Source organism: Myotis yumanensis, unplaced genomic scaffold (assembly GCF_028538775.1).
Source record: "Myotis yumanensis isolate MYYU_CA2020_CCGP unplaced genomic scaffold, mMyoYum1.0.hap1 SCAF_2, whole genome shotgun sequence".
NCBI classification, from domain to species: domain Eukaryota; kingdom Metazoa; phylum Chordata; class Mammalia; order Chiroptera; family Vespertilionidae; genus Myotis; species Myotis yumanensis.
Window position 1 is genome coordinate 169570799 of NW_027223753.1, and position 144179 is coordinate 169714977.

The 144179-nt window shown below is 37.2% G+C and overlaps 1 protein-coding gene across 5 annotated transcripts; it reads right to left on the reverse strand.

The window, feature by feature from the left end:
- Window positions 1-2025: 2025 nt before the first annotated feature.
- Window positions 2026-98480, reverse strand: TP63 (tumor protein p63). Of its 5 annotated transcripts, none has more exons than XM_070406583.1 (12): window positions 98289-98480; window positions 79768-80022; window positions 33767-33953; window positions 31372-31487; window positions 30060-30169; window positions 29271-29407; window positions 27330-27412; window positions 24574-24710; window positions 11784-11941; window positions 9495-9639; window positions 8073-8166; window positions 2026-5165 (listed from the first exon to the last, which is right to left on the reverse strand). In XM_070406583.1, exons 1-12 carry the CDS (start codon window positions 98478-98480, stop codon window positions 4869-4871), a joined length of 1911 nt encoding a protein of 636 aa, XP_070262684.1. In that variant the 3' UTR covers window positions 2026-4868. The 5 variants fall into 5 exon arrangements, with proteins under 5 accessions (XP_070262684.1, XP_070262685.1, XP_070262686.1 ...); XM_070406584.1 differs by having other exon boundaries at window positions 29283-29407; window positions 98289-98411; XM_070406585.1 differs by lacking the exon at window positions 8073-8166 and having other exon boundaries at window positions 5056-5165; window positions 98289-98411.
- Window positions 98481-144179: the final 45699 nt, after the last annotated feature.

Consider the following 144179-nt stretch of genomic DNA (forward strand, 5'->3'; position numbering starts at 1 on the left):
TACTTTTGGGTCATACAGTGAAAAAACTGGATAATTATGAATAGTAAATTTCATCACCCTTCTAGGCTTTTTATTGTATCATATTTCTAGGCCAGTTGTCCAATAGAACTATAATGAAAGCTATGTATATAATTTTAAATTTTCTCGTAGTCACATAAAATATAAAAAGAACCAGTTAAAATTAATTTCAATAGATTTAATTTAATCTGTAGTATTATTGAGCATGTAATCAACATGGAATTAATAATGAGCTATTTTACATTCTTTATTTTTATTCTAAGTCTCTGTAATCTCATGTGTATTTTGCATTTACAGCACATCTCAATTTGGAATAGCCACATTTCAGGTGCAGAGAAGTCATGTTTAAATAGTGGCTACCATATTTGACAGCTCAGTATTGGACAATTCCACCATTCTTTCTTTGTCTAAAACTTGAGTTTTTGGCTCATTGGAATTGGTTGATAAGTGATTCCAAGAATGGTAAGAAAAGAAAATATCTCAAGATTTGGAAAAACAAAATCTTGAAACATTCTGCATTTTAGATTTGTATAAGAGTCCACCAGACTTATGATGATTGAATAAATACATTTTGTCCTTTTTAAAGTAGTTTTGGAACTCTTAAAGTAACAATGAGAGAACAGACAAGCTGATTGAAAAATGGACAAAGACCTTAAGAAGCACTTCACTAAAAAAGATATACCAACGAAAAAAATAAGCATATGAAAAGATGCTCCACAATGCTATCAGGGAAATGCAAATTAAAATGATATAACACTATGCATCCATTAGTAGGGCCAAAATCTGGAACACTGACAAAACCAAGGTTGACAAGAATGTGGAGCAACAGGAACTCTCATTCATTACTGGTGAAAGTGCAAAATGGCCCAGCCACTTTGGATGGCAATTTGTTTCTCTCTCTCTCTCTCCCTCTCCCTTCCTCTCTCTGAAATCGATAAAAATATACTTAAAAAAAAACCCAAGACTACAGTTAAAACAGAAGTACCTTAAAAGTATATCAAGGATTATCCACTTCATTGCTTCTTCCCTTTCTTTTCATGGCACCATTGTATCAACCATTTCATTTGGGGGGAATCCATCACCTATATTTTAAGGAATGAGCATTGGAATCTTTTGGTACCCCTAATGTAAGCTGAACCAGCCCTCCCTCTATGAATGTGTATATATACTGAGTGGCCAGATTATTACGACCACCTGATGTTTGTAGGCAAATTAGCTATAATTCGCGCTGAAGTTGCTGGAGGGCCAGACCATTGTAAATAGGGAAGCAGGTTGTTTACCACAACAGTAGAAGTGATTTTTTTCTGAAGATATGGGTAAACAATGCAATTTAACAGCCTTTGAATGTGGGATATATATAATATGGTGGCATTATAATTAGAAAAATGAACTGATATATTTAAATTGTGCATATTATATACTCTGTTAGTCTATCAAGTTATTTATAAATCTAAGATATTAAATCACTTTCATGCCATCTAATTTTAGCTCATAAAAGAGCTTTTTCATTTCTTTAATAAAATAATTAAACCATTTTGATAATATTTTATTGACTAAATCAATGTTTATAACTAAAAGGTGATATTTAACACTAAATTTATAGGAGAATGTGCCCAGAGACCACCATCTGCAATGCTGTTCCCACACACAACCAGAGTAATCTGCATCCCAGCCCCGCAGTACTGAGCTGGGCATCAGGTCACTTCTTAGCACCATGAGAAGGTCACTAAATTAGACATTAGGAGTATCTAATCTCTTTCCAAAGCACACTTATTCTGACCTCAGTCAAAGTATGAAATCTGTGAGGATATTTTTCTGGTCTTTTCTGCTTCATAGATTGGGTAAAATGAGAAAATAATGATTATAATGTTCTGAGATGAGAAGCATCAATATTGAACCTCTTTAATGTTTTCTCATGATATTTTTCTTCCTCAATGATTAAAAATAAGGCCAAAGGATTCACAGACAGACAGATACACACACACATACACACCACCACACACCATCTACACCATTTCTCAATGCATTTTTATTTATTTTTAAATTTTATTGCATGTCTTGGTAAACATTTAGTGGCTTGTAGATTTGCCTCTGGCTCACCAAAAGCCCATGTTACAAAATACCAAAAGACAAGCAAGTGAAGCTTAAAAAAAAAAGTATCACATCTCTAAGAAAGAATCTTTCAAAAACATTAATAAAGTATATAAAACATTTGACATTTACTAATTTTTGTACAATTATAAAAATAATAAAAAAATACAACCCTTAAACATTCAGCATCCCACATACTATATTTCAGAGGAATATCAAGAAAACAAATATTAATGGATTTAATGAAGAAAGCTCAGTTCTCCATTTCTGTTTCTCATCACCTCCAAACAAAAACCTTTCCATTTTCGAGAAGGCCACAAGGCTTATCCCCTGAACTGGAGGAACATTAAGCCCACTCCCATTTGTGAGCCTTTAATATTCTTTTACCCCATTGTCCTTGCTATTCATGCACTCAAAGAGTATAAATTTCCATCAGGATGTGAAGCCAGTAGTTGCACTTAGACTTGGCTATTGCCAAATCCATGAGATACAGTACAGGGATTTCTGAGTCCCCTAGTGCCATCTGAATAGTGCTGAAATAGTTCAGAAGTCCTTACTCAAACACTCAGGATAGTAGAAGAAGCCATGTGTCCTCCTAGCTTTGCCAAGACACAGTTTTTGTTCTTCCCCTTAGTAGGTTTTCAAAGCTGCCTGCTTGTTCCACAAGTTAACAGTGCTTATTATCATTTAAGCACAATGAAACTTTGAAATCAAGGACTCACTCTCTTGAACATACAAAATAAAAATAATAAAAAAAACAACAACTTTCTCTCCCCCCATCTTAATTATGACATTTTTTTTCTTATTGACCTTTTAGTTTTACTAACTGGTATCTCCATGAAAATATAAAAAACAACAATAATAATAATAAAAGGTTTCAACTGTGGTTCTGAAAAACCCACTATCCCCAAAAGAAAAAGAAAATAATTGAAACACAAAATATGTAATTTCATACACAAAACATATATACACTTTTCAGATGAAACACATACATTATATTTTAGAGCCACATTAGCCCTTTTGCACTTTAGAATACAAATGGAAGCTTATGTGCAAGGATAGCCCTTTACCAGAAAGTAAAAGATTTTATAGCTCATTAGCATATACACAAAATATTTGTTTTATAGTTTGAAAAATCACATTTGCTACAAAGTATGTTTCTGAAATATTTAGGGGAATATTGTCATATTTTCCCAAACATTGAAGACAACTCTTTGTTTATGTGGTTCAAGCAACAGCTCCCACAGTAGGCTTATCCCCTGAACTGTGGGGAAATTTTTATGTCTATGCATAGTCCAGGAGAGAGATGGATGGGGAATTGGGTTCTCACAGTTAATTTCCAACAAAGTGAAGCTCTCATTGATCAAAAAAGAGAAATGATATAGTGATTTAACTGATGCCACAGAGAAAAACTAATCTCCTAATTTTGTATTTTTCAAATCACTACTCCTATTTTAAACCTTGAAGAGAGAAAGATAAACAAGCTTCTACATGCAGAATTTTATAGAGTAGGAAGGTCTTTAAAAGAAACATTTACCAAATAATATTATCTGTTTCAAAAGGTATTCCAAGAATTTAAATTCATGGTCCACTGAGGTCTCTTACTAAATAGTGGAGATTCAATATTTCCCATATAATATTTCATTTTCCTGGATATTCTGAAGAGCCATTATGACTTCACTGTAAGAACTAGGTAGATGGCATTCATTTCAATCAATTCAACCTTAATTCTACCAATAGTAGTAAATGTGCAATTGAGTTTGTCAATCTCTAATAAATTTCAGTTTTAAGGCTTCTATAATGGCCACAAATGTTTTACCAATAAACACTAAGAAATCAGATGTCTGGTATTAAATTTGAGGGGATTATTGATATATCCAGATAGATGATACCAGGTGTTTTTTAATTGGCTGCCGTGGACCCTTGAAGAATTTTAGCCATGACCCATATTCCCCATTCCCAACCAAAAGCAAGAGAGCATATTTCCTTCCTCTAGTGATAATATGAAAATGAACTTTTTCTTATAATTGGATTAACCCCAAAGTGAATCACCATCAACTAGTAGGAATGTCAGTAACATAAGATACATCAAAATAGAGAATCATGTACATATGTATATAGTCACACCCACATAATAAGTAATGGCAAGTACAACTGAATCTACCCAAAGGTTTGATGTGGCATTTGTTTAGCATCAAAAGAACTGAAGGGACCTATACATAATTGTCACTCACATGTACCACAAGCTCTAAATAGGTATTAGCATACATGGGATCCCTTGAGAGAAGGGGTATAGATAAGCCATCCAAAACAAGTAAATTAAAAAAGTCATTAAGTGCAACTCAATTCTTTCCTTTAAATTATATTTTAAACGATACTCAATGCCCCCCAATCAAAAATATATACTGTATATTTATATATTTAAATATATAGTCTTAGACTATAAGAGTGAAAATGCTTTATAAAAGTCAATGAGAGAGCTCTACAGCTTAAGAAGACACTCACTGCTTTTTCGCTCACTTCTACTAATTCATGATAACTTTAGTCTTGCAAATAATAGATTTGAAGGCTTAAAGCCAGAATCAGAACCAGACAACTGGTTGGACATTAGGTTAATGTAGCCTTTTACTTCTCCTTCCCTTAAGAAACCACACTGAGAAGAGGAAGGAGGTAGGGATATTCTTTGAAGGTCAAGCAGTAGTGCCTTGTAGGGTGGTGGGCTGATGGGAAGAGTATGGAAAGAGCTCACACAATAATGCTCACTCCCCCTCTTCTTTGATACGCTGTTGCTTGTTGCGACGAGCATCCATGTCAAAGTTGAAGTCATTCCATTCATCTCGGGGTGGGAAGGAGATGGTCTGGCGGAGGGTGAAGCGCACAGCATCAATAACACGCTCACCCCGGGTCTCACTGGAGCCCACACTGACTGTAGAGGTACCACTGGGGGTCCGCAGGAGGTGGGGAGGGGAGGAGAAGTCGTGTAGCTGCCGGTGGTCCAGAATGCCTTTCCAGATTGCATGTCGGAATTGCTCAGGAATTTTTAGACTTGCCAAATCCTGTGCAATAGGAAAGGGAATTAGGGAGAATCAGGTCAAAGAGACAACTGACATTTAATCTGTAACATTTTGTCATTCCCCAGTGCTCCTCTGGTTTAACTGATCTGAATTTATTGATCTCTAAATTGGAAAATAAAATAGCTCTCCCATAACCTTTGGCACTGCATATAACTAAGCACAAATGTACAGTCTTCAGGTGCCATCTCTGCTTGTGGATAACACTTTGCTCATTTTTTTACTGGTCCCAGTTCCTTCATTAATAAAGAGGGGACAATAGTTATATCAGAGGGGGAAAAATGCCAAAACAGAAACATATGGTAAAGTACCTTCCAACTCTCAAATCTACATGGTTCTAGTCACTAAAAGAAGGTATTAATTGAATGACACCACCACTCAAATGAGGATTTGAGAAGACAAGATTACTATCAGTTATTAAAGATTTTCTATGTGCCATCCACTGAACTAATTATTTTATATTCATGATTTCATTTAATCCTCAGATTAGTGGTAGATATTATACACCTATTTTTAGATAGGAAAGCTGAAAGTTAGAGAAGTTGACAAGCCTAAGTTTGCATAACTAAGTGAATGACTTGGGGACTCAGGACAGCCTCTGAGCCCAATAGCCCAATTGCCAAAAGGTCTCTTAGTGCTTAGATAAATTAAAGTATCAAAAGGCAGAGTATGTGCCCATATTCTATGGATGGGAGTAGAAGGCATGACAAATATGGTTGATCTTAACTAAGGTGGTGGCATCTCTTACATTTATCTATAGTCGCTCTTCATTAATTTGTTTCAGTGAGGGCTAATTTTGGAAAATTATATTATTATTTTTAAATTTTTATGGAATGGCAAGTTGAGTAGAAACAGCATTGTTCTTGGAGTTAGAAGACCTTGACAGAGGATCTTTTGTCACTGACTGGCTCTAGACCTTCATCAAGTCACTTATTCTCTACTGGCCCCATTGGTAAAATGGAATACAATTCCTTTTTAGGTAATTGTGGAATAATGTAAATATGGATATGAAATTATTTTGAAAATTATAAACCATACTATATAAGTCTTAACCATGTGTATTATTGTTGTATTATTATTAATCCATTCTTGCATCTTAGAGAGAATACTTATGAAAACTCTCAAATTTAATGGCGTTCCTTTTCCAGGAAGGGATGCAAAATAACTTAAACTGATATTGAAAGACAAGCTGAAAAAGATGTGTTTATTTCCAGTAATGAGATGGAAGAGGCTGAGGTGAGGATGCAGAATTAGATGGCTTCCCAATCTTTCCCAATTTGGGCATTTGCAGTATGGGTACTTCATTTCCTATTCTAGGAGAAGAATATATTATAGAGAAGATGATCCATAAACAGGTAAGTGAACATAATTCTTTATGCTTCTGACACTCCCAATAAGTCCAAAACTCTTTATAAACTAGGCTTCATTAATCTGCATGACTCTCTGGATAGATTTTAACTTACTATAGACAGGTACGAAAGCTGTGGGCCAGACACTGGCACAAGATGTAGTCAATACCAGCAGAGAGAGATGTACTTGTGGGGAACATCTACAGATCCTAATAGGCAAGGGAACATCCTGACACACTCCCCAGTGGGGACAACGAGCAAGTAGAGGTATAACTTTAAAAATATAGGGAAGAGACTTATTCCCTGTTCCACCATGTAGGGCTCCCAAACAGAGCAACTCCATTGTCTTCAGTGGATGGACATCATTGTAGTTATCTAAAATCTGTCAGAACTAACTATGAAAGCTTTCTCTATAGTTTCACCTTCAGGGAGCAGCATCCAGAGCTGATTTATGGGGTGGAGAGGGGTGGGAATAGGGGCAGCACAGCATATACTGTTTACCACAGGGCTGGGCATTCTCATGCTGCAAGGGCATCTCTGGCATCGGTGCTCAAGGAGAGGGGAAAATAAAGTCCCAATTACAGAAGCAGAGGCAGAAGCTGAGGCAGAGAGGATCTTCCACCGCCCAAAGGGACTTCTGGAAGCTGGTAGACAGATAGTAAACCCCAAAAAGAGCAACATGAAAGGCAGCCAGGGCGGAAAATTAGATTGCCTAAACCAGAACAATACAAGCTCCCATGTGAGCAGCAATTCAAGACATGGTGTAGCTTGCTCCAAAATACAAACCAAATAATATAAAAGCCAGAGGAGAGTGATTTTGAACCCAATTGGATTAATTGCGGCCCAGAGAGGCAAAGCGATAACCACAAGTTTGCATTGCTACTAAAAAGCAGAGTTGGTATTTAAACTCATAATAAGTAATCTTTCCCAATAATCATGGATTTCTGAGCCCTATTCTGATAGAATTGAAAATGAATGAACATATGGTTTTCACTGAGAAGAGCAGCTGAATCCCTTTAAGGTCCTACTTTAAGGAGAGGCAAAAAAGGCCAATTCATAGAGTTAAAGACCAGAAGTTTACACCTCAGGGTTCTATTCCTGATTCTGACATCAACTCATCATGGCAAATGACTATATTGTCGTCTCTCCATGTTTTAAAGTGAGAATATTATCATACGCTTTCTGCTATCCTCCCTAGGATCTGATACCAATTAATGAGAACATCCAAAAAGTTCTCGAAATTTAGAAATTATTCATTTCTTGAAGGTGAGAATTAGATCTCTTCTTTCCCACTCTGTACATAGTACCCAATAGACAATTGACTGATCAGACAAGCTGAGGAAGATTGACTGCTAAGCTTCTCATATGTGTAGGCTGTGGTCTAGGAATCTTTTAACATGTTATGGATTCCATCCAAATTGAGGGTTGGAGGGTATGACAAAAACAAATTTTAGAACCAGGGGGATTGTCCTACAAGGTGGTTGTCACCAGAGGGAAGAAATGAAGAAATAAAACTCAAGAGAAAAGTCTAACAGTTACTTACATCCATGGAGTAATGCTCAATCTGATAGATGGTGGTCAGCCCCTGGGTCGTGAAATAGTCCAGACATGATGAACAGCCCAACCTCGCTAAGAAACTGCAGAGGGAGGAGGGAAGAGGAAGGAGGAAACAGAAAAAGAAAGTTCACCCCAACTGCATTGGCAGATAAAGAAAAACCCAACATTTTGCCCTGGGATGCCCTACAGAAGAGACTATGGGTAGATAAAGTGTATGTGGTCCTTGGATTTGAGGGTTGGAGATGATAAGTGAGTTGAATTTTAGGTCTATAAAATTAAAATCATCTGTAAGGATTCCTGCAGAGCAGGAGTTTTCAAATGGTGATTGAATTGTAAGGGGTTCTATACATGTGCCTTAGCAGCCATTGCAGGGGGTGAAAGGAAGGATTCCAGTGGTCAGCTTCTCAGCCCTCTTGCCTCCTGGCTCTTCACTTCAAAAAGAGCATCTCTACTTTAATTGTTTTGTATTTGAGGATTCTGGGAATGGTTCTGAGAATGGAACCTGTCCTTAGGATAGGTTCATGAGACCAAGATAAATTTATAGGCCACTATACTATGAAGCCATTAATGCTTTTTGACTTATGTTTTGGTACTGGTCTCAGACTGATAATGCCACCAGTTTGTCACAACCAGATGCTGGGTGGGATAAGCTATGTATTTGGCCATCCCTCTGAGTGATGCTGTTAGTTTCATAGCACCAATCACAAAGAGCTCAATGCATTATTCCAGCAGCCAAATGAAAGAATTATTCTGCACATGAAGCAGAGGAAGATGATGTGTCCTGGGAGTGAGATTTGGGTGCCTATTCTTGCCATCGTGGGAAACAGATCTGTCAGGCTTCATGCACTTCTCTCGTCATGCTATCTGAATGCCTTTGCCTGGAGTGTTCCCATTTCCCATATAGCAAAGCAGCAGAGGCCATCAGGTTCTTGAAAGTCCCTGTCATTTTTGGTAACATGAAAACTCTTCTATGGGCATGCAACTTCAAAATAATCATCCCGTGGTGGCTGAGAGCTATGAGGCCTAGAGAGCAAGAAAGGGAGCAGGATAGCAAGTGTACAGCCCTGTTGGGAACCCCAGCCCTGGGCACCAATTTGAAGGCCACAACTGACCTTGTAAAAATGGGAGGGAAGAGGTAGGGAGCAAGTGAAGATGGGGGAACAGGCATGATAAATTATATGCCTATAAACTCACATTTTCACTTTCCTCCATGTTGATTAGGGTTATGTTCCTTGATTAAACACTGATGACCACTCCATAGATCAGAGATAATGGTAGCTGAACTTCAACCATGGGGCTGCTTTCTTTCTTTCCAACTGTGCTATTAACTTTGGACAAGTGTCCACCCTCCACCACCCAGAAATGTTTAGGACAGGCTCCCATACTGTGGCACATACTGTGGACTCACCTGACAAGGCTGCAATCTGTGGGGTACGGAGGTGGGGGGGTGCAGTGGGAGGTGGATGGCATGGAGAGTGGGGGAGGGAGGCCCTGGGTGGGGCTGAGTCCATTCATGTCTCCAGCCACTGGCATGTGGGTGCCCATCATAGGAACTGAACAGAAGCAGGAGGAACAGAGAGGGTTACTGCCATCATCACGTACCAGCATCCTAGTGGTCCATCTTGTCTGGTTTAATGTACCTAATTTACCAGGCTTCCTTTTTAGTCATCTCTCTCACTTCATCCCTTCAAGTACTCTACATCTCATCAACCAGTATAGCCACCAAACTAAAGACTAATTACATGCCTCTTGACCTTTGTACAGTCTCTTAGGACAATCTCTTCCCACTTCTTTCTATACTTCCAATGCTCTGTCCAATTACTCATTACTCCCGATGTTAATATTTCCCTTGTTGTATTTGCCTTCATGGGTTATATTTCTGTCTCCTTCACTAGTCTAATCTCCTCAGACATGGAGATTAAACCTATATCTGTCTAGATCCCCACAGATACTAGCATGGCACAGAGCAGATGCACAGTAAACAGGTTAAGTGAGCAAATTAAGAAATCTATGAATGAGAGAACAAATATTTATTTTGGAATAGGAAGATTTGTTGAAATATTTGTAGAAACCATAAACTTAATAAGAAGGAATGCAATTAAAATTCTAGCTTTCTTATGGTCCATTTCAGGATTGTATTCATACACTGATTTTTTTTTTTTTTTTACTAAACCATAAACTGTAAACATTCACTATAAAGAACAGCTTAATAAAATAATATTTATGAAAAAATGTATTCAGGTCAAAAAAAGGAGCAAAACAACATATATGCAAAAGATGAATGTAATTTATTTCTACTTTAGTGAATAGTAGTGGGCCAAAGGGAAAAGACTTGTGCCACTAAGGAGTCATCTAAAGAGCACAGGACTATCATGTATCATCAGTTTCCCCTCTGACTATCCTGATGACAGCAAAGGAAAATTGTGAAGTATAAATAAGAAAAAGTAGGCAAAGTCTGTTACACAAATATGAAGGCCTTATCTTTACTACTCTCTGGTCATCCAAAGAAAAACTTGAGGACTCTAAGATCTCATAAGAAAGAAAAACAAAAAAGTGAATGGGTACTTTTCCTTTGTTGTCAAGGGGTCAGGTTGAGTCTGAGGTTGCATTTATCCCTAGTGAGAGAGCAGCCCCCTTCTAATGTCTTTGGCCTTTGTTGCTATATCAGGCAATCACATCACACATGTCTTCATCTCATTGAATTCTGAGTATGTGCCATCAGACCACTGAGAGTCCCAATTCTACTCTCCTTCATTAAGAAAACCCAGTCTCTTCAAGGAAAAACTGAAAATACAAGTTTAAAAGTGTAGTAAAAATGATGAAGGATTTTGTAAGACAATTTGAGGCACTGTTTTATGAGGGCATTACAGGACATATGTAAAATATTCAGGCTCCTGCATCCCTGAAGATATTATACATCCTTCTGCATTTTTACCATCTTTTTTTTTCTTTCGAGTTTGGGTATCCACTTTGCTAGACTTAGTTCTTATGGATAAGATAATTATATTTACACATAAAACTATAAAGCAATCATCCATTCGAAGGCCCATATTTCACATTGTTTTTTATAGTTATACTTAGCTGCTATAAGGGATCTGTGTGTAAATCAGTAGAAGAGAAATTCCTTTCCTTATGTCAGTCATTAATGATTGTCAATGGAATGGAGTAGACAAGTTGAGGAGGCCAAGATTGCAGGGCACAGAATCATAAAATGTGATATGTGCAGAGTGATGATTTTATGAATGGAAAGCTGAGCATTAGAGCAGAGAAGTGTCCTTTCCATAGTTATATAGCCAATACTACAATAGAGTCCAGATTATAATTTATTTCTCTAGATTTTAAGTCCACCATACCATGCTACTTCCCACATGTTGGATGTATTTTTCTTTGACTATCTCAAAGGATGTAGAAAGTGTCTTCATCCACGTTGACAGAGTAGATTGTCCTTTTCACAGAGATCCTTATCCCTACTAAAGAAATAGCCTTCTTCATCTCGGTACTTTGTAATGAACCACACACCTCAAAAGTGAGAAACTGTTTACCATGAGAAATTCAAGCACTCAACTTGGAACTGTTCTGTCCCACTGAGCCTCTCACTTAGCTTAAGAGCAAGTCTTTCCTGCATCCCAGAGCAGAATCTTCCTCTAAAACTAGCCCTGTGAATTCGTTAGCTGTGGCTTAAGGGAGATGCTCTTACTGTTGGCTCCCATGCCATCTGGAATGGTGGTGGGAGTGAGGGCGTTGCGCTGCTGAGGGTTGATAAGCTGGCTCACAGAAGGCAGCTTGTTCATGCTGTTCATTTTGTTCAGAGGTGGGGAGCTGTTACCGTATGAAGACTGAGACTGCATCGAGGTCCTAGGAACACAAACATTGGAATGATGGTGAGCATGGGGCACTGGAGAGTGGGGATTGGTCATTTCCAACAGGTCTCAGATTAAATCATGGCCTTAAACTGTACAGTTGCAAAATGATTCCTCCAGGATCAATGACAAGACGTTATCTGCATTTCCTTCTGAGAACTTTTCTTAACTAGGGAGGGATTACAATGTTTTCATGAAATCATATTCTTTCTGAATGTGTAGAGTACAAAGTGAAAATCTCCTTTGTGAGAGGGAGAACAATTGCACCCTCCTTTGTTCCTTTATAATTTTCTCTATCCTTTTGCATTCTCTTGCCTGTCAACTAAAACAAGTTTGGAAATCAATAAGGAAAAGGGACTGAGTTAAGACTCAAAGGCTTATGAAAGATATGGCGATGCCAAGCTCAAATGGCAGTGGGGACATTTCATTTGCAGTTTCCTGGGCCATTGGGGATATGCAGAAGATAACTGCACAGCCAATCAAACAAGGCCTTTAGCAGCAGACCCTGCTTCCATGCAGAGGCCTCAACATGGAAACATGCTTTGTCAGCCTAGACGTTCACGGACCATAAAATAACCATTTGGAATGCCAATAGCCTCTGTATGCAGGAGAACCCTGGAGGCCAAACAAATGTTTTATTGACTTTCCATAAGTCTCCTGGGAGACAAAGAAAAAAAAAGTTTTCCATTCAGCGTAACTTCAACTGGGAAATTTACTAGACTTGGTTTGCCATATTGTAATATACTACATTTGATATTACTAACACAACTAGCATTTCTGACTTTTTCTTTGAATATAGAACTAGTGATGTCTACTAGAATCAGGGTAGGATACGAAGTTAAAAAAATGAAAGTTTAAGTCTTCTTCCAGCATATATTAGGAAGCTCTAGGTTCCTATGCAAGCCTCTAAGCATTCCTGCCTTTGTTTCCTCACAGGAAAACAATAGAAATGAAATACAATTCACTTACTACAGGAATTAGATGTTAGAGGTAGGAGAACTAATAAGAGGTGGTTGCATCTTTGAGAAGCTCATGGAATAGTGGATATATGGTGATAATAATCCAACTTACCTTGTAGGGCTGTAGTGAGAACTGGAAAAGATAAGATGAAGAACTTTATAGACCATGTGGTATCAACAGTGAGTAATTATTTGATTATAGGATGAAGATTTGACTTTGAGCATGTTTCTAAACTTTGATGGGAAAAGCTCCTCTTTCAGACTTTTCAACAAAATGTATTATTGTGTTCCTGTTGGTCTCTTCCCTGCTGTAGCCATATTGATATTAGAGGAAAGAGAAGCATGTTTCTTTCAGTTTTATTTGAATATATGCATGTATATGTATATGTGTATACATATACACACAACCATATATAAAAAAAATTTTGAAGGTTCTATAAATAAACCCAGTTTTCAAAAAAACATGGTATAATAATGTTTGAAAACATAATAAAAAGTGGTTCTAGTACTGGAGTGCTACAGTAGGACACTTGGTCTTTGAAGCTACCACACTGCTCTCCATAATTACACAAAACAGGAATGGCTCCTTTCCATAGCACTGAGGAGCCACAGCTAGGGGAATTCAAACAATATGCTATATACACATTTGCATATATATGAATGACAATTATACAATTAACAATTCAGCTCCACATTACCATCACTGCCTTTAAGGTAGGAGAACATTGGTTTTTCCCTATAGCCCTTCTTAAGAACATAGATAGATCCATGTTGTATAAATAGGTGTTTATATAATAAGCTCTTCCAATTGTAAGATACCTCAGGTTACCAAGCTCTCCTTTACCCATTTTCTGAAATATTCTCTGTAGAGGAGGACATGGTATGGGAGGGTAGGAATGGGCAGGGTAGGAATGGATAAATATAAATCTCTAAGAAAAAATGTGCCTAATTATAAATTGTCAAATGATGAGTAGAGAGATCTCCTGGCTCCTAGTCCAAGAGCTTTTTGTTTGTTTGTTTGTTTTCATTCTGTGGCACCTTCCCAGAAATAAGATAGTGGTGTGCAATAAGTTACAGAATCAAGAAATTGGTGAAGTCATAAGAGAAATGTGGGAAACTGAGATAGCACAGGGAGCAAGAGATGTAGTAAAGGACGCCCCCCACCCCCACCCCCAGCTACCATCAAATTGACTCCACCTGGTATAAGAGTCAGCACATTTGGAGATACTTAGGAACATCTGTAAGTCCATATCCAAGTCAGGAAAGCATAGGCAAAGTGGCCAAGAGATGTTTTTCCAGGTGCTTCTTCTAGCTTTGCCCACTACCAATTACCCAACATGCCTGTTTGCTAGACTCCACAGGCAGGTTGGTCCTGTGTGACCTAAAAAGACCTGTAGTTATATCTCCCATTCCCTCAAACCAGTCAAATGTACAATAAGAGCTAATGGAAGCAATACTTGAACATTAATGTCCACCATTAGGAAAATTAAAATATATTTAAAAACTTTGCATTTTCCCTGGAACCTCAGTTACAGTAAATGGCTTCTTCCAAATCCTATTACAATTCTCTTTTCCCTTTGTGGTCTTTGTTTTTGACCATTTTATTAATTCATTTGTTATAAACTGCCTAAACTATTTTTGAGGAAGGTTGGTCAGAAACCATAGGTGAACATCACCTTCTAGATCTGACACAAATTAATTGACTTTATTTTACAAGTCTGTTGAGTCTCATTTTCTTAATCTGTAGAAAAGCTATTATACTCATTTTAGAAGAGTTGCTGTGGAGATTACATTATATATGAGCCCTGGACATTGTACCATAATTTGTAGGTGCTCAAGATACATTGGTCACCTTTACTCATCCCCTCAAGCTCCAAATGTTTAATACTCTAGTGTTTGGTTAAGGAGATAAAGATGTATATGTTTAAGATTTAATAGGAGTAAGTGAAAGGATTCTTAATTGAGCAAATCTAGAAATTAGGGTAAGTGGATGAATGGAAGCAAGGGAGTTTGAAAAGGTCAGAAATTCTGAATACCTCTCTCTTAATGTAGAAGTGAGTATTAAATCCACAAGGCAAAAGGTCAGAGTAATCTGTTTAATATTAAGTTTGTAATTTCTGACATACAAATAATATTCTGATTATCTCTATGTGCTGTGGAAAGCAAATAAGTCTGAATAAATTTGTGGTGAATTTAAAGCCCTTGAAGAACAACCTTTTTAAAAAAATTTTTCTTTACAAATATAATGTCACAACCCTTGAGTAGACAATTTCAAAGATTGATGTGAATCTGAAGAGATTTAAAAAAAAAAGTATTGAAGGATAAAAGGACCTGTGGCATTATGGTTTTCTTACCCCTCCCCAACACGAAATCAAAACAAAACAAAGCAAAAAACCAAACCAAAACAAAACAAAAAACCCAAAAAAGTAATAACATAGCTCTTTCTAGAAAAATAACAAGGTGTAAGCCTCAGGCTGTTTTCTCCAGAGGCATACTAGATTTTTCTAGGAATCCAATATAACAGCAATATAAGAATGCATGTTTCATGTATTTCTATATTTCTAGTTTTGTGGAGAAATCCTGGTAAAGTCAAGTCCCAATTCTTAATTCTAACATCTTGGGCTTCTGTAAACATTGTTAGTAAAATTCAGTATCTCAGAGTGACATTTAGATCATCCAGGATTAGAAAGCACGTTTCCTGATTCCAAGTCTAGTGACTATCTAGTGGTAGAGAGTCAGAATTCTTTGGAAGGCACAAGTTCGTCATCTTCACCACCTTGCGAGAGATGCCTAGAATTCCACCAAAAGATTTTGCCTCAAATCTTCCATTGACAATTAAAAATCAACTTGTTAGTATAATCTGGTGATATCTCAGAATAAACCTATTTCACCAAACCTATTTCTCGAGTACAAATCTGAGAGGGGGTAGAGGTATTGAGAAGTAGAGAAAAATATCCCTGTATGAGGAAGGTCATAGAACGTGAAGACATGAACCATCAGGAAATAATTGTTTCTCCTCTAAATTTTTCCCAGTACTGCTCTGCTTGTAACCTTTCTCTCTATCTAGGTAATCTTCTAAATACAAAGGGTAGCATTTAATCTCTAGACAGATCAACTATAATTGTAAAATATTTTCCATCAGTTCAAATATATACATTTATACAGGTAACTATAAACACATCAAAAACTTACATAAAAATAGAGTGAAAGAAAAAGGCTTCAAAAGAAAAAATAAATGTTAAAGAACTAAACATATTAATTAATCCTTGATGGGATTTGTAAATCAAAATTATTAGATTAAAAACACTTTACAGATGTAACAAGATCATCAGATTTTACTAATATACTTGTATCTCAAACATAAATGTTTTTTCTTATATATTTTTTAACTACTAAATTAATTATTTTTATTTATTTATTTATTTTATTTTTTATTTTTAAATATATTTTATTGATTTTTTACAGAGAGGAAGAGAGAGAGATAGAGAGTTAGAAACATCGATGAGAGAAACATCGACCAGCTGCCTCTTGCACATCTCCCACTGGGGATGTGCCCGCAACCCAGGTACATGCCCTTGACCGGAATCGAACCTGGGACCCTTCAGTCCGCAGGCCAACGCTCTATCCACTGAGCCAAATTGGTTTCGGCAATTATTTTTATTTAGAACAATTGTTTTTGAAGCTTTTAAAATTAAGATTCAAAGATGGGGACATATTGTTATTTCTTTAAAAAAAGCATCAGACAATAGCTTCAACTAAAAGTTCTGAATGAATATTTACTAATGCCTCTGTCACAGAAGTAAAAAATATTTACTAATTTTGGATTTGACTTAAATTGCTTTTAGTAAATTTAGCAACTTAATATGTAACTTGAGGCTTGTTCATAGATGTGAACAGATGATACTGTAGTGCATGATTCTTTATGATGAAATTAAATATGCAGTGCTAAGGTATATCTTCAAGCTAGTGTTGGCATTGCAATTTGTTTTTAGGATTGATAATCTTGATACAGAATATCTTAAATAAAAACAGGAAATATTGACAGTGTAAGCAGAACCAAAGTAACTCTTTTATTATTCTTTTTCTTTAGACTTACACATGGTAGTACTTCAAGCACTTAAATAAAAATATTCTAGTATTTATAAGGAATTTCTTAAAAAGCAAGAGAGACAGAAAAGAAAAAAGAAACTGCAAGGTAAACCAAGATGCAAAAGTTTATTGAAAATTAAAATCACACATCCATAAAGCAACAGCCTCAATAACAAGAAATCTGTTTTGTGGTGACACAGAAGTAAGAGTTGGTGATCTGGTGTGGGGAGATGAGGAAGAATGAAGCTTCCTAAAGTCTTAATACTATTTGTTAAAAATGTTTTTAAACTGGAGAGAAATAGATTCTCTAAACTCTTTGAACTAAAAAAAAAAAAAAAAAAAGGAAGCCATCAGCCCTACCTTTAATTTTTAGGCCAAGAGTGTTGGTTTCAAATGCATCTGCTTGAACATCACATAAACAAAACATAAGGCTCCTGGACAATGGAGTTTGAGCAGTGTCAGCACTACGGGTAATGTTATATAGTAAGGTAGAGGGATAGGAATGCCAATCAAACATAGTAATCATAGTTTTGGTGAGAGCACTTTGAACTCCATTTTGGGCATTAAAGAATGATATATAATTGCCTAGAACAATATTACTGGGGCAGTTTGACCCTCCTCTTAAAATAACAGAATAGGTTTACCTGCCTTGGTGTCTAAACAACAGTTTTGTAGAGCTGAGCCTCCAGGGTTCCCATGAGTAAGGAAGACTATCATAGGTGCTGACATATGGTAGCAAGGGTGGGATTTGACACAGCATTAATGAACTTCCACCTACATATGAGGGGAGGATACTAATAATGCAAGTTCTCAAAAAGAATGAAAGAACATTCCCCACACTGGCTACTTATGGTAATTCTCACCTCACTGCCCAGCAATACACTTTACATCTTAGTTTACTATTTGCAATATTACTGCATGACCAGCATTAAAAAGGCATGAAGGAGTCTCTCAGTCACGTACAAGTTACTTATGCACAGACAATAACAACGTTTTTCTCCTTTTCTTAAAAAGACATCTTAAGTTTGAGACCTGCTCAAAAGCTTCTTTATGAGTTTTAGAAACACAACGGAAGGTAACAGAAAAGGGTTCAATAAACATCTTAATGCCCTTTCCCAACCTGAGCTCCTCCCTCCCAAGAAACAACACAAAAGCTCACAAACACATGTGTTCCTGACTGATCAACGCTAGGTCTAAGGATACAGAATCTGCAGAAAATGTCCTTTCTTGGAAAGTTTTGAGTCCCTTCAAAGATTTTTCTCACTAGTGGCTGTGTGCCTTTGAGCAGTTGTGTCTCTGAGCCAGTGTCTCCAAGTCCTGCTTACAAGGGCTGGATACACACACAAACACAAACAGAAACACAACAAACACACACACTCAAAATACAAAGAGGGGGCTCTAAGGGTACACTGATCGGTTTGGGGGGTTGGAATGTCTAAAGAAGACGTCAGATTGTTTTGGAGTTTCTTTCCGGGGCTCCACAAGCTCATTTCTGAAGCAGGCTGAAAGGAGACTGCAGAGAGGAACCAGAGAAAACAAAAGATGAAAGCTTAGGACTTCATATATTCAAATCAACTGAATACAGAAACACATCCTCCTACGTTCATGATCATAGTATAGATAGAACAGAATGCCTGTAAAGCTCTTTTTTCACCTTCCTCTTACTCACTTTTAAAATTACTCAGAGATGATTTCTCAAGATTTTTATGAAGAAGAAATTAGATAATGTGGTGGTAATTAACCAGAAGGATCTAAATCACCTATAACATTTTTTTTAAATTGCATTTTCTTGGATCCCTTCTGAGACCAGGCTGGACCCAGGCATATATATATTTAACAAACGCCACAAGTGATTCAGGTGAGAACTATTGAGATCAGGGAGGTCAAGGTGCTTAGCACAGTGCTTGGCATATTGGACTTGATTAATTAAAAAAGGGGATTCAGAGACAAAAAATAATCTTTTGAAAAATGTCATCTACCCAATTAAGATACCTCATTACTGTTACCATCTAGCCTAACTATGAAGTATGAAGAAATATGATCTTATCAGTCTGGGGGCTGCGTCATCATGCATTTGTAAAGGACTCTTAATGAGCATTTATTTGTATGTGCCCAGATTGAGATGGATAAATATCTTAATCCTCCAGTCACAAACTTGGCCTATTAATGCACATATCAAATACATGAAAGCAACTTTTGCATAATTAAGAAATCAATTATGCCATAAAGATGCCAGGAACAAATCCCTTTATTTTGCTAAAAATTGTGCAATCCATGGACTGTTTGGAAATTGTTTCCCAACTGGCTTTTAAGTCATATTTGGTTACTCCTTGCAAAGGAATAAAGACATTTTTACTTGGTTAGGTCTAGGATTCAGTAAAGCCATCTCACCAGCAAGAACGGTGATCATCTTGAAAACTATTCCAGAACACCAATGAGTAAGGAAGTAATTTACTGCCAACTAAAGAAGTATAGCTTTGACTACTTGCCTGTACCTTACATTTGGGGCTTCTCATGGAGCAAGGCCTAAATGAGACAACATGCAGAAATCATGTTTTAGCTATGATAAGAGTGAGTGGACCACAGTGGTTCAGACTTTGAGACCTAGAATTGAGATCATTTCTGCAGTAAGATGTGGGAGCTTATAAAAGTGATCTAATAGATCTGAATTTAATTAATCTGAGGTGTTTTTCTTCATTACCAATTCAGAGCTAATGAATCTCTGCTCTGACAACTTCCTAACATAGTGGCAAAGTTCAAAAAGGAAAACTGTGTTAACTGTAAAAAACATGTGCAGTTCTATGACCTACAAGGTTGAAACACATGGAATTACCTATATTCATCTTTTTTTTTTATCTAAAAAACTGGCATTTTCAAACAAATATTCTGGAAATTTGGATGATTTTTAAATCAAACGTAGAAATATGATATTTATCACATTTAGCATTGAGATTTGTATCCTCTACTCTCTCCTACATTGATGATCCTGAAATATTGCTTGCTTCAGCCTCAGGTATGTGAATCTGAGAAAATCAGATTATTAAAGAAAATCAGAGCCAAATGAGCTCTAAGTGATAGGATTTTAAACTGAAACCACAAGGATAAGTTCCAACTGACTGATACAGAGACAGAAAAATGGAAATAAATGCTTGCTTTTGTCTTTTTATTACAACTTTCTTAACTAATGAAGCAGACTAGAACATTGCAGAAAGCTGTATCTTCCAAATATGGTTCTCATCTTAACTTTATTATGATCTGGCCATAAAATCACAGGTATAGTTCATTGGGCCTCAGTTTCCCAAGCTGTGATGTGAAGGTATTAGAAGTATTAGAAGTATGGTCTTGAAGATCATGCTCTACTCTAATATTCTCTGACCTGTATCTAATGAGCTACAATCATAAAGTGATCATAAAAGAAAAGAAAATACTAAGTGCTCCTTATATTTAATACATATTTGTATTAAAATGAGTTCATTCTGCAGAAACTCAAAAATAATTTGCCCTGGGAAATAAAGAGTTAGGCTAAGTAAAATTTTAACAGTGATGTTTGTCTGATATCAGAATGGAAGCCAAGGAGAAAAAACTATGGGAAAAAAATAGTATTGGTTTAAAATATACACACAAAAAGATTGCTATAAATGTCTTAAGTGGTTTCTGTAGAGCAAACCCAAGAGTTAATCTCCTTTGAAAATATAAAGGCAAGGCGTCTAGTTCAAAAATGGGTCCAATTTGTCTTCCCACTAGATTCTGGCATCTATAAACATAAACCCATGTTTATTTCAATGTGAGCAAATCAACCAAAATCATATTTATTTATAAATGGTAAAAACCTACTTATACCTGTAACAATTTGATTCACAAAAACTCAGTGTAAATTTATCCTTCATAAAGCCTATGATCATGAAGGTAATTGGGAAGCAATTTTTGAAAAAGGGAAACCATGCACAAATGAAAATCAAGCAGAGAGAAAACATGTAGTGAGCATCTAATAGAAGTAAATAAATTTAAAATATGTTATTGCCTCCTTATAGGTGTATTTCCTTCCCACTAATTTTTTCTCTACTATAAAGAAAAGCACAAAATTGATTCCTTACCAGGATAAAGTTGGTACTATGTTTTTGGAAAGAAAATCACAGGCTATTGAAGGCATTTCCAAGCTGATTTGTTATTTTTAAATGATTACCAGAGAACTAGATTTCCATTTTTCTTTGTCTAGTTATTCATGCTCTTTCTGGGAGATTTGCATGAAAATAAAAGAGCTGAAAAAAACTCAGCCGAAGAGTACAGCAACTGGAGAATTTATATAAATGCATATCAATCATTGAAAAGCAATATACATATATATACACCTATATATATATGTATCTAATGAGCTACAATCATCAAGTGATCATAAAGGAAAAGAAAATACTAAGTGCTCCTCATATTTAATACATATTTGTATTAAAATGAGCTCATTCTGTAGAAACTCATATATATATTATATATATATTGTATAATGTAACTAAGGAAAAATTAGACCAAATGTCTATATTTTGCAAAGATTTCATTTTGCAGTCTGTTAGATTTTCATGCACAAGTTATAGCTCTTACAAAACTGAGAGATAACAACTCGAATACATGCAATGATACTGTAAATGGACACCCCAGGTAATTATGAGTCTACTTGTTCTCACTACGTATCTGTGGCCACACATGCAAAAAAGTCACTATGTGTCTCTAAAATCTTTTGGGCTTTTAAAATAATACAATTTTAAGATGCCTTTTTTCTTTGATGAAATGGATTGTTTTATGAATTAGGAATTGGAAAATAATTTCCCTTTAGACCAATGCCAGCCAGTCAGACAATAAGCACTGGATAACTGATCATATGAAGGACACCAGACAATGTATTCTCATATACAAACACACATAGCACCTGTCCTCGACTGAACGAGGTAGATCCCCCTGGCTTATTAAGTCTCTAAAACTATTATACCAAACAATTCCCCTTATTGTATGATCTAGAGAAGCTGTTTAAAATTGTTCTGATTTACATGATGCTGAGAATAAATATCCAGAGCTTTCTTAAAATTCAAAAGGTGTTCTGGTTATGAATTTATCACGAAATTGTAAAGCTATGGGAAGGCAGAAACCCCATCTTTCCTGTGTCCATTCTGAATGCTTTCATGCAACAGATCTTCGCTGATAGTTTGCTACATGAATCAAGTCAACTATTCCAGTCTTAGCTGATAATGGGGTTGCATTATTTTGAGTCTGGATGGGTGTGCCTAACCTTTTGGGACAAAAGAAATCTCTGATAAAGGCTGCCATTTTGTTAGATATTGAAATGTTACCTTAAAAATCACTTTAAAATTTCCTAAAACCTTTTAATACCTCTCTATTTCAGAATACACATATTAGCTTCAAAATATTCCTATTAAAACATCCGAGCCTCAAGAAGGAAGAGGCACTCATTTAGAACAAGGCCTGCAAAACACAGTGAATGGGCCAAATCTGGCCCATGAGCAAAGAATGTTTTTTACATTTTTAAAAGGTGGAAAAATTCAAAGAATAAGAATATTTAATGATGTGAAAATTACATGAATTTCAAGTTTCAGTGGCCCTTAAGGAAAGTTTTGTTGTAACAGACTTTCACTTGTTTCCATATTGGCTGCTGTGGTGTCTATACTACAAGGACAGAACTGGGTAGCTGCAGAAGACCATATAGACCAGAGAGGCTATGGTATTTACTATTGGTGCATTATAGAAAAACAAATTGCCAACTCTGAGCTAGATGGTCAGATCTCTTCAACAACACCATTTAATAGGTATCAATTTGGCCTGACAATTCTCTTCCTGTTAACTAGAGAAAAGACCAAAAAGAGAATCGTAGAGCAACTAGGTCAGCATGATATGCTACTGTGTCATTCTGCAGTTATTTTCACTGAGCTAAACATGTCCAGAGTGAACTGGAGGTGATTTGGGAGAGTTTCTTAATACCATGATATGACATGGGGAAGGCTCTTATTCCCTCTAGATTTGTAAAGGATGTTACAGGTCTGTTTCTTTCATCCCTGTTGAATGATTTTATAAGAAATTGCATATATTAACATATATCCTAAAGAATCTATTGGATTGGTGATGGGAATTTTGTCTGCAACTTTGTGTTCTAATTCTCCTTTGGAATACTCTGTGTCCCCAAGAAACCCCGTGATTAGCCTTTCCACTCAGCCTTATTTAAAACCTTGGAATTATGATTTGCAAAACTCTCAAACTACAAGTAAATGGTGAGCTCCTTCCAGGCAAAAAGTTTCTTAAACATTCCAGAGCCTAAATTCCTTTAAAGAAAGAGCACATCTTTCTATTCTTCCACTGCCAACCCCAAGCTTCACAGCCAACAAGGCTTAGAGGATGCCTCCTGACTATGAGAGAAGCAGTCCAACATCATCAACTGCAATTATGTTGATTAAAAAGAATAACAAACCCTTCTGATTATACTTTCCATAGCTATCTCTCTATGATTAGCTAATAATATATCAGAAAAAATATTATATATTGTTCATGTACATTTCTACTGCAGAAGATAATATTTGGCTTTGGCAAGATTATTTTGGCTTCATTTCTTTTTGCCTGAAGAGTAAGAGTCAAATGTTTGAATTACTCAAATGGGCCAAAATGTATATATTTTACATATATATCTACAGAGACTCTGGCAATACTTCCAGTACAGACACAGTATCTTAATTAAGCTAACAAGTAATTATTTTTAACTACAGAGGGCTAAGTATAAGCAAAGTCCTGATTCACCAACTTCCCTTCCTTTTATAAGAGCTGTTCTATTCTTGTTAGTCTTAAAACAATTATCATCATCAAAGATCCAAGAGTCAAGGTAAAAATTTATATATATACACACACACATATATATGTATATATATGTATGTATATGTATGTATATATGGATCCAAAATCTGGCCCAATTTATGCAATAATATATTGCTGGAAGGTAACCTAGAACAAGGATGCTAAAACATGGCAATATGATGTGACTTTGTTCTTCTGCATATAGACATTTTCCCAAGGAACATGCACTGGGTTTCAGAACTCTCCCCAACACAGCACTCAAGGAAGCCACTTATGGTAAAACCTATGTGCTATCCCTACTCTATGATGGTTTTCCCAAATGTGGGTTGTGTGCATCCCAGGAGAGGTACAAGATAACTCACTGGGGTGCAGGAAGATTACATGTTTTTAAATATACACATTATTGCTCAAATATTGTGCATAGTCAAAATTCTTATACTGACAGATGTGTTTGGATAGGGATAGAGAGAAGAGAACTAACTTTGTTAGTATGAGTTTCTTTGTAATTCAATTGAAATAATTTGAATTCAATTTCAGAATATAGGTGGAACTTCTCAAAGGGAAGGTTATGATAAGAAGCATAGAAAATTGCTGAAACTAGTACCCCACACTATCTCATTGAATCCTATCATGTCCTGCTGTCTCACAACCTCATCTTCTGCATCACCCACTGATCATGTTAATGTCATAGTCACTCTAATTAATGCCTTCTAAAATGACACATGGACACACTCACTGTTTTTGAAGTAAATGCTGGTGCTGCTGCTGCTGCTGCTGCCTGTATGTTTCAATCGTGTGCTGGGGAAGGTACTGCATGAGTTCCAGGGATTCCTTGATTTTCAGCAGCATTTCGTATGTCTCACGGCCCCTCACCTAGGTGAACAGGAAGAAGGAGAAAAGGAAAAATGAGGAACTTTAGAACCACCGGGACTGTCAATCCCCATTTTTCATGGAGTTTGTGTTGATTATTTCTCCTACTTGCAAGCATTTATAACATGAAAATCAATATTCCTCAGCACTTAACGGTTAATTGCAGCCATGAGCAGAGCGACAAAAAACTTTAAGTGCCCATGCATGTTCCAGCTGAGTTTGAACAGGCAAGGTTCTGACTCTTGGTTTCAGTGCTCATGCTGTGAACAGCTATCCTTTCTGGGGTCTATTTAGTGCCACATTTTTTTTCCACATTTTTTTTTTGAATTTGCTGTTTTGGTGGTGAATTTGCTGAGTATAGTGCTAAAGTGCTGTCTAGTGTTTCGAGTATAAGAAGGCTGTGATGTGAAAATACAGGTTAGATAAGTTTTGTTTCAGCATGATTATAGTGATATTGGCTTGAAATTCAATGTTAATGAGTCAACAGTATATATTAAATAAGGTATCATTAAACAGAAACATGCAAAAAACAGGGTTACATATTGATCAGTTGCTAAAAGTGCTGTGACCAGAGTCTCACAGAAACCTGACCCTGTATTTCTCCTGGGAGCAATGGTTCCTTCACAACTGAAATTTCATTTGAAAAGCGCTTTTCAAGTGATTCCTATGTCAGCCGCTAAAAACATACTAGGTTTTTTTGGTTTACAGTTCACTGTTGAACAACATGGGTTTGAACTGTGTGAGTCATCTACTTATACAAAGATTATTTTTTCAATAAATATACAGTTAGCCCTCTATATTCCTGGGTTTCATATCCATGGGTTCAACCAACCTCTAATGCAATGGTTCTCAACCTGTGGGTCGCAACCCCTTTGGGGGTCGAACGACCCTTTCACAGGGGTCGCCTAAGACCACCGGAAAACACATATATAATTACATATTGTTTTTGTGATTAATCACTATGCTTTAATTATGTTCAATTTGTAACAATGAAATTGGGGGTCACCACAACATGAGGAACTGTATTAAAGGGTCGCGGCATTAGGAAGGTTGAGAACCACTGCTAATGGAAAGGAGTATTTTTGACCTGTGGTTGGGAAAACCTGGATGTGGAAGGAAGACGCTAGCTATGCATTGCCGTTTTACGTAAGAGAGTTGAGAATCTGTGGATTTTGGTATCCTCAGTTGAGGGGAGAGATGACTGTATTTAGTATATCAGGATAATGTTTAACTTAAAGTTCACAGGTCAGATTGTATATGTATCCTGAGAAACATGACACAGAATCTTAGCTAACTCACTGTCTGATTGTGCTACCAGAAAAAAGTCTATTTCCCTGATGGTCAGGGCCCAAAGAAGGTAGGGAACAGGTATGGCACACCCAAACCTGTTGCGTTGCTTTAGCTTCCAACCCAGGGTGGCAGCTCCCAGTCAAACCTGGCCTTGTTTACCTTTGTTTCATGTCACTTTAGATGGCATCAAGGGCTATACTGGTTACCAAAACTTTGCTGCCAGTCTAGCTGGCAAAGACCTAAGGGAATAAGATTTTAACAAAAGGCAACCATAGACTAAACAGGGCACCTTAGGCATGTTGAGAGGACTAATGGTTACTGGTAGGAATGAACAGTGCTCTTAAGACAGTGATTGGGCTGAGTCTTCTGGCCATTCACAGATAACTGAGGATTCTGTCTTGCTTGGTTTTCTTTTAGTACTCCCTAAAAGAAATCACAGTCGCCAAACCGGTTTGGCTCAGTGGATAGAGCGTCAGCCTGCGGACTGAAAGGTCCAAGGTTCGGTTCTGGTCAAGGGCATGTACCTTGGTTGCGGGCACATCCCCAGTAGGATGTGTGCAGGAGGCAGCTGGTAGATGTTTCTCTCTCATTGATGTTTCTAACTCTCTATCCCTCTCCCTTCCTCTCTGTAAAAAATCAATAAAATACATTTAAAAAAAAATCACAGTCATTTCTCTATGAATGTTGCATGATAGATTTTGTGAACTCCTTCTGATGAAATTTTAGTGCTAAATTGGTTGTCATGCTGTTAGGATAATCTTGTCATCTATATTAATAAAAGGGTAATATACTAATTAGAGTGGAAGTCCTTCTGGACATCATTCTGGATGTCTTTCCGGATGAAGCTGGGGCTGGAGGGAAGCCCAGGTCCTGGGTGCCTGAAGCAGCTGGAATGAAGTCCAAGTCTTGGGTGCTGGTGGGGGGCTGGAGGGAAGCCAGCCCAGGTCCAGGGTGCCAGAGGGAAGCCAGTGCTGGCAGTCAGGGGAAGGAAGGCCTACTCTTGCACGAATTTCATGCATTGGGCCTCTAGTTTTTAAATAATGAAGTACAAATTGATTTTAAATATTTTGGTAAGAAAAATTTTATTAGGAGTGTATCTTTGACTGGGTGAGTAGTAAGTAGAGGAGCCCACAGAATATATTCCAAAACTATGGACAGAAGGGATTATTTCCTGATTTTATATATATATAATTTCTTTGTTTTATCTCACTTGTTCCCATTACCCCTTTCTCATTGTGACAGATAATCAGAATATCTGCACATTATGCAAAAGTATATTCAAAGAAGGTGAAAATGAAGTAATCACGAATACCCAAGGGAGACTAGACTCACTGGTAGGTATAACAGTTCATCATCAGGGGATCTTCGTTTCTTGATGGATGTCATCTGGATGCCATGTGTGTTCTGACGAAAAGCTGATGAAAAAGAAATGCAAGCTTTATCCTGGAAACATTTCTGAAGCAATAATACATTTACTAAACAGACAATAGCACCGGCAACACGTATGAGATTAGAGTTTCTAGTTCTAAGCATCCACTTAATTGTGATGATTGCTTTTACATTAAGTGCAAACCTAATAATAATGAGGCGGGGGTAAGTGAGGCAGAACAAGTGAAAGGCAGGGTTTTGGGAAGCTGGGAAATGGCCTGTGGCTTAAGTCATGCTGCAGGAATCCCTGTCTTACTGGTCTGTGTCTGAATAGCTGTTAAAGAAAGGAAGATAAATTGTTTTTGTGTTTTACTTTTCAGGTCATTGATTTCCAAGGTGGTAAATGCATGTTGTAGAGGTTGTCTTGCCAACGTCTTCAGCCTGTGCGCTCATCCCTCCCATGTTCATACATAATTCACATAACTTCCGACGAGCGCTCTCATTTTCCAGGACCTCAGTTTTCTCTTCAGTAAAATGAGTGAATTAAGCTCATGAATCCCTCTGGTTTCCAAAATTAAAAACTACATTCAGGATTCAGGATATAGAGATGATCCTTCTACCAAAGTTCACATAATGCATTCTTACTGATATTCATTAATTTGTAGGCAATTGAGGTGCTCAGGAAAGAATATAGGAACTAGACCACCAGGCAGACTGAAGAGCAAAATTAAGGTGGAAATAGAATTCTATTTATATTATATTAATATATTTCAAAAAATTATATATAATTTAATATATATATATATATATCCTTTTGAAGAATAATCAGAGAAAGGAAGAGCCTAGCAGGAAGGGCAAATCATACTGCACAGTTAGATGTTGATGGTGACTAGCTGTCATAAAATGCTATGATTCTCCTGTAAAATACAGTGTACTTCCCATTTCTTCTGGACACTAATCAGTAATAAAATTAAAACAGTGTCACATGAAATAACTTACAGTGTGGCATACTTTAAAATACTTGTAGTGTGATAGCAGACTCATGTGAGACGCCTTCTAGAATCAAATCTCACAAGTTAGAGGCACTGTGGATCTGTGGTTTTCACTTTTGGTTAGCTGGAGGGCTAGGCCTCTGTGGGACGTACCTCAGGGGTGGCTGCGAGTAGAGCATGGGGCCCCAGACCACCCCCAGCTTCTGTCCCTTTCACCTAGAGCCCCTCTACTTCCATCTATTTTTCATTGTGGGTTTCATTTATGAAACAGATTTTTCTGCTTAATAAAACAATTGAACCGAATCATTTGCCTCACTCCTGATAAGGTGATGGGAGGCCTCAATTTGAAGACTCAGTAAAAACCAGACCTGTATCTTCTCCAGATGGTGCTTTACAAAGTGTGTTCTGAAATCTCACTGTCCTCATAGACTCATGAGGTTGGCAGATGTATTTTCAGCCCTCATGCTCAGTAACAGAAAGATTGGTAGTCAGAAAGACACCAATAGGCTAAAATACAGATTCTCAAACTTCAGTGAGCATTAGAGTCACCTAGAACTTTTACTAAAAACACAGATTGGTGGGCCTCCCTCCCAGAGTTCCTGATTCAGCACGTCTGGGAACTAAAACCTTGTGTTTCTCCCCAGTTTCCTGATGATGCTGATGTTACTGGTCTGGGAGCCACATTTGGGGATTGCTGGACTAAGGAATCCTAACAGTGACTATTTGTTTTTGTCGAGCTGGAGTGCACACCTCGGATCCATTTGAACACCTCCATCCACTGGCTCTGGGGCCTCCAGTCACTTTTGTCTCTGGAGATCTTTGGTCCTATTATACTGCTTCTCAACTATCATGCCCCGCTCCTCTATCTGCATAGGACTTAACCCTCCTCCATTTGGCCACTACAGCTACTTACGGCGCTTCGTACCATCACCGTTCTTTGTGCTGTCCGAGACCTGCTGCTTTCTGATGCTGTCTTCATCAGCCTTCCTGTCTCTCCCTGGGCAAGCACAGATCCGGGCCTCAAAGCAACGTCGGCCCAGGACTTGCCCACTAGGAATTAGAGAAGAGAGAAGGAAAGGGTCAAAGTGAAAGAATTGTAAAAGTTCCCCAGAGTTCTCCCATTTCCATTGCTGGTCATCACCACTATCACCACCTGCCAGTCATGGCTGTTCGGAGGGTGCACCCCAAAGCACTTGGCAGAACACAAAAGTGCTTACATGCCACCAGTGATATTAGTAAATAACATTCCTTTGTTCTGCAAAGAACCTCCAAGCCATTAGCTGAACAGCTGTATTTAGCTACATATTTTGAAGGAAGCTTGAATTAAGCCCGTGGATGTCTCTGGATAAAATTCCCCGAGGCAGCCCAGACTTACTCAAAGAAATTGTTAAATGCCTCGGGGGCCACATGAAAACAAACACTGTCTAATCAGAAACCATTCCAGCTAAATGTCAAGAATTCAGGTATGAAGCGACTTGCATGCCTTCCCTCTTTCTTCCCCTCTGTGTTTACCCACCCTGCTTTGTCTCCACTTTCTTAGATCTTTTATGTAAGTATTTGCAGCAAGGATTTAAAGCACAAAGGATAAAATCAAGGGTGGTGCTCTGCTGTCCATGCACTAGTAATGATAAAGCAAACACAGTTTCACTTTGCCCTCTGCCCATGGTTTCTGCAGGATGGCAATTCTGCATATGCCACTTACTCTCTGGTTTCCAGAGTAACAATGATTAAAATTGGACGGCGGTTCATCCCTCCAACACAACTGCTGTTACACATGAAATTGTACAAGACTGTCGTGAATTCAGTGCCAACCTAAACACAGGGGAAAAGGAGTCTGTTAACAATAATTTGATCAAATGTTCATGCTCCTCAGCTCTTCCCTCTATTTAAACAACTTCATTTCTGATGAGGTGATGATGCTTTTTTTTCTAGGAATAAAACCCATTGTCGTTCCTCTTTGGCTTGCCTCTTGGTAAGCTGAAAGCTAATGTTTGCAACATTGGACACTACATGAGGGGAGATAGGCCTTAAAAAAATAGTCATCTTTGACCCAATTCATTTGCAAGCTGATACATATCACCTGATTTAAACCGGGTTCATCTCATATATGAATATCACTGCAAAGGGAAAGCTGAAAACATCACCAAGAGTAGCAACTATGATCAGGCATATATTCCCTATGTGGATAAACAGAATAACATAGACTTGAGAAAATATTCCCATAGACAACACTCTGGAGCTTAAAAGGTCCTCAGCATTAATCATCTAGTCCAGTGGTCGGCAAACTCATTAGTCAACAGAGCCAAATATCAACAGTTCAACAATTGAAATTTCTTTTGAGAGCCAAATTTTTTAAACTTCAACTATATAGGTAGGTACATTGTTATTAACTTAATTAGGGTACTCCTAAGGCTTAGGAAGAGCTACACTCAAGGGGCCAAAGAGCTGCATGTGGCTCGCGAGCCGCAGTTTGCCGACCATGGATCTAGTCCAAAGTGCTCATTTATAGATGAGGCAGCTGAAGTCCAGAGAGGAAGAATTACAGTTAAAGGTTCACACAGCAAGCAGCAACCAACACTCTCATCTCCCTCTGCCAGGGTTCTGTGTTTCTAACCTGCCACCTATTCATTCCACCTTCAGCTAAGAGAGCGTTCTCAGGGTCCCCCATGTGCAGTGTAAGAATCCTTGCATCCAGTATTGTGCACAGTCACTGCCACCTCAATTGCCAGTTAAATTCTTTAGATAAGATAAGGTCGTGCTTTAACCCAATAAGCAAATTCAATTATTATGAACCATTAAGATGGAAACATGGGCACAGAGCCATGTTATCAAGCTAATTTAGTACAAATTTATGAGTTTTGAAGGAGGTATAGGAGCAGTGTGTAGAGAACGAAGAAGAGATTAAACAGGTTACATATGTGGTAACAAGGACTAAGATATAAACAGGTGTGCAAAACACCTTCTATCACTGAAGTAAATCAGCTCCCAACTCATCCCAGTCCTTATCTTTTTACCTGGGGTGGCTCATAAGGTACCAGCACACTCTGTCTGCCTGTGATGGGGTCTTCTACATACTGGGCGTGGCTGTTCCCTTCCACTCGAATCAAATGACTAGGAGGGGCAATCTGTCCTGCAGAACAGAGAAAGACAAAATAGTTAGTTCTTCACCCTCAAAGAAAATAAAATGAAACAACACAGACAGGATATTGGTTGCCAAAGAAAGGGTTTAATAGAGAAAATATACATCCTTAAAAAAATGAAAAGATCCTGTTGCCAGATATCTAACACATGAAGGTGTCACAACCTTTATGGTGAAAGGAAGGACTGGAAGACTCAAATGTATTTAAGAGAACAATCCTATGTTTGCAGTGCTTAAGGTTAATAATTCAAGATTTTAGAGAACTCTATGAATACATCTCTGACTAGAGAAGATTTTGCTAGTTTATTGGAAATAGAAGAAAAAGAAACAAGTTAATTTAAAAAATAAGCACTCAGTGAAATGCAACATATAGATCCACACCCGAAATCTATATTCTCCTATTAACCAATGTCCCCCAATACATTTAATTTTTTTAAAAAGCTTGAGAAATAGTATTCAAAAATTGAGCAGAAAAGAAAAAAAAAACACCTAAAAAGGCAACAGATGGCAAGGACATCACTTTCCCTTTGACTATTCTTTTCTCCATCATAAAGTCTCTAATTTTAGACCTTGCTTTGGTCATAAAGATGAGAAACTTACTGGTTTTGTTGTGCTGAAAGAGCCAAGGTTGGAGAATAAGAAAGGGAAAGCAAATTTTTTAAAGAGTGTAGGCAAAGTTTCACAAAATTATGATATTGGACAAGGGCTCCAAAAGAAAGAAGCTGATTGAAAAATTGGGAATCATAAAGGTGTTCTTAACCTTTGATCATGTATTATTGTTCCACAAAAACTGATCTATAATAATAATAAAAGTGTAATATGCTAATTAGACCAGACATCCTTCTGGAAGTCCTTCCAGACGACCTTCCAGATGTCCTTCCAGACGAAGCCAGGGCTGTGAAGAAAACCCTGGTCCTGGATGCCTGCCAGCGGCTGGAAGGAAGCCCGGATCCCGGGTGCCAGAGGGAAGCCGGTGCAGGCAGCCAGGAGAAGAAAGGCCTACTCTTGCACAAATTTCGTGCATGGGGCCTCTAGTGTTTAATAACAATGAAAAGTTAAATGAATCAAGATGCCCTCTGAAACATCATCTATTATTGCAAAAGTAAAAACAACTATTATGTCAAACATTGGGGGAAAAAACAGTTAAGTCATCTTGATGGATCAAGGGCAGTTATAAAAAACTATAATAAAGCTTAGCTATAAGAAATAATCTTTATGGTGTATTGTTAAGTGAAAAGCAAGATGCAAAGGTATGGATGGATAAGGAGGTCATGTTGAAAAGGACTAGAAATCAATGTGTAAAACTTAATTGTATTAAGGTGAGAGGACTTAAACTTTATTTTCTTATCTAAAATTTCTATTCACTCTTTTTCTTTCTCCACCACTTTTTCTGTACCATCTCTTATATTCTCTACATTCACACATTCTAGCTACCAACCAATCTTTTCATTTTAAATACATTTTCTACATAAATTGTCCACCCATCCTGCACCCTCATCACTCTGATGAGTCTAAGTACATTCTTCTATCCTTTCTTTCCACTTTTCTATGTACTTTACTTAGACTCTCTTCACAAAACCTTAGAATATCAAATATCAGGGAACCCTAGGAAACAATGAGCTCTTCTGTAAAGCAATTGTTGGTTTGTGGCTCATATCTTGGGCATAGATACAGATCTTAAAGGTGGCCCCAAGATACCTGCTCCCTGACACCTGGTCTTTCACTCCACTGTCCCCCTCCCCAGCTTGTCTTGCATATTTCTATTTACTTCTCTTGCCCATTTTTTGTCTTCATTCATTTTTCTTTTTTCCTACTTTTGTCTTCTGTTTCTTTATGTTGCTCACTTCTTATGCTCCTTCCTCTTACCCTTCCAACTCTCAATTGGTCAGCCTTGACCATCTCTGGGAAGGCACTAAAGCTAGATGACCTTGCCTGGGCGGAGCAGAACAAATGACTAAATGCCACATTGTTCTTCTTACACCTTCTCATTAAAAAAGAAAAAAATAAGCAATAGGGAGTAGAGAGACAAGTCCAGGTTATCCACTAATTACTAATATTAAATTAAATAGTTCAAGCATTATTAAGTCATTGTGAAAGCCACAAGTATATTGATCATTACTCCCAGGCACTCAGTCAACCAAAAAAGATAGACTGAGCTGCCATCAGATTGCAGATGGTGGAACCAGGTAAATGGACTCCAAACAAATCTTTGCAGAACCTCTATTTCCAAGGAGCTTAGTTGAACAGCCACAGGATCCTCTCCTCCTTACCCTCATTGAATTCACGGCTCAGCTCATGGTTGGGGCATCGTTTCACCACCTCGGTGACATGCTCAGCTTTCTTGTAGACAGGCATGGCACGGATGACAGCACCCTGAGGAGGTGGGGTCATCACCTTGATCTGGATGGGGCATGTCTTGGCAATTTGGCAGTAGAGTTTCTTCAGTTCAGTGGAATACTGCATAGAGATGGGCCAATGGTGGAGGAAGGAAAGAACCAACAGGAAATAATGTTACATCCCAAATCAAGGAAAATTATGTCCATCTTTTGCAGCCTTTATAGCTACATGTTTACCATTGGCTACTACAAAAATGACATGGAGCAATCTTAATAGAGTTATATTAATTAATCCAACTAATACTTTTTTTCCTACTTGAAATAAAACCCAATATTTACAAAAGATTTCACAGTTTTCAAAACACATTGATAGGATTATGTCCTTTCATTGGTATGAAGAAACTGGGTCTCAAGGGGAGTTAAGTGGTTAATACCATGAGCGGCTTTATAAAGTACTAGAAACTAAGTGGAAAAACAATATTCACATGAATTGAGTGATATTAGACAGATTATAATAAATCCTGTCCTTACAATATCTAAAGAGACTTGCAGGGATTAGGGTTTTGGGAATTTTGTTTTTTAAAGATGAAATGTCTGGAAGAATATGAGGATATTTTACCCAAAGTCAACCTGCTAGAAAACTACAAAGCGAAAACATCCCCAAACTGCCACACTCACCTTCTAATGTCATAGCCTAAGGGAATGAAACATCTGGAAGTGGCCATTTGGTTATACACTCTGACTAAAGGCAAATATCCTACCAAAGAACACATTTAAAAGTAGGTGCTTTTCTCTTCCTTTTGAAATATAATATGTATTTTAATAATCTTTTTTTATATCCCAAGTATTTCACTATATACAATTTTCAGTTAAAATCTTCCTAATATTAGTAGTGTATTGCATAATCAGTTCCCCACACCAGCAGATCAAGGATTAAATGCAGCAAAAGGGTTTTAGATGACTTGAAGAAACGGGAAGTATACCCAAAAATCAATCACAAAAATAAAATCCTGCTTGGGAAGCACTGATTGAAATCTAGATAGATATTTTTGCCCTAGTGTTTTAAACCAATGACTTTAAAAACAAAGAAATTGTCTTAGGACATGTTAAAAACTCACTTTTATTGATAACTCTAAGAAAATAAGATATATTTTTATTTTTAATCTAACCATGAGTTTCATAAGATGCACCATAGGAAAGATGACTGAAAAGCAAGTCTGTCAGCTAACACCTGATGAATAAGCATCCATCCAAGTATTTAAAGATTGAAAAAAAAAGAATGGTATGTGTTCAGAAGAGGAAAGTTAAGAGAAACATTCTGCTTTAATAATTAATATACTATAACTCAAACTTTACTAAGAATAAATTTAGGCCCCATCAGGTGTTAATCCTCACTTGTACCCAGGAATGGGAGAAGATAATCTAATTTAAATAATGATAAATAATAACAGCTTCTCCATTTTCTGAATTATTTTGTAAAAAATACAATCCTCACATATCCCTATAAGGAAGGTGTTATAGGTATATGATCTCTTATCTGAAAACTCTGGGGCCAGATGTTTCAGAATCCATAGTCATTTAGATTTTAGAAAGGGAGTAAAGCAAATACTGTAAACAGCTCCAGCAGGATTTAGGGCAGTGTCCCATAACCAAATCTAAACATTTCTGTAAAATTCATGAATATACATATCATCTGGGAAATGACTATAAGAGCCTCAAATTCAGGCTGGATTTCAACACCAAATGAGTTTAGCACAAACTTATGAAGTTAAAACGGAACCAAGTTGGTTTTTAGAGTTCTTTGAGTTTCAGAATTACAGATAACAAATAATGGATCAGTATTTTTATGCCATTTTATAGGTAAAAAAATAAGGCATAGAGAAGACTTTCCTGAGGTCACAGAGAAGAGCTGGTTAGGAACCAGAATATAAGAGTCTGTCCTCTTCTGGTAACAGTCCCTCATCTTTCTATTCTCTAGGCTCAGAAGTGCAACTTTTTGTACTTTCACATTTTTCCAATTCATAATTACATGGCTTCCTTTAAAAAAAATCAACTTAAAAGTACACAATCTCCTTTAACATTAAAATAGAACTTGAAAGTAGTCTACTTAACATCAATAATTCCTCTTTTTATTTTTCAGTATAATGCTTGCTCATTTAATTGCAGGTAGAGGCAGCAAGTGATAAAAATAAAAAAACCTAGAAGTTGCCTTGAACCCTAAGGCCAGTTGTCTGTTAGGACTTCCATCATGGCACTGGGGAATTCACCAGTAAGGTTCTGCTCTTTCACATGGTCCTTTGTGTTTTGGCCCCATCTTTTTAATTTCTACCCCTCACCCCCAAACCCTCACACTTCCCATCCCATGTTCTACCCATACAAACCTCTGAATGCCTCAAACACACCATCCATCACCCCCCCCATTTGAACATACTATTCCCTATCTGGAATATTCATGGTTCCCCTCCATTCTCTACACCATGCCAGGCCAATTTAGTTATGTCCTCAGCTAGGATTGATCTAACACTGTAGACCATATTTCCTAATTTTAGTGATGAGGGTTTTGTATTGACTACATCTAAATAGCTGGTCAGGGCCAAGAAACATTTGTATTACTGCTTCTGGTTCAACTACCGGCCTGCCACTCATTTACTAGAGGGGCTGAAGTGGTCTGGCATGACAGGTTCTTGACAAAGCCAAGCTTCTGCCACTGTACTAGCTTCACTGTTTGCTAACTGTTTCTGCGATGATGTTTAATATTTTTCCAATACTAAATTCAGTCTCCCTGGTCTACAGTATATGCATAATTCCGTAGACTTGCCTGCTTCCTTATTCCCTACCAAATGGTCACTATCTTCTTCACCCATTTTCCCGGCTTTTGCAAGATCAGAAAAAGTGGGAATCTGATGTAGGTCAAGATTTTTAAATCCCTGGTGATTAGAGTCAGCAGAGACTTCAAATTGGAACACTCCTGGCTTCTTGTAATGTCTCTTTCTCTCTGGGACTTTTAACATTCACCTTTGAAATGCTCCCAACATTGATTTGAGATTCTTTAATTCTAATGCCTAGTTTCTTCTTATGGGTGTGTGTGCTTTGTTTTGTTTTAATCATGCTTTTTGGGTCCTAAGAAATATTGGTCTAACCCAATGTTAGAAGGATTTTTCGTGTTTTCTTGTAGGAGATTTATGATCATAGCTCTTGTGTTTAGTCTTGTATCTATTTTCAGTCTCTTCTTTCTCCCCCTAACACATGCCTCTCCACTTTCTCTTTTTCTTTTTTATGGATACTCAATTGTTTCAACACCACTGGTTGAAAATATTATCTTTATCTTTCACGCCTGTTGAACTGCCTTGGCATCGTGTTTGAAAAGTAATGGACCATGTGTGTTTAAGTCTTTATCTGGTTACTGCCTTTTATTTTATTGGTCTATACAGCTAATACATTGGTATCACACTGTCTTGATTACTCTAACTTTATTATAGCAAGTCTTAAAATTAGGTAATCTATGTTTTCCAATTTTGTTCCTCTTTTGCTAAATTATTTTGGCTATTCTATGTTCTTTGAATTTCCATATAAAATTTACAAGCAATTTGTCAATTCCCACAAAATTGCTTGGTAGAAATTTGGATGAGATTGTATCAAATTATAGGTCATCTTGGGTAGAATTAATATCTGAGCAATATTGTGCCTCTAGTCCATTAATATGATATAGATTTCCATTTAATTAGGACATCTTTAATTTCTTTCAGTAATTTTTTTTCTCTCATGTTTTTTTAGTTTTCAGTGTACAAACCTTGTACACCATTAACATTTCAGAATTTTTCCTATGTGTACAAACACACACACACACACACACACACACACACACACACACTCCCTTATGCAAACTGGGGCATATAAAATGTTTGGCATCATTTTTTATTTAATATATCAGAGCATGATTGGATTTTAAAATATAATTATAAGCAGTTACAATTACAGTATTGAAAGGAAATATGCCATTTAATCATGACTTTCTCATACAATATAAATTTTACTCCATATTAATTGGCTGCCTCCTGGGGATCAAGCCCACAACTCGGGCATGTGCCCTGTCCCGGAATTGAACTGTGACCCTCTGGTTCACAGGTCAATGCTCAACCACTGAGCTGGGCTTCTCCAGTTTTAAATATTAAATATAACACTTCAGGGTATATTGTGACCACATTACACAAATCTTTAGTACACCAGTTAGTTTTAGCTGGATCCCTTAAAACTAGGTATTTGAGTCAATGCATATTTTAGTGTTGTAGAGAAGTCTGAAGTAAATTAGAGACAGAGTGAAATATAAACTACACAAATACACTGGGTATAGCAGAGGTATGTAAAAAGTGTTATGGGATTCCACAAGATAAAGCAATTAAGCACTAGTTAATAAATTTGGTATTTATTGAGCGAGGACTTTATTCAAGGTTCAGATATTTAGCAATAAAGCAAAAAGCAAAGCCCATGCTCTAAAGGTGCTGGTATTTTGAATAAACAAATAAATATTATGTCAGATGGTGATAATGCTATAAAGAAATAAAATCAGAGTAAATTTAAAAGAGGGAATCAAAAGGTAGGAGTTGGGGAATTGAAGAGGATATTATTTTATCTAAGATTGTCAAGGATTCTTTGATAAGTTGATATTTAAAAAACTTATCAAGGAAGCACTGGAATAATTTATAAATAAACTGGGGAAATAATGTTCCAGTTATCAAAGACAGCAAGTACTAAGATCCTGGGGTGAATATTCCTGTCATGGAGGACAGTGTCACTGGAGAGCAGTGAGCAAAGGCTGCAGAGATGGGGATAAGATCAGAAATCAGAGACATTATGTGGGCCAGCTCATGCAAGGCCTTGTTGGCCAAGGTTAAGGACTTCAGTTTTCCTTAATATGAGATGGAAAGCCACTGGGGAAGTTTGAGAAGGTGACATGGTTTAATTGTGTTTAATAAGATTCTGGATGTTATATGAAGAACAAACTTTAAGGTTCAAAGATAGAAGCAGGGAGACTAGTAAGGAAGCCATGCAACTATCCCAAGTAAAAAATGAGAGAGGCTTAGACCATAAGTGGAATTGGTGAGAAGCAATTGATTTCTTGATACATCTTTACCAGATTTGCAGATGGATTGTTTGTAGATAATAGAGAAAGAGAAAAGTAAATGTATTCTACTAAATTAGGGAAGACAGGCTTCATAGAAATTGTGATATTTCAACTAAGAGCTAAAAGACAAGTTGTTCAGCCAACTAGATAGTGCACCCAAGGATGGGGAAAAGGGAGAACCAAGAGGCAGAAAGCAGGCTTTTCATAAAAAGAGGACATTATAAGTATAAGCAAAGAGATGCTAACTATGGTGGAAATATAGATAGGCTGGGAGAAGGAGGAGGAGAACAGAAAGCAATGAGTCCAAGCTAGAAAGGCAGGTACCAGATTCTGAGGAGCTTTAGATGTTACAAAAAACAGGTAGACTTTACCTGCAGGCAGAGAAGAGTCACTAAGGATTATAAAGCAGGGGGAAGACCTAATTAGTTCTATGTATTAAGTAAAACAAAGCTGGTAGGAGCAATGCTGGAACAAAGTAGGAAGAAGATAAACTTAATCAGGAACAAGAATGAGGAGGGCCGAAACTAGGGCAGCAGAATGAATGAAAAGGTGGAGAGATGGAAGAAATGTTTTTCTGTTTTTTTAAAAATATATTTTATTGATTTTTTTACAGAGAGGAAGGGAGAGAGATAGAGAGCTAGAAACATCGATGAGAGAGAAACATCAATCAGCTGCCTCCTGCACACCCCGTACTGGGGATGTGCCCACAACCCAGGTACATGCCCTTGACCAGAATCGAACCTGGGACCTTTCAGTCCGCAGGCCGACGCTCTATCCACTGAGCCAAACCAGTTTCGGCGGAAGAAATGTCTTAGACTTATTAAAAGTCAGTCTACTAGTTTTCATCATGAAAGATATGCAGGGAAGCAACAAAACAGACCAAGCACTGTTATTCATTAGGAAAGAAAAAAAAAGATGTTTGCACAAATGTGTTATTTGCTTATCCCTTTTCTAAATCAAAGCAGAGTGAATGAGAGTTAGTTTTAATACAGGGCTTCCAATAGTCGATAGCTAAGTGAGACATGTCTTAGTTAATGGACTATTCAGCAAACAGAAAAAGAAAGAATAATTAGTTCTAATTCTGGACAAAGAAAATAACATGAGGTAACACTGGAATTAATAGGTCAATTTTGTTGTGAAAGAGGAAAGGGCTTAGTGCTCAAAGCCAAGAGCATTGGAAAAGGACTCTTACCCCACACTGACAACAGTAAGCAACTTTACTGGACTAGGGGTCAAAAAACAAGATTTAAATTCTGCCTCTTCTATATATTCCCTAGGCTTTTAGGCAGTCACTTCACCTCTCTCAAACCTAAAATAGAAAAAAAAAATTATAATATACAATATACAGCTCTTAGAATAGAGGAAAAAATTACAGGTATCAGAAGCCTTAGTCAATTGCAAAGAGCAACATAAAAGCCACATATTATGGATAATTACTGAAGCCTCATCTTTCTAAGATTCTCCATATAAAGTGTTTAATGTAGCTTAAGTAATTTTGGGACTATTGTGAAAACATGAGTGCAGCTTCATCAGGAAGTGGTTGCTGCCAGATAACAATAGTCTGCTGAAGTTTGAATATTAACCATTTACAATGAAACACATAGTTCATATTGACCTGCTAGTAATCACTAAATTCTAAACCATGCTAAATGATTGGATTCACTTGTTTAAAAAATAAATTTGGTTTATCTGCTGCTGTACATTTAAAAATGCACGTGCATATTTCCATAAGTACATGTACTATAATTTTATGTGTCCTTAAAATTTATTTAATTACATTGCTCAAAACTTAGTAATGTGCTATTTCCACTTAGTAATCTGCTATTTCATCTTAGTAATCTGCAATTTCCACTTCTGATGTTTTTGAGATTTATCCATGTTCTTATACTTAGATGTGTTTCATTTATTTTAATAGGAAGATACAGGCGAATGAGATAGAATGGAGGAAGACCTTCTGCTTTATCTGTAATATTTTACTTAAACAAAATATTTAAGACAATATGGAAATTTTTAACATTTTGGTAGATTCTAGGTGTCTAAATTTACTTACTATTTTTGTATACTTGAAATAGTTCCTAATTCAATTTTTAATGAATAAATTTAGCATGAATAGCAGCAACCTGTAAAATTGTTGCAGACTTAAAATTTTTTGAAGATAGAGAATATAGAAATAAGATGTTAGAACCCAGAAGGAACATTATAGCATGTCTTGTCCAAACCTTCTTCTAAATTAATTTTCAGATATACAATTTAGGCTTACAGAAGTGAAATGGGTTCATTAATGCAACAAATATTTATTGAGCACCTACTTCATGCCAGGCTCTGTCCTGGATCCCAAGGAACTAGCAGTCTCCTTACCCTAAGTGAATTGGTTTAAAGTAAACACTGACAGTGAATAAATTATTTCTAAAATTGTGATATATTTTCTAAAGAAAAAGTAGAGAAAGACACACCTAAATGTGGGGTTCAACTTAGTTTGGAGGGTCAGAAGGGCATCCCTACAAAAAAATGATTTCTAAAGGTTACACAACTAAATCTAGGCAATGTGTAGTTGAAGTCAGATTTCCTTTCTTCCGGAAAGCTAATACTTTTACAACTACATCATACTCTAGTGTCTGAGTTTCTATAGAAAACCAAGGACTAGATTTCATGTTTCTATTATTGAGTCACCTGTTTCAACGCATTTTAGTTCAAGATAACATTGCTAAGCTTTTCTTAGAAAGTTAGACCAGGAAAAGCTTAGAGATCATTTAGTTCAGCCACTTCAGTTACAGAGGAGAAATCCAAGCCCCAGAAATGAGAGGAGACTTGCTAAAAAATGCTCAGCGACAGGACCATCTTGATACACAGACCCATGGCCTTCCCCATGTACCCTGTAGTCTTTATACTCATATATGGGACCAAAGTGGAACTGGTATGTTAGCTACCAGAGTGAATTACATAAATACACAATATGATTATAAATACAAGTGTAAAGCCCAGAGGTCATCTAAAAAACTAACATATGATCACCAATTTCTTACAGGATTACAAGGATACTGTATGTTCTTTGAGTAAGTATCAAATCCTTTTTAATTTGTTAAAAAACTTTGTCTAGGAATTAAGATTTTCTTTCCTAAATTGTAACTATATTCTCAGAATGGGGTCTTGAACATAGGAATAACACGTAATGCCCACCCATTGTTTGAAGAACCAATTTTACTCCTTCGGGTCCTAGGTTGAATAAATTAGCAGTGCACTGTAGGAACCCTTTTACATATATAGGTAAGACAGCCCATGAAGTTGTGTCTCTAAATTAGGCAAGTTTTAATGTGAAATTAGAAAATGAAGTACTGTGATGGGGGTGGGGTGGGGAAGCACATGTGAATTCAAAGATGGAAATAACTGACCTTTCAAAAACAGTCACAGATTCCTGACACTGAGGAAGTCACCCACTGAAGAATTTCAGGCCACTCATGTGATCTCCTGGAAACTCAAGTTAATCATCCAAAGGGAGAAAATAAGGGAGCTATATTAGATCATCTCTAATGACTCTTTTATTTTGAAGATTTTATGAAATGGTACAAATTTGTTAGAGAACCCAGTTGCCAAGTTCACGCTGACAAGGTAAACTCTTTAAAAAGAATGTGGAAAACAAACTGCTGATATTCATTCTGATTCCTGATCAGAAACATGTAAAAAGTATAGGAATCAATCTGTGCAGTCATGCATATATATGCACATTCAATGGTGTGTTTATTTCTAGGAAGTACTAGCCTATGAGCAAGAACGAAGAGTCAATATTTTGTTGATCTTTAACCAAATTTGCTCTTATACAGTCTTGAAGATTCACATGGACAAAGTATTTCCGCGGTGGCATGGAACTGAAATGCCTTAAAACTATCACATGGACTAAACTCTTGCTATACAATATCCCTGACAAAATGGAAAAGCAAGCTTTGCCTAAGTTTTGTTTTGTTTTAGGAGGGGGAGAGGGAGTTTGGCATGTTGAGGAGTGAGATGCTCAAAGCCAAATATCATGTTCAAATAAAATAATTCCAGGGGATTTTGGAAAACAAGAGTAAATTCAGCTCCTTTACTAATAATATGTTGCAAATAGAAGGGGGGAGAGCATTCCAGTAACTACAGCCTCACCATCACCACCTGCCTCAGTAGACATACTATATTACATGCTCTTGGCTGCCAGACTGGTAATTCGGTATCACAATGCAGAGAGATGCCAGCTAATATCAGCACACACCTGTATAACTTTTCCCTTTCCTAAAGGTGCAACAAAGACCCTCCCTCTCCACTCCATCAAAAGACAAAACAAACAAAACAAAATAAACAAACAAAACCCTTTACTCTTTTAATATTCTCCCAGAATAAATGCCATACCTTATGCTAATCCAAAATCACAAGGCTGACTTGACCCACCAATCTCCAAGGATATGGGTGAAATAAAATTCCATGAAGTAAATAAATCAATAATCATAAAACCCATCTCTCGACTTAACCCATCGACAAGGGAAGCAACTATATAGAGCACTGTCGAAGCTATTCCTGATACTACAGTGCCAGCCTCCAGATAGAGCCACATCTGACATGCTATTGTGCTAGAAGAAAATGTTTTAATTTTTTTCTAATGTAATACTATGTGCATTATGACCTATTGCCCATTAGCCCACAGAATTAACCTCAGCATATAATACATCCAGATGCAGTTGTTGCCCATTAACACTAGGGCAAATTACCTACACTGAGGATGGTTGGCACTTAAAAAGAGAGTAAAACTAAGCTAAAGCATAAACACATCAATAACACTTCTGGCCTTCTGCATGAATTTGGGTTGATTAAAATAAAATAAAAATAATGAGATTTACAAATACTCTAAAAGAGAGCCACCATTCATTAACAGAAAATGCTAGGCGCACTTTTAATTGATGTTTCTTATTTTCAAACAGTTCAAAGAATCCAGGAGGTGGAAGGTAGGGTCTGTGCTACCTCAAATAAACTAAAGTATTTGACAAGAAAAAAAAAGGGCCAGGAAGCCCCAAAGCTGTCACGACTCAATTCATCCCAGTTTAGCAATTAAGTAGAAAGCCTGTCTTTGTTTAGATAGAGCTATCATAAAACATTCATTTTTTTTTTTTTTTAAAGAAATCCTGCTTTTGGATCAATAATTGTGTTGTTTTTTTAAAAATATCTTTATAGATTTCAGAGAGGAAGGGAGAGGGAAAGAGAGAGAGAGAAACATCAATGATTAGAGAGAATCATTGATTGGCTGCCTCCTGCACATCCCCCACTGGGGATAAAGCCCGCAATCCAGGCATGTGCCCTTGGCTGGAATCGAACCTGGGACCCTTCAGTCTGCAGGCCGACGCTCTATCCACTGAGCCAAACCAGCCAGGGCAACATTCATTTTTTTTTTCTGAACTGTATTCTTGAAGACTGGAAAGTTAAAAAGGCCCTTTTATAAGGGCAAGAGTGTAATGAAATCAGTAATTAAAATTAGTATGAAAAAAATCATACAAAGCAGATGGAATATTTAGAGAAGACAAAATAAACTTCTGGAAACTGACTTGGTGGTGGGGGAGAATAATGGAGGAAGAAATAAGATACTTGAAAATAAAAAGGGTGATAACATAACTTTTGACCAATATGCTTTGGAAAATTAACTATAAATATCCAATTCACTAAAATGCAAAAAGAGTCTTAGCTAGAAAGAGGTAGACACACACAGCTTTAGTGTGATCTGCTTGAAACATATTGAATAACCTTATCCTATATAATAAAAGCCTAATATGCTCACTGTCTGGGCGTCCAGTCATCCGGTTGTCCATTCAACCAATCAAAACGTTATATGCTAATGATATGCTAAGGCCACTCAACCGTTCACTATGATGTGCACTGACCACCAGGGGGCAGATGCTCTGACCGGTAGGTTAGTTTGCTGCTGGGGTCTGGCAGATTGGAACTGATCAAGACAGGCCGGACATGCCCTGGAGCCCTCCTGCAGTCCCTCCCGGGCCCTTCTAAATCCCTCCCTGGCCCTGATTATGCACCGGTGGGGTCCCTTGGCCTGGCCTGTGCCTCTTCACAATCTGGGACCCCTCAAGGGATGTCAGAGAGCTGGTTTCGGCCTCATCCCACAGGCCAGGCCGAGGGACCCCACTCGTGCATGAATTTGTGCACTGGGCCTCTAGTCACATATAACTGTATGATCTAATTATATGCTATATTCTAGATTTGTCCTCTACAAATAAACTCACTTGAGAAGCATTATAAATTTTACTTCTAGGAAGAGAGTTTTAAAAAATAATCACTTCAAAGGTTTTAGTTAAGCAAATATGCTCTAAACAAATATCAGGTTATTATTATGACGGCTATGATGGCTGGTGTACCAAAATACCAAAAACAAAAAGGGAAAGTGAATGTATCTATATTGTTTGGGGATGAGATGGGAGTGTTCTTTTGAGAAGTCAATTTTAAAAGATTAAATTGAAAACTAAAGCATCATTCAAGAGCTAACTAATGATCCTTCCTGGGACTAGACCACAGCTTTATCACTCAATTTTTATACTGCATCTATATAGTGGAACAGAAAATATTCCCCAAAGAATCTTGGACAGGAAGTCAAGAGAACAAGACTCTAGTCTTCCACCTGCCCACTGACTTCCTGCATCATCTTAGGCTAATCATTTCACCCTTTGGGCTCCAACTTCTTTGTTTACAACCAAGGCATTCCACTTAGGATTGTATCTACTTCAAAGGAAGGGGAAATCTGCAAAGTGAGCTTGCAAACAAGTCCTGAGCCACCATATCCTATTGGATCTATCATAACTATTGGCAGGAAGAGATCCCAAAATTGGCCCCATAGTCGTCTGGCAAGGTATTCACTTCTCCTCCCAGTCTCCCTTCCTGCCACAGTTGTCTAGCTGCCAGACATGTACGAATTGTGCTCTTGATAGTTTTACAAAAAATCCTTCCTCCAAGCACTTTTCCTGATGGCCCCAGCCAAAGGGCTGCCTGTTGCCACCTGTCAGTTGTGGGGATTAATTACCTGAGCTGAGGCTGGGAGCGGCACATTCTTCCTGGGGCCGCACCCACAGATGTTGACATCAAGCAGGTGGGCTGTCTGCTACCCGCTTGCCCTGAAGACCAGCCCAGAGCCCACAGGGCCTGGCAGGTGTGTGTGTATGGGGGACACACAGACTGCACCACAAAGCGGCAAAACCTTGGCAGGGAGGAATGTGCCCTGGGACCTCTCTGGGAGGCCACAGGCAGCTCTGCGGCCAGCACTGGGCACCAGCCCGAGGCAGCTGCAGCCTGCCTGCTGGGGGACAGTATGTTATCACCAACCTTGGGGAGGGTGGGGGTGGAGCCCGCCAGCCTCATTTAGCTGCCTGAGGGTATGAGTTTAGAAAGCCAAGTTAAAAAAATTTGAAAAAGCCTGATCGGTAATTTTGCAACTTTAACTCCCCTGGAGAGTAAAATGACCTTTTACTTAGTGTCCTCTGTCAGTACCCTCATCAGCCAACCCTGCCTGACCAGTAATACCATTCCTAGTTACCTTCACAAAGCAGACAATGGGAAGCATTTGTCAGAGTGGCTGGTATTCAGCAGGTGCTCAGTAAGTGTTAGCTCCCCTTTGATATTTCCCGAAGTCACAACAACAATGGAAAGAAAGCTGGGATGAGAGGACTTTCCTGTCTTACATGTGCAGAGACTGGGGCTCAAATGTTTAAAGTGACATTCCAATATATGGTAGAAATGAGAATGAATGTTAGGGAGTTTGTCTTCTTCTCAGGACCAATTAAACACCCACAAACAACTGTCCTGACATACATATACTCCATGGCCCTCAATAAAAAGAAACCTTAACATTCCCCAGCAATACAGGAAGATACAATTATCTGTGGAGTAAAAATTCTTCTAGCACAAACCCAGGTGGGCAGAGAACTCAGCCCTCATCCCACAAGACATATCTAGACTAACTCCTCAATGTATGAACGGGAGAGCAGACCCAGAGGAAAGGTCACAACAGAAGTCAGCAATAAGACAGAGTCAGAACCTGAGACTCCTAACTTCCAACCCCACGATCTTCTCAATATAAAACATTCCTATAGCCCTTTGCTCCAAGAAGGTGTTATCTCGGGGCAGGCTTGGTGGACACATTGGAGAGATTCCTGGGCATGCATGCTCTAGACAGGAGACAATCTATGCCAACCATCTGCTTCCCTGTAACCACAGAAGTAGCATCTGACTGACTGGGCCACGCTCCAGGGTTTAAACCATCATTTGCCCTTTAGGGAAAGAAAGTGTCTTCCTCCCCCCGTCAGAGTAACTCACTGTTCCCAATATCTTGCAAAGCCCTGGGCTTTTAGACCTGTCCTTTCTTTCCCTTTGGGGCCCAAACCTGATGCCCTCTCCCCCACTATTTCCTTATCCCCTTCCTTGGCATATAAAGAAGGCACCTTGGGACACATAGGCACCAGCCCTGCCCACAAGAAATATGTCCTCTCCTCTCAAACTAGGAGGAGGCCCCCCTGGTGGCTGTCCTTCTTTGATCAACCCGCCTCAATGCTAAAGTTGAAATGGTTGTGTATACTTATACAAGCATTCTTGTGTTCTCTTTTAGAATGAATCACAGTGTACAGTTTCCAGACCTCTGGTTCCAGCTGAGGGCTGTGTCTTTCCAGGGAACTGAAACACATTTAGAAACTGTTCTTTGCTGGAGGCACTTATACCCCTATTGCTATGCAATGTGCCAGGCACCCTTTGCAAGACAATATCATAGTTGTTTTTCTTTCTTCAGATCCATTGCTTGTTTTGGAGTTTCATTTATACATAAACCCTAAGAGTGAGCCCTCTTTTCCAATTAAGGTGATTTGTTTAAATCTGTGAGATATTCCTCCTATGGGAAGGCTAGGTGAGCCAATTTTATGATAAGAGATGGGAAAATATGTGTAGACAATAGGGAAGGTAAAATAATCTATTGATTTCCATAAGTGACACCATTACTTACCCATCTGTGCAGTCCTTAACAATTTATAGAGCATTTTCATGCACATTTTTAATTTAATTATCAGCTAACACAATGAGAAAATCATCTATATCCTCTTTTTGTCAATGAAGTTTCAGAGGCTCAAGTAGGTAAACTAGTTTGTTCACAAAATAAGGGGAGAAGTTGAAGTCAAGCCTCTAATCTAGGTTTTAACTTCAAATCCAGGGTACCGACTACCTGCATGTCCATCATATGGTACATTGTAGGATGTCTCCCTGGGTGTTTGTGGACTCCTTATGTGCTCAAGTTACAGAAATTCATGTGAGGACACATGAGTCTGTACCCTCCAGAAACTTACCATGTGGGAAGGATCAATATATATACACTAGTGGCTCATTGCACGAAGATTCGCACAATAGGCCTTCCTTCCCCTGGCTGCTGGCACCGGCTTTCCTCTGGCACCCAGGTCCCAGGCCTTTGGTCCGGCCGCAGCAGCGAGGCTTGGCTTCTCCACTCCGGCTGCTCCCAGCCTCTCCTTTTTTATTTTTATTTTTTCCAGCTCTTCCAGCAGAGGCCAGGGCTTGATGGAAGCCTGGGTCACCCACGGACACCTAGGCCCCCAGCCACTCCTTGAGCAGAGCCCAGGCCACCAGCCCCTCCTTGAGCGGAGCCCAGGGAAGGCTGGAAGCTTGGCTTTCTCCATTGCTGGGAGCAACCTAAGCCTCCTGCTCACTCCAGCTCCGTGACCACCACCATCTTCAGTCATCTTTAGTATTCTCTCCGAGCCTGCTTATGCAAATAACCGCCATCTTTGTTGGGTTAATTTGCAGAGTCACTCTGATTGGCTGGTGGGTGTAGCAGAGTGGTGGAGTGATGGTTAATTTGCATGTTTCTCTTTTATTAGTGTAGATATTTGTAACATACCACAGAATATAAAATTAAGACTCATGAAAAATGAAACAAATACCAATGTGTTTTCTGGTTTTCAAAGTTCCAGAAGGTATTGAGAGGCCTTAATATTTTTTTTATCATCTTACAAGAATGTAAGCTTATAAAATTGTAGCAAATATCCTCCAAACCCTAACTGTGTGGGCTGACTATCCCCCATTTATTTCTCTCTCTCTTTCTCTCTCTCTCCCAGTAGCTCCCTCCCCTCCCTCTCTCTCTCTCATACACACACACACACACACACACACACACACAACACAGATAAGCTCTGTTTTAGAAAATCAAGAGTTTAACACTTTTTTTTATGAGAAGTAAAAGTAACCCAATTCATTCCTGAAAGAACTGTACAACTTCCACTTTCAGGTTCCATATAGTAGTCTGAACTATGAATAGACATCTACAGTTTTGAGGATTACTGCATGGAAAGGGGAAATTTAGGATGTGCACATTTTAATGAGCCACAGCATCTGCCATGCCTAACGTATGCTCAAATATTCTCAATACTAGGGGTTGGTTGATGCAACTGTAGGAAATGGGATCCACATTGGACATATATATTTTTTAAAAAGCTAACACTTAATGAACATGAATTAGTCTAGAAACTTTCTTAGTTCTTATGTCATATAATCTTCAAAGTAACCTGGGAGTAGGTTATTACTCTCATTTGCCAGACAAGTGAACTGAGACTCAAAAAGGTTAAGCAAGTTGCCCAGTCTTTCCCAGCTGCTAAGTGGCAGGGCCAGGTTCAACTCCAGGTCCCCCAGTGGCAGTGCCCTTGCTTCAACCTTCATGGCAATAGCTCAGGGCACCAGAGAAGAAAATGGCAAATCTGCTGCAAACCCTTATGTGACTTTAGCCATGTGGTGTAGCTGCCCAAACCTCGGGTCCCTCATCTCTAATACAGAGATAACACCACTGCCCACCATAAACTTGTTGTGAGGGACAGCTGGTGGGGAGACCAGATTATGTTTGTGTATAGTCCAGTGCCCGAAGCAGATAAATGCTGGTGAACAACAGCTCTCATCATTGCATCACCGTGTTTAGTCTCAGTGGTTATTTTCACGGGGGAGCTTAATTGCTAGACCAGTGAACAGCAAAATTATTTTAATGACACAAAGTATTCTCAATACAAACTTATAAAGATTAATCTTTGACTTAAGTACTAGTTAATATTATTGTATGGGAAGATATGTTTCTGGGGTCAATCAGGAAACAAAGACAAGAAAGTAGAGACAGAAATAAAACAAGTCAAAAGGCTGGCTTTAGCACTGTAACGGAAATCCATATAACTGAGTTCTTCATTCGACTTCTGACATTCCTCATAAGGCAACGTGTTTTATTATGTTTCTGCTAGGTGGGGAAGCAGTACAGGGTTCAATTGGTGCTTCTACCTATGATATTAAAACTGTAATTCTACTGGACTCTCCTTCTGACAGGAAATAAGTCAGAAAAGCAAAGAGTTGTAAATCTCTCCATCGAAGTACCAGCAATAATTGTTGAGAATCATTGTTACTCTGATATCTTATATGCTTCATTTCTTTCACCTCAGAGAAATGGATGCCCAGGTGTAGGTATAATAGGATTTAAAAATGAGGGAAATGAGTAGCAAATGGATTTCAAAACATAAACAGAGGCCATGCAGGCTGATCTCCTCTGACTTACTGTATTTTTAGGACACTTAATATACCAGGTGCTTTTCCATGTGCTGCAATGAATCTGTGAAAAGTTCAAGGGACTTAGTTAAGTCTCCTTTAACTACAGCTGTCCCTCAGGTTCTAAGTGAACAATGACAAGATGAATTTCTTTCAAAGCTATACCATCTAACAGGCAGATTGCTGAGTTTCTTTATTACAGGTTAGTACAGTTAGTCAACATCTGAAATACTGAGACTCCTGTTAAGTTGTTAAGATCCTGCCAAAAAGGAAAGGTGTAACTTAATAAATTAGATCAGATTTGCTTTTTAATACTTTTAAGCCAATTCTTCAACTTCTTACCTCCCCCTTTAAAAATAAACCCATAAGAACTAACATAATTTTGAGATGTCTCTTTCCATGAATGGTAGTTCCAGACTGTGTGGGCCATTAATATGTGTCTGTGTTTGCTGGGGGTGGGAGGGGGGAGGGTGGTGGGGAAAAGGGAGATGAGGAGTAGGAGGTATTAGATGGGGAGATATTTAAGCAAGCCTTTCCTCTACTTACAACACTTCTTAAAAGCTTATTATAATGGTACTTTCTATTTCTTTACAGTTCATTTGTTTAAGATGGGAACACGCTTCATCTTGCTCACTTTTCTTCCTTCTTTATAAACTTAATATTCTAATTAGCCCCAAACAGGGAAAAGAATGCAACATGACCGTCTTAGTTAGACTGTGGAGTTAGAGTATATCTACTAAAATGTTTTTAGCCATAATAAGAAAACTATTAAAACAAACCTGTTAAGAGCAGCCTGTTGTGCCAACAAATTTGAAACATTCAGGAAATATGAGAAAGGAAGGAAACAGATATGGCACTTACAAAGAAGGAAGAAATGAAGGAAGGGAGAGAGGGAGAAAAGTAAGAGGAAGGAGAGAAGGCAAGAGGGAAAGGAAGAAGAAAAGGAGACACACGAGGCTGGTGAAGAAAAGAGTGATAGCTCAGCTTGTATTTTAACTCATGTGCAAACTTCTTTGTCACCTCACTAATGCTGAACTCAGCTCAGTAAAAGGGATGAAAATTTCATGTCTGCTTAAAGAGTTGTTGTTTGATTTGGGAATAGGATGGCCAGATAAAATTCAGCATACTTAGTTAAAATTTTGTTTCAGAAACAATGTCTCATTTTTAGCAGAAGTATGTCTCAAATATTACACTGGGTATACTTATGCTAAAATGTTTTATTTACTATCTGAAATTCATATTTGACTTCACATCTTGGAATTTTTCCCCCCATAAATCTGGCAACCTTAGTTGGGAAGGATATATAGAAATTTTTATTATTAAAAATTTCAAATCTATTGCATCCTACAGACACATCACCTATCTTCAACAATTAGTACATTTTGCCAATATTAATGCAGTACAAAAGGAATTTTGACAGCCAGGAACAAGGCGGGGAAGAGGACTATTGTGGAGAGAGAAAATAGCAGGAGGCCAGGCATGCGGGTGGAAAAAACAAAATCAAAAGGATCTTCTGATGACTGAAACATCACATGTGGTGGTGGAGCAGAGTGTATCTTTGGAATCACAACACACCATGAGGAACACGAAGGCAGAAAGTTCATTCCCTTATGCATCAAATTGGTGTGTAATCTCCAAAGTTACGTAAGTCTTCATTTGAGAAGTGAGGGTAATACCTGCCAACTTGACGGATTTGTTATACAGATTAAATGTGACAATATATACGTGTGTTTTGAAAAAATATAAAGCATTTTACAAACAGAAAGGGATTATTGTTCTTAGTGGGAGACTGGGCCAAAAGGAACGCTTTGATCTGAGCATGACATGCTTAGAGGTCAGTATACAGTCACCAGCAATGGTCCATCAACGGCCCTTGGACTGAGCTGTGGGTTGGAAAGACACCTCTGGGTGAGACTGGAGATGAAGAGTGGGGTGAGCAGGGATGGAACCAATTGCACCAGCTGAACCAGAAGTATATGGGCTTGCTGTGGGATAGGGAGACTTAGAATAGAAACGAGAGATATTGCCCAAACTGAATCAACATGCCATTGACTCTAAGTTTCTGGGGGAAGTGAAGTGAGAGATAGCAGCATAATTTGGTTAAGTGATATCATTTCATCTTCAGGTCACTAGGCAAAACCTTTTTGGTTTGTCCATCTCTAAAGAGGTATACTTTCTAATTGCTTACTAGTCCCAATCTTAGAAGGTATTTTCTAAACAATTCCATTTTCCTTAGGTGAAATTACCATTAATAAATGCTGTGATTCTTGTAAACCTTCAATACTTTAGGCATTTTCAACTCATATCATATGCCACTGGTAATAGGAAAATTTACTCTTTTTTAAAATTGAGTTGAGAGGGAGAAAAACATCGATGTGAGAGAGAAACATCAATGGGTTGCCTCCTGTATTTACCCTAACTAGGGATCCAACCCACAACCTGGGTATATGCCCTGACTGGAAATTGAACCCTCTACCTTTTGGTGTACGGGATGATGCTCAACCAACGGAGCCATATTGGCCAGGGTAGAAAAATTTACTTCTAAAAGAAGAGTTATTTGACATTCTAATTTGCACAAGTACATTTGATTTATCTCAGAGAGACCAAGTGAAAAATATTTCTTCTTTCAAAATTACCATTTTCCTGAAGGTGGAATGGCATAGAATCAAGAGTGAAGTCTCTGAAAACAGCAAATATTCATGAAAATAACCCACTATCTATTTGGCCAAGGGAATGTTCATTCTGAGCACTTGCTTCAAAGACAGAGCTACTGACAGAAACATCTGACTATTAAGCCAAATCTTTTCCAAGCCACTTCTGTGGAACATCTTATAATGAGTTTAACCCAGATGTGCTCTGGTTGCTGACAAATGGCTGCTAACAGAACAAGGACTAACGCAGGAGGTAAGAATGCATTGCAGTGCTTTCATTATACAAGCTCATTATACCTGAAACACCAAGAGGCTGGTACACATACACTGTAGTCAATATTTCCACTCATTTTATCTTACTGGCCATCTGATGCATTTCCAGTTAGGGCTTTGACCAAAACAAATAAAATGATGCTCAAGGTATTCCCAGTCAGAGACTAAGGGGAGAGAGCTGGTAAAGATCTCTTGTTTCAAAGGCCTTCATACCTATAATTTGTTCTCCCCCTTTTAGTCTGTTAGCCTTAGGAATTAAAGTTTATCAAATTTAACCATCCATGTGTATTTTTTTCAGAGTATACAAGTCACCCTATGTATAACTTCATAAAGAATATAAAGCTCACCCTGACTGGTTTGGCTCAGTGGATAGAGTGCCGGCCTGCGGAATGAAGGGTCCCGGGTTCGATTCTGGTCAAGGGCATGTACCTTGGTTGTGGGCACATACCCAGTGGGGAGTGTGCAGGAGGCAGCTGATCAATATTTCTCTCTCATCAATGTTTCTAACTCTCTATCCCTCTCCCTTACTCTCTGTAAAAAATCAATAAAATATATATATTTTTGTAAAAGACTATAAAGCTCAAAAAATTTAATTAATTCTCAAACCCTATAGCTCTACCTGTGTTGGATTCCAATCTGGACACAAGAATGGACTCCACCAAGGTCACAGTGACTCAGGGACACATCAGGTTTTCTGCTTTCACAGGATTCATTTCATGGGACCAGATCTCCATCTCTATTCCAATCAAGATTAAAATGTTTAGAAATGCATGATCCAGTTCTCAGTCCTCAAAGTGGAAATGTGTATATTTTAACAGTTTACAAAAAGAATTTAAAAAGGAAGAAACAAATATATGAAATCAACACCTGCTTATTATATTTAAACTAAGTATCAACATAAACACGATCCCCCTTCCCCACCCCAAAACGATGCAGCATAAGCAGAGATTCAGGTGCAGAGATTTAGGAATTGTGTTTCAGATGGGAAAAATAAAGGTGTGCTTGCTCTGTTCGGTGCACCAAACTCTCTCATCAAACCAGTTGGATTATGGTCTTAATCACCACCATAGATGAAAGCAACCTACAAAATCAGGAACCCACAGCCAAAGTACAGGAAGACTGTCCTGTGGGAACAGCAGCGGGGTAATTAGGAGACACGTGAACAAAAAGCACCAGAATAAGTGGATTTGCTTTTTGGTTGGTTTTCAGTAGAAAGCCCTACTGGAAAATTTCTGATTTCGACTTTATTAGGAGGAGGAGAAATCCTGTAACTTGGATGGCACAAAGCCTGTTTTCTGTCCCTCCTTACTAGCGAGTGAGTAAGCATAAGAGTCTACGTTTTCTAAACAGATTATTAAATTCCCCCCAAGTCTCTCCTCTCCAAAACTTAAAAAAAAAAAGAATCTGTCAGACTATCAAAGCATTGTCAGTGCCAGTAAAACACATCATTAAGGTGAGTAATTTTCCTGTTTACTTCAAACACTTTTTTTCCCAAACTCAAACCTGGGCAGGTCTGATCAGGTAAGGCTTTGGAACGAGTAAAAGCGTCCCCAATTTCCACATAAACGCTGCAGGCCATGGGGCAGAGACAAGTCTCAACTGAGCACTCCACAGTAGTCAAGCTTCCCGGCGCCTCCGGTCTTGTCTCTCTCATACCTTACAAGTATCGTCATGTCTCCCAACCTGCAAAATCTGTTTTATCTGCAACACACATACACACATGCGCACACCCATCCTGCTTGTTTTCTCCCTTTTACCTGTGAGGGACATATATATATATATATATATTATATATATATATATATATATATATATATTCTATACCATTCTTCTTAATCACAATTCTTCCTTTCTTGTGCATCTTTCAAAATAAAATATTTTTTTCAATCTGAATTCACAGGCTCTTGAGTGCAAAAGTATAGCCTTTTCTAATTGTTAAAATGCTATAGTTTTGAAATAGTGCAGCAGAAATCTCATTTTTTGTGGGTTTTTTTGTTTGTTTGTTTTTTAGGGAAACAGGAATTTTTGCCTTAGTGAAACAAATGTTTCCAGACTTACCCTTTATGCAAATATACCTACTAAGCAGTTTGTGTTTTCTTTCTTAAAAAAAAAAAAAAAAAGGAAACCGGGTAAAATTGCTCTCTTTGACATCAGATTAACCTTTCCTTGCGGTCTGTTTCTAAGGAGACAGGAAATGGGAGTTAGTGTTTAGTCCTAAATCTACCTTGTCTACATGGAGAGATCAGTAGATCTCCTTGAGTTGACTTCCCAGTCTATAAAATAGAGCATTAAAAAGGAAAAATGTCTCTAGATCACAGGGGTACTGTGTTGTGAGTTCTACTGTTTGCAAAGCACTCTGCATTCTTTAGGTGAGAGGTGTTGGGCTTGTTATTAAGACATGGCACTTATATAATCCTAAGCATGCTCACAAATTGGGAAGGCAGTTTTAAAGCCAAAGGCACAATCTTTTTTTTTTTTTTTTACACTAGAGATAAACTTATTTACATACAGGTCTGCAGTACTTACTTGTTCCTACTCATTTGCCCTATTTTCTTCTTGATGCTATCACAATCATCACTATTGTCCCCCTGCCCATACTAACTTTGTTTTAGGTAGAGCTGAAAAAAGCAATAATAATAATAATAAGTAATGAGTGATACAGAACTTATACTAAGTGGAAGCTCATTTATTACTCCACCTCAGGGGCAAAGTAAAGGAACCAGGATGAGGGAAACCCTTAGTAAATCTATCCTACTTACTGTACACTGACAAGAAAAGGAAATATGCAGCTCACCTTTGCTCTTCCTGTCTTTATCTCATGAGCACTTAAATTTGGACAAGCAAAAAACAGAGCTATAAACTAGTAATAGATACAGAGCGAAGGTCAAGATATTAGTAAGAAGGGCCTTCCTTTCAAGGGTCACTCGTTCCTGAACTTAGAGTGTAGCTCTGCTATTTATTGCTAGATGACTTAGTCCTAGAAAGGTAAGTAACACTGCATCTGTAAAATCTGAATGTTCACCACCTCCCTTGCAGAATTGTTGTATGAATCAGCTACCATAATGTGAAGTGCCTTAAGGAGTTCTTCGCCTGATGTGCAATAAATGGTAATTCCAGTGGTTTCAGACCTTACAAGTGATGTTCATTCCACACTTATACATTCATTCCTTTATGCCAACCTAAATGTTGGAGTTGGTCATCAGTTGCCAACTTCTGACACCATAATTCCATGCAAAGGAGAATAAACATAATTGACTGTACTAAGAGAGGAAAAAATTTTAGGTCAAACATTATGTTGTGTTAGAAAACGAAGGAAGGGGCAAAAGCTTTTCATTTACTCTTCCTTCCCGTGTCATTAGTGTAAATTGTGGTTGTGGCTGCTAAGCAGTCTCTAGCTCCAGTCATTTTACATAGGTTTTATCAGAGCTACTGTACCTGGCCTTCTCAAGAAAGTGGACCCTGAGAAACCTCCTTGGATTTGGGACTTTGTCTCTAACAACTGTCCATCTGCCAGTCCCTGAGATTGACTGTTAGAGGCACAGTCAAGCCATGTGCAGAGAAGGCTCAGTTAACATTCATGTTTGCCACTAGCCAATCAGTAAAGCCCAAATGAGAAGAAATTTGAATGCACACATCGTGTGAAGATTCATATCTCCTAATGAGAGCATGGTAGCTTTCGTGGCACACCAAGTTCCAGGACAAAAATTAACATGAAAGCCTTCTTAAATTAAAACCTACTAAATTAAATTAAAACATACTACTTATCAGCCAAATGCCCAATTCTTTAATTATAGTACTCCATAATAGAGGCATAAGATTTGAGAGGGGGAGGGGCTCAAATAGTGCAGATAGGAACAGTCTTGCAAAGTTAATGTAAAATGAACAGCTCACTATAAAAACAGAGTCCTAACTCCGCCATCTAGTAGCCTAGAGATTCAGTCCCCTCACCTCACCTGTGAGCTTTCTCATCCTTCATTGGGAGATGAGGATAACAACACCAAACTTGGAGTGTAGTGAAGCTCAAAGGATAGCATGGAAATGAATGTAACCTATATATTATAAACGTATAAATACAAATATTACTTAACAATTATTTAAGCAATACCCTCAAAGAAAATTGTGAAACTTTCTGCCTACTTATACTATCCTCTTCAATGGATTTATATTTAACTCAATTAATTGGGTGGGAAATTAACAATAAGATAACTAATCAATTCAAGTGGAAATATTTCATAGTCATAGAAAGAACTCAGGAGCCAAAGAACCTCAACCAGCAGATTTAAATAACAATCTTCCACATCACAATCACAAAGATTTGTGTTGCTGTCACTGATACAAGCCTGCGCTCAGCTCAATACACTCTGAAGCCCCTATTGGTTTTCATTTCCTGGGAAGTCAGCAGCAGGGACACTGGGCAGGGAAACCATGCAGACTACAGAGACAGGCTGCTTGTCTGAGTTAGCACTTCTAGTCCATCTTCTTCAGAAAAAGCAGGCACAGGAGCTTTTTGCTTTTTTTTCCATTTCCCTAGTATTGTAATGGGGCAACTAGACACATATTTTCAACCTGCATTCTGCATGATTGTTTTTTCTTTCAGCTGCCCCAGACCTTACAAGTGATGTTCATTCCACATTTATACATTCATTCCTTTATGCCAACAACATTTACTCTTCAAAGCCCCAGAGAAAAATGTATCTTTATTTTTTTCTGTGATACATATTTATTTGTCTCTCATATGATTATAGGTCTCCTTTGGTCTTCCCTGCCAAAGGACTACAAACTCCTAGATAGAAACCTACCTTTATCCATTTTTTTTCACTCAAGTGGAAGGCTTATGAAAATAAGAACAACAAAATTGCATACTATGCAAAGGACAATGATACATATAAAACAAACCAGTAAAAGGAATATATTTAAAAGATTAATAAATATATCACTGAGGTCTGTGATACAAAAACAGTATTATGAAAAGGTGTTAAAAGTTTTCAACTCCTATTATTAAACTACAAGTTTTTCGCTGCAGTAAAATTAATGCTGATATCCAACTTCCAGGTTGTTTCAGAATTTTTTTTTTATTTGGTGAAATGAACTTTATCCCTAACCCTTACCATGAAAATGGGAGTTACAGTCAATCAAACTGAAAGGAAGATTTTTTTGTTTTATTTTTCAAACCCACAAGTTATCAATCCTCTGTATCAGGAACTCTGAAAGACTGTTCAAAGGGTAGCTCTTAAGTCCAATTTATAAAGGTCGAGCTTTATTCACCACCCAGAATCTCTTTGTCAGATCTAAACCTGAACTCCAGATAGGCTGAAAGGTCTCTGTGTCAACAATAGTTTCATAGTCTCTCTCTGAAGCCCCCTCCTTCAGCGTACTCTAATCCTAGTAAATGGCCACCTGCCTTGCTTTCCGGTCGAGAAAGTGAAGGTTGATGGTATAGCTAATATTTAAATCTGTATTAGTAACTCCAAAATTGTATAAAGAGAGATTATTGTATATCAGGTGAGATGTGCCTGTGAATAAATACAAATATACCCCAGACAAATAGTTTGTCTTGGTTGAAAAAAGTGAAGGTTACATTTTGGGTCTCTAATTAAACAATTAAAAGGACAACTATTTGAAAACCGTCAGAGCAGTATAGACATCATTGGCACTAAAATGTAGTTAGAAGTGAAATGAACTAATTATCAGGGAAGTTTTTCTAAACACCGTTTGGTTATAACTTTAAAATAATGCACACATGCTTCTCTAGCTCTTCCATTCCCACCCTTAATATCTGGGTAGGTAAGTAGGCGGGGAAGTGGGGGAGGCAAATTCTCTAAAAACTGATGATTCAAAGTTGTTTCCATGAATCTAGCTTCAGAATAAATGTTTACAGCTCTTAACCATATTATATTTAGTATCAGTTAGAGAAATCCCTGTAGTATACTTCTCAGGAACAGCATGTTCCAGGCACTAAAGCAGGAAGAGACATTTAATAGATCTCCTGATTCCTTTTTTCATATGAATTTTTAGGCAGGTGTTTACAAAGTCTTTTCTCTTAGTCTAGTTCTATAGCTAGATTTAGAAATACGGTATCTGTCAATAATTTTGAATCTTTTTTTGGGTACCAGTAAAAATAAAAAAAGAAGTTTATTAATAGTACATATCCTTTGTAATAAATTCACAATCTCTAATGTTCAAAAAGGCATAAAAACATTTTATGATTGAATTCGCTAACCACTCATTGAGGACCAACCATGGGTCAAAGCACAAATACATTTTTCTAGTTAACTGACTTTATAAAATAGCATTGCTATTTCTTATGAGCATGATTTTTTTGTATTACCAAAGTAAAAGATGCTTTTAATTTCTTTGAGCTACTGTTAGATATATTATTTTTACCTGGTAAAATGCCAAAGGGTTCATTCTTACTTTTAGGATAAGAAACAGGAAGAAGGCTTAAGAATTTAGTGTATTCTTATTTTTAGGAAAAGAAACAGGAAGAAGGCTTAAGAATTTAGTGTAATACATTGCTTTCATAGATAAAGCCCAGAGCAGAGAGCGGCTTGGCCAAAGCCACCAAGTCAGTCACTGTCTTTCTGGCCAGAGATCTTCCTTCTTTAATCAATAAAACTTTCTCCCAGACATTTCCAGGACAAAGTAGATCCAGAGGGAAGAAAAAGTGTTCCTTTATCTGGCCAACTATACACATGTGGGACTTCTCAGAGCAATAGGAGAATAGCCAAGACTAATCCTAAGAGAAGAAAGCAAAACACAAAACCCGAAACTTCCCAAACACTGGAGGAATACCATTTGACTTGTTGGTTACTGCAGTGTGATAAGATGTGGTTCTAAAACAACTGTGTAGGAAATGACACTATATTAGGATGACACAAAACAACCCTAATTACAGGAGATGAGTTTATATCATATATATATATATATCGCAAATTGATTTCCAACCCCACACTCACTTCCATTTCCCCTGGCCCTCATCTCTTACTGAATTATTGCAACAGCCTCCCAATCATTCTCCCCTCCTTAGCTCTACACTGCTGCCAGTTTTCTTCCCCCAGTAGAATGTGATGTCATTCCCCCTACTCAGAGCCCTTCCATGTCTCCTCAATGCCTGCAACATTAGAGCCAAACCACTCAGCATGAGTCAGAGCCCTTCTCAATCTGACTCTGTGGACTTCTCTCCAGCCTCATTTCTGCTTCTCTCCCATTCTTCTTAATGTTGGATGGCCCAGGTATACGGACTATTTCCTGCTCCCACACTTACATACCATGTCCATGTATTCTTGGCTTTACTCACCTGGGCTCTCTATCTGGAATGCTTTCTCTTGTCATCAGTGCATGGCCCTGGTCATCTTTTGAGAGCCAACTTGAGGTGTCTAATCCTCGGGGAAGCTAATGTCAATCAGCCTGTTTTCTGTGCTATATCACATTTTCTTCACACAAGGAATCTTCCTTGAAAAATATTTGCTAAGACCCATTCTATGTGCCAACACTAAGATACAGAGCTGAAAAGACAAAGCCACTGCCTCTAAGTCCACAGAAGAAAGGTGGGACTGTCATTCTGAATATATGAACAAATCATAATGAAGATAGAAGAAACTCCTGAGCAAGTATGTGTGTGTTGGGGTAGGGGGAAGATTTCATCTACAATTAAGTTTTTCAGTGACTTTTAAAGGATGAGCAGGACTCTGGCAGACAAGGAGGGTGGTAGGTAGGGGGACATTCCAGACAGATTATAGCACCTGTCACATTGAATCACAGCTAGGTTTATCAGTTTTCCCCTAATAGACTTCAAGCTCTTTGAAGAAGGGCTAACTTACCTGTTAATATGATTGCTCTACAGTCTCTAGCTCTGATACGGACTAGCATGATTTATCAAGGGACTGTTAACTGGCAGGCACTGGACTACAGGCTTCACATATTGCACTCTCAACAATTTGCAAGGGTGACTACACCTGAAAGAGGGGGAACTTGAGTCTCAGAGGGGTCTGGTCATTTGTAGTAAACTGTTATGTCTGTTTTCATTCAAAATGCACCTCTGGTGCTTAAGAGATGCACTTTCAAACCAAAGGTGTGATTTAGTGAATTATAACAACTGAGGCCTAATGATATGGGGTCTTGAACTTAGCTTCAACAAAGGGACCTAGGTACATGTGTGCACATGCATATGATATGAAACATACGAAGCAGCAGTTGGAGAAATCCTAAGAGAGCCATGATACATGCACACTGTGTTATCCTAGTTTGGGTGGGTAGTATTCTGAAACTTCTGAGAAGATAAAATGTAAAACATTTCAATATAAACTTTTTCATGTAACTACTGAGCTCCCCCACATAGCTGTATTTCTTAACATTACTGATAGGTCCTCTTTATCTTTTTATTGGGGTGTTTCACTGAGATATTTACTTCTGTACTTCATATGGTACTTCATTAATTTAATTCATACTGTGTTTTATCAATACTTCCTCAAATAAAAATTTCATGTGTCTTGAAATGCCAAAAAAGTTAAAAACATAAAAATGAAAATAGCTAAAACAAAAAAAAATGTACATATCTCACTTCCTAGAGAGAGCCATAGTTAACATTTTTGTGTCCATAAAATCATTTTAAAAATCTGAATGAACAAAAAAAATGGGGGGGGGTATTTGTAATACTTTCAACAATAAAGGTAAATTTAAAAAAATAAAATAAAATCTGACTGAACACAAAGAAATTAAATTTCTGAAGGTGAACTAATGCCTTTTCCAAAAAACAGATACAATATAATCAACCCAGATTTATTTCAGTGACAAAATGCTCCTGAATGTCCAAGGCAAAGGACAATGCTGCTCTTGCTGCATCCAATACTTACAGATGCCTCAGAAAGCATAAAGAGATTTGGTTTTTATGGGCAAGAAAACTTTCATTACACTAATGTCCCTTTTTGAGGCTCCAAAGATTCATTTTACTAAAACAAACCTAGACTTTAAGTTTGGAAGTTCCCTTACTGTTTTTCTTATCATTGTCTATCCTTTTCTCCCTTTCTCTGCCTTTGCTCCAGGTGGCTCATGTTACAGACATAACAAAAAAGAAGCAAGAAAGGGAAAGAGGAGAAGACAGGGGGTCTCCAGGAGTAGTGAGGAACATCCGTCTTTCTTGTAAACTCTGAATGTTTGTTGTACATTATAGCACATTCCCAATGGTGTGTCAAGATGTAATTACTACCATAAAATATTAGTAATTTTTAAAGCACATATATTTAAGAAGGTACATAAGTAATATCTATAAAATCAACAAACAAACCAATAAACAAAAACACTAGTGCTTCTCATTGTCTCTCCCACGGGATATATATATCTCTCTCTCTCTCTATATATATATCTATATATCTATCTATCTATATATATCTATCTATATATATTTACACACACACACACACACACACATATACATTAACATTCCTGTTGTTTAATTTATATTGACAATATTCAAGCTTATCTTCCTCACTGACTTCTGCCTCCCCTTCTGTTATTTCCCGTTTGGTCAGGATTTGAGCAAGACCTCTGAGTACTTGGGAGCAAATATCCAGGTACTTCTCTTGTTATTCTTTGCACAACATGTCTATCACGATCATTTAAAACTTTGGAAAGTACAATCTCTTGTATTTCGCTGGATTAATACGTATATTCATGACCTATTCCTGACATTCTTAATATTTTTATATCCACTTTATGTTGACAAGCATTCTTCACCACTTAGGCTAACATTGGAATTGCCCGCTCACCATGAGGATATACATGTTAAGCATCGGGCTGAAAATACATATACTTATTATATGAAGAAATAACATTTTATGGGGAATCCTCTAAAACTTTATAAATCTTAGAAATTAGACATGTTTTAACAAGCACTAAAAACAAACAAGTCTTGGCCCTCTCTTAGGCGGAATGGGTTCGTTACAGATGTTTTCCTGCAAGCTCCATCTTGCCTCTTACAAGAACAATCCTCTCTCAAACACATCATTTCACCTACTGTGCCTGAAGGAAAACAACACACACACAAAAATCACAGCGTTTTAAAGTGTTATTATTAACTCAACAAAAACTCTTCCGCTCATTCTACATCCTTCCAGAGGAGAAGAACCAAGTGTCTGATTACCAAAATGACACTATCTGAGGATGGCTTGGTTGGCTTTCCCTCTGCGCAGACTGATGACGACAGGGGAGTCTAACCTGTGGCTTCATTTTTCTTGCCTACAACACTGATGCCTGGGCCAGCACTGACTCATGGGGCCGGAGACGTTAGCTCATGGCAGTGACTCAGTCATGAGAATTGTGACAAGGGCCTCTCCCCTCACAGTGCTTCAAGGGGAAATCACTCCCTGGGAGGTATGGCTTATGACAAATGTTAATGTCTCTGATCAAATACTGTAAAAAAGGTGTAATAGCAGCCCCTCTAAAGATAGAATTACTGACTCCATAGAGAAGCATCTGTAGTACAGCCCAGTCAGATGAGCCTTACAAACAGGACCTTATCTCCCCCAGCCAGCCATCCCCATCAGCCCAGGAGAAAAGTGTGGATTCTATTCCAGAGACCACTGTGCTCCTTCTTAGCGAGAGAGGAAAGGCATCGGGGTCAAGTTTGTGTGTGCCAGTAGGCTTCCTGATTTTATTATTGGGGTGAGAGAGAACATGGTAGGAAGTTTTGAAATAGATTGGATATGAATCATCTCATTCAACCAGAACCTTCAGCTTGGACCCCAGGTGGAAGAATGGAATATAATTTTACAAGCTTGGGGGGTCTGAGCCTTCCCTGCTGTGTCTGTCCAAAAGCAGCAGTGGCAGTTGGCATCCAGGCAGATTTCTGAATTTATAAACCATTTCCATTCATCTCATTTGATCCTTATAACATCCCCAGAGGGTAGGCATCACTATCACCCCCCCCCCCCATTTTTTTAATCCTCACCCAAGGATCTGTTTTCTATTGATTATTTTAGAGAAAATGAAAGGAAGGGTGAGAGACAGAGAGAAACATTGATGTGAGAGAGACACATCAATTGGTTGCCTCCTACATGCACCCTAACCAGGGCCAAGGATTGAGCCTGCAATGGGGTACGTGTCCTTGACCAGAATTGAACATGACCCTTCAGTTCATGGGTGGACACTCTCATCTCTGAGAGAACCGGCTTGGGTACTATCCCCCTTAAAGATGAGAAAACCGAGGCACCAGGAAGGTAAAGTGATTTACAAAGGTCCCAGCTACGAGATGGCTGCCCACACTTTACTAACAGATCTCCTCTAATAAGACAGTTAATCATTTCAGGTCTTTTCCTGGCCTCCATTCCTCCTCCCTACCTTCCTATGCAGCCCCTGGAAGCAGGGACTTCAGCAATTGACACTCGACATCTCCCATCTCTGCCCTTGCACACTGAGTGTACTATATAACTGAGTGAGGGTTCAGCCCTACCTCATGTGTCTACACCACTATGGCATCTTCCACACAGCCTCTCTGACTCCAGTCCCTCTCCAACTAACCTCAGACACTCCTGGATTAATTGACTTTATATACAGATATGAGCAGGATTATTTCTCAGTCATGCTCATATCTGTATGCTCAAAAAGTCTTCAGTGTCAGCACACAGTACATGAGATATAGTCCAAATGCCTTAACCTACATAGGCTGGCCCCATCCTACCTACTTTTAGAGTCTTACTTCCTGCAGTTTCCTAGACAAGACTACCGTTCCAGGCAGAATGGTATAGTCGGTGTCTCAGGGAGAGCAGGTCAGGCTTGACTCCGTGTTTTCACTTCATCGGCTCCCACTAGCAGTCTGGAAAGCCTACCCTCTTCCCCACACAACCGATCGTCTGGCACAGAGTAGGTCATTGGTGTCCCCCTCTTTCCTTGTAGCTACAAAACATTTCTCTTCTGGATGCATAGAGCTTCCAATTCAAAGGGAACTTCAGAATTCTTTCTCTCCTCTAAAACTTGAGTCAGGGTCTTTCCTGCCTCTATGTTCACATTCTCCAGTAGCTAAAGGCTCCCTACCACTAGAGGCAGTACATTCCATCCCTAGAGAACACTGACCCTTCTTCACTTGAGCTTGAATGGGTCTCCCTCTTTTGTGGTCATTGTACTCTCTGGGGCTCTCCAAACAAGATTTGAACTTGGCTAGTTTCAAGGAAGCTCTGCACAACTTATTGACAATATCATCATTTCACAGCATGGGTCCTAGTCTTTTGGGGTCTGTGGCTGTAATCATTAAATACCTACTGTGTTTCTTCCAGAGCACATTCATTTATCTAAAATTGTGCTTCTTAAAAAGTTGTTTAAGGTACCTGTACATCAGAAGTATACATGGTGGTGTGCCTGGGTATAATTCAAAGCCACAAAATAAGTATTACTCATCTCCCTGGGACTTCAATTTGAAAGACATGTGTTTTAGATAAGGGGAAGTGACACTTATATTTAAATAATATATTTATAATAAAAATAAAATTTGACATAAATGCTACAGGAAAAAAATCAGAAATCATATGTCTTCTATTGATAGTACAGATTTTACCCTATTGAACACTACAGATTTTACCCTATTGAACACTATAGATTTTACCCTCAGAATAAGGTAGACATTAATTTCCCTCTGCTCCTCATTGGGATAAAATATTTAAAGAACTATTCTAATATACCATCTCCTCTACCTAGTGGAAGGCTAAGTACTGAAAGTTAGAATTATTTCATAAAGAGGGTATCCTATTCAGCACTGATTGAATCTGTGAGTGGGAGCAGGTTTAGTCAAAATTCTAATCCTTAAGTTATGATCCATCCAAATACAAATTACTATCTACCAGGCATGGTCTAAGGCACTTTATATTTATTATATCTCATCCTACCAATAACACTGAACACAATACATCCAGATGCAGGGGTCCTCAAACTACGGCCTGCAGGCCACATGCAAATACAAATATTGTATTTGCTCCCATTTTATTATTTTTTTACTTCAAAATAAGATATGTGCAGTGTGCATAGGAATTTGTTCATAGTTTTTTTTTTTTAAACTATAGTCCAGCCCTCCAACGGTCTGAGGGACAGTGAACTGGACCCCTGTTTAAAAAGTTTGAGGACCCCTGATCCAGAGACATAGAAGCATCGAACAGACTGTCAAACCTTGGAGGGAAGGCAGGGGAGGATGGGTGGATAGGAAGAGGTCAACCAAAGAACTTGTATGCATATATGCATAACCCGTGGACAGAAACAATAGGGTGGTGAAGGAATGGGGGGTGGAGGCGGACTAGAAGAGGTCAATTGGGAATAAAAGGGGACAGATGTAGTACTTTCAACAATAAAGATTTTTAAAAAACACAAAAAAACCCACTGTTACCTAAGATGTATTATCTCATTTAGAAGCTGGCCTAGAGAGAGACAGTGTCTTGCCTAAGGCCACATAGAGAGAGGTGGAATTCTTCCCCAGGTCTATCTGACCACAGAACTTGAATTCTTTCCACTCACCACCCTTCCTCCTTAGGCACTTTTGTTTGTCCTTCAGTAAAAGAGCCATAGTCCCCACTTTCAGGAAGAGCAAGGACATGCTGGAGAGCTAAGGGCTAAGAGTCACAATATTTGTAACCTGATTCCTGCAAGATAACTAAAAAAGATGTGCTGCACATATCTCTCATATTTTATAGGATTATGTGCTTTATATCACATCTCATTATAATTTAGCAGTTGAAAGAACATTTTCCTTTTAAATCAGAAATTTATTTTAAAAAGATCATTCCTTATTCTGTATAAATGTTTCAAAGTACTGAATTGTCTGTTTCTGAAGTCTAAATTCCACTGTCAAGCAAATGAAGAAAGCAATAAATTAGGAGCTAATCTATGCCCTAAAACCATATGCCCAAATAACAACTTCAAAACAGACTTCAAACCATTTAGTAAAAGAAAAATCTGTTAGCTTGAAAATGCTTATAAGCAAGTCTTAGGAGGATGTAACCTCTTATTGTTCATTTAATACAGTGAGCAGCACACAGGCAAAATATACCCATTCTAATTCCTCCCCTTCTAATTTACTTTGTCCTGAAGTATTTGTTTTCCACATGGTGACCATCGTTGACCTTCTTTTGAGGCCAGAGATAAAAGACATCCAAATAGCTCTGGTAATTTCTTTGTAGTATATTTGGATACTCACTGTACAAAGGCAGACGATGTCAGAGGCAAATCTAAGCTCGGTGAGTTAGGTTGTATTCTGAGTCAGTGGGAAGGAAAGCTTAGAATGAAAAGTACTTATAATAAAATAATACTTCTCACAGGTAGAAATGACATTTAAACTGTAAAAAGTGCTTCTACATGAAAATACTGCTTTAATTACATTATGGAACTAAGTAAAGAGTAAGCCCTGCACTTACCAAAATAAAATCATCACTCCTACACGTGAAAAAAGGACCCTAAATTTTAATTGCTTATCTTTATTTCACTAAAATATTGACAGATAAATACGGAGACCTTCTTTCTTGGAAATTTTAAATCATTTTAGAAAAAATATATAGAATGACATATTTATCATATTCATTGACTAAGACCATCTAGTACTGAGTTTATTTTGAAAAGACAAAATAAAATAACAACAAAAAAACACAGTTCTCATAAAGGAACAAGACTTATAAACAAAAGAAAGTAAGAAGCACCCCCTCTCTTTTATTTTCTGGAAATAGCTCAATTTGCCAAAGAAGACAACTGAAGAAAATGAGTATGTTCTTATACTTTGAAACAAACGCATCCAGTAGACTATAGAATGCAGTAATCAAGGAAGTGAAGATTCTAGATTGAACTTGAATATTCTGTTTGAGTTGGTTTGGCTCTTTTCCTCTAAATCGAAGTCCATATTATGAAAATATACTGTCAAAGCTGCAAAAGTATCTTAGAAAACATCCAACTAACACATTTGAAGTGTGCATGCCTATTTTTATGGAAGGACCCAGTCACTGTTTTCTAACAAACCATTTCACTTCCTCTCTCCCATATTCTTCCTTATCCACTTGGGTGGGGATTGAGGGGAGAATCTATAAAAACTTATTAAAAAAACCTGTTTCCAATTCTTATACCTTTTAACACCTATGTCTACAATGTTTGTGTGAAGAAACCCATTATAACTGAAAACCATGGAACCCTAGGCAAAAAATTGATTCCAAAATATGAATACATTATAAAAACTTATACACATCACTATGTATTTAATTGCTTCTTGAGTAAGAAACCAGAAAAAAGAAGTCTAGTCATTCTGGTTCTGTTACTGAGTAAAACATTTTCCTTCCTCTAGACCTTAAGTTCCCCATCACCTGACATTCTAGCCCTTACAACACAGAAGTACACAGATGAGCTGATGTTTGTTAAATTATATGATGATTCTCAAACATCATCTTTGAAGATAAATATAAAATATAATCTATTACCAGGGAGTACTATGAAAGAACAGTATAAGCGTATGAATGAGTTATCCATGGTTAACTCCTACAGGTTGATGATTTTATTGTTAAAGGCTGATTTAAATAGTTATTTGCCAAGTGTCTTCCTAAACTCAAAGGGAATAACATTAGGCTAAAGCTTCTTAACACAAAGTGCACTTAATTACACTTGCATAACTTCAACACATTCTAGGCATGAGAATAAGCAAAGGAGACATTTACATGGGTTAGTTCAAGAAGATATCACAACAGGATACATTTTCTATGGATCAATTCTAACTGTGAAGTATGGAAAACATTATTCCAAATTTTTATTATAAAATACTTTCTATTTTACCTGTTTATCAATCTGCTTTATCTAATTATCAACTGAACACCATTTCCAAAGGGCCTTACCCATTTCTTCTATGGTTTTGTACAGAAAGGTTAGAAGAGTGAGTGCAGGTGATAAAATTGAATAGATAGTGCTTAAAGGCAAGCACCAACCCTGTATCTAACACAAAACATGTGTCCTTAAATACCTCCATATTACTAAAGCAAAGGAAAGAACTCTCCCTATTAGCAGCCCCAGCCCTTCTCATAACCAGCTGCCTTTGGGACACTTTACTCTCTCAAGACTCCTAATGTAGAGAGCACAGTGGTAGGCACACGCTAAAACTATTGGTTTCAAATTCAATAAAATCCAATTTTTCCTTTTTTAATAACTAAAATTCTTAGTAATATCTTCAAAAATTGATTAAATCATTTGAGGAATGATCTGTACTACAGAATTTTTATTTTAGTATCATTCTGAGTAATGTTGAGTAAGTATTCATTCTAATTTTCCTCTAGAGAAAAATTTGAGAAACATAAAATTATCACACATCAAATGCTTCAAAATTCTGGCATGTCAAAATGTTAATTAAAATGTTAGTTATAATAGCATATCAATTTTTGACAAGTCAAGTTTATAAGCACAACTGTTAACATTTTATGATTAAGTAAACTTAATACACATATGTCAAAGCACACAAGATAGTCAAACAATTTTATAGGACTATGGGAATCATTCTGCTGTTTTAAATGATTACAACGACTTACAGCAATCAGAACTTTGCTTTTATAAAATAGAGTTAATCAGATCTATTACTTACTTGATAATAATCACTTGATCAGAAATTTAATACAAAATTATAACATTGTTCTTATGGGAAAATGAAATTTGCTTTTCTAAGAATACAAAGTAATAACAAAAAAGTAGAAGTAATTTATATTATTTAACATCAGGGCTCCATATTCATAAATATGAAAATCTCAAAACATAGGGTAGAAGGAAAAAGTAAGTAAAGGGGGAGAGAAGGAAGGAATATCTTTCTAGCCCAAGTTATAATTATTGTAAATTAACTTCTTTGTTACTCAACTAGAGTGACATATTTGAATTTATATAAATATGCATATTTTTGCATTTTTAAGAAAAAAAGTAAATTTTCTTTTAACGACCCAGTCAAAATGATCATAATTTCAACTGTGTTATTGTTTTGCTAAAATATTACCAATAAAACAGTGATATTCTAAGAAAAAAAAGTAACTGATTAACAGTTACAGGACCCAATTAAACATGTTTTAACAAGAAATTATTTTATATTAAAATACGCATATATACACACATATATAATATATTTTCATCTCATTTATTTCTTGGGATTTATATATCTTTTTTTTTCATTTTATGTCTGCTTATAAGTGAAAAAGTTCATAAAACTGCCTGAATTGTAAGCCTGGATATGATGCAGTATTCATGTATTCATGCAAGTAAATCTAAAAATAAAAATCCAGGATAAGATAATAACATATTATGTTTTTAGAGTTTCATCTCCCAGGTTCCCAAAGTACTTCATAAACTTGAAGCCTTGCAGCAATCCTGCCAGGTAAATACAGTAAGTCCTCCCTTAACATCATTAATAGGTTCTTGGAACAGCGGCAGAACGACTTATAACGAAACCAGTTTTACTATAGGCTAATTGATATAAACAAGAGTTACGTTCCTACAGCATCTCATCATCGTTAAAACAAAAGGGCTTTGAAGGAAATAGCATTATTCAAGGTCCTGCTGTATTACAGTACCGTTTAACAAATGGACAGAGCCCAAGGACTTGCCCCAGATCACACAACCTGGAAGCTGTCCTGTGAGTCCTGTGTTCTGTTTCCTGAGCCACACTCCTCCCAGGCTGTCAGATGACTTCTCAAATTCAAATTAGGATTCTTGTTAAGTAATCATCAGTCTTCCTATTTATACAACTTGAAAACCACTCAAAGAAAGTCTTTTGAAATGGTGTTCTCATCTTATTCTTTATAACTTTCATGAGATTTAGTGATACAGGCTAAACAGCATAAGAACTAAATTAAAAAAAAAAAAAAATGAAATGAGTAACCCACAAAGGAATACCTGATTGATGAACTTGAAAAGTCATTATTAACGTCATGTAAACACAATTAGAAATTCTGTTCCAATTCTTCAGACCTTTCTAATATAATATCATGGTGGCAAATTATAGGTGTGTGTGTTGTGTTTTTTTTTCCACTGAGAAATCATGAGTCTTCATTATTAGATTCAAACTAAAATAAGAAGGCTCATTCTTTTTGTAAAGTGAGAATCCCTCTATAATTTACCTCACAATAAATTAGATTCAGGGTCTCTGGGTACTATCAATTTTCTTTTAAATTTCAGCTGAGAGGAGCCAGATGATGCAGCCATAATCGTTATTAAAAGCCACAGGAGAGACAGCTACTAAGATCATTACCTTTAGGCCTCTGTCAGCCTAATTACAGGACCCCCTGTTCTAAAAACCATTCCACATAAAACATCTGCAGGACTTTAAAAAGAGTCTAATATTTCCCTTTCTATTTTACAATAAACTCTCCTTTAATTTCAAAGAATTGGAAGTTGTTGGGCAGAAAGCTATTTTATCTTAAGTCTTCTTCTGGTCCCAGTGACCTGAGTAGCTATATGAGTTGCTGTTGATAGAAAACTATGAGCATTTATTTTATATGAAGTTGCTTTTGCTCATGACATGACAGCTAATTGGTAGATAGATACCTTTCATGAGAAAAATACATCTGCCCCTTTTACCAGAAGGTGAGAACTTCTGCAAGCCTTGGTCATACTACAGACATGGCTAACATTGGGGGAGGCAAACAGACGGTGCAAAGCTCAGAGATGGGAATGCACTCAGAGCAACAATCCCACAGTAAATGGCACACATCATTCAGGGCTGACTTTAAGGGATCTCTTGTCGAGCATAATGATATACTGTGCTTTTCTTGAGTCATTAAAAAATTCTTATGATATTATTCTCTGTTTATAGCTCAATTTTCAGGTGGTTTTTGTTCCTGCACACTCTTGATGTACCAATTAAAAATAAGCCGTCAGTTTGTGGGCTGAGAAAATTGATTTGAAGCCCTTTAAATCTCACTGCCCTTTTCCAATTACAGCTTTGGCCAATTTTAGAGTTTAAGTTAGAGACATACATTTTCTAGTGATAAAAACAAACATATAAGATCCTTTATGCAAAGGATACAACACTGTATACCATTATCTTTTATATAAAATAAAATTTTATTTATTTATTTTTAAAAAATCCTCACCCGAGGATATATTTAGAGCATGGGGGGTGGGGGGGAGGGGGGGAGATAGAGACAGATATCAATGTAATAGAAAAATGTGAAGGTAGAAAGGTCATTTACTACATGAAAACAAATTGATAATCTATTTTGTCAATGTATTGCTTAGGATTTTGTAGGAAGATATTAATCTATAAAACTTTTTTTTCTGAATGGAATCCTATATAATAAAGAGCTAATATGCTAATTAGACTGAACAGCCAAACAACCTTCCAGACGTCCTTCCGATCGACCTCCCAGATGAAGTCTGGGCTGCGAGGGCAGCCAGGGCTGCGAGGGCCAAGCCCCTTGCACGAATTTTGCGCATCAGGCTTCTAGTATATTTATAGTAACCTATCCCTTAGATGTTTACTCTAGTTACCAGTTACTTATTTAAATTTTATGTAATTATTCTTTGTCACCATTAATATATTGTAAGAATGGCATTCAGCCTGCCTATTGTTTTCTTTGGTCTATTGTGTTTTACAACTTAAAAAATATATTACTATCATTTATAGATATTATGTGCAAATCCTGGTTTCTAGCTGGTCTTGAAAATTAATCTTCCCCATTTTAATCCACCATTCTGGAAAATGGACCTACAGTGAAAAAACAAGATACTGAGTGGCTGATAATATCTACAAAACCAAATTGACCACTACTAATGATAATAGTGACAAATAAGGAGAAGGAGGAGAAGGCCAAGGTGAAGGAGGAGACAGCAAAAGAAGAGGAGGGAGGGGAGAGAAGGAAGAATGGAGGAAGAGGAGGAAGTGCAAGAGAAAGGACAAGAAAAAAGAAAAAGGTTTTTGTTGTTTTGCAATAAGACAAAGGAAAGCCAGTTTTATTTAAATTTGCTAATTTTCTTTTTACTAGTAATCAGTAGTATATTCTCCTAATATTAGATGCAATAAATCAATATTATTTTTTAGAAACTCTATAGTTAGTTCAAGACATCACTCAGTATACTGTGAGAGGGCCATAAACAATAGATGAGTTGAAACTGAATTGTTACAAATGCATTGATCTAGGATCAATTTAAATAAATTAGGGCAAGTATGCTGATTAAGTTAGCCTGCACTGGCCTGGGAACAACATCTCTGCAGCATGTCTTACAATGGAAATTCATTTGTGAGTCCAAAGCCTAGAGTTAAGTGAGTAACATGAACCATCGTGAGGAGTCTCTAAGTACTTTATTTACAACATTCTGAACTAAAAAAATAGTTTAGATAACAGGTGAATATGCTCAAAATTATTATTTTCATCATCATGGGAAGGGCACAAAAGGCATTTTTATATGGATGTTGGGAGATTTACAGGATAGCTCTGGCAAAAAGTGAAAATAACCTGATTAGGATTAACAAATGTATCACTGGCAGGAGCCAAGTCAACTGACTTCTCTCCTCTCCTTCACCAATGATATCTAACAGCCACTCAATTGTAAGTTCAGCTTAAGCTCCAAGTAAAGTCTCCAACTTGGAGAAGTATTTCCTTTGTGAAAGGAAGCTGATAAATCACAGTCACCATCAAAAAGTCTGTGTACATCATGTTCTTTGATGAGCAGTCCTTAAGAGTCCCAAGATTCCAGAAAGCCATGCAATGGGCTGGCTTTCACTGGGTTTCTGCAGAGCTGGCAGCCTTATGCTGGAAGCCTTACATTTCAGGTAACCTGATGACTGGGAGGGTGGGCCACAGGCACACATCTCAGCCTGCTGTGGAGTAAAGAGGAGCAAGTATGCAGGACCAACACACTGGGATCAATGAAACTCTCCAGGGAACTGGCTGTCCCCCTTTCAAATGCCACCTCCCTAAACTCTCCACGTCCTCAAGCCAGATTCTTCAAGGCTCTGAACGCCACATGAGGCTAACATGATTAGCAAAGGCAAAGGAAGAATGCTCTCTGTAAGTCTTGGGTAGAGGCCAAAGGGACCAAAGTTATGGACAGTTAACAATCAAGATCAGAACTGAGGAACACTCCTTGGAACTAGAATTGTTTCCTTTAACCGTTAGGGGAAAATAAAGTTTCTTAATATTTACTAAGGGCCTAGCGTATGTTGGAATCTGTGCTTGGCACTGAGTGCCTGCTCTCCAAGATCTTAAAGTCTATGAAGGAAGAAAGACGCAATAGCAAAAAGTGATCATACATCCCAAGGCCAGGTCATTGTCTTAAAGTTAGTGTAACAGAAAGACACTAACCTGAGGATTTTCAGTATCTGCACACAGATAATACTGTGTGTCGCAGGTTGTGAAAAAACAGCTTTCAACCTGACAAAGGTGCACGGCGAGTCCAATAATCAAGACAGATTGACCTGTATTCACAAACAGGCCTCTCCACTAGAGCAAAGGAAAACACTCTGCCCCAGAAATGGTGTCCTTACCGATGCTCTCAGTTCTCAAGCAGGTGCCATGGAAAGCTTCTCTTTTTCTCACTAGCGATGCCGAAAGCATTGCAGATCAGCACTTGAGATTCTTTTAAATGGACATAGAGTATTTTGCTATGTGGATATACCACAGTTCATTGAACCAGGTCTCCTCTGGTGAGTGTTTAGGCTGTCTATAGTACTTTGCTACCACAAATGAATATGCTGACTCTTCAACAACAGTGGTTCACTGTTATCTTTTATTTAACTTGGGGAATAAAAAAAGGTATCCCCATAAATTAAGGGGAAGGTAAAAAATGAGAGATAAGCCCTAACTGGTTTGGCTCAGTGAATAGAGTGCTGGCCTGCAGACTGAAGGGTTTCAGGTTCAATTCCAGTCAAGGGCACATGCCCTGGTTGCAGGCTCGATCCCCAGTAGGGGTCGTGAAGGAGGTAGCTGATCAATGATTCTCATCATTGATATTTCTATCTATCTCTTTCCCTCTCCCTTCCTCTCTAAAATCAATAAAACATAAAATAAAAATAATAAAAAGTAAAATAAAAATGAGAAATAAATGCCAAAGTCGACAGATCCTGAAATCTGTAAAGGGCCCATCCTTGAGCTGCTTGGGCAGGCTTAGGACAGGAGCACAGCCAGCCTGAAGTCTATCCATGGAAGAGCCTGTTCTCATCCTGTCATCTATTCATATATTTGAATAGTGGACATTATCACAGTCCCTGGAGACTGCCGTATGCATGTTAATAACCCAAAAGCACTAAGAAAAAAAAGTAGACAAAATTTTGCTTTTCATTATTTCAAATTATTACTTGTACAAATGAACCCTCAACAAAATTATAACAAACTCATGAAACAAAGGGATTCAAACTCAGACTCTCTAAACACTTGTGTGCCCATGACTAGCTAGGTACTGGTAGGTGTCCTTATATATGTCATATAATCCTCGTGATAAGAAAAGTATTAACATCTCCATTTGTAGGTGAGGAAAGGGAGGTTTAGATAGATTGAATTCTTTGGGCATGTCCCAATGTGCTCTTAGTAAATTTCAGGGTTAAAATTTGCACCCAAGTTCCTTGCCATTTCCAAATTATCATTCTGTTAACTGTCCTGTGACTGATGACTCCTGGCTACAATGCTGGACCGGCACTCCATTAAATTAAATGGTAGGCTTTGCTAACTAGTGGCAATTACACTGTAGACATAATAAGGAAGTCTGAAACTAAATCGTAAACTCAGTGTTGATGTGTGTGTGTGTGTGTGTGTGTGTGTGTGTGTGAAATAGAGAAAATGGAATATTATCATGTTTTATTTCATTGGAAGAAGTTTAAAATAAAATACCATATTTTTCTGCAACTGGAAACACAACCACATTTGTTACTCAAAACACAAAGAGAGCAAATAAAATATGCATATATGCTTTAAATATATTAATTATATTTTGGCAGTAATCCTAAGTAAACCAGAAAGTAAATGAGAAAACTCAACACAGAAGGATGACAAGTGATAAAATGATACTAAAAAGATTGTTATTAAAGTATCAGCAGAATACTGTGCAATAAGTGTGGCTTCTTCCTAATGACAGTGGCTTCTGCTGTTTCCAGTTTGTGGGAAGTTTTAAAATATAGTATTTTATTTTGAAAAATTGTTTTAAAGTGCACAGATATCTAAAAAATAGATGTTGTGTAACATGGCATTAAAGTGTCCTCCAACATCTGCTCCATACTCCACAGGGCCCACTGGTCCCTGTACATCCCTGTCTTCTATTAATCAAGAGGGAAGACAGTCTAGATAGGACAGTGGAGAGAGAGGGCCTGGGAGGAGAGGGCCTGGGTTCCTCTCCCTCCTTGGCTGAGTATTAGCCATGAACCATTACTTCTAGATGTTTCCTCATTAATAAGACTGGGGATAATAGCCTTGGTTATGAGGCTCAAATAAGATAAACCTATAAGAAAACACTTTAAAAATGTGAGCTCTATGTATAGATGTGAGGATACATAATTTGACTCAAAGGGTCAAATGCTGCTATATATGAGACACTGGTGTGCAAGGTTGAGAACTTATATCTTTTTAGGTGATTTCAGCAGCTACTCAGATAAAGATTAATGAGCCCTAGATTCAGAAGAAATGTATCTGGGCCTAAAGTAAATTTGATTGTGAACAAGAAAAAACTAATAAAAATATAAACACCATGTGATACAGTCATAGGAAGAAAAAGACCTCTAATTCAATCACCTTATTCTGTAAAATCTATAGGGTAGATTATACACAACTGAACCAAGAGAAGACAAAATAGCTCAACCAAGGTCATTCATTAATGGCAGGCCAAATATCTCATTAGAACCTAAGTCCTTCTAAAAACTGTGTGTGTGTGTGTGTGTGTGTGTGTGTGTTTTCTCATTATTAATACTATCTCACCTTGAGGAAAGAGAGTAGGTTTCACCATAATCATTTTTTTTTAACCAAAAAGGAATTTATGGGCCATGTAACCAAGAAGTTGGTTCCCAGCTGCTTTAGGTTCATGTCTTTTTTTTTTTTATTGTGGGAAAATATATAAACATTAAATTTATCAATTTAACAATTTTTAGCTGAACATTTTACTATATAAAATACATTCACAATACTCCTTTTGGGACACAGACTGAATTCTAGAGAGATGAAGTGACTTGGCTAAGGTCACAAAGATGATCCAAACAAGAATCCTGGCTTTCTGGCTCCTGCCCTGTGCTCTGCTCCCATTACCACAGTTCCTACCCTCTTTCTTGGGGTACTGATCTCACTGTTGCCACATCAGGAAATTCTACTAGGGTGTTCTGCAAAATGTTTTATTTTCTTTTTAACTGACCATGTTGGTAGAAATCTTCAACGTTTCTTTGTGAGATAATTTACTTCTATGAAAGACAGGCTATGATTAAAGATAGTTGAGGGTTATGCTAAATCTGAAAAAAGAAATCTTCAGATTTCTGTAGGAGAAGGTACTGAGGAAGGGAAGAGGGAGGAAGACTGATATAATGTTGTACCTGTATCAAGCTCCATCCCCAAAGTTCTTAAATCATTTTAGAAGAGAAGTGATTAATGACTTAGGGGCCCAATATGCCCACTATCCCTTCAGATGTGCCCACACTTAATATAATAGAACTCTGCCTGAGTATGCCAAACAAGATATAGTTAGCCTTGAACAACAGTGATTGTAACTGTCCAATTGCTGACACTTCTTCTAAAACACATTAGTACTCTATTTATAAAATGGTTATTTGATTGGTTCTTTAGCAAAAGATCACTTCCATTGACCAACCAATGCTTATTTGAGGTCTATAGACTCTAAGTTTACTCACCTTTAGTGTCCAACACCAGGATTATTACTATAAAAGAGATTAAAGATTATGACACAATTGATGAATAACACATGGAGGGGAGATCAAGTGTTAAGCTAGTAGACATTATGGTTGAAATATAAACCATGACAGAACCACTTCTCAAACCAAGAAAGAAAAGCCCTACAACAAATTTTTAAATGGTTTTGGGACATCCTGATGTGAAATGATGAGGAAAGAAAGTACATCAATCTAGTGGTGGTGGAGGGAGGGGCAGAATCAGAAATAGGTCCGGCTACACAAAAGCCTCTGTAACTTAGGGATGTCATCTAGCCTCCACATTCTTTAGCTTTCCTCACTAGTAAAATGGGAGTTATCCAACATGTCCCACCTGGCTCACACAGAAGTGAGGTCAAAATGAGAACACATGTGAAATTATGTTGGAATGCAATGTTACGAGTGCAGATTATTACATAAACTCTGTTCACTGGATTAACACCTGCAGTGAGCAGGATACTATAACACAGAAAGAGACTGTTTTCCAAAGAAACCTGTTTTCCAATGAGGAGGAAAAAAAACTATTAAGACAATTCTAAAGCTACTTCTCAACAAGATGATGATATTTGGAAGCATTTCTATAATCCATGCAAACATTAAATTTTTTAACAAACATGCACACCACTTTGGGCTTGGGCAGTCTTTGATCAATTGGTTAAAACCAGTCTTGTCGGTCCCCTCCCTTTTATTTGAGCTCTATTCATATTATAATCCATTACAAAATAAACTTTGAACATTCTTGTACCTTTTGAATTTTTAAAAATATTTCCATATTTTCTTAGAAAAGCTATATATGAAAAGGTGTGTGTGTGTGTGTTTTTTCCCAACGTTTTAAATCAGAATATTTTTGGACTAGTTCCGGGCTCTGATAGTTTTAGAGGTTTCCTTTTGGGACAATGCTTCTAAGTAATAAATATACATGTATGAATAAATTATAATCCATGTTATAGAACATACATGTATAAACAAATTTATCCCTTCCTTAGTAAATGAAATTTTAATTTATTGTTATAGATGCTGTGTTTTTGATTTTATTCATTAAAGAAAATCACACCTTAATGTTTACTTTTTTTGAGATAATAAACCTGGTAACCATCCTCCATTCAGGGGACTGCAGACACATATCCTATGATTATGATCATTCTTGTTGGCATAATGCTTTACACTTTTCAAAAAAAATTTAAGACCTCCCAACAGCATGAGCCAGGTAAGAACACATAGGCTGAAATTGCTAGGAGCCAGCCTTTGGTTCCCAGATCGGGGCTTCTCCTACTCAATGGCACATTTCCTGTGTCTGGTTCATTATTAAATATTCAAGAACAAAATGTCCTTAGAGGACAGGGAGGAATTTTCCATCATGCCAATATGGATCACTCAGCTTTGGATGGGGAGGAATCCCTGGGGGTGTTGAAGATGACGCTGGTACTTGGGGGTCAGGTTTAATGGCCCATCTATTGGCTCTGGGTGTTCTTACCGTCCAGGTGGCTGACTTGGCGGTGCTGGACTGTTGGAAGGACACGTCGAAGCTGTGCGGTCCCGGGTAGTCAGTGTTGGAGGGGATGGCAGGTGATGGCGAGAGGGCATCAAAGGTGGAGCTGGGCTGCGCGTAGGGCGAGGGTGCCGTGACACTATTCTGCGCGTGGTCTGTGTTGTAGGGGCTGGTGGATGAGGAGCCGTTCTGAATCTGCTGGTCCATGCTGTTCAGGAGCCCCAGGTTCGTGTACTGTGGCTGCAGGACACCCAGAAACCCCAATGTTAGCCATTTAAGCTGCAGATCATTGCTTCAAAAAAAGGCATCATTTGGTGCATGCATTCTACAGAGTTCCACCTCAGGTACCTAATGTTCAAGGTAAAATGTCCAATTGGTGTCACACAATCAGAAATAAGAAATGTCTCAGGCATGCGTGTGTGTGTTTGTGTGGTACTGATCTGAACAGATCACATGGCTCTTAACATGCGGCTTTGGAGACTGTGGTCTTCCTAATAGCATTTGAAAGTAGAATATATGGCGACAGAAGATGATTTGACTTTAGGGGGTGGACACACAGTGCAATATACAGATCTTGTAACATAGAAATTCTCACTTGAAATCTATATGATCCTATTAACCAATGTCACACCGATATATTTAATTTAAAAAAGTAGAATATGCTTATTCACAAATGGGGCCAAAAGTATCCAGTATCGAGTAGCTACTTAGGAATTCTTTAAAACAAATGAATACAGCCTGTTCTCCCCTTCCTTTCTTTCCTTCTGTATGTTGTTCAGAATGAGAAAGACCACTGGGTAGACATATTCTTGAGGGGATTTAAGCAGCAAATTATTGTATATGGGGCATATACATTATATTATTTTATAATTCTAAACTTGTCCCAGGGTATCCAGTGCTCCCCCAGAGGCTAGTTTCATAAAGCCTGGAGGGCATGGGTAGTAGGGTTAGAGAGAGCCACCTAGATATTTTAAAAGGTGACATGCTTGTATATCATCCAAATACAACCTATTTTTTTATCTGTTCTTTCATTTCCTAGCAGTTTATTCTCTATAGAATAGAGTATGTGTAAGAGAAATAACATATAGTGATGATTAAAATTCTATGTTGGATGTAATTTAGAAGTCCTTTCGCTCATGCAGCTCTTCTGCCAGAGATGTCGATGTGAACAGAGCTGAGTACAGAGGAGGGACTCAATAAGATGTTAATGGAAAGAATGAATTTTTTCTAATTTAATCTGCAAGACAACTTTACTGTATGACTATGAGAGAAGGGGAGTAATTTGCTCAAGCATTGGCTAATAAGCAAAGAATGGGGATTCTGAAACCAAATCTTCTGACTCCATGTCTAGGGCCTTGCCCACAACATCACAACTGTCAGCAATTCAAGTCACTCCTAAAACCTGAGTCAAAGTGGACACATTTCCAGAAGGGCCTAGTGCACCGTTTTCCTTTTGTGAGACCTTCTGAAACACGGAAATCTCAGTTACCACCACTTAACTAAGGGAGGACAAACCAAAGGCAAGAAGAAGGCAGTTCTGTGGTTCCTATTTTATAAAGGAAAAGAGTTGCCTGGCTCTTCAGTTGATATACAGGGTGGGGCAAAAGGAGGTTTACAGTTGTTCATATGGAAAATTCAGCAATTAATAAATAAGAATGCAAGAATAAACTCTGTTTCGTGTTCTCACAACTTTTGCCCTACCCTGTATAACTCTGAGAGTTCCAGACTAAGTCAGACAAACTCACAAAGAAATAGGTGCTTAAAAAAATTGAATTAAATTAACGTTTAGTAAAAGCATTTTACTAAGCCCTCTGCATTTCACTTCATGTGGGAGGACAAACGGACTCTGCCATTCCATTCAGTCCAGAGAGCATCTGTCTAAATGTTAACGGTCGCCTGCTCATTCCAGTACATTTATACATTCGCATTCCACTGCCGAATGCCACGTCCCCATTTGCTCTTCAAATGACTATTAATCTCTTTACACTTATCCCCATGCTGACAAGAGCAGCTGTTTGTCGCGCCTTCTCTCCCCTCTGACTTCTACATCGATTCCTTCCCTCTCCTCCACCTTGTTTCCTCAATTGACAAGTGCAGCAAAACTGGAGGTAAGACAATTAGAGGAGAAAAAAAAATACAACCTGAGACCCATACAAAGCATCCAAACCCCTGGCTAACGTAAAGCTGTTAGGTTTCCAAGGCCGTGGCAAGACCGGGGAAGGGGGTTGAAAAGTTGTTATTATTTGTGTTCAAGTGAAGGGTCAGTATACACAGTACTTCTGATGTCCTGTGGGAATCAGATCATGCTCCCAGAGGCACGCGCTTCCCTACAGCAGTACAATTAGGGAGGCAGCCGTCCCTGACAAAAAGGACAAAAACTTGGAGGAGCACTTTCTCACAGGCAGTAAAATGCCTGTTGGGCCACCCCTTTCCTCTTCCTTCCAGCTACACAGAATGGAACTTCAGCTAATTGTGGGCTTGGATGAGAACAAAGAAACATGGCCCTTTGAATTTTTTTTTTTCAATATGTGTAAAGAGTAAAGTATTGGGAACCAGCTTTAAAAGCCAACGAGCAAACACTCAGTGCTCCTCTTAAGAAAAATGAAAACTCCATTTACCCTGGAGGCACAAAGGAGACCCCTGGACTGAACATGTTGGGTGGCGCAAAAACAGCAGAAACTGTCTTCCAAAAGTGATTAATAATATGATTTTGAGTGCCATCATTTTTAATTCCACACAGTTCCAGGCGCAATATCTTGCATAACCACAACAGGATAAGCTTCCAAAGCAAATGCCTCCATTTGTAACTTAAAGCTCGATTACTCAGGCTTGGGCAAAACAGCTGCTTACTCTCCAAGGTAAAAAATTGAAAAACATATTTCAATTGAATTTTTTTTCAAATTTTTACCTTATTCATTTATTGATTTTAAAATATATTTTTATTGATTTCAAAGAGGAGGGGAGAGAGATGGAAACATCACCGATGAGAGAGAATCATGGATCGGCCGCCTCCTGCATGCCCTCTAGTAGGGATCGAGCATGCTACTCAGGCATATGCCCTTGACCGGAATCGAACCCAGGACCCTTCAGTCTGCAGGCCTACGCTCTATCCATTGAGCCAAACTGGTCAAGGCCAATTTTTACTTTAAAAAAACATAAGCCAAGTAGTATACTCAACAATCTTAAAAAATAAAAAAAGCATAAAACCCAAACTACTAACTATGAATTACATGGCCCCAAACATAAATAACAACAAACCCACCAAAGAAAAAATTGTATTATTAGAAATCTACTTGGATACTTTTCACAGCTTTATTAAAAATCAATGTCATGAACATACCATAGGAAACAGCACTTTTGAAGATAATTTTAAAAAGCATTTAGTTAGCATCAATAAAAGTTTATTAGCTTATATTTTTTATTTGAAGAGAGAGTGGACATATTGATGGTGTGTGATTGGAGGCGACGACAGGCCAACACAGCCAAAAAGAACAAGTGTTATATGGGCAGGACCTACAAAATAATTTGCAGAGCTCATTGCAAAATTAAAATGCAGGGCCTCTGGTTCATAAATTATGAAGCGTGCCAAAATGGTGACAGCGGAGCATGAAACCAAGCGCAGGGCTCTTGGTGGAGGCACTCTGCCTGCCTGAGGGGCCAGCTCTGTGCCAGGTGAATGTGCACAATATTTGTCCTTTATTTCCCATCAAAGGGAAGCTGCTGGGGTGAAAGGAGCAGTCCTTGTGCCCCCTCTTTACTGTAAGTAATTCCATAAACACAGAGCTGGGATGCTAATTTAATGTCTATTTACAATGACAAATAAAAGAGGCTCAGAAGTCAGAACAGGACACTTCCATATCAGTCAAAAAAAAATGCCCTTGGAAGAACTCTATGAGGGTCCCCGATGTCCCATGTATTTCTCGTGTGACAAAAACTGTTAGAATATTTGAAATAAAATAGGAAGTAGATTGTTCATTTCTAACCACTAGGTATCTTGATCTCAGAATAACGTTAATATGCTTTACAGTCAACGAATGAATAAATGAATGAATGGGATGAATGAAAAATGTTTTCTATTTCTCCCATCACATCTCAAAAAGGTAGTAGTCTTATTTCCACAAAATATAAAAGGTGAAAATGACTACAAATTGTCTGATATTATGGTAAGCCCGATAAAGTAAAACAATCAACTGCCTAGGAAATAATTTTGAAATAGGAGACGTACTTCCTTGACCCAGGAATATATTCAGTTCATCACAGACTGGTTAATCTGACCACAGAAAGGATGAAACACATTTTGGTCACAGAGACTTAGCATATTTCAGGTACTTACAGAACTGCCTGGGGATATTCTGAAATATGAAGCTGGTATGATAAGTGTAGGTACACCCAAAGGCTGAATCTCATCATTAAAAAAAAAAATGAGTAAAACTACCATTGCAAAATCTAGGAAGAGTATTTTCTTGTTTGGTTTTATTCCCCATTCTCCCTCTCCAAGCCATTTTCATTCTCATAACCATCTAAAGACTCTGACTTATTTCTTCAATAAAATTCAATCTGGATGCTTAAAATTAAAATAACACTATAAAAGATTAGATTTTTTTCCTGACTGCTCACTGCTTTAAAAGTGCCCTATAAATTCAATTTCTTCTGTTTCATTTTATGTCTCCCTCCCCCCTGTGGATTACACTGTTTAATAATCTTAAATTCTGAATATAGCACAAGCCCAAATTCTCTTCTCAGCAACTCCGAAATACTGTATAAGTATATATTGCTGTAAATAAAACTCAATATTGAATACCTGGATTTCTACTTATTTAAAGTTGATGATGCACTTACACTCCTATAAAGAGATTTAACATCAGAAAAGGATTCCAATCAAATCATTTGATCAGTACAATGGAAACAGGGACTTAGAAATAATTTGTTTCTGAAAATATCACTCCTCTGATTTATCTGTATAAGAGAAATATTATAAGTTCTCTTTCCCAGATAGTACTGTCTATAATAACTAACTATGGCCACATGGCAATAATAGCCAATAATACATGGTCAGAAGTTAAAAAATGGGAATGAGAGCCAAATCAGGGATAGGAGAGGTTACTGTTGGGATATATCATCACACTTTATTTACCTCAGTTGAGATGTTCCCTTGTCACAGGAAATAATTACTTGCCCAAATTTCATTTGGTAGAAATTATATTTATAAGCATTCACTGACTGTTATATGAGGCTAGGGGTTTGCACATCCTTCAGCACTCCTTACTTTTCTGAATAATCCTAGTTATGAAAAAGACTGGGTGATGGGGTCTAAGTCTCAACACTGCCAGGGATGTGCTGTGGACCCCTGGGCCAGGTCCTGGAGCAACCGGGGTCTTAGCTATCAGGAGACTGATTCTGATATTAAGTACAACAGTGAGCCAATTCTAATATTCTTGTAGAAATGCACATGCTCACCTGCAAAGCTATTTTAAAATGCCATGAGATGATTTTAAAGAAGGTAACTTTTTTTTTTATACAGATAGGCCCAGCCAAATGTAGACATTTTAAATGTTTCAGGCAGCATATATAGTTTCCTGGGCTGATATAACCTTTCACCTTAGGTTTCATGGAGGAGCTTTTGTGAACATTCTAAAGCCCTTTCTGGGAAAAGAAAACAGTGTTCTCCATGACACCGGCTTTACAAAACATTCATTTGGAGTATTCTCTGGCAGACAGTACTACATTTTCATCCACAAATATGAGCAGGATAGTGACTTTTCAACAAGCACTGCCTTAGGGAGAAATACTTGTCATTTTTTCGTCTTCTACCACCTGCCTCACCTCCGAGAATGATAGTTTGTTTTATGCTAGAATTAAACACAATTGACTTAAAGTGCTCCTTTCAAGGTCAAGAATATATTTGTGTTATAGTGTCAAGTTAAAGTACCTTCTTTCCATCTTAAGAATTTATTTAGCATCACATTTTTCTCAAAACCAGATTTTGTTATATGTAAAATATTTCACTTCTTTTGTAGTTCAAATGATCCTAAAAGAGTGAATGTTGGGGATAAAATACATTTAGACCTTGTAATAAACCATATGTAAGAGTAAAGCAATTAACACACATACAAACCTAGAAAGACAGTAGGCAGATTGTTTACCAGAATGTTTTATGTTCTGACACAAAGTGTCAAGATTCCTTTGAGGACCAAGTTTCCATAACCTAGGAGAGAGTTTTCTAAAAGCCCCAACCAACACCAGACAAGGCAGATGAGATAAATAAAAACAAAGTTGGCTGATGAGGTGGCCACAATGTCAACAAACAGAAGACACAGTATTTGAAAAGCCAAGAAGTTAAAATGTATTAAAGTTAAAACTTGATCCAAAGATAGCTAAATTATACTGTGTAGAGCTCAATTAAGGAAAAATAAACTAAAATTCTATGATTTCAATAAGTACTCCCTTCTAGTAATAATGAACAAAATTAAAATCATGAGCATCTCAATTCAGAAATAAACCTACATCATTTTACATACCAGGGAAGCATTGGGCTTAGCAGAAAACAGAAAGGTATAATTTCAATATTCAGAAATTCTTGATCCAGGTAATAGGAAAAAAATACAGTTTTAGTTTCTTTAAAGTAAACCAGGAGTTATTAAAATTGGAACAAAAGTACGTTTGAGGACATTTTCAATCTATAAAATCACTGTTTTGATAGATTTATTTAGCAGACATGATAACACTAAGTAGAGAAAGCACAATCATGAAAACTTTCAGTGAAGTTTAGGCCATTTATATGGAAATGACACCGTGGTGACTTTACAAGTTCATCACTAATGCTATGTTGGTTTCTCAAGTGAGTATAAAATATTTGAAAAAAATTTTGATAATGTATCTGTCTAGTCCATATCAAGAAATTATGACTTAAAACAATGGTGTGATTTAATGTGATGAACATTTTCTCACAGGGGATAGCTTTGCTCCCCATGATCTGAAAAGAAAGACATCTCAATTTCAGTAAAATAATCCTGACCATGAAAATTACTTAAAAATCTGAAACATCCATATTCAATCCTCTATAGCAAAATAATAGTAGGTGTTATTACTACTATTATGATGCCTACTCTGATTCCTTACTATGTTCCTTATGGTGTTCAGTGTTTGCATGTATTTACTCAGTTAATCCTCATGAGCAAGGTGGCGTTATTATCCCAGGTTGTATACATATTTCATAGATGAGGAAACTGAAGCTCCACAAGCTTAAGTAACTTGCTCAAGGTTGTAAGTGACAGAGCCCAAATGTGAAACCAGTCAGTCTGGTTAGAGAAGCCGCTTCCTTAAGTAAATCGGAGTCACTCAAATGTCTGACTGGAATTTTTATCTAAAAGTTACACTCAAAGCAAGCCTCCCTCCTTTATATCTAAAGAAAATATTTTCTATTTATTAAAGAGAATATAAAGCTTTAACCATTCTTAGAATGCGTGTAATTGCCAAGAGTCAGAGACCGAGCTCCTTGGAGCTACCCCCTGAAATGCACTGCAGATTTGATCACATCACTCCCAAGCTTGAATAACTTGAGAGAGCTCCGATTCTCTTAAAATAAAGTCCCAGGTCTCTAACATGGCCTATATTTCACTATTGGAAACACCCTTTTGCTCACTAAAGGATGACCAAAAAGGCATTTCTTCAAATTTTCAGAAGCGAAAAACTCCTTCAGTCCTCAAGCCTTTTGTTCATGGATACTATTTCCCATTCACCTAGAAGCATTAGCTTCACTGTCATCCCTCAAGGAAAGCCTTCTTTAACCAGATAGGTATTCTCCTTTGTTTTACATTGTCGTAACACTCTAATTTTCCATTTGCGTCATGTAATTATAATTATTTGCATTAATAATTTTAATGTTGGATTTCTCTGCTAGACCATACATTTATGAGAATACATTTATCTGGCAGGCTTAGTGCTGAGTCTCATATCTGGAACAGTGTCTGTGACACAGTAGATGCTCAGGAAATATTTATTTAAAAAATACATGTAACACCTTTCAAAATAAAAACCACTATCAGAAAGTCTCTGCTATTCTAACACAACGAAGTATTGATTTTTATGCTGAAGTCTGTCTCCAGACTGGATTCACCTCTTTATAAACTACTGCCAGGTGAACCTTATAGTGCATCTCCAGGTAATCTCTGTGACCTTCACTTTGTGTTTTGCTTTGTTTTGGTAGGTGGGAACTGTGCTTTTAGCTTCAGCTTTTATGGGAACTAGTAGCAGAATAGCCAGTCCTGTCACTCACAAGGCAATGAGTAATACCTGATAGCTCACACCTAGCTGGGAAGTTTATTAATGAGCTTCTACTTCCTTAAAACAAAACATACACATTTTTGTGCCAATGCAGTATTTTTTTTTCTGTGTGTGTGTGTTTACCTAGTGGTCTACATTTTGTTTCTAATGCATCTAGGTCAGCAACAAGAATCTGAATCTTTTTGATCCCATAATTATTCACTTCCTTCTGATGATGGTGCTTGTGGCCAAAGCACGTTTGCCTAGGAAAGAAACCTCCCAGGAAAATGCTTATGGTAAGACATTTGTTTCTGGTAGATAGGCAACCATATCAGTCCTTCCTTCTTTACATTCATTCCATAATTTTCTGCCCAGTTAGCCAGAATGCATTTTAGAAGAATGCCATAATTAAGGGCACTTACAAAAGCATGTTTTGAGGAACTTAGATTGTAGTTTATCGGACTTACAGATCATTTCTTGGAAATGGTCTAAATTCATGACTTCATTCCCCGTACTCTAAAGTTCACACTCAGAGGTTGAAAACACTAGCCATTATTTACAAGTGGAAAACCGAAGCATGAAACAAGGAATGTGCGTCTCAGTCTTATTGCTCTATACATATTCAAATAAGGAACAGTTTTAGGAGTTCCAATTTGCTTCTGCTTGTCAAGTTTTTGCTGATTGACACATTTTCTATCATAATTGAGGTAATTAAAGTTTTTAGTTTTTTACTATGTTTTGTAATTACACATGGTGACTTATGTAACATTGGACTGTTCCTTTAAGCTGTCACTTTTAACTGCAAAATAAAAACGGAGTCTCCAGCCATGCAGAAGACATGCCTTACTTTAAGACACTCATCTATTCATTTCATTCTATTTACCCCATTATGAAAGTAACTATCAATCAATCGTTTAGTAATTACAACAGCTCATTAGTGTCTGATTTGAACAGACAAAAAAGAAAAACTGGGACACCAATTTTAAGAGCAACATGACAAAGATTTCTCAGACATCCTTTAGTAATAACACCATTGAAAATAAAAAAGGGAAAGTGTTTGCAAATCATCAAGCTTATTCAGCCAGTGCAAACCACCCTTGTCTCTGGCGATGATGGAGAGACATACAAGGGACAAAACGAATCAGGGGAACAGTGTGGAAGCAAGTAAACACTTTTAAAAAGAGACTGCAAAGCCAGATAAAAATCTGATCTGTTCAGTTTATTTTTTTTTTTAAATCAAGCGCACTCTCTGTCCCCATGAGTAATTAATTAAGTGAAAGCAGCACACACTTTACACTGTTTACCTCTGCTAGAGTACAAGCCATTCCTTACTCAGGAAACTGCCCTGTCTTTTGAAAATGTTCTTGCCACTTGAAGCATAATGGAAATAAATACCTACCAGGGCTCATTACACACACACACACACACACACACACACACACACCACGCACCACACACACACACACACCACGCACCACACACACACACACACCACGCACCACACACACACACACACACACACACACACCATGCACCACACACACACACACACCACGCACCACACACACACACACACACACACACACACACACACTTAAGAGATGTCAAGGAAAAGCATATGAATCATGGCATACAGGCAGAGACAGGGTTTGTAAAATGTGTGCGAATGCATAGCTCTTTGCACAGGTCAGTCACAAAAAGCCATTTCTGAAAGTATATATAAACATGCCATGGTGTTATCTGAAGACACCCCTTCCAGCATGCCACACATCCTCTGCCCTCCAAGGGCCTTCAATCTAGAGATGGGAAGAAGGGATAAGGTCATCATGGCCAGTAATGAGGGAGGAGCAGAGAAGCACAAGAGTTCAGAGGACGAGGGGGTTATTCTGAACCAGGGGAGGATTGATAAATTTTTAGGAGGGTGAAGTAGCTCCCAGCAGAGCATTATAAACTGGAAAGGATTTGTCCTGAGATAAATATTTGGTTGGTGGTGTTGGGCTGCAGAAAGAAGTCAGGAAAAATATCTACTCTGAAATCTCACTGTTCTGATGTTCAGCCTTTCAAGCTCATTGGGATCTTCTATTGAAATAATTTCCCAGGCCTAAGGCTTAGAAATGGTTACTCCACCCAGTGTAACCATTCTCCGTGTCCGTCTTGTAGAGTCCTCAGCCTTAGTCCAGTGACAGAGTCTCACATGGTCTATTTAAAAGTAATCAAGCCATCCCCCAAACATCTGATGCTGCCCTTTGAGAGCGTAATGGTTTTCCTTTTAATTCGGGCTCCATCAATAGAGTGACACTAATCCAGACTGATTTGAGTAAACAGGACATATTCCTCATTGTCTCAGTGATCTGAGAAAGAATAAACTTGAGAAAGATCACTGCCTGGATTGGAAATGGCCCCTTTGGGTGTTTTGCGCAAGCTTAAAAGGAAAAAGAAAATGCCTGCACAGAGTTCTTTCCAAGGCAAGCTCACTATGGGGGTGGTAATTCTCATGGGGGTATTATACTAAACTGCACCTATTAGTGGCTTTAGCACCAATAAGAAAGTAGAGCAATTTCTTTTGTAGTGTTTCCAGAAGAGCTGACGCGAGTGTATCATAAATTTCCGTCTCTGGCAACACACCATAAGTTTGACTCAAAATTCCCTCTTTCAGCTTTCATGAGGTTTTTTTTTATTATTTTATTTAAGAAAAACAGAGGAGATTCAATTCAGATCACATGTTTTGCACAAGATACCACTTTACACTCTATACACATCCACTAACATTCCAAACATGTTTGAGTCTAGAACCAACATGGGCCTTATCTTGACACCACTGACTGAATTTTAACTTGACAAGTGAATATTATCCTGTGAAGCCATCTTAGCTTGAACCTACAGGACAGTCCTATCTTAGCTTGTCTTTGGAAAAGAAAGTTACCATCTATAAAGTTAGTCATTATCAAACATGGAATAAGGAAGTTTCTAACATAGTTTTTTTGTTGTTATTGTTTTTTTGTGGTGTTTTTTTTTGTTTTGTTTTTGTTTTTTGTTTTTTGTTTTGCAAAAGATGGGAAGGAATGCTTTTTGAATAGCATAGGGGTGCTATACTATAAGTCTAATTAAAAAAAAAATCTGGGGAAGAATACAATACTGTTTCTGAAAAGACTTTACAGACACTTCATTAAACTACTTATTTCTGCAAAGGAGGCTGTATAACAATGTGGTAGTTAGTGGAAATTCATTGTTTCCCCTAATGTCTTCACAGAGTTAAAAGTAGGACAATCACATGCCAATATTGGATACTTTTCTAAATCTGCTTTGTGCAAGTGGAGGATTTGGTGGGTGAGGAAGAGAAAGGAATGAGTTACAAGCTTGGATATCCCTCATTTATCCGAGGGCCCAGTTCTTCCTCATGCCTATTTCCTCTGCCTTTAAATCAAGTCACTGAATTTCCTGCCCCATGAACCTATCCTGGCCTACGCCACTATTATCTCTTTAATTGCCTATGTTTTCTTCCTGGGTGGAATGGAAGTAATTGTGGAAGGAGAGGATATTAAAATGGGTAAACACATGTCTTTGCCCAATATTTCTGTTCAAATCTAAAATGCAAATGTGTATCCTTGCATGAAATGAAATTTGTAAAAATTTATGGCAAATATTTTAAAATTTGAAATACCAAGATCTCTATTTTTGTTTTTTATTTCTTGTTTAATTTAAGAGGTTGTTTGTTTCTTAAATGGGACATTAACTTCTGCTTCTGCTCTATCATTTCCCCATTAGAATTGGGAATTCTCATTCTTGGACAAATGTCATACTTGATATATTGTCTCATATTTAGCTCCAGGGTTACTATTTGCATTCAGAGCAGTGACCAAAGAGCAAGGTTTTCTTGTCCTGATTCTAGGATGAATATTTGATAAATAAACTTGATCCTAATTGACATAGAGAGTCAGTCTGGATTTTGTTCCCAGGTTAGATTAAATTTGTAAAAATGTAATTACTGAATCCCTATATGGGTAAGGCATCTTATCTGTCTTAGTAGAAGACTAAAGAATGAGAACAGGAAACCCTCCACTTCACCTGCCCAAGGATCCTTTGGGTTATCTTCTCCCTCCCTGCATCATGCCACTTACCATCCCTGGAGCACACAGACAAAGTTTTGAATCTCAAATTCTGAACACTGTCCATGCTTTCGAAATATGCAGGGGTTCTAGCTTCTAGTGAGATAAAAACCCGCACCATCTTTTGTTGCTATTTCTACAAAATCTTGACATACGTAATGAATACAGATCAGTGTTTACATCAACATTCTCTTTGCAAGTCAATATATCATGCTCTTTTATCTGGTCCTGTATAGTTCTCCTTGAATTTTTATTCATTTTCTACCTTCTACACAGAATGACCTTTCTTCCTCACTGCCCGCCACCGCCCCCCTCCCCAGGGCTAAATTCTGATCCTCAAACTATGTGAAATATGATCTTCATCATGAACAGTTTGAAGCCATTTCACTGTCTTTGAGACCTTTTGGTGTGTCTTACTACATCCTGCTTTATACTGGAGTCATTTGCAAACAACTTATGTACACTCTGGGAATGTGAATTCTCAGAGCCACTGACGGCAATTTAGTAATCTCTGATTTCCTTATGGTGCCTAGCACGGTGACTGTGCTTAATTAGCTCTGTAAGGCTGGATTGTAAGAAAATGCTTATTTTTTTATGGGGGGGAATAATCTAGTTTGTGTGTTGGATTTCAAATCACTCTATGTGGTTTACAGCCAAACTTATATTCTTTATCATTTTGGAGTTAGGGATTGGGAAAAATAATGAAAAGTGAGGTCTTTGTTTATAGGATGACCATATACTTTTGAAAGTGTAAGTGGTGCTATTAATAATTATATTTGAATAGAACATAATTACATAAGGACAAACCAAGGTTAACTATTCCCAACTTATCCATGGCAGGGCCCACAATTATTAAAGAGAGTTATGGATAGAGAACACACATGTCACATGAGACTTTAGCAACAATCCATTTCTACCCTTCCAAAGGTCCAACAGAAGTGATGGATGTTCTTGCGAAACAGGCAGCCGATGTGCAATGCAGGGAAATGGTTTATACTTCTAGGCAGACTTAAGCAAAGCCATTTATCCTCCCCAAGTGCACCAGGGTACAGATCCCATTACACCACTCCTCTGTTCAAAATCCTTCCATGGCTTATCATTGTCTCTAGATTAAATGTGTAATGGCCCTCCATGAGCCATTCTATCTTACATTTCTAACTTCATTTCCTATTTTTTTCATAATTTCAATTTTGTCTGAACCATTTGAGATTTCTGAGTGCACCAGCATTCACTCCACCTTTGTTCCTCTGCGGATGCTTGTTTATTCACCTGAAATCCTTGTACCCTCCTATATTTCTAGGACTTAGAAAGCTCTACCTGTCCTCCCAAGTAAAGCTGCATCCTGCATATATATGTTGACTTTCTTGATCCTTTTCCTCTGAGGTATTCTCTTTCTCTTACCTTTAAATTATTTTGTTCACACTTCTCATATGACACTGAAGATATGTCCTTTGTTATGTATGAACATATATATTACCTCTAAACTGTTAACTTCTTGGTGTAAGATCTGTTTCTTACTCATTTTTATAGCCATGTGCCATCTCATATGTAACTAAACATTTATTTAAAAAGGGTAAGTTGCTCTTTCTTCTAAATTTCTCCTCCATAATACTGTTTATAAATATTACAACTTAATTAAAAGATATAAATGAAAATTATAAAAAGGTTTACAAAATTAGCACATGAATAAACCAATGCTTACCATTTTCTTGTGCCTCCAAAATGTGTCCTTAAGAGAAGGTAAGGAATGTAATTTATACCTTAACTTTTGGGTCAACTGTTTTACCCTGATACATCAATCCATTCTTTTCCAGAACCAAAATTTACTACCTTACCAGATATCCTTTACTGGCAACTCAGTCCACTAAATTGGCATTGGACAATAGCGATATATCAGCCTTCTGAATTTTTTCTCATCATACATTTGAAAGAAAATTATGAGTCCCTTACGCTTGATACATTTTTATCTTCAAAATAGTAAGACTTTTATGGAAATCGCCAAGTTATTTTTCACTGAGATGTCTTTATGGCATCTGTGTTTGTTCTTCATTTATTGACATAAAACAATTAGAAGTTAAAAATGTATGCAACAAGGGAAAAAGTTTAACTTCATAATATTATGAAGGAAGGGCTTTTTACTTAACCCCCTCTATCCCATCAGCTCAGTTCCCACCCAAAGGGATCATACCAGCTCAAAGAAAGCTTGAGTATATTTGCAGTAATATATTTCTCGCCAGTATGACCCATACACTTCCTTGATAAACATAAATACCATCACCTTAGATGTGAATGCTTTTAATAGCAAAATATAGGATCTAAATTTTGAATAATCTCATTGCCTAAGAAAATTTTTAGCAACCTTGCATTCAGAAAATGTATGTGATATGATGGAAAAACCAACCAATATATTGTTGGTTGCTCTAGTTAACCCAGGCATTCATTCATGCTTCCTACTGTACTCTCCACACCCTTGTTGAGGATCACTGCTCTTCTAAAAAACAAAACAAAACAAACATGCTTTTTCCTTATCTAGGTAAAGGATAAGTGATTTATTACTACCACTCATTTTTCCAGTAGTAGTGAAGGAAGGTATGAGCTATGATCTGTGATCTAAGATCTCTTTCTCCCAGTCCCCTCTGGGCTTGAGGGCAACCAATTGTAAAACAAGAAGTGCAATCTAAGACCGCAGCATGGAGTGAGGAACAGCCCAACTGACACCTGAATTAAATCTGCAGCCTCTGTTTTTTACCAACTGTGCTTGTACCCCAGGTGTTAAACATCTCGGGAGCAAAACATGAAAAAACTTAAGATAATATATTTATTAACTATTAAGAGAAAAACCACCCGCAAATGTAAAATATGATTCAGCCCTTGGAAACAGTATTGGGACAGGAGAGACTATCTCCCTTGACCATGAAAGCCCAGAGGACAATTATGGCAAAAACCTGGAATCTGAGAGCTTATTCTCTTGCCTCAACATTTTCCTTTTGCTCTCAACTAGATTTGCACATCAGTTCTTTATGAAAACATTTTTGGAGCGTCTACTTTCACAACAGTCATTTTTAGATCTCTTTCCTTATTATTATAGATAAAAGGTTAGGTAAATGGGCCATATTTCTATGCCTATAGCTCAAATACAGAAAGAAAAATGATTAACCTTTAACGTGTAAAGAGAGGTATTTCAATATATGGGCCTTGAAGTCCAGTTTAATTATAGAATACAATTACCCATTTACCCAAGTACCACTCCCTCATCACCTAGGACCCAAGATGGGGATTTTTAAAAATAAAAATTCCCTTCTAATGAAGAGTTTGCGAGTCTCTCTTTCTCTCTCTCTCTCTCTCTCTCTCTCTCTCTCTCATCCCTCAGTTTTTGGCAAGCAAGTTGAGCTAAAACTTAATCTATTAAGCATTTCCTTTCTTCTGAGCTTCTCTCCAAGTCTGATACCAGTCCCAGAGGCTGTGTCATTCCAAGCCTGGCACAATGGCATGGTGATTGCTTGAGGCCTCTCCATTGTAACCCAAGGGTGGAACCTTAAGCCCTGCCTGTTACATCCTGCCCATGTTCTTTTCCCATCCAGACCCTTCCCTGTTCATTAACAGCTTCCCAAAATCCAGCTCTGCTTGGGGAGAAGGAACTGGAAATTTGTGGAAAATGGTGTACAGAAGAATAATGTTCTTATATTATTTTTGAGTTATCAACACATAGACATTACTTGCAAATAACATTTAAAAATATTTGAAGTCTGAGAATGGGTTATAGTTTTAAAACAATTTTGACTCTCATGGTTAGTCACATTCTTTTTTATTATTTTTTTCTCTGACATTCTGTTTTTATTTCAGCAAGGTAACAACATCATTTGTCTTTCCTATCACAGTTGGCTCCATTACTCAAGGCTTATTATTTTCTTAAGTATACCAACCTGCTTCCAGACATCTATCACATGTCCATGTCCTCTACAATTAGTGCATGCCTTTTCCTTCTTAATTTGCCCAATTTTTAGTAATTCTTCTGTGATAATAGTAGATGGTGGTTGTTTTCCGTATTGACAATTACTAATAAACATTACTTTAAGGTGAGTCCCAAAACGTTATAACTTTGTATTAAGTTTCAGGATTCTCAGGGCCATGTGCTCCCAGGCATTTCATATACTAAAATGTAAAACTGCATTTTTACAGAGGACTAAACATAACCCTACACGGAAAAGAATGGAATGGAAATTGAGCCACAAAGATAATGCATAGTACACAGATTGCAGAAGAGTATGCCTAAATAATGAGTAGTACGGAGATTGGCAGAAGGATATGACATTCATAGTGGCAATGTACAAAAAGGTGCAGGAAAACAGAGAAATTCAGCCATATTTTCCATAGATGTTTTCTATGTACACTAGTAGCATTCCAACAAAAAGCAAATGACAGCTACCTTTTGATCAGCTGACCACACATTTACCTCAAGTTTTTAAAAACTCAAACCCATGTAAATGTATTTTCTCTCATCAGGATGCAATACTCTCACATACAACATGACTCTTTGCCTCCATAAAAGGCAGTAATTCCTTCAGATAGCATCTAATCACAGCATTTACACAGTTTTATCCTTTCAGGAGAAATAATAATTTCTTTCCACATCAACTTTATACTTTTTTTATAGATATCTTTAAGCCAAATTTGCTTCTAGCCCATTATACTCAGACACACATAGTCAAATTCCAGCCTGCTTATACACACTGGTCATGAAATAGCTCGTGAACAAACACAAAGTCAGATATGATATGACCGACAGATTTGTTTTTTAATGGTTAAAGCTGGACCGCAACAGATCAAATAGAAACAAGATAATCTTAAAAGGTACCTCTATTTTTTTTTAATTGTTTGGTAACATTTCCAGCTAACTTCCAATATTAAAGTAAAACAAGAAACTCAAGTTTCTCCACTGAAGACAAGCAAGCCCGCTGAATGTTTTAAAGGAAAATAGGCACTTCCTTTTCCTTCATTAGATAACTTGATATTTCCCCTGTTATATTTACACAGTTCAGGTATCTAGACAATAGCAGGGTCAATATGACAGCACTGGCTCTGCTTTGCTGTCCTTTGCTAGATTCTCCCCTTTCCCGTTGCCGTCTGCACCAGAATACTATGCATTTTGTTTTCAATTTTAAGGAGCTCAATTTGAGTACCCCAGTCTACTTTTCCAAGCACTCGCCTGCAAGCATTTTCATCCGAAACACTGAACTCACTCTCTCCACACCGCACTCCCCCCCACCAATGTGATTAGTGTCAACACAGCTGCTCTATTCTGAGGAATGTAAACTAATATTGTTGTTAGACCTCCCTCAACCTTAAGAAACTTCCTCAAAGCCTTACAGCCTCTTCAGGAGTTTTTTTCTTATACCTTCGCCCAGTGATTTAAATCCCTGAGACAAACGTTGAGGAGAGATCAGAGCGGCAGCTCATTAATTCCTTAAATAAAATCCTATACGCTATAATACACATTTATTTACCTGCACATGTACATATTTAATAACGCATCACTCCAAAATAATTTTGTCATTACACAGTGAAAGTCTAAGTCCATCACCAGACAATAGAGTAATGACTGAAGTCTCCTCAGGGTTTAGGTGGGTCTCTGGATTGATAACATTCAAAACAAAGATGGCTTTAAAAATCTCACCTGTTTACTTTGAAAAAATAAAAAAAGCTTCATTTGCTTTTAGGATGAAGTCTGGAGATAGAACTGAGAACTTAACTGAGTTGAGACATAATCAACTAATACGTCTTATTGGTATGTGAACACCCAACAGAGGAGTCATTTCAATGTATCTAGCAGAATGTGACCTGTTCCCGTAGTCTGTTCCTATAAAAAGTGATTTTACAAACTCCTGAATATTAGGTTTTTCAAATATAACACCACCCAGAAATTCTTTCCCTCTTTCTCCTACTTTTTCATATTCTACTTAAAAAATAAAAATCTTACAGTCACCACAGAAAACATTAACCAAGAAAAGGAGATTCCTATATACAATTTGTAAAAACATTCTGTTCGGTAAATGAGAACCACAAATACATAAGCTTTTATTTAAAAAATAAAAATAAAAAAGCATCTCTAGATGAAGAACTGAAATCTAAAATCCTTACCTCACTAAATTGAGTCTGGGCATTGTTTTCCAGGTACAACATGTTAGCTGTAAGATTGATCAATGCCGCTGTCCTCTCTTCTGGCTCCAGGATTTTGCCAACCCCCCCACCCCCTCTAAGACCCTTACAATAGGAATCTACTAAGAAGATAACAGAACTCAAGTCCCTCTCTCTCCTTCTCTCTCTGTACATAATTTTAGGTTCCCTAATATATACTCAACTATAGGCATGAGGAGGCGGGACTCTTCTCTTTACCTGTCCAATCCATCAACTTCCACCTGGACTCCTCCACTCCAATGGAGTGAGGCCTCTCCCATCTCATTAAGTAGTTAGAATTCCTTATCACCAATCTTTAAAGAAAAAGAAAGAAAGAGGAAAAAAACACACACACACACAACAGGAGAGACAGACAGGTAAAACTTTCCCCTGTCTCTTTCACCAGAAAGTGCACCCTCTCCTTAAAACAAAACCAAATCTCCCCAAACAAACCACAAAGCGTCCCACCACCAGGGCTTACAGAAGCATTTCAGAAAGTTATTTTACACTTTGCAACTGAAAAGTCAAACTTCAGGGAAAGCTTTTGGAAGGGGTTTTTGTTTTGTTTTGTTTTGTTTCCTGTTTCTTTTTCGTTGTTGTTGTTGTTTTAGACATAGATGTGGAGTTTCAAAAATGATTACACAAAGTTAGCAATGAGTGAAACATTCTCAAAGCCATAGTCATATTTCCTCAGCACAAAGATTAAAATCCACTGCCTGATAGCTAAAAATTTGCAAACTCTTTCTCCCCAGAGAAATGCCAGTGGTTTCATACAAAACTATGCCAACACAAGCCACTTGATTTTTCAGAGCATGGTCCCGTTAACTTGTAAAAACAAACAAACATCCATATTATATGCAGGAAATAGAAATCCTGGGAAATGTGCCCATTTTTTTTAACGTCCTTAAAAAAAAAAACCTGCTTCTTTCTATCATTCTTTCTGGAGACATGAGTCAATACAATAGCTTATGTATTTGATTATTTATTTTCTCTATTATAGTTAGTTGTTATTAATGTTTAAAGAGAATACCTTTTTTATAAACAGGAAATAAATTACTAATAGAAAGACTATTATAGTGTGAGAGACAAATTAGCTTTTGCCTTAAAAACATATTTCTATAAATACATAAGAACATTCATGTAGAATCTGGCTTTGGTTAACCATGATTTAATGGGGATGAAATGCACCCTGACGGATATTGTGTGAATCACTAAAATACTCTCGGTACTGCTGAGTATTCTATAAAATTCAGTTAGATTTAAATCTAATCATCATTCCCCACCCCAACTGGGGAAGCCAATCTCCTGTGTCCTGCTGAAAAGTTAAATCTGGCCAATGTATCTTTAAGTGAATATTTAGATTTCTTCTAAAAATTGCAATATAAAGAGATTAGAAAAAAATCATAATTGATTGGTATATAAACTTTAGGAATAAAATTTGGCAATATATTCATAACCTTGGATTCGCCTTCTTTCTACTTTTCCTTTCAATACAAAGCATGCACATAAAGAATTATATGATCTTTGGGGTGATAGTTATTGTAAAGCCTCTGAATTCCTAGTAAGAATGTTCCTTTTTTTTTTTTTTCAAAAAGAATTCAGTAATATCATTTGATCTCAAGTATTCAAGAATAGGACAACATTCTGTAACACTACAAGTTTATATCGGAGATAATGTTTGTTTTCTCACTGAAGTATTGGGACGATGACCTCTTACTACCTGTAATTAACGAAATAAGCACTGACTACAAGGAAAAAAAAAGAAAGAAATTACTTACAAAACGCAGTATAATTATTTGTACCATGTATTTAACTTCTACAACTACTGACAGCTTCAGGGTCAATAGTAAAAAGCAGATGGTTGCTTCCTTAGACCTGTGCTGAATTCCAGTGGTTCAAAAACTTGGGTGACCTAGAGAGTCATCAAAGTGCTTTTTAAAAACAGATTTCTGGATCTGGCCCCAAAATTCTCAGATCAGTCTTTCCAGGAATGTGACCCTTATGTCTATATTTTATACACCCTCTAGGCAGTCCTAAAGGAGTCAGGCTTGGGAATCAGTGCTCTAGAGTAAACACCATTGGTTAGCACAATTGCTCAGAAAGTCATTATTGGATTCTTTTTTACATGAGTGGGATATTGTCACTATTTGAGCCCCTAAATATAGGGTTCAGGTCTCAATTGTTGGTGGTGTTTTATCAAAATGTAAACAAATTTCATCTTTCACAAAGTCAAAAGATTTCCATCAGGATTTTTAAAAATATGTTTTTATTGATTTTTTTTTAAGAGAGAGAGGCAGAGGGATAGAAAGATAAAAAACATTGATGAGAGAGGATCTCATTAATCTGCTGCCTCCTGCATGACCCCCCAACAAGGATCCAGCCCACAACCCAGGCATGTGCCCTGAGTGGGAATCGAACTGGCCACCTCTTGGTTCCTGGGTCGATGCTTAATCACTGAGCAAAACTGGTCAGGCTTCCATCAGGATTTGATGTACTGAAGAGTCAAATTTCATCTATCTACCATCTCAGTCTTTAGTGCTATCAAGTCTGACTATGGTCTCTACCTAATATATCTATCAAGATTCTGGACAAAATCTAAGACCTACATATCTTATGTAAAAGATATCTCTCTCATGACTGCTTTGGGTAGTTGAGGGAATAGCCTGGGATTACAGGAGTAACTGGGAAACACAGGCTCTGTTCCCAGCTCCGCTTTTAGTTAGCTCCGTGCCCTTGGGGCAGGTTACTTAACCACTCTGGATTCAGGTTCCTTGTTTGTGAAATAAGGGGCAGAACTAAATGATTTCTAAAGAGCATTACAAAGATAGAGTCTCTATCCAGATTTCACAGAAATGATTTGAGAGGATTGCTCATATTTTTCTTATTTTACTTGAATATTTGTATCTTGATTTGCTCATCTCTGAACTGTGTAATTGAAGCAGTCAAGTTAGCTGAACAGACACTGAAATATTTAAATGACATAAAGGAACAGTTAAAATGTATTTGGGAGAAATTAGTGTGTTTTGCCTCACAACAAAAACATTAGCTAATAATGCATTTGAATTTAGCACAAACATTTCCATAAAAGAGCTCATTAAAGTCTATCTGATAACATTTAATTTCAGAATTAGTGTGAATACCTGATGTAAATACCATACATTTATTTAAGCAGGAGGTTATTTACTGCACTTTCCATAAAGCAATGCTTATCCTGGGATCTCAAAGATTTAGTAATGTGTGTTAATTTTCCTAACAACCTAGTTATGTAGTAAGTATTATTATCCCCATTTTTCAGGTAATTAAACTCAAAAACTTTAAGTGGGTTTCCCAAGCTCTCAGGAGTCAGAACAACTCTACCTAGAGCTCACAACTTTCTATTCTCAGCCATTTCCCTCAGATTTTTTAAAGCTTCATGCCTGCTGGATGAAGATGCCACTGTTATAAATCCATTGTGTTGGCAGAAGTCTTCCAAGATGTGGGGATAATATATGCTTTCCTGAAATAATACTGCTAACATTTTGTTGAATGTCCTTTTTAAAATTTATTTGTGGGAGAGCTTTTTGTACATTAAATATATTAACCCCTTATCATAAGTACTGCAGGTATTTTTTGTCAGGTTCAGTAATAAATAACCTTGTCCTTATAGAACTCTGGAAAGTAAAAACTGGAAGCATTTTGTGTTTCTGGGTCTATGTCTGCATTCAATGTTTGGGGGTAGATGTAGAGAGTAGGGAAATGCTAAGGCTTTATGAAGTCACAGAATGCAGTACATGTTTTAGTGGGTTCCCTCAGGAAGACCTTAATTCTATTATATTAAGAGAAAAAAGAAGTTAGCAGAAGGTTGGGTAAATTTGGCTAGGATTGGATGGTCATTTATTTAAGTAAGCAAAGGTTATTTTTACAGCAGCAGTTGAGACTCCAAGAAAGATTTTTAAAAAATATATATATTTTTATTGATTTCAGAGAGGAAGGGAGAGAGAGAGAGAGAGATAGAAACATCAATGATGAGAGAGAATTGGCCGCCTTCTGTACTATTAGGGACCGAGCACGCAACCCAGGCATGTGCCCTTAACTGGAATTGAACCCAGGACCCTTCAGTCTGCAGGCTGACACTCTATCCACTGAGTCAAACAAGTTAGGGCCAAGAAAGAATTTGTACCTACTTCTAAACATCAATCCTTTTAAATTTACCTGAGTGAGAAAGAACTAGAGCTATCCAGCACTGCCTCCACTTTCTCCCTTCCCAGTTAGAGCCTCCTTACCATCACTTTATCTTTCCTAAATGGCTCTAATGGTGTCCCTGCTCAGGCTACCTCAATGCCTATGGAAGAAAACCAAGTATTTCCACACATACTCAAGACCCTTTAGAGTCTGTTCCCAAGCTATCCTCTCAGCCTCACGTATATTCCACTCTGCTTGCCACATTCTGGCCCCTGATGACCACTTCTGCCCCTCTGCTCAATCTGGTCCCTTAGTTTAAAATGCTTTCACTCTTTTTGCCTGATAAATTGAAAACATTTTCTAAATGCCACCTTCATGAGGAGTTCTCCAATACTATAGTTGAAGTTCAATCTTCTCTTATATGAATTATTTAAGAAATAATTAATACTATCCTTACAATGCAAAAACTGGTATACTTCTCTGTCTTCCCCACTAGTCTATGAACTTCTGAGGTCAGAGTGCATTTCTATTCAAGGTATCTCATTTTGTGTCTAAAAGCTTGAAAAGTTCAATTGAGCAGTTTAATTCAATAAGAAAGAACTAGAAAGTCGAGCAGTAGATTTCTTACTCAAAGTTTCTGTTATGACACAGAAGCTTTTTCTATAGGAATCAAAGCACAGTATCTTATTGAAGAGGAAAAAATGATGCTTTCAATCCAACACAGTACCTCAAACATCAAAATTATTTGTCAAAAGGAAAATTGTCATCATGATAAACCTGCCATTAGTAAAAAAAAAAAAAAAAAAGATTTGACTTTTATAGAGCATGTGTGAAAGCTAAAAAATGTTGGGACTTTCCACCTGCTGCAGAATTAAATCAATTAGAATGTTTAATGTCAGCTACCACAAAGTTAAAGGAAAGTGACCTAGAGTCACTTTCAAAGCTCTAATCTTTCCCAAGTTAAGTGATTTCTTTCTCCTCCTGCTTCAAATAGGTGAGAAAATTGGCATTTATGGAAACTATTGAAGGCCACAAAATTAATTCAACTATGGATTAATTTTCTCTTTAGTTCAAGGCTAAATTCCAAAGCAAGATATACCAGGAAAATCAAATTCATTTGAGGGTCTTTAGCTAGGCTCTGAAAAACATATAAGACTTATGGGCACAGGAGAGGAGATGAGTTTTGTCCTAAAGTTTACAGTTATACCGGAGCTATAATTTATTTTTGTAGAGCTTCCTGTAGAAGGTATAATGGTGGACAGGGTTAAATTCTCTCTCTTTGTATTTTTTATGGGTCAGGGACTCTTGAAATAACTTTGTACATCAAACTAATGTAGTTGTCAAAATAAATATGATTTAGGTATTGTTCTTATCCCTATATCAGATGAGGATAAAGATAGTGAGATGCAAATACTAAATGTCGAATCGATAGAACTTGTATATTTTGGCCCCCAAATGCATTCAAACATTGTGCTGTACATAACTGTATTTATCCCTCCTTCAATGTCATGTCCATAACAGTGTTATAGCTCATTGACCAGAGATACCTCACTCTATGTTTATAATAACAACTGTAATTTAGTCACTTCCCCAGCTTTAAACAGTCTGTTACATTTGAAGGGCTCCAAAACAGTCTACATAGAGCCCTGGCAAGCTTGGCTCAGTGGATAGAGCATCAGCCTGTGGACTGAAGGGTCCCAGGTTCGATTCCAGCCAAGGGCACATGCCTGGGTTGCGGCTCGACCCCCAGAGTGGGGGGTGTGCAGGAGGCAGCCGATCAATGATTCTCTCTCATCATTGATGTTTCTATCTCTCTCTCCTTCTCTCTTCCTCTCTGAAATCAATAAAGAAATATAAAAAACAGTCTATGTAGAAACAAATGTACAGAGATAATACCATCTCTGCTCACATTTTCTTTCATTTTGCTTTTGAAAAATTTTAGATTATAAAAATGTTATATTTGTAGGCAAAACACAAAAACTCAAAATAAAAATGTGTTATTTCTTCACCTGTGTTTATGTAAGTATTCTGTAAGAAGAAATAATTTTTAAAATTATTATGAGCATTTAAATTTCTTACAATTAAAAATACCGGGTCAAAGGTTACATACTTGTCACTTGTTAGGTACAGAATTAAGTTATTTTCCAAAAGGACTGCACCAAATTGCATTTTTATGAGGCCAAGGGCCACATATGAAGGATTATCTTTCCCAATTTAATGATTGAAAAAAATTCTTATTTTAATGTGCTAGTGAGATTTGATTACATGTATTTCAATGTTTATTAGCCCTTTTCATTAAGTGATCTATTAATGTCCCCTGTCCCCCCCCATCCAACCTATTCCATAAGAATAGCAGTGTTTCCCTTATTAATAAGGATATTAACTCTTTAACATATTCCCAAGCTTATTGCTTTTTAATATTTTATATATAGAGAGAAAAATTCTGATAACTTTATTACATAAAAATAACATTTTGAGCCTTTTATTTCAGAATCAAGAGGTAATTACTACTAAAATTTTGCTATATTCTCTTCCATAGATACATATTCCATGCAATTTTGTATGTTTTACAAGCTGTACATATGGTAGTATATATTAAAATATATTTTGTTAAGTATGTATATATGTGTCTATATACATACTTATAAATATATGCATTCACCTAATATTAAAAATTAACCTGTTAATGAGTGCATACTCAAGTAATTACATGTTTTGTTCATTTGTTTGTTTTTAAAATACAATGTTTTAAAACTGCTACAGTCTTATCGAATGAATTTAGCTGTTTTCCATTAATTGAGCATTCAATTTGCTTCTATTTTTCTTTAACACTATAACCTTAAAGCAAAAAAAGTACTACACTATCAGAAGTTAAGTCATTCAGTTAAAAATAAGAGTGTTTTAAAGCCCAATAGATATTACTACATTGATTTCCAGATACTATACCAAATTATGTTTAGACCAACAATGTAAAACAGAACATCATTAGTAGCTACTATTATTTTTTTTATATTTTAGAGTAAAAACTCACAAAAAATTAATTTCTCCCAATTGATAGTATATATCATTCATTAAACACACTCATGTCCAAGACCATTGATTGGGCTACTTGTGAAAGAGCAGATCTTTAAGTCAAACCAACTTGTGTTTGTTTGAAAACTGGTGTGTTTACTTAGCTTCTTTACATTTTTATCTGTAAAATCAAAATTTCACCCCATATTACAACATTTAACTTCCTAACCAACAATATAGCAGTAATTAGTTTATGATAGTTTAAAAATAGATTTTAGTACCCTTTTATCATTTTGCATATTCATATCTGTAGTTCTGGACATGGCTACTAAATATCTTCTATAAATTCTTATTTTTTAAAACACAAGATCTTCTAGTGCTTTAATAAATAGTCTGATTAAAACTATATGTGATTACTTTTCTATCTACTTACTGACTATCCTCCAAATGGCAGCTGCCACAGTAGATGGTCACAGACTATGCAGTCAATAGCCAGCGTGGAGCAGGAGCAGTGGGAAAAGCACTGGAATCCACAGCAGAACCCTGGGGTTCAGTACTCAGCTCCAGGATTTTGAGTTAGTCTCTTTTGTTGAATGGACAGTTAATGAACAAATATTCAATCAAGCTAATTGCAGAACACACAAACTTTCCTTCTTGTTTCACAATGTGATACATTCCCCTACAATACCAGCTTTTAAATGATTTACCCTATTGAAAACCATAGGAAAGACAACCTATCTTGCCTTTAAGTGTCATGCATCTCCCAATAGTCATGGACTTTGGGTTAAGTTCTTGTTCTGCCATAAATGATTTTATTATCTGAAGAAGGAAATTTCCCTTCCATCTTGCAGTTTTTCCAATCTGTTCATTGGACTTAGTTTTATTATATGTTTGGCATCCTCTACTACTGTGAATCTATGTGGGTACTTTATGTGTGTCTATTTAACCAAGATCAGAATGTCACTATTGATGATGACACACAATGTCCCTATCGACTTTATATCTCACATCTTTTCCTTGTGGTATTTTCTTCCTAAAGAGCTGGTCAGGCAGTTGATTATATAGACCAAGTTTGTATCCCTGGGACTTTTAGGCTTTACTATTAGTTCCTCAACTTTTCTCTCCTCAGCATAAATAATAGGTTGGACTGAGGGTGCCTTATTCTTTCTGGAGGCTGTATTTTGAGGCAACTCGGCATTTTTTCTTACATCCATCCCCTTTGCCCTTTCTAGAGAAAAAAAATCCTAGGAAAAATAAAAAGGAGATGTATTTACTTTGGAATCATGGATGAACTCTAAGAGGAAAAAATCACATTTTGCCTCTCTTAATGCAGAGGCTGAGAGAGTTCCAGTGTCTTCTCCCTGTTACAACAGGCCATGGGGGGGAAAAGTTTTGTCCCTGGAAACCATTTCTACTCTTTCTTAGCATGGAGTGTAGGGGCCCTTGGCTCACAAAAATCATAAAAACACCATGCACCCCTATAGTATTACAGTGTATTTACAATACTCAAGCTATGGAAGCAACCAAAGTGGCCATCAATAGACAAGTGGATAAAAAAGCTCTGCTATATATACTCACAGGAATATTACTCGGCCTTAAAAAAGAAATCTTACCATTTGCAACAGCATGGATGAATCTACAGGGTATATGCTAAGTGAAATAACTCAGAGAAAGAAAATACCTTATGAGTTCACTTATATATGAAATCTAAAGAACAATATAAACAAACAAGCAAAACAGAAATAGACTGATAGATACAAAGAACACACTGATGATGCCAAAGGAAAAGGAAGTTTGGGGACCGGGTGAAAAGGTAAAGGGATTGACAAGAAAAGATTGGTAGTTATAAAGTAGTCACAGGGATGTGAAGTACAGCATATATAGGAAATATAGTCAATAATATTGTAATAAATATGTATGGTACCAGTTAGGTACTGAAAATATCAGGGCGATTACTTTGTAAAGTATATGATTATATAACCACTTTGCTGTATACTTGAAACTAATAAAAATAATATTGAATGTAAACAGCAATTTAAAAATAAAACAAATATAAATTAATAATAATAATAACAACAATACACCAAAATAAGTAGATTCCTGGTGTCATTTTTGTACTAAGTAGGGAGAAAAGCATAGCATCCCTGGGATTAGAAAGCAGGGCCTACAAAGAAAGGTTTGGAAGTGAAACCTGGGTATTGTTTCAAAATGGAAAACCAAATCCAACTCAAAGTGCACATGCCAATGTTCTGGTGAGAGCCCCGTGAACAGTTCAGGTTTAAAAATATTCTGGCCCTAGCCGGTTTGGCTCAGTGGATAGAGCATCGGCCTGGGGACTGACAGGTCCCAGGTTCAATTCCCAGTGAGGGCACATGCCTGGGTTGCAGGCTTTACCCCCAGTAGTAGGCATGCAGGAGACAGCCAATCAATGATTCTCTCTCATCATTGATGTTTCTTTCTCTCTCCATCTCCATTCCTGTCTGAACTCAATAAAATATATATTAAAAAATAAAAATATTCTGTATTTCTGTCTAGGAAAGTCTTAATCAATTACTTAATTGAAAAAGTCCTATTAATGAGCCGAGGGCTGCAGTAGATTAAAGCTAATAATAAGAGGATTAGGAAATGCACCATGCATTGCAATTTAAGAGTACATATATTTTATAATTTTGCAGCTTTGTGAACCCAATTCCTCTATTCTCTCAACAGGCAAACTCAAATATGTTCTTTAAAACTCATATAACTTGTTACCTCCATTTGAGTCAACATTTGGGTTTTTTCTATGTACCCAGCATTGTGCTAGCATCTGTGGACCTATTCTTTTATTCCCTAGGCAGCCAGTTGCTTTTGCCTTTAAATGTTTACCCAATTCTGGAATACCTAAATTATTATAGATCCATGTCATTACTTTTTAAGTTTGTTCTCATGAACCCCACACTAAAGTATGAGCTCGAGAGCAAGGGTGATGCCCAATTTAGTTCTGTGATTCCTGCAGCTTAGAAAGTTTGCAGAATCAGCACTCAAATTCTGTTTGCCAGGTGACTACTCTGTTTTGATCCATGAGATCTGCCTATAAAGCAGACAGGCATGGCCTCATTACCCCCAATTCTCAGGTAAGGAAATCAGGTTATAGCGGAGTTAAATGTTATATTCAAGTTCACACATAAACTATGCTTAAGGCTGCATGTTCTCCTGTGCCACACAAGTTGCCCTGTCACAGAAGACATAACCCTCTCCCATGCATGCCCCAACAATGGGGAGAAATTCTGTCTAGAGCAAATCAATTTGTTTGCATGCTCAGCAGGGGAAATAAGAGATCTTGTGGCCACAAATGACTCCCAAAGATATTCTCTCCCCTTTAGTAGCTTTTTCCTCTTAATGTTGATCTCCTGCGCTTCCTTTTTCTACAGACACAATAAACTGACTTAGTTCCAGCTTCCCAAGTCTGATTCACAACTTGATTTAAAAAGTGGTGCAATCAAGTAGGTGTGCCTCTGTGACTTGAATGGTTAACCAGATCTTCTGGCCTAAGGAGGCCATGGTTTGATTTTGTGAAAAAAAACAACAAACAAACAAAAAAAACAACCTTATCTCCATGGATCTTTAACTGGACTACTCTGTAACAGTTATCACAAAGAGATTTAAGAAATGACTCAAGATGAGTGCTACATCTGAAAACAATAGATCATTTCCAGTAATGACTGAAATGTGATTTAGGATTAAATTATATGTTGCTTAAAAGTAAAGAAAAACTAAGTATGATAGCTTAATAACAATAAAGAAATAATTTCTTTGGGTGGACACAAGCACAGTTGTGTTCAAATTACAGAAAGAACATGTGAAAAATAATCTGAACATAAGCATACACACATATACACAGTGGCATTATAAATAATCCGAACATGTGAAAAATAAGCATACACACATATACACAGTGGCATTATAAATAATCCGAACATAAGCATACACACATATACACAGTGGCATAGCTGGCCCCATCAAAAGGAAAAATAAAACTGAGAAATTATTTGCCAACTTGGTTGCTATGTGAATGAAATGGGTTTACTACTTTCATCTTAATCAAATATGCAGTCTCCTTCAATTATTCCTTTTCATTCACTAGGTTTTGTAATGCAAACAGATTCCCTGCAGGGTAAGGTGTTTAAGCTACAGTGACAAAGGGCTGAGTCAATGGCAGTGTGAGTGTTGTGTCTTGAATGTATGAGTAAGATTATGACCAAACCAGAGCACAGGTGCTTCAGTCTGAGCATCTCTTTAAAAGATATATTTAGCTTCTTCTCTCTAAACTCATTCCTCCAATGGTCCACATTCTTATAATTTTTATTTAGCAGCCATCATAAAATCTTAGTCATGGTCAATACCTAGAAGACTAGGTAAGCATGAACATCAAACATTCTCTTTGATTGCCACTGTTACTCTAAAGAGGGGCAGGTCAAAAAATATTTCATTGGTTCACCTCATTGGGCAAATTTTCAAATTTGAGTTTTACCTCCTCTGTCGTCCTAACTGAGGAATCTTTAGACAGAAAAATTAAGTCAAGGCTAACGTAAATAGTAATTGATTTAAAATTAGTTGTTTTCATTTTATTCTGAGGTAAAATCATAGATCCATTTGGGATATGTTAATGCTAGAAGGGATATTAGAAACCATTGGTTAGGGGCCATTTTATTTCTTTTCATTCACACACCTGCACACATACACATTTCATTTTAAATATTAACTTCATATATTATTGTATGTGGTCTTACAGTAAGATCCAATGAAGGATAAGACTCAATATCTGTTCTCAGACTTCTTGATCTAGTGGAACAGACATATTTAAAAAAAATAATAAATTTACTATTAAGACTAAATATATTAAAAAAAAATGCTAATTAAGTGTTAAGTTATGGAAACAAAAGAAAGAGTGATTGATCTCCTGTGAGGACAGGAGTTGAGTCTTTCTGGTTGAGAAGGATTTTGGAAAAAAAGGAAGAGAAAGAAGACATTTCTAAAATAAAACAAAAGGACCAAAAGACAGAGACATTAAATTATATATTCAGAAGAAGAAGATGGATTTTGGTGAGCATGGAAGGACATGGGAGATGGAAGATAAAGTAGGAAAGATATAGTGGAATAAGACTAGAATGTGGTGGAGTTGAATTCTTTATATTTTTTTACATTTAAGGTAATTAAGCTTTTATAATTTACTATTTAAGTTCCCTGAAGATAGTAAAGTGAGGTAGATCACCTCTTATCTCCTATGGTTCCATTTTTCTAACTCCTTGGATTAAAAATAGAAAATCTTCCTGTGAACTGAAAGAAGATAGAAAATACCCTAGAATTCGAAGGACTGTCTTCTGTCATTGCTATCACCAAAGATCAACGTCAACTGCTCTTCTCTGTCTCATCCTCCCCCGAGAAGTGTGCCTTCCAAGTCCACCTGACTGTCACAACACTGTTTGACCTCTGACTTTCAGCAAATAATGCACGGAACGCCTTTGTAAACTGCTGGATGCTATATCTTTGTTTCCTTAAAGACTGACCTGCAAGGTTAATTAGAAAATTCAATGTTCTGTCCACCTGGGGCTGACATTTACATTTAGATTCAAAGCCTTGGAGAACTCTACCCCAGAAGGGGCTGGCCCCTATTCTCAGGATAATTTAAAAACTCAAAGACAAGGTCCCATTTCCTCATCATTGCACCTCTATGAGTCTCAGCAGTTAGCAGTTGATTAAGCATTGGCTCATAAATACTTTTCCCATTATTTCCTAGGACTGTAAGTAGACACACCCATGACAATAGTGTAGCTTTCTCTTCTTATGCCCCAGCAAGAACAGTAGGGATAGGAGAAAGGGTTCTGTCACTCTTTTTTTGAGAAAAAAAATGTAGTCTTACAAAGATAAGGGATGGAAGAGAATGCCTGGCTTATAGTGATGATAATGTGAGCAATAATTCTAAGCACTAGTAAAAGTAGAACTAAAGAATATTACACCATTAAGAAACTTTATAAATCATGTAATCACTTTCATTTCAGAGACAGACAATATAAAACCCAAAAGTAGAAAATAAGTGTCCTGATGCTTTGCTACTATTTTATGAATGTGAAACGACTTTTCTCATTCTCAGTATTGCATCTCTATTTGAAAGAATTGCATTATCCATTGTATTTAACTAAGAAAAAAAATACACATTTATACATGTCACCATGGTTTGTTTCCAAGGGTGCCAGAACTGCATCTCATGAGCCAGCTCAATTTCTGCTTTAAAATCTGTTAAATTTTGGCTGCTAGGATTGGTTTTCTAATAAACACATTACGGTATTAATAAATGCTAATCTCTATTTCTCTCTGGTGGAAGTATTTTCCATTATAAATTTAGGCATTCTATAAGGTAAAAAAAAAGTGAGTTTAATGAGAAAGGGATAGTTAGATATCAGTGAAAAATGATGACTAGCCCTAACCGGCTTAGCTCAGTGGCTAGAGCGTCAGCCTGCAGACTAAAGGGTCCCAGGTTTGATTCCGGTCAAGGGCATGTATCTTGGTTGTGGGCACATCCCCAGTAGGGAGTGGGCAGGAGGCAGCTGATCGATGTTTCTCTCTCAACGATGTTCCTAACTCTCTATCCCTATCCCTTCCTCTCTGTAAAAAATCAATAAAAAATATATATTTTTAAAAAAATAAAAAATAAAATGATGACCAGATGCTTTAGACACTCAAACAAGTATAATAAGTAGACAAATACCTTAGAGGGCACTTCACAAAAGCCTGGAAGCAAAGCACAATTAAGCAAATAACATGGTAAAACTAAGTGGAAACAGAGGAAGAAGTGACATTAGGATCTAGGTAATTGTGTAGAAGGTAGTTCTTACCTTATACTGAAGGACAGAACTTAGAATCCAGCAAGAGGAGCAGCACCCTCTAGGTTTGGAGTGGAAAAAAGGCAGTAAGACTGACAGTAAGAGTTCAGAGCCTGAAAGACTTACCTACCTATTAAGTTAAATTAAGTGGACTCAGTTCATGGCAAATGACTTATTTATATGTAGTTTTAAACTCAATTTATTTTCTATAGGGTGTTGGCTTGGACCTGGGTCTTGAGATATATTTGATGACAAGATTTACTAATGTTTTGTACAGCACTTGATAATAACAGGCTGATGTGCTATATCTAATGCCATATTTTGAACGCACTTTGAACTTGGCTTGGAGAGCAGTGGCATTAAGTTAATTGGGCTGCCTTAAAGTCTTGATTCTGATAGTTGCTAAGTCTGTGGGCTGGGGCAAAACTAAAACTGTGTTTTCTACTTTTATTACATGTGGATAGCACCAACTATATCACCTCATGTCCAAGGTAATTAAGGATTGTTAAATGATATAAAGTGCTTTAAAAACTATAAAGAGGAAGGTGAAAACAGAGGTGATTAGAATAACCATTAGTATACTGAAATTTCCAAAATAGTGATACATGCAGTATCTCTGTGTTCTCTTTATCAAATCACTTCCCCCCAAACACACACAATTTCTTTCTTCCATTATCTCAACTAGAAAACCATCCACTCACAAAAGAATTTGGTCACATTGAAAGATGGCTGCAGAGGCACTATTAAGTATACACAGTTCTTTTTCATCTTCTGCCAAGTATGAAATGTGTTTTAAAGGAAATGCTGTTTGTTAAAAGAAAGCAAATTTGTCTTTAGTCAAACAATAAAACCTGAAACATCTAGCCATGAATCAGTGGTGATTTTTATTTTTATTTTATGTATCCAGTGATATTTTTATGACCTTCAGGGGAATACAGATTGGGTGAATCTGTGTTCTTTTTCTCTAAGGTATGCTAGTTGCTTACATGTTATAATGATGGAACTAAAGGCCAGACTCATCTGACCTTTAGGATCTCTCCTAACCTTAATGTTTCTATAATTAAAGAAAAAATAAATAGCACATGCCCCCAAACCCATATACACACACAACATAGTTAAAGTGACAACAACAACAAAAGGGAAGAGATGAAGAGGATGATTCAACAATATTTTTTAATGTTCCTTAGTATTTATATTTAGTGGTTTAATGTCTAGAACTATTATTGTAGCTATTTTTTTTTAAATAAGGAACAAAGTTACCCCAAAATCATGTGGCAGCCAGTATTGTTCTCTGACTCTCTTAGGAATTGGCTTCTAAATTTTGAGTCATGGTCTGCTAAAAGGAAACAATTTTCACTTGGCAACTTAGCCTCTTTGTCTGAATTAAAAAGATGTGTACAAAATTAATGAAGGTATACTAAAGAGATCTCTAACTTGATCCATCAACTTTATTAAATGACAGCTTCACTTCACAATAGTTCCTTGAAGTCATAATGGCCTGAAGCTGTCTGAAAGATTTACTGTCTAAGGACTTCAACCTAAAATAAGATTTACAAGGGACATTTTTAAGGAGTAAAATAAATGCAAGAATGAGAATTACTCACAGGGAGTGAGTGAGCCTGACAGGATCAGAAGGGTTTTAAAAATACAGTAAATGCCTTAGTTGGTACAGTAGGAGTTTCTTTTTATCAGATCCAAATATTATAGAGGAAGTGCATTATAGAACATTGCATTAAGATCAAGATAACTTTTAGAGGGATTGCTTCATATCCTGGTAGTTTAGCTTCCCAGAGAATGGATTAAAAAAATATTTAACACTGTTTTTTCTTTAGGAATCTTTTCACTGATTTATTGATTGTGGAAGAGGCCACTGAGTAAAAGTAGAGACCCCATTGTCTCTTTACACTGAGAAGCCTTGATGTGTGAGGATACAGCTGCCTTCAGATGCTCAGATAAAAGACACTAAGCGAAAAGTAGTAGTATTATCTGCTTATTACCCCACTTATCTCCTTATTTCTTCCTTGAAGTCCCACTTCTGTAGCAATATCAATCACTTTTCTGGCAGCTTGTCTCACTACAAAGGGAGGATTTGATTCCCTGCTTAGCCTTCCAGAAGCCACAGACTCGTGCAAGACTAATTCATTACACCACCACGTCTGCAGGACAAGTTTGTCTGGGTGTTAGGGTACCCTGCTCTTAGAGCACAATTCTTGAAAATGAAACAGAAATTCAATCTACCTTCCCATCAAACATGATAGTCTAGGGCTAGGCACTAAACTTGGCATTGAGTAAGCACCAAACACATTAGAGGGAAAGTTTTGATACTTTCTCCAAGTTAATAAGAGCTGCAGTAAGGCAAAATGACAATGTGAGACAACTATTTAACAAACCTGTCAAAAACAGGTTTAATAGTCTCAAGTTGGAATATATTAATTGATGAAATATAGAGTGTATCTCAAGAGATATTATCTATGTAGTTAATTTTTTAAAGGAAGCATCATAGTATTGTTGATACCATCAGGAAACCTGGATTCTAGACTGGCTCTTTGACCAACTGACTGGGTAATTTAGGGCTTATCACTTCACTTCTCTGAGCTTCAGTTTCCATATTGGTAAAACAAAACAAAACATTTGCTACTAAATTATTCTAAAGCCAGTTCCAAGCACTGTCATACTAAGTGAGGGAGTATAGTGTTGTGTTATGAATAAAAAGCTGGCTTTCCATTGATTTCAAAAAAGGTGTTCCACTTGGGAAGAGAGACATAAAAGTTTGGGCCAGGGACAAGAAGCAAATTAGCAGACTATGTCTGTATGAACTCCTAGATTCATTATTAAGGTTTGTTTATTTAACTGTCTTCATTAGCTGCTCTTAGTACATCAAAGGAATGTTACCAAACCCTTACAATTAGCCATGTAAACAGAAGTACAATTTATCATTCCGCCATGCTCGAAAAACAAAGTTTCTAATACACTACAAAATCCTACCGAGGATAACATCCCAAGTAAAACCATTAGGATGGGCATACAAATATTAAAAGAGGGTCTTGTACAGAGAACTGTTTCAACATATTTTAAGAAGTGAATCAATCAATGAATTTGTTGAATGTTGAGGAGAAATGACCTATTGATCAACACTAACAGACACTGCCCAGACATTTTCTGCTTTAGTTGAATGAGAACCAAGATCTCACTCTCTGATAACCAAGCAAACAACCAAACCCTATTCAATCCTAAGTAGTATTGATACTATTGAGTATGCTCAAATATTCAACTCAGGAGGACTAAATATGAGTTTGTAATATTATTAAAAATAATGTAAGGTTTCCTTCAAGGCCATTCAGGTAAGCAATGCTGAAAATACCTTTCATGGTAGCTTTATTAAAAATGTCACCTGTAGGTAGCATATGAAACAATATTAAAGAACATGCATCTTTGAGATACTATTATTTTAACTTAGAGCTCCATAACAAGAACCATATTTTCAATTGTTTAACAGTATAAAATAGTATGGGAGTCTTTTATTTAGTCATACATACTAACTTGTACACTAATGAAGTTAGATGGCTTTTAATAATATTTAATTACACTAAAAAGTCCAAAGAGTTAATGTACTTGGAATGGTATGAAATATATATTGCATGTGGTTGTGAAGATGAAGGCTGATAATAGATGTGAAATAACTTTAAACTGCAGAACATTATTCAAACATAAGATATTTTATTTATTTGTTTGTTTTTTGATGAATAGGCACCATTTTCTAACCCTACTGCAATTTACTTTGATTCAAATGAAAACCTCTGACCTAGAACCTGATTTGTACACTGGAAGTGACTGATTAATTTCCAGAGAAAACGTGCCACATTGTCCTCTCTAAATGCTTTGTCCTGCCTAATAATCTTTAGAGAGCACTTGGATTCGCCTCTTCAAATCTGCATAAACTCAGAGAAAAATGTTCTTCAAAGAAAAAGAGAACAACAGCCTTCTAGGCACAATCCTTTTTGATAATTCCCCAAATGCCCGAACTTCTGTTGCTTAATTCTATTGCAAATTGCTTAATAGAAGTCAAAGAAGCATTTTTAAGGAATATTTGCACATCCCAGATGAACCCAAAAAAGCAATTAACATAAAGAAATAGCAAAAATCCAACAAGAATGGCCAAGAAATTGGTGGAGGGATTGTGTCTAGTTTTCAAAATTTACATCAAAACAATGGCAAAGTAGAACTGACCCAATTTTATTTTTTCAAAACATTTAACACATAATCTTTATTTTTATTTATTCTGAATCATAGACAACATCAATTAATTTTTAGTCATAGGAGTAATATTTTCTTCTTTTGGGTCATAGTCTTCTGTGTTCTAATTAGATACCAGCCTTGACATTAGGGAGAAAAAAAAAATTATTGGAGCTCTTTGTATTTCCTCTGTGGATTGAATGAAGATGGAAGTATCTAGTTTTTGTTTTCAGGGAAAAATATTAGGGAAAAGATTTCTCTGTCTCCATTATTATTGAACTTATAAATGATTTTTGTCAGCTCTGAAATTTTAAGTGCATACTTTTGACTCTGAAAATAAGCTGATATAAAACTTTCCCTCCAAAAGCTTATACAAAATAACAATTAATTTATATAATAAACTTCAAGTAGTCTAAGTCTATGCAAAAAAAAAAATGTCTTTAAAACCTGCTAGGTGAAGGAAGAAAAGGAAAGTAATTCCAGGCAGCGAAAACAGTATTAAAAATAAAAAGCTTATATTAAGGAAATATTGGCTGGAGTCAAGGGTAGGCTAGGAACCAATGTGGATGGGAGGGGGCATGAAGCTGAAAAATGGTAGCCATAAGGCTAAGATTATTTTCTTTTTTCTTCAATTATAGTTAACATTAAATATTATATTAGTTTTAAATGTGCCGCACAGTGGTTAAACATTTACAGAATGTATGAAGTGATCCCCCCAATAAGTTGAGCACCCACTTGGCACCATATATAGTTGTTACAATATTATTGAATATATTCCCTGTACTGTACTTTACATCCCTGACTATTTTGTAACTGCCATTTGTACTTCTTAATTCCTTTACCCTTTTCGACCAGTCCCCACACCACTCACATCTGGCAATGACCAGTTTATTCTTGGTATCCCTGGTTCTGTTTCTATTTTATTTGTTTGTTTATTTTTTCTAGATTCCCCATATAAATGAAATCATATAGTTTTTGTCTTTCTCTGTCTGCTTATTTCACTTAGCATGTACCCTCTAGGTACATGCATGTTGTTGCAAATGGTAAATGTTTGGTCTTGTTCATGGCCAAGTAATATTTCATTGTATATAGGTACCTCATCTTCTTTATTTTATTTTTGTTTTTTTTATTTTTCGCTAAAAGTATTACAAAGGGTATTACATAAGTGTCCTTTCCTCCCCCCCCCCCCCCCCGCCCTTGACCTCATCTTCTTTATTTAATGATCTATTGATAGACACTTAGGTTGCCTTCATATCTTTGCTATTAGAAATAATATTGCAGCGAACATAGGGATGCATATATCTTTTCAAATTAGTCTTTTTGGATTTCTTTGGGTAAATACCCAGAAGTGGAATTGCTGGGTCATAAGGTAATTCTATTTTTAACATTTTTAGGAACATCCATATTGTTTTCCATAGTGGCCACACCAATTTGTAATCCCACCAACAGTGCGTGAGGATTCCCATTTCTCCACATCCTCACCAACACTTGTTGCTTGCGGATTTATTGATGATAGTCATTCTGAAAGGTGATTTCATTGTGGTTTTAATTTGCATTTCTCTGATGATTAGTAACATAGAGTATCTTTGCATATGTCTATTGACTATCTGTATGCCTTTTTTTTTTTGAGAAGTGTCTATTTCAGGTCCTCTGCCCATTTTTAATTAGACTGTTTGTTTGTTTTTTGATGTTAAGTTGTATGGGATGTTTATATATTTTGAGTATCATTGGTAAATACCTTCACCTATTTGGCAGGTTGTCTTTTTGTTTTGTTGATAGGTTCCTTTGCTGTGCAAAAACATTTTAGTTTGATGTAGTCCCGTTTGTATATTTTTCCTTTTGTTTCCCTTGCCCAAGGAGATATATTCAAAAAATATTACTAAGAGCAATGTCAAAGGGTTTACTGCCTATGTGTTTTTCTAGGAGTTTTATGATTTGGGAGTTTTATGCCTTAAATTTACATTTAAGTCTTTAATCTATTTGCAGTTATTCATGTATATGGTGTAAGAAAATGGTCTAGCTTTTTGTTTGTTTTTTTGTTTTGTTTTTGCATGTATCTCAATACTTTTCCCAAAACCATTTATTGAAGAGATGGTCTACCGCATTGTATATTCTTGCCTCCTTTGTTATAGAATAATTGACCATAGTGGTGTAGGCCTATTTCTAAGCTCTCTATTCTGTTTCATTGACTTATGTGTCTGTTTTGATTACTATAGCCTTATAGTATAGTTTGATATTAGGTAGCATGATACCTCCAAATTTAGAACTGACCTGATTTTAAGTTAATATAATATTAAGGACCACTTATTATGTTGTCTCTTTTAGATTCGGTGGGCACTCAGAAGACTTAGATCCCTTAAGGAGTTAACAATTTAAAGAGATGAGCCTGCTGTACCTCTAAACCATTTAGAATACATTTGCTGAGCACTGACACCCAGCTTTGCAATGTGTTTCACAGAAAAAAAAATATGATTCCTGCTTTCATGGAGCTTCAAGCTTGGTGAACAATCTGTTGTAATTTATAAATCAGTTTGTTACTCATTATTGGAACATAATTTATGGTGACAAATTTTCAGCCTTTAAAAAAATTAACCAAAAAATGTATTCAGCACTACCACAATTATTGTATAAAATGAGTGATCAAATTGGATAATTCTAATTTAGAAAAAAATTAGCATTAAAATAAGGACACATTTCCTTATACTCCTGATAAGCTTTCATTGAAGAAGTGTGATGGGGAGAAGGTCCAGCAACTAAATTGCCCAAGCTGGCCTTTGAAGGATAGCATGCTTGAATATCTAAATGGGTTTAGACATTTAAAAAAAATTATTTCTCTTTTGATGCATCTTTGACAGGGCATATAAACCATCTCTAGTGCACACTTATCCTATATAATAAAAGGCTAATATGCAAATTGACCAAACGAAGGAATAACCAGTCTCTATGACACACACTGACCACCATGGGGCAGACACTCAATGCAGGAGCTGCCTCTGGTGGTCAATGCGCTTCCACAGTGGGAGTGCTGCTCAGCCAGAAGCCCTGACCCAGGCTCATGGCTGGCTAGTGCAGCAGCAGAGGCGGGAGCTGCGGCAACACTAAGGATATCTGACTGATGGCTTAGGCCCAAGAGCTCCCAGACTGTGAGAGGGCGTAGGCTGGGCTGAGGGACCCCCCCACCAAGTGCATGCATTTTGTGCACTGGGCCTCTAGTTTATTATAATCACACTAGAGGCCCAGTGGACAAAAATTTGTGCACTCAGTGGGGGGGGGGGGGGGTCCCTCAGCTCAGCCTGTGCCCTCTTGCAGTCTGGGACGCCTCGGGGGATAACCACCTGCAGGCTTAGGCCCGCTCCCCGGGGGATTGGGCTTAAGTTGGCAGTCAGACATCCCACTGGCAGCCCGGGAGCCCACAAGGGATGCCCACTTGCCAGGGGGAAGCAGGCCTAAACTGCAGTCAGACATCCTTAGCGCTGCTGAGGAGGCAGAAGAGGCTCCCACCACCACTGTACTGACAGCCATCAGCCTGGCTTGTGGCTGAGCAGAGCTCCCCCTGTGGGAGCGCACTGATCACCAGGGGGCAGCTCCTGCATTGAGTGTCTGCTCCCTGGTGATCAGTGTGTGTCATAGTGACCAGTCATTCCTAGTCATTCTGCTGTTAGGGTCAATTTGCCTATTACCCTTTTATTATATAGGACAGAGGCCTGGTGCATGGGTGGGGGATGGCTGGTTTGCCCTGAAGGGTGTCCCGGATCAGGGTAGGGGTCCCACTGGGGTGCCTAACCAGCCTAGGTGAGGGGATGAGCGCTGTTTTCAGACTGGCCACACCCCCTTCAGGGTGGGGGTCCCCGCTGGGGTGCCTGGTCAGCCTGGGTGAGGGGCTGATGGCTGTTTGCAGGCTGGCCACGGCCCCCAGCCACCCAAACTCCCAGTGGAAGCTGGCTGGAAGCAGTTATCTGGGGTTTGTTTATCTTCTATAATTGAAACTGTTGCCTTGAGTGGAGCTCAGAGCCGGCCAGGGCCTGTGGGAAGCTTGGCTTCCTCCATCGCCAGGGCAACCAAGCCTCTTGATTACTCCAGCTCTGTGGCTGCTGGCGGCCATCTTGGTTGAGTTAATTTGCATATAGTCACTCTGATTGGCTGGTGGGCGTGATTTGGGGCATAGTGAAGGTATGGTCAATTTGCATGTTTCTCTTTTATTAGATTAGATATTCTCTCAGAGACCATATTATTCTACCTATTTTATTAATTCTAAACTAAATATTATACTTTAAATTATTATCAACTAAGTGTAAGAATACCAAGGAAGGACCAACATAGGTTTTACATCCACTTAAGATACAATCTCTAATCCAAATAGCTAATAGATCTGGTTTGTTAGGCATAAATCACAACAAACACACACATACACACATAGATAACAAAATCCATAACATTTGCAAGGGGATTGATGAGAAATAACATCCTATATAATAAAAGGCTAATATGCAAATTGTCCCCTCGGGAGTTCTACCGACCCGGAGGAGTTGACCAATGGAGAGTTCGACTGCCTGCTATGACATGCGCTGACCACCAGGGGGCGGTGTGGAATGAAGGAAGGCCCTGGCTGGCAGCCAGCAGATGGAGGAAGGAAGGCCCCGATTGGCCTTGATCTCCAGCCAGGCTTAGGACCCAACCCATGCATGAATTTTGTGCACCAGGCCTCTAGTTTAAGACAATAAAATTTTACTTTTTTTAGCCACAATAAATTGCTGTAACTTGATCATTGCAAAGAATCAGTGTGTGAGGCTGATAGAAATAGTAGTACCTTCAAAATTAAACATTTTAAAAATACCCACATGAACAAATAGAATCAGAAAACAACAATAGCAAACATTGGTTAAACACTTCTTAAGTTTAGGCATGATTTCTAGCACTTTCTTCACATGATGTTATTTAATATTCACATTAGCCTACGAGGAAGTTACCATTATGATCCACATTTTACAAATGAAGGAAAAAACAGGGAGCTGAAGTAACTTTCCCTAGTTAAATGGTAGACATGGGCTTAGAACAGGGCTCTGCAGAAAAATTAACTTACTTTTGTGCTGACAATGGAATGAAGCTTCTCTGGCCACCTCTGTGCCCATACCAGGACTTCTTATAAAACATCATCATTGAGTAGGAAGTTGTATGTCTGTGCATTTTTGTTGTTGTTGTTCAGGCCCACACTTTATCAATTACATGCACTTGCATATATACATGAATTCCCACTGGGGCATCCATACGGCACTACCACAAATTTTTCAGTACATGCCCTTGTCACAACCTAATGTTGTCAACCATACAATAAGTCAACCTTTACTGCACAGTAGGTGCTATTCTATCAAAGGTAGTTTTAGTGCATATGATAAGTTTGGGATATTTTGGGTCAGAATTGTTCGTTGTTTTATGATAAGAAATTAAAAATTGATAGTAGATCTTTAACTTTTGTTTTTAATTTTACTGTTGGTCTTTCAGGATTTTGGAGCAGTTTAAGAAACAATTATCCAGAGATTACAAAGAATGTGTAAAACAAAATAACTTATAACTACTTATAATCTTTGTGATTAAAGATTTTTTTTAAAATCACACAATAATTAAAATAACACCACTACCATAATAAAACATTCTGGATCCTGAGCCTGGTAAAACACTGTAACTTCTTCTTCTTTTTTTTTTTTTTTAAATCCTCACATAAGGATTGTTTTCCATGTATTTATAGACAGAGTAGAAGAGAGGGGGGGGAAGGAGAGAGAGAGAGACACACCACATCGATAGGTTATAAAACACTGTAACTTCTATACAAAACCAATCCTTACATTGTGTGTGTTTTTTTTAAACAACCCTTCCTGTTTCATAACTGACCTAATAAAAATAATATTTTTAAAAGTTAACATTTATGGAGCTTCACTATTGGGATAATGTCTTTATGTTTACTATCTCATTTAGTTTTCACAGTCATCCTATTAACCCCATTCTAAAAAAGGAAAAAAATAAAAACCCTAATGCTTGGAGAAGTTTAGTTATTCATATACCCATGATTTTAGAACACAGAGTCTAAAGTACTGAGCCCTTGAAATAAATTTCTAATAAAATACTACTTGATTTGTTTTATGTGTTGGCATACTACATAAGAATTCACTCTTATGGTTTGTTCTAGAAAACTCTTGATACCTAAGTCTAAATATATATATCATTTTCATATTAGTTGTCTAGATTATTCTATAAGTGAGGAAACTGAAACTAGAGAGGGTTGTGACATGTGTCAGGTCACTTGGATAAATGGTATAGAATTCAGGACCAGAAATTAAGTTCCCAAACTTCTAAGTTAGGAGTTTGGACCCTCCTCTCTGTGCAACAATCTATTTGTGTATAGACTTTAGAGTCTATAGGGATGTTTGAACCGATACATTTTTTCTCTTGTAACTCAGTCATAAGTTCATGAATTCTTTCTATTGCCTATGAGATGAGTTAGTTCCTTAGGCTCTACATGGTAAAAATTAAGTCCCATGGTTTTCCAACCATGAGCTACTCTTTAGCTAACTCCTGGATAGCTGAATAAGGTGAGTTTCATCATATTGTTACAGAAGAGGACATAGAAATTAAAACCAAACTTCAATTTTGCCAAACCTCAAATGATTCTGGGAATTCCCTCAAAAACAAAACCAGCCAAGAAAGTGCATATTTTATTCTTCATCATTTAGACTTTCACCAGATAAAGCAAGAAATTCAACTTCTACACCAGGTATCTCATTTCTCCTGCATGAACTCAGAGATTGGCTCTTTTACTCTTTTTTGTTTTCCCCACTGAATTCAAGTCACAAATTATTCCTATTTAGGTAGGAACGGTACACAATCAGAATAAGAAAACCTTATGTGAATCATTACCACTCTGGGTTTTTGGTAGGACTAGATAGGCAACTGGGTCAGGAAAAAAAAAAAGAAACAAACAAACATCTCATAGACACTATGGTTATTGCCTGAGACACTATTATACAATGAAAAAAAGTTAAGTACATTATTCCATAACTATTAAATTTCTCTCCTAGATTAGACCTTTATAGATGTTTTTATGAAGGCAAGATTTGTTATTTGACAAGATTTGTGTCAATCTGTAGTTTATATCTTTGGCTTCATATTTTATTATTTGTTAATTTCAAAATATGCCAAGACAACATAAATGTAATATCTTCATAAAATCACCCTTAGGCTGTGGGATAAGGGATCAAGGAGGTGTGCGTGTGATAAGCAGGAAAGATTACATCAAGAGAGTTTAATTCCTATCACCCCAAAGGACAAATGCAACCAAGAAAAAAGCCTTCTCTTTAAAAGGACCAAGGTAACTGTTGTCCTAATTACTTTGTTGTTGTTATCTCAAGGTGGGATATGTAAGTTTGCTTGTGTATTTTTTTAAACGAAAGAAGAGATTTCTGTGTGCAACATTTAGCAGTGTGTGTGTGTGTGTGTGTGTGTGTGTGTGTGTTTAAGTGATTTATGCTTTCAGAGAGGTTCATTTTCAGAAGAAATCTGAATGAGGAGACCGTCTGTAGAAAGACATTCCAATGAACTGGTTAGGCAAGTAGTTGTTTGGAAGGAACACTGCCTCCGGGACTTGCAAAGAAGATAGAGAGGCAGCGCATTAGAAGAGGGAGTGGGAGAGTAACAGAAGGAGTTAGTTACTCCTTTCACCAGCTCCAGACAGTATTCACATTTATGACTAATCTTTATGAGTGCAATCCCTCACCGCCCACCTCGCCTCCACAAAAAGCACTGATTGGGAAGCATTCATTTTCTCAGATATAAAAATGTTGCTTTTGTGTTCTAATTTTTGCAAATCTCACCAGCGTCCTTGCCCTAGAGAATAGAAAGAAAAGAAACAGAGTGGCAAACTCTTTAGGTTCCATGCCACATAGCTATTATTTCGAACAAGTTTTATTATACATTTTAAACAGGACACATGGGTGTATATGGGCTTTCACAAGTGGTCCTGGAAAATGCATGCCTGCTTATGTTCTATCAGACCACACTAAGACACAAGAGGAGTCATAGCAAGACTGCATTCAGAAGCAAGGGGGTGGTGATTTATCTATCACAGAGGGTGAGAGAATTGAGTAATCACCTAGTCAGATTTCATGTTTTTACACATAAAAAAACTAGTGGCCAGTGGGGGAAGTTATTTTTCCATCAATCGAAAGCCAATTAGTGACAGAAGCATGAGGATTAGAAGCCAAGGCTCCTGACTCCCAGGCCAGTGTTTTACAATTAAATTTCATGACTACTAAAGTTTGATGGTTTTTTAAAATGCAGGGGATAGTAAAGGTATAAAATTTAAAAATTCAAAACACTAAATTTTCTTCCTATGCCAAAGGACCTCCTAAGAGCTTAATTTTACATGTGACATGTTCATTCCTGAAACTCAAGAAAAAGAGACAGTGTACTGGAATACACTTGTTTCCAGTATCAGTTATTCACAAAATAGATTTTCCCCCTCCTCCGTATCCTTCTTAGTTTTCCTTCTATCCAATCAATTTCAGCAGCTGAGTTGTCTCTTTTTCTAAACAGGCTGTTAATAAAAGAAGAATAAAATACCCTGGTTAAATGGGAAGGGGGCTGTATCTACTTAATTCCATAGCAGAGATAGTTTGTGCTGATTCCTTTCATCTAGGGCAGCCAAAATCACTAAATCCATGATAATCCACTTGAGTTCAGTTTCTAGAAAAATTATCTTGGTATCTAACCCAGACATCTAAAAGACAGGGCTATTTTTAAAAGCTGTATTTTATAAAGTCATCTAGTTCTGATTTGGAATAAAGGAGGCAGTGACATCCATTGGAAGAAAGAGTACTTAATTCCAAAACAAATCGTGTATGTGGGTTTTATTCCCAATTTAATTTCTGATTCACTCTTCTGTGCCACAGAGGTACAAAACTGAGATGTTAGAGTACTTGCTCTCTTTCTACCTCTTTAAGAGGGTGTGGTGAGAAACAGCTTGAATAATATCCTTTAAGAGCTTTCAGCTTCTTGGAAGGATGGTAAGTAAACACAGTGAAGTAAGAACTGTTTTTTTTAATCTACAGGTAAATTATATGTCTTTCCTAAACACAAAGAATAACTTCGCTAGACAAAAGAGACCAAAATTAAGCTCACATCACTGCAGACAATCTACTTAGGAGACACTCCACTCAACTAACTCATATCCACAAAGTGAGAGGCTCATACTGCACAAAGTAAGACAGACAGACAGACACACACACACACACACACACACACTTTGCATTTTACCTTTCACTAGCTGGAGACTCTCATAATCTCTCTAATCAGAAATAATCAACTCACTTACTGGTTTTATCAGCCTTGTTTTATATCTACATTTCAGCATTTTATGAACATGGCCCTTGTTGTCTAGTTAGTGATATTTGCACCTTTATCCTACATTAGGTTTTGAAGTAAAGGTACTCTCATTTTCATCTCGTCTTACTCCAAGAACTGACACTTAGTATATTCTGAATAAATGTAGAGGTCAAAATAGACAATGAATAGGTCACTATCTGAAAAGTATAGTCCTCCACAGAGACTTAATCATAATCCCAACATTTCTCTTGGCAATAAGCACATGATATGGCTGAGTTTGAGATCATATGCACTGCAGGCACCTCCACATCTCCAGACCCCCATCCTCTGGTTACCTACATTCTGTATCCTAACCAGTCAGCAAGGCCATCGGGTTAGAGTGTCTCACTATTTTCCATGAACTGACTCCAACTCAACTATTTGTCTATTCCTATACTTCTTTTCTTGCCTGTTGAGTTCTAGCCACATCAAATTGACCCTCTGCCCATTACACAGTTTACCACATTCATGTCTATATTTAAGTCAAATAGTTTCAATTTGATAGCCCATACATTGTTGTTAATAGGTGAGGCAAGAATTCTCCAGTTTTCTTTAAGTGTCACCATTTCTGTTCTCTTTCACTGACTGCCTCACACATTTAAGCCAGTTTTAAAACTACAATGAGATATCACCTCACACCTGTCAGAATGGCTATTATCAATCAATCAACAAACAACCAGTGTTGGCGAGATGTGGAGAAAAGGGAATCATCATGAACTCTTGGTGGGAATATAGATTGGTGCAGTCACTGTGGAAAGCAGTATGAAGTTACCTTAAAAAATTAAAAATGAAACTGCCTTATGATTCAGCGATTCCACTTGTGGGAATTTTTCTGAAGAAACTAGAAACAATAACTCAGAAGAATATATGAACCCCTATGCTCATTGCAGCATTATTTCTAATAGCCAAGATTTGGAAGCAGCCCAAGAGTCCATCAGTAAATGAGTGGATAAAAAAGTTGTGGTACATTTACATAATAGAATACTACTTGGCCATAAAAAGAAGGAAATCTTACCCTTTGTGTCAGCATGGATGGCCCAGGAGAGCATTATGCTAGTGAAATAAGCGACTCAGAGAAAGACAAGTACCATACGATTTCACTCATATGTGGAATCTAATGAACAAAATGAAGTAACAAGCAAAACAGAGACAGACTAACAGAGAATAGGAAGATAGCTGTTGAGGGAATGGGCTGAAGGGACTGAGCAAAAAAGAGAAAAAAAACTCATGGACACAGATAATAGTGTGTTGATTGCCGGGGAAGAGTGGGTGGTGGAGGAGGATATGGGGGGATAAATGGTGACAAAAGGAGACTTGACTTGGGTTGGTGAACACACAATGCAGTATAAAGATGATGTGTTGTGGAATTGTGCACCTGAAACCTGTATAATTTTGTTAACCAGTGTCATCCCAATAAATTCAATAAAAAAGGGGAAAGAGCCTGTTCCTTAAGTCATGTGCATGTTCCTTTCTGTCTAAAATGACTTCTCCCTTTGCCTTCATGTGGCCAATGTATTTCCTGAACTTTTAAATAGAAATGATCATCCGAATTCCTGCTGAAGTTTGTCTATACCCTCCTTTGGTGCTTACCACTTACTACCAAGATAAGAGTAGTTTGTATGTGTCTACATACAAGTGTCTACATACAAACTAGGAGATCCTTGGAAGCAGAATGTGCTCTTTGTTTATTCATAAATTCCCCAAATTGTCTCAAGTATAGCAAGCATAAATGGTAGTTAGATGCAAGACCACTGACCTGTGTAATGCCTAAGAGCTATTATTTCCATAGAGCATGATATGAATACTGTCCCTGAAGTTATGCAGCCCAGCAGTCATTGCCAATGATTGAACTCTGGTCTGTTGTTCATGGTAGGTACCTATTTATTATCTTTTTATTTACCCCCAAAAGATAAGCAACACATATTTTATTGGTATGGTCATTTAAATTATTTATAATCTAGTTCACTAGCTTTATATCTGTCTCCCCCACCAACTCTAAGTTATAGGTAGTGAATGACTCAGCTATTTTATGAAAACTTTGAGCGCCTATCAGGGTATCTGGAACTTAGTAAACCATCAGTAAATATCTTGAATTGGCAAGAACACAAATGTGGAATTTAAGCATTTTTCCAGGAAAAAGATTATGAATCATCTCCACAATAAAGAAATACTGATATACAAACTTCTTTATCTTACTGATAAAGACACATGTAGCCGAACCATTTAATAAATATATTTCATGATTTCTTCTAAAGTATTATATTCTAACTTTTTATTTCCTACATGACATAACCCAACAGACCATTTCACATGTTTGAAGATGAGTCACAATTATAAATGTCTATTTTAAAGTGGAGACTGGCCTAACAGTCTCTTCTCCGACATTTTGCTGTGTACCCTTGGGCAAGTCACTCCCCATTCAAAGCTGGAGCTTCCCTGTCTACAAAAACATGTATGTTAACTAACTGGATTGTCCCCATAATTCTTAAATGTGAGAATCATCTGGAGGCCTTATTGAAAAATTGGTGCTGCCCTCTCCAATTTTCAACTCAGTAGATCTGGAGTAGAACCCAAAATTGCACTTAAAAAGCTATTAAGAAATATTGATGCTGTTGGCTCTATGAGTTAAACTACCTAGGAGTCCATGCAGCTCTGACTTTATTATTGTGTTAAGATTCAAACCCATGTATATCAGTAGTATATCCAATTCCAAAGTTTGTGCTTTTAAGTATTATTCTGGAAAAGGGAATATTTAATTATGTTAAAATTACTGAATAATACTTAAATAACTAACATAAAATAATATTTAGTAATTAATAGACACTAATAGACCTAATAACACAAGAGACTATTAGCTTTTAAAAGAAGTCTGCTTCAAAATTTGATCTTAGTTTGCAGAAAACTCAACTTATAGCATGCTAGAATGTCGTCAAATGCTCCCTTCCTTCTTGGAGATACCAAAATACAAATTTATACAAGTTACATTTCTTTCCTGCATTGGTAATTCATCTAATTGGGATTGATGATTGCCATTTTTCAGATTTATCATGCTCTAATGGGCAACAGCAACAACCATCACCACTGAGAAATGACTACATGATTGGTACCATGCTAACTGCTTTACATGTCATATCTCAAGTCTCAAAACAGCTTTTATATGCTGTGTCACCAACACCATTATGCCCACTTTACAGATGGAGAAACTGAGGCTCAGAAAGATGCCACAATTTAGCCAAGACCATCCAAATACTGAATGACAGAACTAGATTCAAATATAGGCAGTCATCAACCTCCAGAGCCTGGACTCTTTACTATTATCTCTGATAGTAGATAGAAAGGTAGATTGAGAAATTTAGCAAGTTGGATTTAATCCTGATTTAACCACAAACTATTGAAAATGTTGAAGTCAACAGTAATCAACTTGAATCCTTGTCTTCCCTTCTATTAGAACTAGAACTAAATTAGAACTAGATTTTCTAAAATTCCTAAGGCTAATATTCTAGAAGTTTTTAATTTTTGTAGATTAAAATTATATTAAATAAATTGGTTGTCAGAGTAACATGGGTATTACTTCAAACAAATCAGATTCTCAAGTCAGCATGCAAGGATTTCAACCTGATCAGTTTTTTTTTTTTTTTATCAAATTAACTTGGTTATAGCAAAGTGTTATTTAGCCTACACAGGCTGTGCATGTTTGTATGTGTATGTATGTGTACGTGCATTTGTGCATGCCTGAGCATTTTATTTTATGTCAATGAGTTCAGGCAAGACATGTACTGTCCAGTTCACAGAGTTTACTTTTCTCTTCGCAATTTGCAATGAAACATTATGCAGCTAGACTAATTGACACCTCTATATTACTTTGATGGAGTTTTTAAGCCTTTGAGTTCTAACCCCTGTATTTAATAAATAAAAATCTGAATGAGTTTGAAACTAAATATTTTCTGTATTATTGTGGAAGCCTTCCAATTTAGGACTGCTTAATTACTTGCTAATACATCTCCCCCTCCAATTCCAAGTAGGACGTGAGATAGCCATTTGGGATATTTAATTTCTTCAGCCTCCAAGATTTCTTACTTGATTTGCTGAGATATAAATGGGAAATCTGAGACACATAAATAAGGCAGAGAATCTGAAAGGCCATCCCTTTTCTATCTGGATCAACACTTGCAAGGAATTTGATGGCATGTATCTTAATCAGGGATATGTGTGTGTGTGTGTGTGTGTGTGTGTGCGTGTGTGTGTGTGTGTGTGTATGTGTGTAATAAAGTGTGAGCATATGAGTATTGACAAGATGTTTTTGGAACAAATATCTGCCAGTTTGATAAAAATTTATTTGAGTTACTTCTGAGACTAAAATATTCATATCGACTTCATTGTTTGCTTTTGTTATTGAATTAAAACAAAATGTATATGTGGATATTAAAACTGATCAGTTTTTAAGAAGATGCAAAGTCAGAATCAGCTCCCCTGTTTCTGCTAAAATCCCTTTCTGTTTATCTGACCCCTTCAACTTTGTCACTCTGAATGAACACACACTGAGCACACTGTCTTGAGTAACATTGTTGAGGTTACACCAGAGACAGGTGATAGGGGAACTATTTCCCTTGGGCTATCATTTCCAACTCTCCCTCCTCAAAAAAAGAGGGAGAGGTTAGAAGGAAAGGGTTTCTTTTCAGATTAAACACAGAGACTGCAAACACCTTCCCCTAGGCAATAAATTCTTGGCCAGTGCATGCTGCAGTTTACCCAAACACCAAAGCAGAAAGCAAACAGCCCCTTTTGTAAGGGAGGAGCTGTCACCTATCAAGTGATGTTTGTGAATTTCTAGAGAAGAGAAAAAAAGGAAACCCTTTCCCTTATTTTATTAAGCAGACTGTTTGTTCAAGGTTTGAAATACATACTTGTGTTTAAGGTAAAGTCCCTGGCTTGGCACTCTTGAACAAAGTGGAGCCTTCTGATTGGCTATGCTGTACAAAGAACAGAATAGAAAAACAATCTGCTCTTCTGGGGACACCTGAACTCAGTCTGAACGGAATGGACATTGAGACACCTCATTAACAACATAAGTAACTAGCAATCCATTTTCCAAATATTAGAGGGCTTTTGCTATGTGGAATATGTTTTTTGTATGTTTGTTTCATTTGTATTCATAGAACTAATTCATAAAATCTTAATTGGCATAAATTATGGTGGAATGACTATTTTAATGGTCCTAGCCATGGAGTAAGACTGTGCGCTTAATATATGTATTTAGCTAATGAAATTTATCAAATGAAGGCTTAAAACACATGGCATACCAAAACTTACTATGATACTATTCTACAATATTTGAAAATAGCTATAGATGTGGTTTTGTATGTGGTATTTATTGTGTGTGTGTGTGTGTAGAAGAAGGAAAGATAGAAAAGATAAAAGAGTTATGGAGAGAATGTTTATAAAGTTTTGATCAATTAAAAATGCATGGAATTTTGTATTCTTCCTGATAATACCTAGTGAGAACTGTGACTTTGGTACAAAAGAAGGGCAACGTCAATGATAAATATTCTATTAAATAAATAGCCTATTACCTGGGTTCTCTAAAATATCGGGAAGGGTTATAAAGCCAATATTGTGGTAAAGTTTCTACATTCCATTTGAAGTGGTAAAACACTGACTCTCAATAGACTGAAAAATTGTGAATATTGCAATCCCCAGAGCCACCACTAAAAATATGCAGAGATATAGTCAAAACCAAGACAGAACAATAAAAATCCAATACTAAAAATAGGTAAAAATAATCTATATAGCAGCATAAAAAGGAAACAGAAAAACAATGAAGGAAACAAACAAAAAATAAATGATTAAAAAAATATCAATAATTATATTAAATATAAGTGATGCAAATATATCAATAGACGGAGATTGCCAAAAGAAAATAAATCAATCCAATTGTATGTTATCTAGAAGATACCCACTTCAAGTATAATAATAAATATAGGTTAAAGTAAAAGGATAGAATAAGTATTTACTGTGCAAACATTAATCATAAGAAAGTTAGATTGGTTATCCTAAAATAAACAAAGACAATTATCTTCAGAGCAAACTACATAGCAAGGGATAAAGAGAAATATATAATAACTAAAGGCCCAGTGCACGAATTCGTGCAACAGTGGGGTCCCTTGGCTTAGCCCACGGGATCAGGACAAAACTGGCTCTCCGACATCCCACAAGGGGTCCCAGATTGTGAGAGAGTGCAGGCCAGGCCGAGGGACCCCACCAGTGCACGATCGGGGCCAAGGAGGGACACGGGAGGTTGGCTAGCTGGGAAGAGACCGTGGGAGAGCTCCAAAGCATGTCTTGCCCATCTCCTTCAGTCCCGATCTGCTGGACCTCAGCAGCAAGCTATCCTAACAGTCAGAATGTCTGCCCCCGGTGGTCAGTGCACGTCATAGCGAGCGGTTGAGTGGCCTTAGCATATCATGAGCATATTATGTTTTGATTGGTTGAACAGATGATTGGACACTTAGCATATTAGGCTTTTATTAGACAGGATAAAAGGATCAATTCAACAAGAAGATGGAATAATCTTAAATAGAATAATACATCTAAAAACAGTGCATCGATGTACATGAAACAAAAACTGACAGATTTGAAAGAAAAGAAACATTCATAATTAGGTTTGAACACTTTAACACTCTTCTCTCAGTAATCAATAGAAACAATATGCTAAGTGTTCGGTCATCTAGTCAGCCGTTCAACCAATCAAAACATAATATGCTAATGATATGCTAAGGCCACTCAACCACTCGCTATGACATGCACTGAACACCAGGGGGCAGACAGTTGACTGGTTGACCAGTCACTATGACGTGCACTAACCACCAGGGGGCAAATGCTCCGACCAGTAGGTTAGCTTGCTGCTGAGGTCCGGCAGATTGGGACTAAGCGAATTGGGCCAGACATGCCCTGGAGCCCTCCTATGGTCCCTCCAGCTGGCCAACCTCCTGCGTCCCTCCCCAGTCCCAATCATGCACTGGTGGGGTCCCTCGGCCTGGCCTGCGCCCTTTCGCAATCCGGGATCCCTTGGGGGATGTCGGAGAGCCATTTTTGGCCTGATCCCACAGGCCAGGCCAAGGGACCCCAGTCGTGCATGAATTTGTGCACCGGGCCTCTAGTATAGGATAAAAGGATCAATTCAACAAGAAGATGTAACAATCTTAAGTAGTATGATACATTTAAAAATAGAGTATCAACATACACAAAATGAAAACTGACAGATTTGAAAGAAAAGAAACCTTCATAATTAGGGTTGAACACTTTAAGATTCTTCTCTCAGTAATCAATAGAACTAGTAGACAGACAATAAGCAAGGGTATATAAGAATTTCATAATACCATATATCAATTAGATCTAATTGACATTTTAGAACATCCCACCCAACAAAACAAAATACAGCCTTTTCAAGTGCCCATGGAACATTCAGCAAGGTAAACCATATTCTGACTCATGAAACAAACTTTAGCAAATGTAAAACATTTGAAATCACACAAAATATGTTTTCAGACCATAATGGAATTAAACTAGGAGTCAGTAATAGAAAAGTAACAGAAAATATCCAAACACTTGGAAATTAAACAACATGCTTGTAAATGCACATTTGTCAAAGAGGAAGTCTCAAATGATAGAAAAGATTTTAAACTGAAAATGAAAATACTACATATGGAAATGTATAAGATACAACTAAAGCAGTGTTTAGTGGAAAACTTATAAAAACAAATACTAATGTTAGAAGAGAAGAAAGATCTCAACTCAATAACATAAACTCTTAATTAAAGAAACTTGAAAAAGAAGAGCAAAATAAACCCGAAGAAGCAGAAGAGAGAAACTAAAATAAGACCAGAAATAATGAAATTGAAAACAGAAAGACAATAGAGAAAAACACTGGAACCAAAAAGTTGAGCTGGTTCTTTGAAACATTAATAAAATTGATAAATCTCTAGCAAGACTGACAGAGAAAAACAGAGAAGACACAGTTACTAATATTAAAAATGAAACTGAGGATATTATGGATATCAGAGATATTAAAAGGATAATAAGGGAATACTCCAAACAATTCTACTTATATAAATTCAAAAATGTTGATGGAATTAGCCAATTACTAAAAAAAACACCATTTACAAAAACTTACCCAAGATAAAATGGATCATATCAATAGTCCAATAACTATTAAAGAAATGGAATTTATAATTAAAGAACTCCCAAAGAAGAAATATCCAGGCCCAGATGGTTTCACTAGCAAATTTTATCAAACATTTAATAAGAAACAGTGGCAATTATACATATTTTTCTCAGGATATAAAAGACATCGCACACAAAGCATAAATACAGAAGCCACACTGAATAACTAACAATAGGATTTCTAGATAAAATGACCACACATCGTAACTACTAAAACAATCTCAAAATGGTATAAGGGCTTAATCCTCATTTGCTTTAAACTGTAATATTTTTTCCTGTCTGAGTCCAAAGCTTTAGTCTATAGAATTCTACTTAGTCTTATCAGTTATTATGAACAGTGCTTTAATGAAGCCTTCTTTTCTGCATTTATATATGTATATACATGTGTATCTTCATGCATCTGTGTGTGCCTGTATGTATACTTTACATTTGAATTGTTCTGTGGAAAAGGTTTCTAGTAGTGGCACTTATGGAAAGGGGAAGTGCCTTAAAATTAAATAAATTAGAATGAGTAAATTGTCCTCTAAATATATTATATTAATTTATACTACCACTAGAAGGGAAAATATTTTTTCCCCAACAATTTCATCAGCACTAAATATTATTAACCATGTCAATCTTTGCTGAACAGATAGCTGATAATCTCATTGTTTCAATTTACAAATATTTTATTAGAGAGGTTGAACATTGTATATCATATCAATAAGAATTGGACCAATCTTAAGTAGTATGATACACCTAAAAACAGAGCTTCAACATATATTGGTTTTATAACCGCCCCCCATGATGTTGTACTTGAAATATATATTACATTGAACACTCTATTGTTAAATGCCTGTGAATTGCCTATACTCTTTGCCAAAGTGGGAAGGACTTACTATCTCTCTTATTAATTTTTAGGTATTATCTTATTAGGATTATTAAACCTTTGTCATGGTTTGAATTTTTTTAATTTGACTTTTTAAAATATAAATTTCTTCTTAGTTAAAATTTTCAGTCTGAGCTTTACATTATGACTTTATTTTTTTTTAATATATTTTATTGATTTTTTACAGAGAGGATGGGAGAGGGATAGAGAGTTAGAAACATCAATGAGAGAGAAACATCGATCAGCTGCCTCCTGCACACTCCCTACTGGGTATGTGCCCGCAACCAAGGTATATGCCCTTGACCGGAATCGAACCTGGGACCCTTGAGTCCGCAGGCCGACGCTCTATCCACTGAGCCAAACCGGTTAGGGCACATTATGACTTTAAAATAAATTATTTTCATAACAATTATACAAGCTTGGACTACTTTTTCTACTGTTTTGATCAATTTGACTCATATTCCAAGGTCTAAAAAAAAATCACTTCCTCTGTAACATATTAAGTCTTTTGCACACACAATAAATTGTTCCTTTTTTATGTGCCTTCAGAAATACTAGTACATATATTTGCATGAATACTTTTCATAAGTAATTTTATACACCCTTGCCTTTATGCTATATTATGGTCTCCTCAAGGCTAGAGATCATGATTTGCTCATCTGTATCATAAAAAATTAGCATATAATAAATGCTAAAAAAAAAAAAGCTTTTGCTAGACCTAGTATATAAAAATGAAATCTTACGTAAATCTTGAGTCATGTAAGATATAGGGCATAATGCTAGGTGTAAGCCTTTCCAAATACAAACACACTACTTGCTCTTTTGATGTGCAGAGCTGAAGAGTCTTCATGTATATCTTGCTGCTACAGTAAGAATTTACAAAATTGGATAGTGTTAGATAACTACCATTCCAATCCCTAGGGAAACATTTAATTCAGCTACACAGGGATTCTATCCAAGCAAACAGAATAAACAAATGCAAAATTAAGAATTATGTAGTTTTCAGCAATCATCTCAGGAGAACGTTTCAAGTGTTAACATCATTATCCACCTCTTGAAAACATGATAGACATGCTTAGCCAGCTTACAAATAATGCAATGCTGAGATATAAAGTCACATATCAGACAACGGAATCAAGAGCCAACAAAGACCTTTCTAGTCAAAGGCAGCACATTCTTCAGTGACATTAAAATCATTCTGGTGAGGAAGGCACAAGCATTCTCTACAATTCAAATTCCTTTTGTTAGTAATCAGATCAACACATTATGATCTCATGTCATGACTAGACCTTAAGGTGAAGGGCATATCAAAAACCAATACAAATGGAATAACATTCTCAATGTTGAGATTTCTGTCGTTAATATGACTTGTTGTTTCATGCCTACAGATTCAGATTTCTTGCATAGTAAAAGAATGCTTGGCTGAGATCCCATTTTTTAAATATTATATTCAAGAGGAAAGGAATTTATGTGCAGAGTTTTGCAACTACATAGCTATTCACCTACACACCTTATGCTATACTTTGGTGTCCTCAAGGCTAGAGATCATGACTTGTTCATCTGTATCATAAAAAACAACAACAACATAGCATATAATAAATGCAACTATATAGCTAGTAACCTACACACAGAAAAGTGAAAAGTATGCTAACAAGACAAACTGGGTGGGGGATGGGTAGAAATTGGACAGAGAGGAAAATAAAAAGGGATGTCCTCAAGGAAAAAAAATCTCTAATAAAACAAAGAAGCAGAAATAGCATGGCATGTGAAAAAATACTTCAGTATCTAAAAATAAAATAATAGGAACTATAAATCAAGCATGTCAAACTCAAAGGCTAACACAGGCCAAATAAATAAGGTTTAAGTTTACGTGGGCCACAAAAAAACAAAAGCTTCAATTTTTCCTAGAAACATAGGTTTATTTCGATAGAGACATGCTGAATACAAAGGGCTGAAATAAATGAGTAATCGTTAACATAAAATAATAGAACATTTTAATAAAAATTAATATTTTTTCTTGAACATTAACTTACCAGACACTGAATAACTGCACAAATTAATAAGTATAACGCAAATAAACCTATTTTTCTTGTTCTTCAAAAGCGAAATATTTCCTGTTGTGCACACCAAACAAGTCAGTCCAAGACTAATGACGTGGCAATCGGCTGCTAAAATATTCGCTGCTAGTATCAGTGGAGAGAAATGGTGCGCCTGCGCGTAAGGCGCGTAAGGGAAATGAATGCAACACAATTATAGTAATAAATCAGCGAATATTGTAGTTCATTATTAATAATTATGTATAACAGGATATTGTAAAAATTAAGTTACAAAATTTTTATTAAAAACGTTTCTTACATACCATTATATTGGCTGGGCTGCAAAAATATTCGTTGTGGGCCACATGCAGCCCACAGGCCGCGAGTTTGACATGCTTGCTGTAAATGAAAAGGTTTGATTCTCAATGTTAAACTTTACAACTTCTGCTTGCTTTTATAAATCCAACAGTCAGAACAGAACATCTCTGGAGAGAATAGAAAAAGATAGGTTTGCCCAGGAAGGTACTACCTATCAATTTAAGAGGCAACATTATTTAGTGAATGTGGGATATTTCTAAATCACTGTCAAATTAGAATTTATACACATTTATATTCAATAATAATACATTTCAAGGCCTTGAATTTATCTGTCAGTTTCTTTTCAGTATCTCAAGGATAATTGAGAACTATATTGATATTAGAATGTAAGGAGCCAGTGAAGAATAATATTTTTTCCTTATCAATATAGTAACAAAGCATCAGTATATTTGCAAAGTTACAACTTTCTATTTTCTTCTTGTTGACAGTATTAGATTAGTATTACAGATGGTCCCCTTATCCCCCACCCTGTGCCCATGCCACCCAGCCCCCATGCCACCCCAGACCTTCTCCACCCTTTTGTCTGTGTCCATGGGCTATACACGTATGCATATATATTCTTTGGTTAATCTCTGTCCTATTTCTCTACCTCGGCTTCTCCCAATAATAAAAAGTACTATTCATATCAAAAAGTACACTATGAAAATTTCTGTAAAATCTTATATTAGATAGGAAAGGCAAGGTATACCAAAACATCTACTTAGACTCTACTAGTATCATTCATACCATTCCTTAAACTAAAGTAATTTGACCCCCATCAAAAAAGTCAAGGCATTTCATAAAGTGCTCTCTTTAATCACATCAGCAGATACTCCACACGCTTTCAGCTTTTTTTTTCTTTCTGTTTTTCTAGAAGTCTTTTTTGTTGTTGTTGCTTTTGTCTGTTTTGTTTATAATTTTTATAGAAAAAACATCATGACTTGTGTGGTAATTTTTTTAAAGTTGAGAGAAAGAAAGGAAGGAAGGAAGGAAGGAAGGAAGGAAGGAAGGAAGGAAGGGAGGGAGGGAGGGAGGGAGGGAGGGAGGAAGGAAGGAAATGGAAGAGAGAGAGAGAGAGAGAGAGAGAGAGAGAGAAAGGAAGGAAACTCACCAGCATTATGCACTGCACAAATAGAGGACATTTTATCTAAATATCTCAGAAAAGTGATTTATTATCTTTAACCCATTATGGCCCTTAGCTGTCTGGGAGGTATGTGGCATGTAAGGTCTCACCATTTTACAGATGAGAAACTGAGGCCTAAGGTCATCAGTGACTCAGCGGTAAAGCCAAAAGGAAGCCTGTTATATGTATTGTTATCTTCTCTTGTCCTATTCTATAATTAGGTAACTAAATGTGTGTTCTGAAAGAATTTACTTTACCCTCTTTCATTAAAGAAGGATGGTTCCATGAGAGAGGCAGTCTGCCACAGTAGAAAGTGCTCTGAATAGAATTCAGATCTAGATTCTGGTTCTGTCTCCAACAGCAAAACCTTGGGCAAGTACCATCCTCTCTATAGTAAATCAAATAGACATGAAGAGCAACTCAGACAAAGGATGTAAAAAAGATATTTTCAAGCCCCCTTCCCCCACATCAGTGTAAACATATGCATTATGGAAAGTTAAGGCAGACCCAGAATCCACCAGCTCATACATTTCTCTCTGCTGCACATGGACTCACTTTCCAATTGCCTTGCCCATTCAGAGCCATCTGCCTTTTCACATGCCATGGAAAACTCAGGTGTAACAGAGGTGTGGATAGCATGGCTCACATACTGAAGGAGAGGCCCATGCCACTCACCCACATGGGGTCACTCAGGTCCGAGTCCTGCATTCGGATACAGTCCATGCTAATCTCAATCTTGTTTGTTGCTCCATTTTCTGATGGTTCATCTACAAAGTTCAAGTCAATGGGCTGAACTGAACATATGGGCCTATCGTAAAAAACAAAAACAAAAACAAAAAACAAATAAACAACGTGTGTTAGGAATGGAAAGGAACTAAAGCACACTCACCCAGTTGGTAACCATGAGATCTTTCTGCCTCAAAATTGACAAGCTCAGTGGTTGGAATCAGAAACCCTAGGTTTGAATCCTGGCTTAACCACTTACCAGATATATAAACACAGGCAGTTCAGATCTAAGCCCTGTTTGTAAAACAGCAATTATAAACCCTGTCCCCATCAAACAACTGTTGGGTGAAATACAGGGAAGAACAAACATATCAGGGATAGAATATTGTATTACTCTATTCCATAGGGTCCCCAGTGCTCTGGTCTTTCAACTTCCCTTTAATTTATTCATTTACCCAATCCAGATCTTCAGAAAGGAGATAATAACTCTTCTCCTAGCAAGGCATAATTGACCAACAAAATTTAGTGCTTTTCTTTCTCAGGGGGGTATTTGCATTATAAGAGAAATAAGAATCTTTAAGCTAAACAGACTTTAAATATCAAGGAATTATTTGGAAAGTTATTATGAGCAGGAGATCCCTTCTGATCTTCCAAAACTACACCACCTTAGAATAATAATGATCTTTCAGTATTGAAAAATGAATGAATCTCCACTGCATTTTGAACACAGAGATACTACTGGAGAAATAAATTTTTCCAACAATATTAACAGATTTTTTTTGGTTCTAGAAATATGTCTTACAAATGCAATATTTCGTTCATTCATATTTATTTATACTAGTTCAAGGATTATATATATATATATATATATATATATATATATATATATAATCTAATAATAGACAAACATGGTAATTGACCATACCTTCACTATGCCTCCCATTGGCTAATCAGTGTGATATGCAAATTAACTACCAACAAAGATGGCGGCTAATTTGCATACTGCAGGCAGGGTGGGCCAGCGTGAGCCGCCATCCGGGCCCCTGTGTGCCGCCTAAGCCCCGCCCCCAGCCAGGACTCCCATGTGCGGCCCTGGGCGGAGGGGCTTGGTGGCATGATCGGCCCGAGGAAGCCCTATTCTTGCAAGAATCCTCCTGCAACGGGCTTCTAATATATATATGTATATTTGATGCTGATTTGATACTTACTGTTCCAGAAAATCCCAGATATGCTGGAACACCTCTGGACTGAGGAATTCACTTGTCTGTGTACTCTGGGACATAGTGGATCGATAATAACTTTCTTTCCAAGAGAAATGAGCAGGGGTTTCTACAAACCTTAAAAGGACAAAAATGAAACTAGGATTATAGTTTCTGTCTTTATGAATACAAACTATTTAAATTAAATCATACTTGATTAAGAAGAAAAGTCAAGTGAATCTTTAAAATCATGCAGGTTTATAAGTTTTACAAGTTGCACAATTGTGTTTCTTCAGGTAGTGTCACAGGTCTCATTTTGTAATAAAGTTGGGCAATAATGTCTTCTATCAAAACTCTTCTTTTTTAAAAACTATATTTTTTTTTTCAGAGAGGAAGGGAGAAGGAGAGAGAGAGACAGAAACATCAATGATAACAAAGAATCATTGATCAGCTGCCTCCTGCACACCTCACACTGGAGATTGAGTTTGCAACCCAGGCATGTACCCTGACCAAGAATCAAACCATGACCTCCTTGTTCATAGGTCGATGTTCAACCACTAAGCCACACTGGCTTGGCAAAGCTCTTCTTTTTAACTAAAAATGTTTACACCTTCCGCTTCTCCTATCCAACATCTATGTTCCGCATATTTTAAAAATAAAATAAACATTCCCTCATTAAGTTTGACAGCAAGACTGACCTATTATTAAACCCATTTTATAAACATCTTAACTGATTATCTGCTCATTCAGCCTCCAGCAAGTAAAAAGTAGAATCAGAAAGCAGAAGCAAGTTCAGAAACTTAAATTTCACCCTTAGCATAATCACCCCTCTCATAACTACCATCTTAGCATCATGCCCAAGGACAATAAACTCAAGTTTCTGGACCTAGATTTTTTTCTTAATCACTAGTTACCTACTTTGATGTGTGTGTGTGTGGGTGGTTTGTAATTGGACTGTGAAATTCTAGTTAGTCTAAAGAATAAGCAAACATCTTATAAATGAATCCTATTTCTGTTTGCTTTATTTGGTTGCTGGATCCTCAAGTTTGCCTTTACATTAAAAAAAAAAAATAACCTTGATCTCTATATATGTGAAGGAAAACACAAGATTTCTCAGGTGATGCTTTTTCCAATTCTGCAAGTTATCTGCACAGATCATCTTAGTATGTAGTTCATTGTCATTTTCAGTAGGCTAATTGTATCCCAGGATGGAATTAGCTAAGTTGCTAATCATTACTTTTATCGTTACAAAGAATTAAATAGTATACTAGAATAGTCAATAATTTCAAAATTGTAAATGGATGATCTGGCATAGTCACATAATAGAAGATAACAGCATTGAATTTATTGTTGGTGATTTCAAAGCTATATGGAGAAGCACTTTCATTTACTCAGGTCAAACATACATAGAGAGCATCTTTATTTGCTAGGAAATGTAATGGTCACTGGAAATAAAAGTGATAAGATGCTCTTACCCTCTAGAACAGTGGTTCTCAACCTGTGGGTCACAACCCCTTTGCGGGGTCAAACGACCCTTTCTCAGGGGTCGGCTAAGACCATCGGAAAACACATATATAATTACATATTGTTTTGTGATTAATCACTATGCTTTAATTATGTTCAATTTGTAACAATGAAATTGGGGGTCACCACAACATGAGGAACTGTATTAAAGGGTCACTGCATTAGGAAGGTTGAGAACCACTGCTCTAGAAGGTCATGGTGTAGAAGGTAAGACAGGAAAACAAACCTCTAATAAATGTAGTAAAAGCATGTATAACACTATAAAACCACAAAGAAGAAATATATATTATCACCTGAGTGGTCAACAAAAGAGCCTTAAATGATGAAGAGAAATTAGCCAGGCCACGTAAGGATTAATGGTATGAGTGACCAGTCTATGGCAAAAGCATAAACAAAATACTAAAATGAAAATAACCTGATGTATGTAAGACGATTACATGTAACTCAATGTTAGTACAGTGAAAAAAAATTGGATCAGAGAATGCTGGGAGATAAAGTTGAAGAGGGAAGTAGAAACTTGTATGCTATTTATACTAATAATAGAGAAATATGCAAATTATCCGGGACACTCACGCAATGACCAAACAGCAGGCTGCTTGAGGTGACCAAGCCAGCAGTGGGGGCTGTGAGGGGTGACCAGGCAGGCTGGGGGTGGGAGTTGGGGGTGACTAGGCCTGTGGGGGGGCAGGGAAGTGTGACCAGGTCAGTGGCGGGGGACAGTGAGGGGTGACCAGGCAGGCTAGGGGGGAGGGAAGTTGGGTGTGACCAGGCCTGTGGGGGGGTAGGGAAGTGCGACCAGGCCGGCGGCAGGGGCAGTTAGGGGCGACCAGGCTGGCAGGGGGCAGTGAGGGGCAACCAGGCTAGCAGGGGGGCAGTTAGGGGTGACCAGGCCAGCAGCAGGGGGCAGTTGGGGGCGACCAGGCCAGAGGGAGGGCAGTGAGGGGTGACCAGGCCAGCAAGGGGGAACAGTTACAGGTGATCAGGCTGGCAGGCAGAGGCGGTTAGGGGTGATCAGGGTGGGGAGGTGCAGTTAGGAGCGATCAGGAAGGCAGGCAGAGGCCATTAGGGGCAATCAGGCAGGCAGGCAGGTGAGTGGTTAGGAGCCAGCGGTCCTGGATTGTGAGAGGGATGTCCAACTGCTGGTTTAGGCCCGATCCTAGGGATTGGACATCCCCCAAGGGGTCCTGGATTGGAGAGAGTGCAGGCTGGGCTGAGGGGACCCTCCCCCCCATGCATGAATTTCATGCACTGGGCTTCTGGTGTTAAAATAAAAGCTTAAGCCCTAACACCAGTTTGGCTCAGTGGATAGAGCATCGGCCTGCGGACTGAAAGGTCCCAGGTTCGATTCTGGTCAAGGGCATGTACCTTAGTTGTGGGCACATCCCCAGTAGGAGGTGTGCAGGAGGCAGCTGATCGATGTTTCTCTCTCATTGATGTTTCTAACTCTCTATCCCTCTCCCTTCCTCTCGGTAAAAAAAAATCAATAAAATATATATTAAAAAAAATAAAAATAAAATAAAAACTTAAATACTTCAATACTTCTAGTGAGCATTGAAGAGTACTTTTGCAAGGTCTGTTTTGTTGTTGTTGTTAATCCTCACCTGAACATTTTTCCATTGATTTTTAGAGAGAGTGGAAGGGAGGGGGGGAGACAGAAAAATCGATGTGAGAGAGACACATCAATTTGTTGCCTCCCGAATGCACCCCTACTGGGGCTGGTGATTAAGCCAGCAACCAAGGTAAATGCCCTTGACCAGAATCTAACCCACGACCCTTTGGTTTGCAGGCCAACCCTCTATCCATTTAGCCAAACTGACTAAGGCTGCAAGGTATTTTTAAATAATCTTTTAATTTTGCAATTACTATAGATTTATATGTAGTTATAATAAATAATACAGTGAGTCCAAGTACCCTTTATACAGTTTCCCCCAATGGTAACATCTTATAAAACTACCATGTAATATCAAAAAGCCAGGATATTTACATTGATCCATTTACATGGATCTTATTCAGAAATTCTAATTTTATATTATAGAACTATATCCATACAAATGAGTGTGTATTTTTGAGTGCATTTAGTTTTATAAATTTTTTATCATATATGTAGGTTACTGTATCCACCTCT

Excerpts from the sequence above, each read along its gene's own strand:
- TP63 (XM_070406583.1), bottom strand. The coding sequence starts at position 98,480 with ATGTACAGAGAGAGAAGGAGAGAGAGGGACTTGAGTTCTGTTATCTTC. Across the intron at positions 80,023-98,288 it reads CCCAGACTCAATTTAGTGAG|CCACAGTACACGAACCTGGG; the intron begins GTAAGGATTTTA and ends GGTGTCCTGCAG. Across the intron at positions 24,711-27,329 it reads ATGAACTGTTATACCTACCA|GTGAGGGGCCGTGAGACATA; the intron begins GTGAGTCTAGTC and ends CTGTTCACCTAG.